The sequence below is a fragment of the Peromyscus eremicus genome, chromosome 6 (genome assembly GCF_949786415.1).
Source record: "Peromyscus eremicus chromosome 6, PerEre_H2_v1, whole genome shotgun sequence".
In the NCBI taxonomy this organism is placed as follows: Eukaryota; Metazoa; Chordata; class Mammalia; order Rodentia; family Cricetidae; genus Peromyscus; species Peromyscus eremicus.
This window is the reverse complement of record NC_081421.1, coordinates 102,630,506-102,774,684: the sequence shown is the minus strand read 5'-3', so window position 1 is coordinate 102,774,684 and position 144,179 is coordinate 102,630,506. Positions and strand designations below refer to the sequence as shown.

The 144,179-nt window shown below is 44.0% G+C and overlaps 1 protein-coding gene and 2 long non-coding RNA genes across 3 annotated transcripts; 1 reads left to right on the top strand and 2 right to left on the bottom strand.

Moving 5' to 3' along the window:
* Nucleotides 1–22,801: 22,801 nt before the first annotated feature.
* On the bottom strand, nt 22,802–96,048 carry Papss1 (3'-phosphoadenosine 5'-phosphosulfate synthase 1). Its single transcript, XM_059266256.1, has 12 exons — nt 95,912–96,048; nt 81,331–81,445; nt 78,238–78,473; nt 77,223–77,361; nt 73,822–73,940; nt 61,365–61,478; nt 59,109–59,220; nt 56,519–56,724; nt 55,234–55,369; nt 46,175–46,443; nt 37,067–37,296; nt 22,802–23,511 (listed from the first exon to the last, which is right to left on the bottom strand). Exons 1-12 carry the CDS (start codon nt 95,969–95,971, stop codon nt 23,373–23,375), a joined length of 1,875 nt encoding a protein of 624 aa, XP_059122239.1. The 5' UTR covers nt 95,972–96,048; the 3' UTR covers nt 22,802–23,372.
* An 8,089-nt stretch (nt 96,049–104,137) lies between these two features.
* Nucleotides 104,138–135,357, bottom strand: LOC131913564 (uncharacterized). The gene is made up of 4 exons (XR_009379917.1): nt 135,226–135,357; nt 107,956–107,999; nt 106,572–106,625; nt 104,138–104,640 (listed from the first exon to the last, which is right to left on the bottom strand). It is a non-coding gene; the product is annotated as an uncharacterized LOC131913564 (long non-coding RNA).
* Nucleotides 135,358–140,979: 5,622 nt separating this feature from the next.
* LOC131912716 (uncharacterized) lies at nt 140,980–141,883 on the top strand. The gene is made up of 2 exons (XR_009379696.1): nt 140,980–141,119; nt 141,817–141,883. It is a non-coding gene; the product is annotated as an uncharacterized LOC131912716 (long non-coding RNA).
* Nucleotides 141,884–144,179: the final 2,296 nt, after the last annotated feature.

Below are 144,179 nucleotides of genomic sequence, written 5' to 3'. Positions count from 1 at the left end.
GCTCCTAGGTATGGGCTACGTGGGATTTGGGGATCTAGTTAAAGACACAAATACCATAACATTATACTCAAATACTCAAAAACTTCTCTTGCCTTTACTGAAACTAGAAGAGGTTTCTGTGATAAGCAAAGTAATTGCCTTGAGACTTTAAAAAATTAATTTTTAAATAGCTTTGAGCTTAAATGAGGCATGGAAAATTTCAACCTAAAAAATTTAATTTGGAGAAAGTTACTAGCAGATGAGGAATATAATGGAAACCACATGGCAGACACTATTATATGTGAGTCATTACTAAATACACTGCATCACATGTGCGTATATGGTGAACTTTATAGATTGTTCCACAAATTTATTGAGATCAGATATAAGTACTATCTTAAAAGTGTCCACTCATGTTTTCAAAGCATTTTAATCTTCATAAACGAAAGAGCCTATCCTTCCTCATCAAATACATGCACTACAAATTTGTTGCATTATATTGTATTTGGATTGTACTACTTTAGATTTGGGGATAGTCTTACCAGTACTACAATTAGGGCTGTTCCAGCTACAAAGAAAACCCCTGAATTCCCTAAATAGTGCCAGCAAGATGTTAGATATGAGAGTCAGAACACTTATGCTAAAATCAAGTCTTTTTAATTTCATGTCATTTGCATATAAAGACATACATGTTGCTGATAACAATAACAATGCTGTCAAAACAGAGTATTCACCTGTATTTGGAGAATTAAGTCCTGTGCTTTGTATGTTCTGAAGTTTAAACATCCCTCCTCATCCTCAGTAAGGACAGGCACCGAGAGGAGGCATGGGAGAGTGATAAGGACAGGTTAGCAGTTGCTTGTCGTTTGGCTGGAAATCACCCGTTCCCAATAATGAGAACTGTTTGCACCTAACATAGAGACCCTGTTAGTGTTAATTAGAAGCAGGAAGAACTCATAAAGCTTCACAGTGTGAGAATAGAGTGAAGTCCAGGAGTTTGTGCCTTTATTTACCATTACCCCTCAGCCACCATAACAGTGGTATTTAGTGAATATTGACTGAATTTTCCCATGAAAGATTAAACAACACCAACACTGTCATGTCACAAGGGGGAGGGTTAAATAGAGTGTTTTAGCAAGAGGACTGCACTCGTCCCTGTGCTGTCTGGAGATAGGGAATCGTGATGACTTATGGTCTGGGAGAATATATTGATCCCTAAGCAGCTAATGGATGACAACAGTCCTTCCTACTGAGAAAGCTTAACTAAGCAGAAGCCACACCCAGGAAGGACTTCCTACTGTCTGCAGGACCCAGACAAGGATACTAACAATCCATCCAAAGATGCCATGAACACAACTGATTGTGGTCACCACGGAGACACAGGTCTTCCTAGTCAGAGGGGAGTGGAAGGGCTGGAGTTGTAGCTCAGTGGTAGAGTGCCTGCTTTGCATGGTAAGGTCCTGGGTGCAGAATGGGGTGGGGGATGAAGGAAGAGGAGGGGAGGAGGAGGGAAGAAGGAAGAAGGAAGGAGGAGGAGGAAGCAAAGGAGCAAGAAGTGGGGCTTCCAGGATTTGGCCTTATACTAAGTGGGTTGTGAAGAGAATTTAAGGAAGTCGGTGGAGGTGGGTGTTGTCAGGAGGTAGGCATAAGTCTATGGCTGCTGTTATGGTTCTCATCTATAAATGAGAACAGAGTGAAGGCTAAGCTGTATGGAAAAGGAGTCTCTCACGATACCTAGAGGAATTAGGGTTAGTTAGGGTTTCTATTGCTGTGATGAGACACCGTGACCAAAACCAACTTGGGGAGGTTTATCTGGCTTACACTTCCACATCATAGTCCATCATTGAAAGAAGTCAGGGCAGGAACTCAAACAGGGCAGGATCCTGGAGGCAGGAGCTGATGCAGAGGCTATGGAGGAGTGCTGCTTACTAGCTTGCTCTTCATGGTTTTCTCAGCCTGCTTTCTTATAGCACTCAGGACCACCAGTCCAGGGACGGCACCACCCACCATGATCTGGGCCTGCCCCCATCGATAACTAATTAAGAAAATGCCCTACAGGCTTACCTACAGCCCGATCTTACGGAGGCTTTTTCTCAATTAAGGCTCCCTCCTCTTAGGTGAGGATTCTATCTTGTGTCGAGTTGACATGAAACCACCCAGCACAAAGAAGATCTATGTTTCTGCACTGTCAGATCTGCAAAGGTTCTCATGCTCAGATCATGGCTCCCGTCATGCTCACAGCCATGCAGCAGGCTTATCCTAACGTTACTCTGTGAAGTTGCCTGTGGTCCCCGGACACCACCAAGTCAGCTGCTGGCAACCTGAAGCCACACCGAGACACCGTCAGCTCCTCATTAAATGACAAACACTGCCAGAGCGATGATGCTGAAAAGGCTGGAGAAAGCTGTGATTTTTATCACATACGTTTTATAAAATATATCTAGAAAAATCAGCTATCTGTAGCTCTAATGTCCAAGGCCCATGACTGCCGCCCTCCAGCAGTGTTACATCTAGACCTATGTACATACAATGTGATAGGAACTTTAATTGAAGTAAGAGGTGGAAATGGAAACCCATCCTCACCGGTCATGCACAAACTGTTAGAGCCACAAATGGAACATGAGAAAATGGGTTCTCAGAACTAATAGGAAATTATTCCTTCCCCAAGAGACTATTGCACTTGCATCCTCTGAAAGGGGAGGGGGTGATGAGTTGATTAATTTGTCTTGTCTCACCTAAGCACATTGACCATTCAGAGTCTGGCAAGCTGACCTAGTTTTCACCTCCACTGTTGGCAGCAGGACAGGCACATGGGTTACAGACAGAGGTATTTTTGTTAGAGGACGGAGGATAAGCCATGTGGGAAGCATTTCACTGAAGCGTGAACTGTGCTAATCATGAAAGTAGGTATCTGTGGCCACCGATCATGCTATAACCTCCAGAATTGGGGGGAGGGGTGCCCGTGTGCCTTTTAATAGGTTGGCTTGATATATCTGTGATAAACCAGGTCTCTACAACATGGGGCTTCATGAAGGTTTTCCTATTGCTCAGACCTCAGGGACGGATCTTCCTCTTCTCTTTCAAAATCACCCAGTTTAACTGGGGAAAAGTATCCATGGGGACCTTGTCAAAGGCAGAATCTTTGCAAAACACTGTAAGAATGGAAGAAGTTTCCCAGAGGAAAGGAAATGGAAAGATTGGGGAGCTGGAAATCAAAGGTCACAGAAAACAAATCAGGGAAGAGTGAAAGGTAGACCACAAGAGCCATGCCCCTTTTCAGTGCTGACTGACTGCGTGATGTGCGGCACTGGGCACTGGGTAAGGCGCAGGTACAGTTCCCTCCTCACTGCTTTCAAGGGACGGCTGATCCTTGAATAAAGTAACTTTCTCCATTCGCCTTATAGACTATCGAGGTTTGGTATGGGAAATTCAAAACCCATTCATTCTTCCCCGAATACATACAATTTTACATTCTCAAAGATGTTGATGTTTTGAAGAGGCACACTTGGATTGGGAAGTAGCTCAGACTACTGTAGACAAAATGGATGAAGGGTCCCTCCTCCCCCCAGGACCATTGTCTGGTAACTTCCTCTCCCTCTAGAGGTCTGTAATCTCCTTTAATTAAATTTCAAAACATTGAATCTGTAGATTGCTTTTGGTAAGATTGCCATTTTTACTATGTTAATCCTGCCTATCCATGAGCATGGGAGATCTTTCCATTTTCTGACATCTTCTTCAATTTCTTTTTTCAAGGACTTAAAGTTCTTGTCATATAGGTCCTTCACTTGCTTAGTTAGAGTTACCCCCAAGGTATTTTATATCATTTGTGGCTATTGTAAAGGGTAATGTATCTCTGATTTCCTTCTCAGCCTGTTTGTCAATTGTATATAGGAGGGCTACTGATTTTTTTGAGTTAATCTTGTATCCTGCTATGTTGCTGAAGATATTGATAAGCTGTATGAGTTCCTTGGTCGAATTTTTGGGGTCACTCATGTATACTATCATGTCATCTGCAAATAGTGAAAGCCTACCAAAAGCAATCTACAGATTCAATGCAATCCCCATCAAAATAAAAACACAATTCTTCACAGACCTGGAAAGAACACTACTCAACCTCATATGGAAAAACAAAAAACCCAGGATAGCCAAAAGAATCCTGTACAATAAAACAACCTCTGGAGGCGTCATGATCCCTGACCTCAAGCTGTATTATAGAGCTACAGTAATAAAAACAGCTTGGTACTGGCATAAAAACCAACATGTGGACCAATGGAATTGAATTTGAGACCCTGACATTAATTTGCACACCTATGAACATATAATTTTTGACAAAGAAGCCAAAACTGTACAATGGAAAAAAGAAAGCATCTTCAACAAATGGTGCTGGCATAACTGGATGTCAACATGTAGAAGGCTGAAAATAGATCCATATCTGTCACCGTGCACAAAACTTAAGTCCAAGTGTATCAAAGACCTCAACATAAATCTAGTTACTCTGAACCTGATAGAAGAGAAAGTAGGAAGTAGTCTTGAACGCATTAGCTTGGAGATCACTTCCTAAATATAACACCAGTAGCACAGACACTGAAAGAAACAATCAATCAATGGGACCTCTTGAAACTGAGAAACTTTTGTAGAGCAAAGGACATGGTCAACAAGACAAAACGACAGCTTACAGAATGGAAAAAGGTCTCACCAACCCCACATCTGACAGAGGGCTGATATCCAGAATATATAAAGAACTCAAGAAATTAGACATCAAAATGCCCAACAGTCCAATTAAGAAGTGGGCTATAGAACTAAACAGAGAATTCTCAACAGAGGAAGCTCAAATGGCTGAAAGACATTTAAGGAATTGCTCAACATCCCTAATCATCATCAGGGAAATGCAAATCAAAATGACTCTGAGATACCACCTTACACCTGTCAGAATGGCTAAAATCAAAAACACTGAAGATAGCTTATGCTGGAGAGGATGTGGAGCAAGGGGTGCTCTCCTCCACTGCTGGTGGGAATGCAAGCTTGTACAGCCACTTTGGAAATCAATATGGTGCTTTCTTAGAAAATTGGGAATCAATCTCCCCTAACACCCAGCTATACCACTCTTGGGCATATACCCAAGGAATGCTCAATCATACAACAAGGGTACATGCTCAGCTATGTTCATAGCAGCATTATTTGTAATAGCCAGAACCTGGAAACAACCTAGATGCCCTTCAACTGAAGAATGGATAAATAAAATGTGGTACATATACACAATGGAATACTACTAAGCAGAGGAAACCAATGACATCATGAGGTTTGCAGGCAAATGGATGGATCTAGAAAAAAATCATCCTGAGTGAGGTAACCCAGACTCAGAAAGACAAACATGATATGTACTCACTCATAGGTGGATACTAGATGTAAAACAAAGGATGACTAGACTTCTACTCACAACTCCAGGGAGGCTACCTAGAAAAGAGGACCCTAAGAAAGACACAGAGATCACTCAACGACAGAGAAATGGATGAGATCTACATGAACAAACTGGACATGGGGGGGGGGGCGGTAATGAAGGGCAAGGGTTGAGGGAAAGAGAGCTTAGGGAGTGGGAGATCCCAGCTGGATCAAGAACAGAGAAGGAGAACAAGGAAAAAGAGACCATGATAAATGAAGACCCCATGGGAATAGGAAGAAGCAAAGTGCTAGAGAGGTCCCCAGAAATCCACAAAGATACCTCCACAATAGACTACTGGCAATGGTTGAGAGAAAGCCCAAACTGACCTACTCTGGTGATAGAATGGCTAAACACCCTAACTATCATGCTAGAACTCTCATCCAATGACTGATGGAAACGGATGCAGAGATCCACGGCCAGACCCCAGGTGGAGATCTGGGAGTCCAATCGGCAAGAAAGAGGAGGGATTGTATGAGTGAGAATTGTTGAGACCAAGATTGGAAAAAGCACAGGGACAAATAGCCAAACTAGTGGAAACACATGAACTATGAACCAATAACTGAGGAGCCCCCAACTGGATCAGGCCCTCTGGATAAGTGAGACAGTTGATTAGCTTGAACTGTTTGGGAGGCACCCAGGCAGTGGGACTGGGACCTGTCCTTAGTGCATAAGCTGGCTGTTTGGAACCTGGGGCCTACGCAGGGACACTTTGCTCAGCCTGGGTGAAGGGAGGAGGGGACTGGACCTGCCTGGACTGAATCTACCAGGCTGAGCTGAATCCCCAGGGGAGATAGGAATCATAATCATAATCTCCTCCCCTGGAGGAGATAGGAATAAGGGGGTGGGCTGGGGGGAGAGGGGGCGGGAGGAAGGAGGACAGGAGAATCCGTGGCTGATATGTAAAATTAAATTAAATTATAAAATAAAAAAATTAAAAATTTAAAATTAAAAAAAAATTCAAAACATGCAGGATTCCTCAGGATCAAAAGCTGTTGCAAAGGTGACATAACATCTTCCTTCTCAGAATTCACCAGAAGCTATCTGGAAATGCCTTGCTCTAGATATTAAAATTTTCCGTTCTTAGAACTCAGTGGCTAGGATCAATATGGTTACATTGCCTAATAACATTGTAGTCACTCTATGATGTTTTTATATAAACGGTAATATGGTTAAAATTGCCTCGTACTGTGTTCCGGAGTGTGAGTCTGCATTGTAAAATGATACATGCGGTGCTGTGCTTTCCATTGAGAGACCTGGAGAATAGCCCCAGTCACCAACATCTTACAGAGTCCTAAATTTCAGAAATGAATGGTGGATGTTGAGGTTCTGTGAGTTTTAAGAACTTCAGAGATCTCCTGGAGATTGCCTAGTCTCGAAAGAAAACAATTCCAAGTTTCTAGAAATCAGCGTGTTTCAATGTTTTATTTTTAAATCTTGGCTTCATGAAAGACACAATAGTCTAAAACAAAATATTTCTCCTTTTTCTTTTTGAGTCAGCTGACAAGACACGGTGCTGATTCAATGGACAAGAAAGTGTTTGTCACACTGCCCATATTCCCAAGGATGCCAGTGGCTGCTGTAACAAATGCTGCCACAGATACAGGCTGGTAGGCATCAGAAATCCCGTCATGAATCAGGCCCATCCTGCTGGCTGTGTGCTGAGGTTGCATTCCTTGTTTAAATATAGTTCTGAGCAGAGAGTCCTGCCTCACCTTCCTTTGCAGTCAGAAGTGGACAAACACTAACGTGTGCTGAGGTAGCATTTAAAACAGAATGAATATTCACACAAAAGGCCCATATGCTAGGTCACCACAGAATGACAGAAAGTTACTACCTTTGTTTGGTGGCACTTCTAATTTAGACTTTGATGCTGCTGAAGAAACACACAAATAGCAAGAATCAGTCTTCAGTCAAAGCAGAATGAGAGAAGAGACGCTGTGATGTGAAGGAAGATAAGTCTACTTTTATATAAATCAATTCATAAAGATGGATCTCTCTAAGGCATCTGAAAAATAAGAAAGGTGCTTACTTCAAACTCACTGTACTTTGTAAATGGAAGTTTTTAAGTTATATATGTATAATGTATATTCTAATGAGTTGATCAAGAATCATCTTTCCCATTGCTGTTCGCAGGAAGGAAGCAGAATAATGGACTGTATAGGTTTATTGTTGGGGAATATTATTTTAAGGTGTGTTACTTTTGTTTATGTTGCATTTGTTTAACTCTGTGAAGCTGTGTTACTGTGCCTGTCTAAAACACCTGATGGTCTAATAAAGAACTGAATGGCCAATGGCAAGACAGGAGAAAGAATAGGCAGGGCTGGCAGGCAGAGAGAATAAATAGAAGGAGAAATCCAGGAGGGAAGAAAGAAGTAATCAGAGAAGGAGGAGGATTCCAGGGGCCAGCCACCCAGCTACACAGCCAGCCACGGAGCAAGGGTAAGATTTACAGAAGTCAGAGAAAGGGAAGAGCCCAGAGGCAAAAGTTAGATGGGATAAATTATGGAAATCTGGCTAGAAACAAGCCAAGCTAAGGCGGGCATTTATAATTAAGAATAAGCCTCCGTGTATGATTTATTTGAGAGCTGGGTTGCCAGCCCCCCAAAAGAGCAGAAACAAACAACATTTATAATCATAGGAAAGTCAATTCCTACATACCCTTTCCCTTCCTTCACATATCAAATATACCAACATAAGTCACATTGCAGTACATCAGTGGCAAACTACTCTGCAAGACATTTCTTCCTTTTTCTCACCATAAGAAAAGGTTTTCATAGATATAAGGAAACACAAACACACACACACACACACACACACACACACACACACGCACGCACACACGCACACACGTACACACACATCATGTATGAACTTTTCTCTTCAATATAAGGAATATGTAAGCCAGATATAGTGGCTCATGCCTTTAATACCAGCATTTGGAAAGCAAAGGCAGGCAGTTCTTTGTGAGTTTGAGGCCAGCCTGGCCTACATAACGATTTCCAGGACAGCCAGAGCTACGTAGTGATACCCTGTCTAGATAGATAGATAGATAGATAGATAGATAGATAGATAGATAGATAGATAGATAGATAGATAGATAGATAGATAGATAGATAAGTAAAATAAAGAACATGCATTCATAGCATAGATTATCTTCCATGTGCTGTATATTAGTTACTTTCCCTATCACACACTCCACACATAAAAACTGAAGCACACATACAAAACATGCTTGTTTTTTTCCTTAGACATTCAGATTCATGATGTCCAAATGAAAGTTGTACTTTTTTATGAGTTCCTAAGTTTAACAACCCCAGTAGGCATAGCAAAGAGAGGAGAGTGGACCTGGGGTGTAATGTCACCCACATCTGGAGACTCCAAAAGCTTGCCAGCTACATGAAACATCAATGAATCTCACGGATATAAAATTAAACATTAAAAGTCAGACCAAAGGGCACATGCCGTGCGACTGTGTTTATAAAAAGTTTTACAAGCAGGCGAAACTTAGCTAGTATTGGGGGATGTATGTTTTGATGATAAAACTATAAATAAAAGCAATATTGTGGTTTCCTCGGCAGGAATGGGAGAAAGACTGACTGGCAGGGATGTGAGGACAGATCTCCAGCAACAGCAATGTAAGTAAACTGGGCTTTGCTTTGCTTTAAAAAATAAATGAAAAAGAAAAAAAAAAGCTTTGTTTGTGGCTATGTGTAATTTTCTAGTAGAAAATTACTGACTGCTTAATGTGAAAGTTAGAAAAAATAATTTGCAAAACTGATTTTGAGGGTGTGTGTGTGTGTGTGTATTTTAAAGACAGTCTAATGCTCTCTGTTATACTAATTCTACCTTTAAGAATCTACTCTATAGGCATTTATACTCTTTAAAAAGTTTTATTCCAACCAGGTGCCATAGCTTATACCTGTAATTCTGACACTCAGGATGCTGAAGCAGGAGGATTGCCTTAAGTTCAAAGACCGGTGGGTTATAGGATGAGACACTATCTCAGAAACCAAGCTTTATCTCTAATGATCAATGACAAATCACTAGCATTTTGAAAATGAACATAACTGAAAACCCAGCAATAAGGAAGGAGCTAAATAAGTGAAGTCACACACTGTCAGAACTAAAAGAAACACAATATAATCATGACTGCGTGTTTTTAAAACCTATTCATGAAAACAAGAAGATAAACATCAGATTCCAGTGGTGCATTTGAAGTGAGATTGTAACTGATTTCTTCTTGCCTTACCTGAGTTCTCTACTTTTCCATAGTCAGCACTTCCTAGTTAAAAATTTATAATGCACTGCTGTGTGATTTAGCAGAATTTCCACATGAGACTGTGAGTTACCAAAGTCTGTTTATAGTTTGGCATCAAAAATTTAAAATAGTTTCCTGAATTCATGTCCATATAAGTCAGAGTTTAAAATCTGGGATATGTGAATAAGCTACATAAATTTTATGCCCCTTTCAACTTATCTAAAAAAACCTAACCCATTCATATATTTGTATGCATATTTGTGTGTGCATTTTCCTAATAGATTCTCACATGCATCTGTATTGTTCCTTCCAAACTCTGGGTATCACTGGAAAGCATGACATCAGCCTTGCTGTGTTGGAAAGCACCACTGGGCATCCATGCTTTAGACTAGTGTTGAGTCTGAAAGGGTAGAAAAATACTGCTCAGGAACCCAGGGAGTAACCAAAGCAAACGCTTTCCCTCCTCTAACTTCCCTGAACCCCTATGATGAAGAGAGTGGGAAAGGCCATGTTGGCTGACCGCCATGAACTTTTCAAAGATGGCAGACCTTAGGAGTCCTATAAAGAACTCCTGGAGATCAATGGGTAAATTCTGACAGTCTTCCACACTAGCTAAAGAGGAGGCTGTCATCTCTCTTTGATATTACTTCTTCTGACTGCATAGTCTGGCCCCAGATGGATGAAAACAGAAATATAGGATAAAAGGCTGATGAGGCAGCCCCAGGCACAGGACCAATCTTTCTCCCTCAGATCTTCCTTGGCAAGTGGATCTGAGAGAACAAAGGAGACCCCCAAAGCCCTGACATGCTCCTTGCCAAGGAGCTCCTAATACCACTCGGGGCCAGATCATCACTCATGCTTTAGATTTATCTTTCCATCCTAACTCCTTATCCCAAAATAGACTCCATGGATTATGGCAATAGGCCTCCCACCCACAATCTTTATCTCACTAGGATTAGAAGGTTGGCTGAAGGTTGGTGGTATTTAGTGTTATAAATATACCTAGAATCCCACGTGTTGGTGTTATAGCACAGAGATGAGAGACCAGGCTGCTTCCTTCCGCTGATGTTCCTTCTGTATCCATGGCCCAGATCACCTTTTCCCACCACTGGGCCACATTAGAGGGGGCCAGAGGCTCTGACTAGGAAACATGGGACAACTTCCAGAGAATTCAGTATTTGTGAATCTCTCCTCATGTGCCAGAAGCTATGAGTGAACTACCTCCAGACATTTTATCTCACCAAACCACCAATCTCTCATTAACTAGGCAAGACAATTGAGAAGCGAAGAGACTTTCCTAAGAACACATTGGGCTTTGCCCCTTGTTAGGGAGATAGAGCATCTAATTCGGCGTCTTGCTGAAGTAAACGTCTTACTATAACCTGCTCCATCTTAGCAACCAGGGACACTGCCAGTGGATGAGCTTGAAGGCAAGATCCCTTGGCAACACTTTGTCGGGCGATCCCTTTCAGACTGCTCTCCATGCGTCTTGAGGACCCAAGTGTTATGACACCTACAGGTATGAGAGTCATAGTTTTCTGTAACTTGTTTTATATAAGGTTTCTGTGCTTGGTTTATATAAACTGGAAAAGTCACTCAGAGTCACAAATATAAATAATGTAGATGAGACTAAATAGGAATTCCAATTTCCGTACCTGGTTTGGCTCAAACACAGAAAAATTGATTTGCATTATGAATTCTGAGCTGGGAGATTAAGGAACACAATGTCTTCAGTTGTATGATACAAACAAACAAACCCTTTAATTTCATAGAATATAAAATATAAGATATCTATCACTATCTTTTTTTTTTTCTTTTTTGGTTTTTTGAGACAGGGTTTCTCTGTGTAGTTATGGTGCATGTCCTGGATCTCGCTCTGTAGACCAGGCTGGCCTCAAACTCTGCCTCCTGAGTGCTGGGATTAAAGGCATGCACCACCGCTGCCCGGCTATCACTATCTGTCTTAGTTAGCATTTCTACCGCTATTGCAAAACATCATAACCAGAAAGCAAGTTGGAGATAAAAGGGTTTATTTAGTTTATATTTCAGCATTGCTGTTCATCACTGAGTTCAGGACAGGAACTCAAACAGGGCAGGATCCTGGAGGCCGGAGCCAATGCAGAGGCCATGGAGGGGAGTTGCTTACTGGCTTGCTTCCACTGGCTTCCTCAGCCCACCTTCTTATAGAACCCAGGACCAACACCCAGGGATGGTACCACCCACCGTGAGCTGGGCCCTCCCCATTGATCACTAATCAGAAAATGCCTTACAGCTGGATCTCACTGAGGCGTTTCCTCAACTGAGGCTCCTTCCTCTCTGATGACTCTAGCTGTGTCAAGTCGACACACAAAACCAGCCAGTACAACTGACCCCTTGTCAACTTGACACACAAATACACCACTATTAAGCCACAGCCCTTCCTTTCTTATTCATCCACAAGATCTCACATTAAAATCATAAGTAATTTTAAAAGTCCCACAGTCTTTACAAATTCAGTCTTTAAAATTTCAGTCCCTTTAAAATATCCAATCTCTTTTAAAAGTTCAAGTCTTTCATCTGTGGGCTCCTTTAAAAATCAAAATTTAAAACTTTCTTCAATAGGAAAGAACCAGGGCACCGTCACAATCTGAACCAAGCAAAACCAAACTCCAACAGTATAAATAACTCAGCGTTCAATTATCTGGGATCCACTCACAATCTTCTGGACTCCTCCAAAGGGCTTGGGTCACTTCTCCAGCTCCGCCCTCTGCAGCATCACACAGCTTGTCTTCTAGGCTCCAGCTGGCTCCACTCCACTGCTGCTGCTGTTCTTGGTGGTCATCCCATGGGACAGACACCTCCAAAATGCTGGGGTCTTCTGCTACAACTGGGCTGCATTTTCTCCAAGAGCCTCTCCTGGGCTCTCTTCATGGTGCCAAGCCCCAACTTCTTTGCATGACCCCTTCAGTCCTGGGCCTTCAACTGCCGCTGAGGCTGCACCTTCACCAGGTGCCTCTCATGACCTCTCACAGTGTCAAGTCTCAGTGGCTCTCCATGACCTCTTTAGCCTTCAAAACCAGTAAGTACCCCCGGGGTGACTCTTACACATTACCAAGTCCAGCTGCCAGCCTTAGGTACAGCCTTGTCTGCCTCTGGAACATAGCTTCTCTGTGCTCTCCAGGAAACACTCCGCAGAAAATTTCACCAGTGCTGCTGGTCAATTCTTAATCACTGCTCATTTCTTAGCTCCAGCTGACCAGCATCAAGTATCCAAGCAAAGCAAAGTTTTACGTTAGTGGTTCCGGTATCGCGTTAATCACAGCTGATTCTTCAGCCCCAGCTGACCAGAACCACAGGCTCTTAATTCAAAATAACAAATGGCCCTGATAGAGTCTTTAAACTTCCTTCTGAAACTTCACAAGCCAGACCTCCATCTTCTACATTGCTCTTAACATTTTTATCTTCTAAGTTCCTAAAGAATATCCCGCCGGGCGGTGGTGACACATGCCTTTAATCCCAGCACTCGGGAGGCAGAGGCAGGCGGATCACTGTGACTTCGAGGCCAGCCTGGTCTACAAAGCAAGTTCCAGGAAAGGCGCAAAGCTACACAGAGACACCCTGTCTCGAAAAACTAAAAATTTTCCATTCTGGGCACAGTTTCCCCTCCATCCTCTCCTTCCAGTTTCTCCCCCTGCACCCACTCTGTTGCCACCCCCACCCCCAATCCACTCCTCTGTTTCTGTTCAGGAAAGAGCAGATCTCTCATGAGTATCAACAAAACATGGCATATCAAGTTGCAGTAAGACTAAGCACCTCCCCATGTATTAAGGCTGAGCAAGGCCACCCAGTATGAGGAGTAGGGTCTCCAAAGCCTGTAAAGAGTCAGAGACAGCCCTGTTCCCACTGCTAGGAGTCCTGTTGGAAGGCCCTGCTGCTTAAGGTTGCAGTCCACCATGTCTGGATAGCTCTTCAAGCTTGCTGCAAAACAGAAGACTCCCTTCCCCTGATGGGATTTCCTTTACTGCTTATTAATTGTAAAACTCAAGGACTAATATAAGAACCTGAGACCATTACCACGGCTGTAATGCACCCTCCACCCTGCCTTCCAGCTCCAAAAGGACCTCAAAACCTTCCAGCCCTGCCTAATCTCTGTATAGGCCACTCTTTCTCTCGTCCTGGGTCCATCAAGGATTCATTGATCCATTCTGGCCAGCTGAATGTGAACTCCGCGTCTCAGACCAAACACTCTATTCATTTGGATAACGGATCACAGCATAAACAGAATTCCTATAACATTCCCCCATCAGGGGCTTCCTACTCTCTGCCTGACCTTATTTGGAAAGCCATCCCTTAGCTTGGATGCCTGACTTATCTTAAGTGTGACCTTTGACACAGCTCCCTGGAAAAGCGCTCCCCCTGATGCCCATGGATAATTAGGTGTTGTCCTCCCATCTGGATGATGGGCCCGTGGTGTCAAATTCAAATAAAGCATACTATGAGCACCCATTAGGTGACGCCCCAGCTGCTGCCCCCACCCTGTATATTCCCCTCACTCTGCAATAAAGGTGCGCTGTCTCACACAGCAGGGTTATTTCCACCAGACTCACAGCTGGCTAAGCCCTGCCAGCTACCTCTGCTCCCTTTGTCCTCTTAGCCTGGTGGCTAAAACACCTTGAGAAAAAGGGAGACCCCACAGAGGTCCCCACAAGAGGACCAAGCTACACAACAGTAACATACATGCAGAGGGTCTAGGTCAGTCCCATGGTTGTCGGTTCAGTCTCTGTGAGTCCCTATGAATCCAGGTGAGTTGATTCTGTGGGCTTTCTTGTGGTGTCCTTGACCCCTCTGGCTCCTACAATCCTTTCTCCCCCTCTTCTGTAGGGTTCCCCAAACTCTGCCTGATGTTTGGCTGTGGGTCTGAATCTGTTTCCATCAGTTGCTGGATGAAGCCTCTCTGATGACAACTGAGCTAGGCACCAATCTGGTCCCAGGACATGGCCAGATCAGGCTATGCATCATCCTTGTAGATTCCTGGGAGATTCCCTTGTGCCAGGTTTTTACCTGAACCCAAAACTCTCCCCCTTTCCAGTAGTCTCTTTCAGTACTCTCTCCCTCCACCCCACCAATCTAAACACTCATGTTCCCATCACCCACCTGCCCTCAATCCATTCACGAAATCTCTTCTATTTCCCCTTCCCAGGAAGATCCGGGTGTTCCCCCATGAACTCTCCTTGTTGTCTCTCTGGGTCTGTGAATTGTAGCATAGTTGTTATCCTTTATTTTACAGCTAATACTCACTTATGAGTGAATATATGCCATGTTTATCTTTCTCGGTCTGGGTTACCTCACTCAGGATGATTTTTTTCTAGTTCCATTCATTTGTTTTCAAATTTCCTGGTGTCCTTGTTTTTAATAGCTGGGTAATACTCTATTATGTAAATAGCTTTTTCTATGGAAAAGACCCCGATCCTTTTAATATCCTGGAGTTTGTTGAATAGACCCTCTTCTTCTTAAGTACCTGGAAGTAATCTGGAGGTCCTGCAGAGAGGACAACCCCACCTCCACTTTGATCTCACCTTGCGGCACATAGACCCAAGAGAGGTACCTCCTCCTCATCTGACTCAGTGAAGAGCAGTCTATGATTGACAGCTGCTTGCCATCACAGAAAAGGACAGGAACTCTGGAGCATTTGTGGGAATTTTTGTTTACTTGAAAAAATGGAAACTGCATCATTGGTGGACAATTTGTCAGTACTTTAGTATGAGAAAGGAGGTGACACTCCCACCATGCCAGAGGCTTATTCTCTGCTCACCTCACTGCAAGGGGTACTGTGCTAAGTCCACCAGTCTTCTGGACCACGGAAAGAGGGAAGGGCTAGGAGAGGATTCCAGTAAAGGAGGGAATGAGGGAGCTTTCTCTGGCCTATTGGCTTGTGGGGTTCCTGCCTAAATGAAAACAATTACCACAAATTACCTCCTGCCTTCTTGCCTTTGCAGTACGACTGACTTTTACGTGGCCCTTCGGTTCCTGCCATCAAGAGAGAAAGACCATTTCCTCTCCCCTTGAATCTGGGGTGGCCTGTGTCTTATTTCAGCCAATGAGTCTCACAACTGTCTCTGACTCGAGTTCCAGGGACTTTGATGCCTTCTCCTGGCCTCTGTGGGCACTTCATGCACATGGTCGTGGTGCACACGCATACAAGGAGACAAACATTCACATCAAATAAAAGAGAATTTTAGCTGAGTCTTCAAGTCTGGGCTTCCACGGTGTTCTCGTCTTCCTGACTGGAGCTCTTTGTTCTCTTTCGGTTATTTGTGCCATTAGAAGGAAAAACATTATGTAAACTTGGAGCATCTTTCTTTTGATCCATAGAAATGTGAGTAAAAGGATGAACATCCTTCCTCCTCCTTCTGAAGTATAAAATACATTGAAAGCTTCCCCACCCCACAATATACCGGATATATGATGTCTTGGAATTTCCCCGAGAGGTTGGCATTTAGATGTTTTATGTTGTCCTCATGTTTTAAAGGGAACCAAATGTAAGGAAAATGTTAATATAGCATACAGGATACAAATTACAACGTGGACATCATGAAATCCAGAATGTAGGCTCCCATCCTGCTCCCAGGCTTGGCAACCTGTCACACAGCCTCTGCATTCACGGTGCTTCTGATAATCATTAACTTACATAAATCAGTAGTTTCCTAGAGAGACATTGTGGTGATATATTGTGTACTCTAATAAACTTTGCCTGAAGATCAGAGAACAGAACAAGCCACTGGATTAAACATAGATGCCAGGCCGTGGTGGCACACACCTTTAATCCTAGCACTTGGGAAGCAGTGATTCCCCTGGATCTTTGTGAGTTCAAAGCCACCCTGGGCTATATGAGATTGCTCCAATATAGGAGAGAAAACAGAGCCAGGCAGCGGTGGCACACACCTTGAATCCCAGGACTTGAGATCTCATGCCTTTGCTTGGGAAGCACACACGCCTTTAATCCCAAGAAGTGATATGGTGGGCGGAGAAAGGTATATAAGACGTGAGGAGACAGGAACTAAAGCCTTTTAGGCTGAGGAGTTGGTGAGGTAAGAGGCGGTGGCTGTGACTCGCTCTGCTTCTCTGATCTTTCAGCTTTCACCCCCAATATCAGGCTCAGGGTTTTTTATTATAAGAACATTTTAGAATTCGAGCAACAGACATCATAAATGTAGAAGCAAAGAAAAAAAAACTCCTACAGATCATTGTGATCTAAAATGTATATTTATTTTTATTCTTCATATTGTTTTAAAGCTATGTTGTTACAAGTTTTTAGTTCCCATTACAGGAATTGTTGCTATAGCAACATGATGCTTTAAAAGCTCTGGTCAATTCAGTAAACAAATCTAGTCACATGGACCCAAAAGGCAGCACTTCATTGATGCTGTGTCCTTAACTGAACTGCTGGACAACCTCACTGGCATTCCTGTCCAACAACAGGAGATGTCTGTGCATGACTTTGAGGTGAAAACCTGTGGAAGGTGTTGATTCTTCTCCTTCCCCATCCCCCAACAACTCCCCAGCTCCTAAATAAGTTGGAGGAAGGAATAGAAAGGGGAAACCTACACAGTAACAACCACGTGTATTTTGCCCCTTTAGGGGGGAAGTCTGATGTGAGGATCCATGCTATAGAAGTAAATCTTGGTCCAGAAGAGAAGTCAGCGGACTTCCTGTCAAGGGCCAGATATCTAATAGTCTCAGCTGATCAGGGCCTGGGCGTCTTTACCTGAACTATTCAACCCTGCCTTTAGACACACTGTGTGAAGAAAGGAGTTTGACCTTGTCACTGTAAATCCACAAAACCAGGCAGCTGGCCAGGGCACTTGAGTAACTTGGCTCTAGAGCAGTGGTTCTCAATGTGTGGGATGCGATCCCTCTGGGAATCTAATGATTCTTTCACAAGAGGCACATATCAGATATTTACATTACAATTCATAACCATAGCAAAATTAGTTATGAAGTAGCAACAAAAATAATTTTATGGTTGGGCATCACCACAACATGAGGTGGTATTCAGAGTCGCAGCATTAGGAAGGTTGGAAACCATTGCTCTAGAGATTGTTCTTGTCAGTCCATTTTGGCTTTTCCTTAGTGTACTGGGGATATACTCCATTTTGTAGTTTCCCAGCTGTTTGGTTGTAAACCCTGTTGCTCAATTTCAATGTATCTATTCATCTAATTGTAAAAGCTTCCTCTAGCTCCTACTTCAAATTATTTTTCTTTACCTTCACCAAATTCCCCAGCCTTGACCAGCTGGTGAGTACAGTTGTATTAGGGCCACATGAACCTATCAGTGTTATCAGTGTAGAGAACAAGAAAACGCCACCCTAATGTACAACACTGTCAAACAGGTCATTTTGAGCTGAGATACACAAGAACCAACAGATGCAGACGGAAGCCTCCCTAGGGCTTCTCTTACATGAAGGAAACAGACATCCCTGAGAAACAAGTGCTCTGAGTCCCTTTTCCTTGACAGGCAAGAAGAGGGTGAGTGCCCCTCAGAGAGGTCTACACCAAGATGTCACTCTAGCTCCAGCACTCCGGTACTCCAGCTATGATTTATAAGGCCACATTCTTACCTCCTATTACTCATCAGTTCTGGGTCCTAAATCCTGATGCCATTTTCCCTGGGAATCTGGGCAGACAGGATGTGAAGACGAAGAGAACTACGGTTCACAAATACATAGTTTTAGTGAAGCCAGATTTCACTTCAGTCCAGGAAAATCCTGAGAGTGGTGTGGGCAGGGTGGTCTTTGCAAACATATATAATTATACATGGAACAAGACTGTGTAGAATCAGAAATGGCATCTAGCAGCAATACAAGCAAGAGGCCTGGAGGCTCTCTCAGAAGTATACGCTACATGTAAGAGGCCCAGTGGGCAAATACCTCCTTACTTTGTGAGCCAACCCATTCCTGGATACATATGTGCTCATAAAGATAGACCATCTGTGGAAGCACGACTTCCGAATTTTTCCTGATTAAGCATCTGAAGCTGACTTCCAAGAGATAGGTATAATTGCTCCCCTCTTGGATGGGAATGAAACTCAAATATGTGGTCTTGATTATCACAGTGGAAGAGAGAACTGACAGATTTAAGACACTCTGTTTCTGCCAAGATCATCACACTTTCCTTTAAAAAATTATTTTTCCATTCCCTTCTCCAGTTGATGAATAGATTAAAAGGCACCGAGATTCCTGAAACCACTTGGCAGGAGACATTCCTCGGAAGGGTTGGATGTTTTAAAGATTGGTTTGGTCTCTTTTTATAAACTAGGAAGGGGAAAAATAAAATTTCCACATCTATCAGCTTTAGAAACACATGCCAGTCTATGAACTGATAGATGTTATTGGCTGCTTTTATTTCTTCAATGTTTTTCTAAAATACACAAGTAGGTGGCTAATCCCAAGGGAATGGGGTCTGGAGCCATCTTCTCACCACATGCGTTTTTAGTGGGCAGGAGCCCAGGACAACTACCTGATGAAATGCAAGGTGACTTTTTAAACTATAACTCATCCCTGTTAGTCTCATTTCATATTATCTTAATTCTATAAGAATTTTGACCACAAATAGAAAGAGTACTTTGAGACAATCAGAATCAAAATGGACTGACTTATTAAGCCCTAAGAGAATGTAATTAGTGAACTATGAAGTGGGATTGAATGGGTGGTCTTCACACATATTTGACTGATCTCAAAAATGTTCATGAAGAGACTGCCAAACCACAACTTGGCACAAAATTACTTCTACAAAGATGCTTGTCCAGTTTGCCCTTTGACCTAAGACAGTGTCCATCCCCAAAGACAATTATTCCAAAACAATTTATATCATCTTCCCTGTTTACATTTTGTGGTTTGAATAGGTGTGATGGCACAGCCATATCTGATGGGAACGGCGGAAGTCATAAGGCCAGCACAGCTGCTTGACAAAGATCCAGCAAAGCTGAGCCCCATGATGGCTGCCATGCTGCCTTTGGTTTTCATCTCCACCTGTTGCATACTTGGGGGATTTTTAATATTTGTACAATTTGGGGATGTTGGATTGATGGAAAATTTCTTATGAATCATTTATGCCTTCTCCCAGGAGTATTGCTTCTGGGCTTCCCCAGGAAAATCCTCAACATGCTCCCCCCCCAACACACACACACACACACACACACACTTTGAGAGAGATATCCTTATCTACTTGAAGGTCTTTGTGCCTTGGAGGTTGTGACACACATAAAGAAGCAGGGGTCTCTTTATGAGGCTATGAGACATTCTTGAAACATGTGTCCCTGTACTTACCCAGGAACAAGATATTCAAAACAAAGTAAACTTTGACAATGGCCAACAAGATTTTGGTGGACTAGAGGAGTTGGTCACAATTCAGATTTTGCAAGTCTCTTCCCACTATTCACTCAAGTAATTAAACAGCATATATAGCAACAAAGATAGATTAGCTGAAGTTATCTCTGCCCTACACAGAGACTTATATTGTTGGGCAAAGAATAATGTAAAAAGATGATATAAGAATGAGATGTCAGGACCTCCCTCTCTTAGAAAAAATAGCACATGCAGAGCCACTGTGGTGTCATATGGCCAAAGAACAACAGAATGCCAGGACATATAGACAAATTCTATAAAGATATAAAATACAAACATTTTATTAAGCTAGACTTTGAATAATAACTGCAGCAGCTTTGGCCTGAGAATTTTTCTTGGGCACTCTGACCATTAAGAGTTAATAATACACTGCTTAGGACACGGCAATATGGCCCAGGAGGCTTGAAGATTTTGTTTTCGTCTAATGTTCTTAAAGCCACAAAAGCTACCAGCCTGAGAACAGGCTGTCATATGCCTATAGATTCTTAAAAGTTGGGTTATAGGGTTAATGAATAAAAATGATAACTGTTTACTAATAATGTCAAAACTTGAGGGAAAATGATTGGAAATAACTCTGTTCTATCATAGTTTATTAATGATGACTAAAAGATGAGCAAAAGGAAGTGAAACGTATGTCCAAAAACAAAAATGATATGATCTATGTTTTGGAACAACATGAATCTATCCCTGCTTACTAAATTCTGTATAAATAAAAAAAGCACTCTGGCTGCTAGTCAGCCAGGCTGCAACCACCATGGCCTGGCTCACCTCCGTCCTTCACCAACTCCTTACGTCCTCTACTGGGACCTGTCCACCGTCGGGGGTGGCTCCTGGCAGTATGGCCCCTATAGACTCATGTATTTGAATGCTTGGCCCATAGGGAATGGTGTTATTAGAAGGTGTGGCCTTGTTGGAGGAAGTGTGTCACTGTGGGAGCGGGCTTTGAGGTCTTATATGCTCAAGCTAGGTCTAGTGTGGCAGTCTCCTTCTGCCTGTGGATCAAGATGTAGAACTCTCAGCCACTTTCTCCAGCACCATGTCTGCCTGCATGCCACCGTGCTTTTTGACATGATAATAATGAACTAACTCTCCGAAACTGTAAGCCAGCTCCAATTAAATATTTCCCTTTATAAGAGTTGCCATGGTTGTGGTGTCTCTTCACAGCAATAACAACCCTAACTTAGGCAGCATCCTATCCCAGGTTGCAACCCTGTCATCATCCCTAAGCACGGTCAATGCTTTGGAAAGTCAGTCTCACTGTCCTTATCTTAGGTTAAAAATGCTGAGACTTCAGTTTGGTTTGGTTTCTTTCTGGAGACAGGGTCTCTGGGCAACCCCAAACTGGAACTTGCTATGTAGGCCAGGGTTGGCCTTGAACTCACATCTTCCCACTTCTACCGCCTAAGGTCTAGGATTACAGGTGTGCACCCCACCCAGGGGTCAGTGCTATTTTATGAATGACATTTTTAAAGTACCTTTTTCTGAATTTTAACTTTTAAAAAACGTTTTGACAGTAAACATTATTTTGAAGTTTGGTGGTTCTGCTGGCCTTCCTGTGACAGAAGTCTTTTCCCAACTCACTACATGTGATCAGGGCTGTGAGATTAGCTTTGCCCCACTGACATAGCAGGTAACACTGGTTCTTCTGAACCCGAATACTTCAGAGCCTGGGTGTGATATTTGAGGCAGGGTCTTGCTTTGGTTTAGGTTCACTTGTTACTCTTGCAAACCTGCCTCGGCCTCCTAAAAGTCTGGAACTAAAGGCATGTGGCACCATGGCTAGATGTGTACATTGTTTTTATGCTGTTTTCCTTTGAAACCCCTCACTGTTGTCATAGATATACTAAGTGGCAGAGACAGATGCATGGATGTAAGCTTCTCCAAGAGAGTTCAGAAGGACATATCCAAGTGTGGTATGGGTTCCTCAAGGGATGGCCACTGTTAACTGTCTTAGCATGAGCCAGATAGGCCATCTTGGTGGCTCTCAAATCTCTAAAGGCTACTGAACACCACCACCCCCATTTTTTTTCTCTTTTAGTACGTGAGATTATAGGGTGGCTCTGGAGATGTCTTTGACAGCGTTATAATTCTAGAAGGTAAAACCAGAAGCCACTAGGTTTATGCAAGGGGTTGGTACATGTCCTTTCCCTATAAACCCTTTTTCTGGTGAAATTCCTAGAAAACTGCAGGTTTGCAGCTCAGAAGAGGTAGGGTCTTCAGGAGTTGTCCATTGTGCTGGAATTCTTGCTTTTCTTCTGTCAAGAGGCTTCAACCCGATTGCGAAGAGCGCCTCTTTTCATGTTCCCAGAATTTTCCGTCTTTCTAGACTGCCTCACAACCACAGTATGAATGATGAAGGTAGGCAAAGCCCCTGTCTGTCCACGTGGATGTCTGCCCATGTGGATGGAACAGCACAGAACAGAGGCCAGCCTCCCTGACTTCAAGCAGCTATGGCCTACACTGTGGCCACAGCTTACAAAGCGGTGACACTCTCTTGTCACCCCAGTCCTGCCGTTTAGGAATACTGGAGATATATACGGCCAAACTGGGATTTCAGACGGACTAAGAATCCTTTATAATTTCCCTACATGATTATGGAGTGCAGGTTCCTGCTACGCAGAACTTCAGCAAACACCACAGTATCAGGAGCTGCGTATCAGACCCCAGAAATTAGAGATGTTTCACAGTCCCCCTTTGCCAGGGATTTTCACAAGGAGAGGATGTATGTACATAAAACATAAATAAGAAGCCCTCCAAAATTAATTTTATTCATTCAAGGCATTCATTCAGCACTTAACACCGATTGCAAGAATACCTCAACATGTTGGGTTGCAAGGGAGGGAACAGTTTACATTTTTAATGTAAAATAAAAAAAAAAACAACCTAATTGCTACAGATATTTTGTAAAATTCCCCAAACAAAGTCTAGCCAAGTTTATTTAGTGATTTCCCCCACTCCTTTCTTAAAGAATTAAAAGCTAGATGATGTGTGTTGTGTATTACTGGTTATAACTAATAAATCAGCTTGGAAAATCCTAAAACATAGAAGCATAAATACAATATAAAAAGGCAAGATTTTTAAAATCGTATTGTAAGAATATTAACAGTAAGTGGAAAAGACACATTAAGACCAGAGATGTGTTGCACTAGTTCAAAACAGAATTCAAAGGCAGACCAAAACCGACGTACAGAGGAAAACGGTCTGTTTTCAGGAAGTGTCCAGACAGACACAACCGCAGAGAAACGCTGTCGGTGACTGTGTGGTCCCCTGTCACTCAGCCTTGCGTCCCAGGCAGGATGCCCGGCTCAGCAGGTTACGCTTTCTCTAAGGACTTGTAGTACTCCACCAACACAGTCCAGGCCTTGGGAGCCATGAAGCCTTCTGGAGGCTTCTGACCTTCCCGTGCCAGTCTGCGCATCCGCGTTCCCGAAATAAACTCAAAGTCTTCATGGCTGAAAAGGAGAGAAAAAGCAGTCACTTCACTGTTTTACAAAGTCACTAAGAAATGTTTAAGGGGCATCTGTTTCTCCAGTTCACGTTAGATTCCTAGTGAGAAAAAGCGGCCATCTAATGTCTAATTGGTCACTGAGCAAAAACCACCACACAACTGGACATTCTTCTGTTTCAGAACTAGGACAAAAAAAAATCAACTGAAATTGTTATAGAGATCAATTAATGTCTTACAGAAATTACAAAAACACACCACAGGAAGATTCCGTGTCCTTGATAGCTCGTCCCTCCCGACAGGGACATCCTGCCCAGCACAGCAAGCTGTTATAATGAGGTACCAGTACAGAGATGAGCTGCCATGACGGGCTTCCTCAGCTTTTCTTCCTCTCTGAGTGACTGTTCACTTCCAGATAACCACCACTCAGGTCAGGGACTGCCACCGCCAGCTCCCTGGGCAGCTCCCAACCCCGTTCTTGACCTCATCCAATTCCCCGTCTCACCTCTTCCCTAGTCCCTGGGAAATGCTGTGAGAACTAGCATTTAGGATTCACGTATTTAACGTGCATGTGTGAGTCCCTGAGTACATCTACATGCAGCACATGTATGCTGTGCCTGCAGATGCCAGAAGAAAGCACTGGATCCCCTTGAACTAGAGCTCCAGGCGGCTGATGTGGGGGCTGGAAAACAAACCCAGATTCTCTGGAAGGGCAGCAAGTGCTCTTAAACACTGAGCTATCTCTCTAGTCCTGTACTCATTTATTATTAATTCTTCAGAAACTCGAAGATGAATCTGCCTGGCACAGATAAAACATTTTAGAAAGCTTTAATCTGGAAGTCTAAACGCCTCTGGGACATGATGCAACACACAGTAACCATCAACACTGTCCCTAGATGAGATACCAAAGAGAAAATTGGCTTCCTTGTCTTTTAAACATACAAAAACACATGAAAGTCTTTAGACCATAGATCAGAGCATCTACAGCTACAACACATGCTGTTTATCTGCAATTCACCTGCTTCCTTCAAACACGGAACCGACTCAGAAAGCTGATTAGACCTAGCAAGAGTTCCAGGTCTCTTCTGTCACTGTGTCCTAAATAAGGTAGCACCTGCTCTGACTAGAGCATGGCAGTAAGCATCAGATAAAATACTCAAGATGTAATTAACAGTTATAAATGAAATCATCAGGCTATCACACATTAAGAACAGTATTTCTGCAGAATGAACGTCTGTGTCCCCCAGGCTCACACTGAAGACCTAATTCCCAGTGAGATGGCGGTAGGGGGTGGGGCTCTTGGGAGATGACAAGACTTAGAAGAGGTCATGAGAGCAAGATCCCAGGTGGGACTAACCCACTGACAAACCAACAGAGACTCGGGATCCCCACAGCCATCCAAAGACACAGCAAGAAAGGGGCTGGCCGCCTGCAAACAGCTCAGGCTCTCAGATCCTAATCCTAGGAGAAATGGCCCTCATTTAACCACTCAGACCAGGGTATTTCATTACAGTGGCTCAAGTTCACACGGATACTGGAATTCTGTCAAAATGCAGAGAAAGAAAAGAGGGAATGAGAGGCAACAGCACTGGTAATTTCCAGAAATGACATCACAGGTGCTTTACGTCCCTGTTTTGGCTTCCCACCGTGATTATCAACCGTCAACATCATCAGCATCAAGCAGCATACAAAATTATCAGTAGTAAGATACTTTCCAGGGACGAAAGGAAACGAGATCTGTCCATGAGATAAAAAGTAGCTGCTCACTCATCCCAGCACTCTGGAGACTAAAGCTGGCGAGCTGCCACAAGTTCAAGGCCAGCCACAGCTACAAAAGGTGATCCTATTTCAAAGAAATACATACATTACAGATAATTAGTAATGATTTCTATAGTGAATAAAACTTACTGTTAGAATTCCTAAAGTTATTTTAAATCAAGTACTGTAACCTTAAATTAACCAGAGGCCTCAGTTACCTGGACAACTTCCCCGAGAAGCTGATCATTAGGGCGCTGCACAGCATTCTGTCCCCACAACGGTCACACAGCCATTACTCACCCCACCGCGTCCCTTCAAACAAGGGCCCGAAAGAGGCTCTCGGAACAGTGCCACAGACACAGGGCACAGACAGTAAACCTTTACCGACTGGAGATCAAATGCTGTATTATCTTTCCACCGGAGGAGCTCAGGGAACGCTGGCCAAATCTGGAACAGTGAAAGGTGGTGTGCAAAGGCAGGGAGTCTGCCTAGCTCGACACAGAACTCTTGTAGCTCTAAGATTTACAAATGTCAGGGTTCATTTGAGCCACTTTCTCATTTCCTTTTTATCTGACTCTGGACTATTTCCATGGAGGATCCTCCACAGTGATTTCTTTATAACCCTTCAGATCTAACTCCCTCCGGACCTTGCTGGGCTCTTCTGAGGGGGTTGGGGGAGACCTGGCAGGCCCTCTAGCCTCAGATATTTGGCCTTTCTCATAAGCAGGTGCCCCAGACAAGAAAGACGGAACTTCTTAGTCATCACACTGTACGCGTGGCGTCTGCTTTCCGATGCGTGGGTTCAATGGCCAGACTGCTCACAGTGTTTGGCCACAGTGTTTCTCCCATCGGCCTCTAAGCAGCAGCTCTACCTGGCAGGACTACTTCAATTCCTCACCACAACTGGCCATTCCGAAGACCACCTGACCCTTGGCCCTAGACCTACTTCTACCTGTGATCATGGAGACAACCCAACTCCACACAGTGACACTGAGAGCTCCGCTCCCCTTTGAAGCTTGTGCGGGTTTCGGTCTAGAACGCTACACTTACAGAATGTGAACATAAGCAGTCCGCCTCATTTAGCAATGCCAAGAAGACCAGTGCCCATGCTTTACAGTTCTATTTCCAACCATCAACGGGAGGCGCTGTCTCACCCTGAGCTCCCAATGTCCTGCATGCTCTTCTGCTTCTCCAGCACTGCTACACAAATAGAGGACACACACACTGGACCCAGTGTTTTCAGACTTCTCATCTTGAGCAGAGGATTTTTTTAAAGGACCAGAAAATAATCAAAGATGATCCTGAAAAGGAAGCATTCACCAAATGCTGCTTCAAAACAAACCATTTATCAGCTTAAATGTGGGGTTTTTCTCCCACTTCTTTGCATTCAATGTCTTGTAAGAAAAAGGCAAGTCAGGGGCTGGGGAGATGGCTCAGTGGTTAAGAACACTGGCTGCTCTTTCAGAGGACCCACCTTCAATTCCCAGCACCCACATGGTGGCTCACAACCATAACTGCATGAAACTCCAGCTCCAGGGGATCTGACACACTCTTCTGGCCTCTCTGGGCACCAGGCATGTGGTGTACAGATATATATGTAGTCAAAATAGTCACACACACAAAAACTTAAAAATAAATTTAAAAAAATGCCAACTTTAAAGTACTGGCCTCTAAATGGGCTGGCTACTATGGCTAATAAATAAAGTTTGCCCTGCCCTTTCTTCTGTAAACTAAAAAACATTGACAAATAATTTGTATGCTTATAATACTAAAATGAAAAGTGAATTTGAGCAAATAAGCTCTCACAAGAAGACAGACTCAGCAGTAGGTAAAAGCATTTCAGGGGAAGGGAGAAGAGAACCAAGATGGCCGTCAGAAAAAAAGGACTCTTAAAACGTCAGAGCCACCAGGGACCCAGGACAAAAGCAACCACCCAAACCCACACTGGCCAATCAGAATTCAAATTTTCAGCCGGGCGGTGGTGGCGCACGCCTTTCATCCCAGCACTCGGGAGGCAGAGCCAGGCATATCTTTGAGTTGGAGGCCAGCCTGGTCTACAGAGGGAGATCCAGGAAAGGCGCAAAGCTACACAGAGAAACCCTGTCTCGAAAAACCAAAAAAAAAAAAAAAAAAAAAAGAATTCAAATTTGCTTTAGTAGAAGAACTAATCCATGATGATGAAGGAAAGGGGAAATCACAGAAATGGCATACACGGCACGATCTGTTCTAAGGGAGAGCGGGAAGTCTTCACAAGTATCCAGGCAGAAGAAAACAAGACAAAGGAAAGAAAGGAGGGAGGAGCAAGGGCAGGAAACAGAGGCAAGGGATGAGAGGAGAGTGGGTGGGGGCTCCAGGACAAGGCTTTAACAAAGAGCAACAGGAGTGACGTGCAGGGGACGGGGACGGGGGAGAGTGATGACTGGGAGCTAGAAAATGATGGTCTCTGAGGGCCACAAGCACCTGTGTGGGTGAATCTGTCAGCACACTCAACTGGATCATCTGCAGGCCAGAGAATACCTTACAGTGTAATCTAAGCCAGCTCACCAGGATGTGATATAAGACTAGTGTGGCTGAGAATCAGTCGGCAATGGACTGTCTCCACTCCCTGGGAGTGGTACTCACAGTTCCCTACAGAGACTTCCCTGAGGAAAGCGAGGGCCCTGGAGCTTCTGCCCATGTAAAACTGAAGTTTACTTCCAGGAATGAGAGCTCAACTCATACACACGAACTGCTGCTGGCTCTTGGTGATCAGTAAGGGAGAAAGCTGGCTCCTGGAAGACTCTGCCTGAACTTTGTGATTACAGGGAAAAAGCCAGACCAATTAAGTCCTTTCCTCCTCCCAGAATGCTCAACTGTCTGAAATCCAGACTTCCTAGCATTCCTTCCGAAATTGCATTTCTAAGCCAAGGTCCCTGGGCACCTCTTTCTGAAGCCATTTCATACCATCTGCCCTGCATGCCCCAGGCATCCTTCATTTCATGGGATGGGAGTTTCTGTTTCCACATGGTGGTGGTTCTCCACCCCGGCTATGGAAAACACATTGCCCTAGGCCCATTCCTGCACGTCTATCTCTGTTACATAAGGATTTTACTTTTTTATCAGAAGCCAGGTTCAAGTCACTGTCTACAACTAAATTAGAGTTGCACAATAGGATGGTTTTGCAGAAGTAATTCCACCAAATAGAATCTAAGAAATTTCTAGAATGATCTAAAATTAGCTCTAAAACTTTACCTATGAGTAATCAGGAATCTGTCAGAAATAGAAAAGGCCCTTCACTTTCACTACAGAGCAGTTTTAATTCGGGTCATTTCATAACACTAGCAAGCTAATCCTCCATGGCAACCCAGAAAAAAAGAAAACCCAAGTATATTTGCCTTTTTTCTTCTCCTTTTTTTTAATGCCACTGGATTACAGATTCTTTATAATCTACAGCAGACAGAATGCTAACTCTTAAAAAAACAAAAGGAAGAGTTGGGACAGCAGAGAGGGTAGAGTGAACCCAAGAGCTAGCGGCCTACATGTGGCCATCAGCGCACTGACCACATGTGGCCAGCAGCTTGAAGAACTCCAAGGCATGATGACTTCTGGCCACTTGCTGACGGTTGTAAATCTTCACAGTCATCTGCTGTCCCTCAGTCCACATCTGTGGCCTTCAGAGCTACCAGGACAAGTTACTCACTCAGACAAGACTGAGGTCAGCAGATGGCCTTCAGGTATGTCTTTTGAAGGCTCACATTCAAATCACCAGCATCCTCAGGATTCGAACTAGATAAGCAATTCAGACGAGCAAAAGAGCATTTCTCTCTTGACAGAAATAAAACTAATGGTGGTGACTTGTAAGTGGATCTAATTATTTTTATTCTAATTAATGTTTCATCCAGCTTGAAAGCAGGTCATTTATAATACATCAAAACACTAAGAATTCTTAAGACTATGATTTAAAATGATCTTTTCAAAACTAGATAAACAGTTATTTGTGGCTTTCTTTCAGAGACTAAAAGGCACTGGACAGCATCATACATGACAATTTTATTATTTTTTTCTTATTATTTTCTAACCAGAGACTAGATGAAATGCATGAGAAGTTTAATCAGGAGCTGAGAAGGTGGTTCAGTGGGCAAAGCGCCTGTCACCCAAGTATGGGGACCTCATTTTGAACTCCTAGATCCACATAAAGAAGCCGGACGAGACAGACCACATCTGTAATTCCAGAGCTCCTGTGGCGAGACGGGAAGCAGACAGGAGAGTCTGTGGAAGCTCCTGAGAGTCAGTCTGGCTATGTGGTGCTGACCAAAACAACAAAGGACCCTGTCTCAGACAAGGTTGACAGGCAAGGACTCTTCTACATGTGCACCAGTAGATATCTGTACCTGCACTCATACCTATACCCAGTTATACAGACACAGACCACAGAGAGACAGAGAGAGACAGAGACAGAGACAGACAGAGAGACAGAGAGAGACACAAAGAGAGATTTAAGTTTATTTTGGATCTAAATTTCTTTCTTTTGGTGGGGAGGTGTTGACATAGGACCTCACTATGTCGCTCTGGTTGTCCTGAAATTCACCCTGTAGACCAGACTGGCCCCAAACTCACAGAGATCCACCTGCCTCTGCCTCACCAGTGCTGGGATCAAAGGCCCACTACACCCAGCTTGAATCCACATTTCTTAACTTAGGCTTTCCACCGAGCACCTCACTCTTGTAAACTGTCATTTATTGATTGTTAAAGTGCTGTGGATTGAAGTCAGGGTGTCACTCATGCACCCAGGTGCTCGGTTACTGCGTCACATCCCAGCCAGCACTTGAGTTCATAAAGTCTTTAGAAGAGCTCCTCCCTGACATCCGGATCCGAGAGTTGCACTAATCCCAGTCAGAGTTCACAGGTCCACCCCTGGGTCTGCAGCTTCTGCTGAAGCTGCTGGGAAATGTGGGATTTTCCAAGTACCTGGGGCCTAACCCAGAGTCAAACCCCATGCCCACCCTGGGTCCTTAGCGTCTGGGAGCTGCTAGGAGCTGGCCTTGGCTATTTTTACACATTAGTTTTTTTGGTTTGTTTGTTTTTTAACTTTTAATCGGCTCTGTTACATGATTTTTAGTCAATGGGGTATGATCTTAGCTGCATCTGCCTCTGTGAAGAAGCAATTTTTGAATTACCAAGGAAAGTAGAAAATCACTATCTGGCAGGAAGCTGTTTAAAAAATAAAATAAAAAAATTAAAAAAAAAAACAATGGTATCCTCTCCCAAATGGGCAGTCAATCACCTGCACAGGAAAATGCCCCCAAGAAAGCCATCTGTTCAAGAAACTGTATAAAACCTACCTAAGCACACTCATCTCTGGGCACTGTCCACTCTCGCCCTTGAGAGTGCTTTATAGTATTCTGCATCCAGCTCAACCCACACTTCGTGTGTCTCATCTGGATTCATTTCATGGTGACCAAAAACACTAAAGGGGGGGAGGGTGTAAGATCCTGGTAATAGTTACACTCACAACACAAAGCGACAACACAACACAACAAGAGAAATACTATTGCTAATAAACACAAAGCATTTTGAGCATTACTGAAAAAGACAGCTCCCAGTACCCAAACAGATGGGCTTGTGCATAGCAAAGACCATGTAGCAAGAAAGGAAGAGGTAAGCATCCAAACACTACTTCAATCATCAGGACAGGATCTGAAGGTAAAACAAAAGGGACCTCCATGTTCTATGCAACTGTGCCTCAGTTTCTTTTCCTGTCACTGTCACAAAAGACCCTGACCAGTGTGACTTAAGGGGGAAGGGCTTATTGTGGCTCCTAACTCAACGTGCAGTCCATCAGGGAAAAGAGGTCAGGCAGCAGGAGCTTGAAGCAGGTGCTCACACTGCATCCTCACACAGTGTGCCCAATGGTCTATGTCCATTTGACACAAGCCAGTCTTCGGAGAGGATGGCACCTCAGCTAAGAAAATACCTCCAGAGGGCTTGGTCCTGCCTCAACTAAATGGACCAGGCTTTGCTGACTCCCCATAGGAGCCCTTACCCCTTTGGAGGAGGGGATTGGGGGTCAGGGGGAAGGCAGAGGCTGGAGGGAAGCAGGAGGAGGGATGAGAGGGGATCTGTAGTTGGTATGTAAAATGAATAAAAAATTTCTTAAATTTAAAAAAAGAAAGAAAGAAAGGAAAAAAATGCCTCCAGAAGATCAGGCTGTAAACAAGCCTGTAGGGCATTTTTTATATTAGTGATTGACATGGAGGGTCCAGCCCATGGTCTGCAGGGCCATCCTTGGGCTGGTGGTTTTGGGTTCTATAAGAAAGCAGACTGAGCATGGGGAAGAAGCCAGTAAGAAGCATCCCTCCATGGTCTCTTGCATCAGCTTCTGCCTCCAGGTTCCTGCTGACAAGGATCACCATGGGAAAAGACTCCAGAGACGTCACAGAAGAGCCTGTCCTGGCACGGGGACCAGCTACATGTGTTGTTTTATACAAAAGTTATTATTTTAATAACAGAAAACTGATGATAACAGAGGAACACTGACATACAGGTTTAAGAGTCAGAGCTTCAAAAACTATCATACTAGATAGGCTCACCAGTGAAAGTACACAAAAGGAGGAGAGAAATCCACAAACACCTTGAAGGAGGCATAGACTCATTGTTTCCAAAGCCAACAACCAGACTGTGTCTTCTAGATGGTAAGGGGGCGTCTTCTAGATGGTAACAGGGCATCTTCTAGATGGTAAGGGAGCATCTTCTAGATGGTAAGGGAGCATCTTCTAGATGGTAACGGAGCATCTTCTAGATGGTAAGGAGGCATCTTCTAGATGGTAAGGGGGTGTCCTCTAGATTGTAAGGTGGCGTCTTCTAGATGGTAAAGGGCCGTCTTCTAGATGGTAACAGGGCATCTTCTAGATGGTAAGGAGGCGTCCTCTAGATGGTAACGGGGCATCTTCTAGATAGTAAGGGGGCGTCCTCTAGATGGCAAGGAGGTGTCTTCTAGATGGTAAGGGTGCGTCTTCTAGATGGTAAGGGAATGTCTTCTAGATGGTGAGAGGGGCACCTTTAATGGCCAAGGGCTCTCTCTCTGGCAGTACACAAGTTAAAGTATGTATACTCTACCATTAAAAACAGCAGAGACCTGCTAAGATATGATGATGCCAGAGCAGGCACATTTACCCTTCATTTACTCAGCCCCATGGGCACTTTTCACTCATGCCCTCTTCTTTTATTGAGTATGTTGTTTCTATACTCTAAATAATTTTGCATTTGTCTACCCAGAATACAAATATTTACACTTTAAAAGAGAAAAGGAAAGAAAAGACAAAAGATTCTCTAATAGTTGTTAATATCTGTAATGGGACTGAAATCCGACAGCTCAGTCTGAGTCACTTCTAAAGCTAACACAGCTTCCTTGACTTCCTAAATGTAAACAGATGACTCTATCATAATTCCTATCAATAATTATCTTGCCGGAAATCTTCAGGGAATTTTCCTTCCTAAGCCTTGTCTTACACTAGTATTCAATCAAACCAAAAGCTACAAAATCATTAATTACATAAAAGCTGGCATTGAGTAATGTCCATTAATCAAACATGGACAAGTTCATATGTGCATAATTAATAACTGTTTTCTCGCTACATCAAAGACGATCGCCTTTCCACAAAATTTTAATCACTTTCCAACATATTCCCATCAACTTAATTATATTTGAACACAAATACAGAAAATTAAAAAACTAAGGCATTTTTAAAGCTTCCCAAGTTACAACTTATTAAGATTTGGTAACTCAAAAAAATAAAATTCCAAGGAAATGAGCCACTCATGTGACTAACGTAGAATTCATCTCTGGAAAATCTTATGAGAAATGATGTAATTATTTAGCTTTTAAATGATTAAAAGAGAGACTTAAAGCAGCACTACGCAGATTTAGCCAAACATCAAAGTTATCAAGGGTCTTTCTTAGAAGCACATTAATCAACTGCATACAGATGGATCTAGGGTCCTTGTGTGTGACGAAAGCAGCTGGGCACGCAGAGGGACCACAGGGACAGAACACATCAGCCCAGAAGCTGGAAAGGAATAAACACGGCGCTTTTTTATTTTGCTTGGTCTTCTTCCTATGCACACATCTGTGTGTACACGTGTCAGGGGCACTAGTGTGTATGCAGCTGCAGGTGCGGATACATGAGGATGTGCACATGGCCGCAGAGGCCAGAGATCAAGCTCAGATGTCATTCCTCAGGAACCATCCACCTTGCCTATTGAGATGAGCACTCCTGCTGGCCTGGGACTGACTGAAGAAAAGGCTGAGCTGGTCAGGGAACACAAGGTGTCTGACGGTGTCTGTTTCCCTGAGGCTGAGGTTACAAGTACATGCTACCATGCCAGGCTTTTTTTTACGGTTTATTTTTAATTATGGATGTGAATGTGCATCTGTATGTGGGTATGTGCTTGGAATGCAGGTGCCTATGGAAGCCCGAAGTGTCAGATATCTCCTGAAGCTGGAGCTATAGATGGTTATGAGCCACCTGCTGCAGGTGAGGAGAACCACGGTCGAGTTCTCTGCAAGAGCAGTACCTGTCCTTAAAATGCTGAGCCGTCCATGCAGCCTCGCCTCACCAGGCTTTGCACATGGTGCTGGGGATCCAAGTCCAGTCCTGGGTTTGCACAGCAAGCGCTTTACCCATGGAACCAACTGCAGGCCCCTGCTCAGTTCTTAATGCCACAACACGGAAACTCTTCTAAAGTAAAAGAATACAGACTGGCAGAACGGCTCTGCTTCTCTCTCCTTGCTCGCCCTTGCCTCTTGCCTCTGTATAACTCACTAAACAAAGTCCACCACCGCCCTCAGGAAATGAAGGTTGAGACTGCTGTACACAAACTGAACAAATTGCACTCGGAGCAAGAAACAAAAAGTACCGCACCCCAGCATCTGCCTCTGACACCATGTGGCTTACAGGTCTGTAGGAAGGCCCTTGTCCTTCAGGAGCTTGAGACAGGGGGGCTTCAAAAGAACTGCTGACAGGCAGCTCTCCCACAGACCAAGTCGGGCTCTTTGATTGGTGGTCTACATAAATTTAACCACGAAAGGTTAAGACTGTACCCAGACTGCTTTCACCTTCCTTTGTCCTTTCTACTTAGATTCCAATCACCTTTTAAGGTGATACTGTTTATCATAATTGATAACACTCTTCTTTTAAAAGACTCTAAGCCATCTCCTTGGAGCTGTACTTTGGGATGGGACAACTCATACATACATGCATGTGCATGTGCAAATGTGTATGTGCATACACAGACATCTTTAAGGTTAAAGAACAGGCCCGCGCGGTTAGGAACATAATTCTGTAACAAGGGTTAAAAACGGCTGTTGGCTGCAAATTCTTCTGAGGGCTCAGAGTATCCTGGATTTGCATCACATTTGAGGCCTGCAGCGAACAGGCAAGAATAGCTTCCCATCCTGACTTCCACACGCGGCCACTGGCAGCCATTAGGAGTCCTTCTATTCTTCCCAGTGCCTGCCGGGACAACCTTTTTGCCTACAGGCTTTTTTAGGCTTTCTTGACTTTCAGCTACAGTTCCTCACTCACTGAAGGTGCACTATCTCTAGAATGCTGTCAGCACGTGTGAAACCAAGACATCCTCCAGTCTCCAGTGGTAACGACAGCTTTGAACGACAGATAAGTTTTACTTAACTCAAATTCAAAGCCTTATATGCCTTTAACTCATTTCTCAACTACATTTATTTCTCCGTGTGTCTGTGTGGGCATTGCACTCATGTCACGGCACACATGTGGAGATCAGAAGACAACGTGAAGGAGTCTATTCTCTTTTTCCATTATGTGGATCCCAGGGATTGAACTCAGATCTGCAGACTTGGCGGCAAGCAACTTTACCTGGTGAGCCGTTTCACAGCCTACTTTATTTGCTTATTGTTTATTTTTAATTTTTTGAGACGGGGTTTCATGTAGCCCAGGGTGGTCTCCAATTCTCTACGCAGCAAGGATGACCCTGAACCACGGATCCTCCTGTCTCTACCTTCCAAGTGCTGGCACCGTAAGTGGGTGCTGATATGCCTTTTAGAAACAAGAGTGTGTTGTTTTAATTTTTCACAAGATTTTTTTTTCCTTTCCTGTCCCCTCTGTGACAAAATGGGTCACACTAAATGAGGGTCCTGGGTCAGGCTCAATATTATTCCTAAAAATGAACCAATTTTAAGAGTCAGGGGAAGGAGGCATTGATGCTCAGAATGGATGTGTCTAGGCCAGCGTCAGTTTTCAGTTAATGCTGTCAGTAGAACTGAAACTGATGAAACGTAAATTAAAAAGGACTATATTCTACATGAATTATCTGTTTGACCTGCTGAACATGAATTGTAACTTGTACTAAAAAGCAGATAAACTAAGAGTTGGTCAACAAAACAACTCATATGCACACATTATATATAAAAATCAGCCAGTGGCGTGTGTCTTTAATCCCAGCACTCAGGAGGCAGAGGCAAATGGATCTCTGAGTTCGAGGCCAGCCTGGGCTACACAGTGAGTACCAGGCCAGCTGGGGCTGTATAGTGAGACCCTACCTTAAGAAAATAACTTGGTGCTGCAGATCATGGGGAGCACTGTAGGAAGACCTGGGAGGGAAGTGCCTTATCCCCTGCTGTTGCTGGAGAATTTCTCTCCAGCTCCCGCCACCAAGTCCCGCCAGTCCCAGAGCCCACTTATAAAATAAATACACAGACTCTTACATTATTTAAACTGCTTGGCCATTAGCTCAGGCCTGTTATTGTCTAGCTCTTACTCTTATATTTAGCCCATTTCTATTAATCTTTACTTTGCCACATGGCTCATGGCTTACTGGTACCTTACATCTTCCTTGTCCTGATGGCGGCTGGCAGTGTCTCTCCCTCAGCCTTCCACCTCCCAGCATTCTTTTCCTTGTCCCGCCTATACTTCCTGTCTAGCCAATGGCCAATCAGTGATTTATTTACTGACCAATCAGCAACACACTTGACATACAGACCATCCCACAGCACTCTGCCATCACTCCAAGATGAGGAAATACGGGCAGAAAAGACTCGGAATTCAGGTCACAGAGCAAAGATGGAACGAGACCCCGTAACCCAACTTCACACTGCCACTGTGAACTTACACAGCTATCATCCACAGACAGAAATGATTACAGTTCTGTCCAGAAGAAACAGACGCACACTTAATACTACCGTGTATGTACATATGTATGTATGTAAGTATTGGCAATACCAGAATTGAACCAAAGCCTTGTGTGTGCTAGAAACTATCATTCAACTATATCCCCAGCCCACTCTACTTTTTATTCTGGGATAGGGTCTCCCTACCTTGCCCAGGCTATTCTTGAACAGCCAGGCCCACACTCCAATCATTTATTCTGAAAGTTGATAACAGTCATGCAGACATATGAATATTAACACTGCCCTTAAGGACCACACAACAAAATCCCCCAAACTACCAACTCTGAAACTAGATCCAGTGTGTGCTTGTGGGGAGGGGGGTTGTGGTTGCGTGTTCGTTTGCTTGGCCTGGAACTCACTATGTAGACTGAGTTGGCCTCAAATCATAGAGATCTACCTGCCTTCGCCTCCCAAGTGCTTAGATTAAGAGTTTACTACCACATCCAGCTCAGATCCATTTTACTTTCACTTCTCACTATAGAATAATGAGTTTTCTTGACTTTTCCTAAGATGGAGCCAACAAAGCCTCCCATCAGAAATTATACAGAGCAGACGATATGCTGAATCCCCAGAAACAGCTCAGAAGCCAGAGGGCTGCCGTCGGCTGTGGCAGTGTGAAACTTACTGCTCAGAGTCATAGTAGTCCATCCGCTTCTTTTTCTTGTTGTAAGCTGCAACTCGGAAGGGAACTATTTCCAAGGTGATCAGGCCGGGGGCCATCGTCAGCACTTTGGCACCATGGGTTGGCTCATAGAGGTCCTTCCCTGTCTCTGGATGAGGCATGCCAGCAGGGTCTCGTCCAACAATATAAAAATTGGCTCCTGCTACCATCCGTGCTCTGCAGTGCCACTGGACCTGGAAAAGATGTCGACATATTAGATGACTCCACTCTGACGACTGGGAAACAGCAAATGGATAATAAGCGCATGTGCATTTGGTTTCAACTCCTTCCCACTGAGCTGCACCTCCTTTGATGTCTCACTTCATCGCTACCTGATAGCAGGAAGTCCCAACAAATGTAATGTACCTTCTTGGGAAGCTAGAATTAAAAGCAGGCCCCCAAACCAAGATCATAACCGGCATAAATATACAGGTGCATACCTTTATGGATTATTTGCTTATGAGGTATACGGATGTGCATATATCCACGTGTAAGATTTTACATATACATAAGAAGTCAGGGTGGGGGTTGACCCTTGAACATAAGTAAGGCTATGGGGGTCTTCCAAAGGGATCGATAGGGCAGTTTCATGTCCCCATAGATACTGTACTGACTGTTCCAGCTACTGGTGTGAAACATGACCTAATTAAGGAAATGCACAGGCATCCATAGAGCAGTGTGTTTTTTCTGCTCCTTTTTACATGCCTCTGCTCACTTACATAGACTCTGTTTCTAACACGGAATCATTGAACAACTGGAGAATAACCTTCCTGACAGAGGAAAGTCCCCACATCCAACAATGCATTACAGTCCTCCTCTCTCCAAGAAAAAAACCTAAATGGTAATCCTCATTACAACTTCATATGCTCGGGATACGGCTGTTAGCTGTACATTCTCAAACCCATCTCATTTCTGACACCTTCACATAGCAGATCTTAGAAAGCATTAATTATTCTTTAGGAAATAGATTTAGTACTCAACGACAAGACAAACATTTTCAATTTGCCAGCTAATTATTCATATAGATAATAAAACTGTACATTCACAACACCAGTACAAGCATTAGAAAGTAATTTCTTCCCCACACAGCTCCCACTCCGTTCCTAGGATGGAATTTCGGAATCGAGCCATAAAATCTTTATAGACTGGAAAACGAGGAACATCCTGTTGATAACCACACAGCCTTAACAGCTGCTCATTGTTCTGAAATGCATTTGTGCTAAGGAAACAAATCTGGTACCAATGCCTTCTAAGTAACCCAGAGAACGATTAAAGAAGAATCACTGTTTGTATTTTATTATGACAATTTGGCAAATTTGTGTTATTGGCAGACTCGTTCCTGATGTCACTGGAAAAACTACAAAATGAGGTGGGTCTTATTATTACTGTTGTTATTGTAAGGAAAGTCTTCACTTAAAGCGAGGCACTACAGAGAAAGGAACAGACGGAGCCAGGCATGGCTGCACACTCTTAAAATCCCAGCCCTTGGAAGACAGAGGAAGGAGGACTGTACAGCCTGGGCTACACAGTGAGTCACAGAGTAGCCTGGGCTACACAGCAATACCCTATATCTCACAAAGTAGGAGGGAAGGGAGAGAGGAGCACAAGAAGAATGGATAGTTTTTCATAAGCCACTTAAATCATGCCAGATCATAAACACTGAAATATTTAACTACTTAAAATATTAAAATGATTGCTAGAACTTTTGGTTTATTCATCAAGGGATGAGAAGTTAAAAACTATTGTTCAGCTCTAGATTTCTCTGACACACCTCAGCTAAGTTATTACACACTTAGCTTCAGCAGCTTCCCTGGTAGAATGGGAATAAAATCCGTATCTCACAGAGCTCTGGGTAATAACGCACACAGAGCATCAGTCCAGTGTGTGAGTCATACACAGGCATTCAAAGATCATTATTTCCACCTTCTTCGTATTATTAGCATTAAATAGTTAGACACCAAGGGCATTCCAAATTAGGCCACAGACATGTGTTCTGATATGAAGTCTACGAACAAGTCATCCCAGGCTCTCCGCCATATTCCAAGTTCTGGGATTTTTACACAAATTTACGAAGCACCCTTATGAGATACAGACAGGGTCCTTATGTGGAATCAGGACAGGGACAGTGAGAACTTGAAGTAAAGTAATTACTGGCTTTCAGCCAGCCAATAATACATACTTTTACATGTTAGTATCAGCCAGACAGCAAGGTAAGTTTTACTGTTACCCTATTTACTCCTCACAAAACCAGTAACAAAAACACAGGCAGGGCCAGGTATGGTGGCACACGCCTTTAATCCCAGCACTGTGGAGGCAAAGGCAGACTCTGTGAGTTCAAGGCCGACCTGGATGACAGAGCAACAATGGGAGTTGCGAGCTAAGCCAAAGCGACATAGTGAGACCCTGTCTAAGAACAAAACAAATAAACCCACAGGAAGATATTACTAAAGAATAAAGACTGTACAGAGAAAGTGTAAAATATCACTCTGGACCATGATGAGCAGGTATGGAAGCTATTCAACAGGAGATTCCATCTCTAAGGAACATCTGCCAGAATCATGTCAACTCACTATTTTAGAATTCTATGAATGTACTTAAAGTCTGCCTTCAAAACGTACACATTGGCAGTGTTCAACCACTGTAATGTTGAATGACATCAGAGACTGGAACTGCAGTGCATGGCTCTAGGACCAGACTGCTTAGATGCAAATTCCATCTCCATCGCTTGCTACCTGACCTCGAGCAACTGTTTAACCTCTACCACAGGTTTCACCTGTACATTGTGAATAATGACAGTGCCTGCCCTCTTAGTGTTGTTATAAGGACTAAGTTAACATATGTAAGCCACTTGGAATGAATATTGTCTGGCAAATACAGTGAGAGCTCAATAAAAAAAGAGCTGCTGGAGGCTAGAGAGACGGCTCAGTGGTTAAAAGCACTGGCTGCTCTTCCATATGACCCAGGTTCTATTCCCAGCACCTGTGTGGTAACTTACAATCACAGGGAACTCTAGCTCCAAGGGATCTGACACCCTCTTCTGGCCTCTGTGAACACCAGTCACACATGTGGTACACACACATAGATGCAGGCAAAACACCCATACACATTAAAAAAAAAAAAAATTTAGTGGGTGATGGCATTTTATTTCTTAATCACTACCGAGAACAACACTAATTTATAATTAATTTCTATTCCCTTTTCAGTGAGACTGATCCTGAAGATTCTGAAGACTGGTTAAGAAACAGCAGTATTAAACAGCATGTGGCTAAAGAGTCAGGATCAGAAGGCCAAAGTGTGTAACACACAAGACAATCCAGAACTGATTGTTGCTGTTTCACCTTTCCTGACTAAGGTACCTGATTGGTCTAGTAAAAAGCTGGAACGGCCAATAGCTATGGAATGAGGAAACAGAATGCTGTGCAGTGTGAATCGGCACATTTTCATTAGAAAGACTGGAAACCTCTCCTAATACTAAATAAATGCACATCCATATCCAGTCACTCTACTCAGCAATAACCAATAGGCATATTCACATTTGGAGGTACTAAAATCCACACCAGCACACTGTTCACAGCAAAAATCGGAACACAGCCCAAATGGCCCTCAACAGTGATGCATGAAGTCACACAGGAGGACACAGTAATACTGAGAATGAGTGGTCTGTCACTGACTGTGGTGTAGCAGGCTTTCTTGGATGGCCAGCCCCCAAATCATGACACAGAGACTTATTACTAATTATGAATGCTTAGCCTTAGCTTAGGCTTGTTTCTAGCTAGCTTTTTTTCCCTAACTTAAATTAACCCATTTCTATTCATCTATATGCTGCCCCGAGGCTCATTTGTCTCATCTATGTACTGTCCACCCTGCTTTCCTGCTTCCTCCATGTCTGGCTATGGTCCCTGGCAGGCCGGCCACCCCCTTTTCTATCTCTCCACCAGCCCTGCCTATCCCTCTTCTGCCTAGCTATTGGCCGTTCAGCTTTTTACTAGACCAATCAGGTACCTTAGTCAGGAAAGGTGAAACAGCAACACGTCTTTACATACACAAATGCAGCATAAACAAATGCAACACATCTTTACATAGTTACACAAACATTCTATGCCAAACACTGTGGTGAGTTAGGTGTAAAGTGAGAGAAGCCAGGCGTAAGAGACCACAGTGTCAGATCCTAGTGAGACAGGTGTCACACCAGGCTGGCCTGAACGCTGTGGCAGCCCAGGTTCCTTCAGGAAGATGGGATATAAGCATCTGTTTCCAGGAGTACAGCCAGCAGGCACCCACAGCTGCTGGCTCTCTTCAGAAACAGACCCCATTGCAGAGAGCAGCAGGTCCAAAAGAGGCACCTTCCTTGGCATCCAATGTCTAGTCAATACAGCTATGATGCCTATTTCTATGCAACTCAGGGCATCTCTGAAAGATCTCCCAGAATCCTCCAGGACACACAAGTTCAGACTCCATCTCCATCATTTACTACTATATGATTCTGAGCAAGCTATGTAACCTCTCTACATGGGTTACCCTCACCTAAAGATGAGTTGTAGCACCTCCTTCTTGTGGTGGCTCAAGGGTTGAATGAGTTAATATACGTAACACCTGAGACTGAACTGCGGCTCAGCTTCTTCCTGTGCCCTGTCCAGCTCCCTTCTTCCTCCTTTCCCAAGTGTTGATGGCAAGGGCTCTCGTGAACCTCCTGAACCCCAGCCTTGTTCTCCATCTGCTACCCAGTGCTCACACCTTCAACAGAAGGCAACTGGATCATCGCTGTAAGTGAGGACAGGGATTACTGTGGTAAGGACAGGTGTGAATCAGGAGGAGGAACAAGAGCTTCTGGATGTTCATTCTGGAAAACTTAGCTTCACTGAACATCTATGAAATGTGTCCTTTCTTCCTATGTATAGTTCACTAGGACATTAAAATAAGACAAATTAGAAAATACACACAAGTGACTATGAGAATACTTAACCCCAGTGCACCTCCTATGAAAAGCACCCGGGCACGTAAACACAGCTCAGAGGAGTCAACGGATTACAGAGGAGCTGGCAGTAAGCCAGTGCAGACTCGCGCTGCAGCCCTCAGGGCACTCCTGCATCACTACTAGGGTCACTGGACTGGTTCTTGTGGGGAGTGACAAGAGCCAATCAGAGGCCGGGGGAGGTCCTGCCAGAGCCAGTTCAGGGCCAGAAGCAGGAAGGCCACACTTCCCTTCTTCCTCCTTCTCCCTCAAAGAAGGTCATTAAGTCCAGCTGACCTCCCCTAAAGCAGGCCACAAGGCTCTCTATACATGCAGGAAAGAAATGTCCCTTTCTCTAAAGAGAAGGGACAGAGAAGAACATGAGCAACAGGCCCTTCTAAGCCCCCAGATTTATCACTAGCCAATCATACTCCCTTTCTTCCACTCAACCTGCACAACTGCCCACCCATCATCAGATTCAGGCACACAATACACAGCCTCATTGAATCTTTATTTCTAAAGGCTCTTGTGTCATGGAAGACTTGAATTCAATAAATACGTATGCTCTCCTTATGCTAATCCCTTTGTAGGCGATGTCTCAGCCGTGAACCCAGGGTGGGTGAAGGGACAGACACACCACCAGCTACTCAACTGTGCTTTGCGAAGTGGAAGACTGCTAAAGTGAGATGCCTGCCCTCGGGTATCTTCACCGCTCTTTCCGTGTCTGTCTGTCTGTGTTGTATGTGCATATGACGGGGGTGGGAGTTGTGAAGCCCATGCGCACACAGAAGCCAGAGAAGGATGCTGCTAAATGGTCTGTTCTACCACTGTGCCCTATTCTTTGTGACGAGGTCTCTTACTGAATCTAGAGCTAGCCAACTAACAGGCTACAGCAATCCTCCTGCCTCCACCCTCCACCATGCCTAGGTTGTTAGTTAGCCCATCTTTTAAAACAGGTGCTGGGATCCAAACTCACATCTCCAAGCCATCTCTCCAGCCACTGCTTTCCCTTTTGAATCTTCCTTCAGCAGCACAACTGATTTAAGCTGGGCACAGTGACAGAGGCTGGGAACCCCAGTACTCTGGAAGGAAGGGCAGGGACACCAGGAGCTCAAGGCCAGCCTGGGATACTTGAGACTTTGCTCCCAAACCCCTTCCTAACAAAAGAAATGATTTTTTTTTTTTTGTTTATTATCACAGGCTATTTCATTACAAATCCTCCCACTCTCATTTTTTAAAAACATTTTTAGTTAACTGAAATAAAATTTCACAGCAACCTCACTTTCAGACAGAGCATAAGAGTCACCAAGAAAACAAAAAAGGTCCCAAAGAAGGAGGCTCATTTTCGAGCTGGAATTTAATAAGGTCACTGTTCATAAACCTATTCCTGCCTGTCTTAGTTATGGTTTCTACTGCTGTGATAAATACCATGCATCTTGGGAAGGTAAGGGTTTACAGCTTACATAATCTGTAGACCATCATCCAGAGACGTCGGGGCAAGAACTCAAGGCAGGGACCTGGAGACAGGAGCTAGTGCAGACAGAGATCATGCCGGATTTTGGTTTACTGAGGCTTGCTCATCCTGCTTTCTTATAATACAGGCCCACCAGCCCACGGTGAGCTAGACCCTCCCACATCAATCATAACTCAAGGAAATGTCCCATAGGTTTGCCCACTGGCCAATCTAGTAGGGGCATTTTCTTAATCAAGTTTCCCTGTTCCCAAATGACTATAGCTTGTGTCAAGTTGACCAAAAAAAGCAGCCAGCACACTGCCCTAACATCATTTGGGTCATTCTCACATTAAACGACATCTTAGAGAAACTCAGATCAAATGACTTGCTTAAAATGATGAGGTTAATGTCATCAGTACTGCTGGACCATGGTCTAGAAACAAAGTGGTGTGAGGAGAATTCTGAGTGCTTGTGAGAACACTCCAAGAAAACAAGACAAGAGCCTTGTGACCTCAGTTTCTTCGAAACTTGGAACTGTTCTTGGAATGTGTTTTTGTGTTCCTCCCAGGTGTAGCGGATAAGAGTGAGTTTACTTCAGATTACTCATTATTGCTTGCTGTAATTATTCAATTAAATGTTTAAACTATCCTTTACATGCCTCTATGGAAAAACATGTTTTTGCCACATGTGGCTTGTCCTTGTGATTGTGTACAGCTTGAACTCATGAGAACTTTACTCAGGTGACCTTTCTTAACCCTCAGAGTATAAACTGTCTGGGGCTCTGAATAAAGTTGGTTATTGCATGAGACTTCAGTTCACCTCATTCATTGGCTCCATTCTCCCAGGTTCCATAGCCTCTAGAGCAATGGTGAGTACCAGCTAGAGGAACCACTGAACAAAATGTGAAATGCAAGAACTAGATAGAAATCATGGAAGCATATGGTGAACATCAGGGGCCATTGCTGGCCGACTCTAACCAACACCTTACTCCAACAGAAAGAGGAGAAACATGGAGTGTTTACCTCACACAACATTTCAGTATATTAGTGGACAGGGACCCAAAAGAAAAGCCAGTCACACTGTCGTCTTTTAACCAGCTGTTATGTTTGTTAGCTTTTCCTGAATAAAGAGGTAACAGAATTCAACCTCATAACCTCTCCAATAAAGATTCATAGGCTCCATCCCAAATAGTCAAATGTCTTGGATTCTCTTTTAAAATGCTGGAAGGAGTTTGTATTACTAAATTACTTAGATCTTTTAAAAAATGAGTTTGACTCTCAGATAAATCTAAGTGTGTTCATCTTCCTCTATGGAAGGGATGAAATGGTGGTGTAATAATGTGCATTCCATTTTTATCTTGAAAACACAAGAAGCTGGCTGGGAATTTCCCACTCACCACTTCTGAGGTCACTCAACTGATTTATTAACTCACTCAGCAAATACATTCTGAAAGCCTATTCTATTCTACCTTGAAACTGAAACCTAATTCTCATCATCTTTACATATGGATATAAAAAGATCTCAAACATTCTATTGGACCACAGGCAGAATTCCAAAACCCTGCCCTCATATCAGGAAGCAATTTTACTTCCTGATTCAATCATGTTCTAGTCTTTCACAAAATAACTGATGAAGATCATCTGGGGATAGGACAGAAGGCTCAGAAGTTAAGATCCAGTACCACTCTTCCAGAAGATTAGACCCAAGTCTGGTTTCCAGTGCCCATGTTGGGTAGCTGACTACTGCCTATAATACCAGCTCCCAGGGATCCAATGCCACTGACCTCCTCCACAGACACCTGTACTCAAGTGCACACACATAACCTCACACAGACAAACACAGATACACAGTTAAAAATAAAATAAATCCTTTTAAAAAATTAATGTCTTGATGGACACTTCCCTAAAATACTGAATGCATTTCACACTCAGATGAGCCAGGGACAAAACAATCATTTGGTTCTGCAAAGTTATCCTAATGCACATGTACTGGAAGCTTCGTATCTAGCTGGAACTACTGGGAGATGGTGAGCCCTCTAAGAGAAGGGACTAAAGGGAAGTCACAGGGTCCTGGACACAAACAGAGGACTCCCGTCCTTCCTCTTTCTTTCAGTGTCGGGCCATTCACTCCCACCACGATGTGCCATTTTACCACAAGCCCAAAAGCAACAAGACCAACCAGTTACGTAATGAAGCACTCACATCAGGCGCCAGATAAACCTTGTCTCTTTATAAGCTGATTACCTCAGGTATTTGTTACAGTGCAAACAGCTGGCTGATACACTAGAAAAAGCAAGAGTCACACTGCATCTGTCCTCCGCTCTGGGACTCCATGGAAAGAACAAAATCAGTGTTGCTCTAACTGTGTCTGGACCATGGCTGCTGGATACAAAACAACTATGTGCTGCTATACTGTTCTAGCTTCTTCACAGCTTGGACAAGAACCACAAAGAGAGCCAAAGAAACCTCCCCCAACCTTCCCAACAACTGGATGCCCACAGGGTGCAGCAGCTAGAGGACACTCCCAACGGCAGGAGAGTATTCGCAGTACTGAATGTTTGGAACACACTGAGCCATCCATCGGGGAACGGTCTGCAGGTCAGCTGGTGATGCCACAGTGTTCGCAAGAGTGCCTTTAGCACTGTACCGCTATCCTAAAAGCAGCCTACCTCGGTTGGCCCAGCATACATCATAGGAGAGGGAAAGATGGCCACCACTGTTGTTTCGGGGTTCAGGACACCCTCCTCCAGCACCGCAGCATGCTGCTTCATACGCCACATCAAAGGGACATCATCATCCTTCGTCCAGCCACCAAGAGGATGGAGGAGCAGGACGGGGCGCCGGTAGCCCCTCTCCAGTAGCTGCCTGTGGGTGTCCTGCATTAACAGAGCATGTCCGTTGTGCACTGGGTTGCGCAATTGAAATGCAAAGACAGCATCTGAAAAGAGGATTTCCAGAGTTAGGACTTTCCAGCATTACCCTGCATGGGACAAACAATTCTTTCCCAGCTGATGGTGACAAGTAACAAACACACCAGCTCAGAGTCAGAAACGGGGAAAGCCATGGACTGGTGACTTCCACTGCTACCAGCCAGTGTTAGTGGCCCTTGTTCACCGGAGGAAGTGTGATACAGGAGCCACAGACATAAAGCGGTTACTCCTGTGTGTGGTAATATTTTATATGTGCTCTAACAAATAAAGCTTGCCTGGAAATCAGGAGGAGCTAGCTACGAGTTAACCATAGAGGTTTGGAGGTCTGTACAAACACACGGGAAGTGATAGAGCTGGGTGGAGAGAGGAAGTGATGAGGCAGGGTGGAGAGAGGTGCTCGCTCTCTTTCAGCGGAGGATTTCATAGGGGTAAGCTAGTGGCTTGCTGCTCCGCCTCTCTGATCTTTCCACTTTTACCCCAATATCTGGCTCTGTTTTTTATTAACAAGACTGTTTAGCAATTCGTGTGACACCTGTGTGCAGTGGGAATGAGCAACTGCCGGGCTTTCTTTCCGGTCCTGAGAGTCAGGAACTCACAACACATACAAATTCGTGGTCAGTGTGTCAGTGACACTCCTCAGTCAAATCCTCCAAACACCTGGAGACCCGAGTTGGTAAGCAAACTCAGGTCATTCCCAGGGCTTCATCAAGAAGAGACATGGTATGAAGAGAGTTACGGCTTCACTTTTCATTTTTTTGTCCAAATTCACGCAGATTACTCTGACTGAGAACAAAGCCACGGTGCTGTCATCTGAGGTCTGGACTTAGGACTGCGATGTAGCATCAACAGTATCTCTCATGAGGACCGTGGCTGGAATTCAAATGGTGAAAGCTACAAGGCTAACTGAACTGATTAGCCACTGTGTGCTTACAATCCTGGTTTCATTCCTCTGTGCCTACACCAGGAGACCTCTGTCAGAAGGCGCAGTTCCTTAGGACATAGAGTAATTTCACAGAAGAACCACCTGGCACAGGAGCCCTGTGTTTACTGTTCTCCGAACACCTGCCATATCACCCCACCATGATGACTTGACTCAGACTGGCTTAGAACTTGTTTACTTTTATTTATTTTTACTCTTACTACAAATAATAAATGATTCGCCCTTCTTATTTTGAATTATGTACATTCATTTGTGTCTGTGGGGGGGACGCACATGAATGCAGATGTCCTCAGAGGCCAGAGGTGTTGGCTCTCCTCAGAGCTGAAGTTACAGGCAGGTGTGAACTCCCTGACATGGATGGGCACTGGGAACCGAATGCAGGTCATTTTCAAGGGCAGCACAACTCTCTTTGGAACACCTCTCCAATCCCTCCTTCTCAATGGACATCATCGTCAATCCATTGTCAATTCTGACCCCTCTATCGCCATGACAGAAGTACAGAAAACTGTTACAAATGACTAGGATTTGGATGTTTCTGTTCTGTCATGTCCCTTAGTACTCAGTATTTGAAATATTATCATTATCTTTAGGCATTCTCAAGTTACCTTTCAAACATCAACAGGGCTTTTTCTAGCCAGAAAATGTATGTGATGTGACATTAGATACAAAGCACAGAACAGTCTTGACAGAAGTATATGAGCACATAGCACTGTTTGACTTTCACAGGGAGGAGGCATACAGGCCGATCACTGCTTTAATCTTTTGGAATCCAGACATACATATAGACGTACAAGATCCTAAACATCTCAGTGATAATAAAATAGAACTTCAGGAAACGAAAGACACCTACCCTGGATTCTGCACCAGAAGGGACACCGAAAGTCAGATAACGAATTGCCGACATTATCACAGTAATAAAGGACCCTCCCCCCCCGGGAGAGGGGGGAACTGGAGAGATGGCTCCATGGTTAAAGAGCACCGGCTGGTCTGTCAAAGAACCAGGGTTCAGTTCCCAGCACCCACAAGGCAGCTCACAACCACACTTAACTCCAGTTCTAGGGGATTCGGGCCTTCCTCTAGGCTCCACAGGCACCACCAGGCACACACATGGTGCTCTTACAGACATGCAGCAAAATACTCACGCACAGAAAACAAACGGAACAATCCTTCTCTAAGGACCCCATTAGGAAGGGCAACCGCATGACTGGAATGGCAGTGCAGCCCCAGGAGTACTGCATAAGTGGCACTCTCCTGAGAGGCGGAGCATGCAGGTGGGCAAAAGACTGTCCCTGCTTCCAGGAGCTATGAGGGCTTTGGTCTGAAAGCCGCTCTCGAAGACGAAGACAATGTAAAAGCAACAATAGCAGGATGTTAATAACTGTGGAATCTGGGTTAAATATATGTAGACGTTTTAGCCTTGGAAATAGTTCTGTAACTTTTTTATTATTTTAAAATTAAAAAGCAAAGCAGAAGACTAAGACAGGAGAGAAGTCAACCAATCACAGTCTGTGGAGCTTACTATGTTTCCAATGAACTAAAAAATTAGTCCCTTGTCTTTTCCTTTTTTTAATGAAAATACTGCAAGTCTGGGCACTAAACATTTGGTAGTTTTCAGGCTGTTGTTTCTCAGGGTGAAACAGTGGTACCAGGGTTATGCTTTTCCTGTTAAAGAGATACATACTGAAACATTTAGGTGAAATGACATGAGAACTGAGATTTGATTCAGAATGTGGTGAGAGCGCTCAGAGAGGGCAAGAGGTGGCCCAGATGAAAGGAGAATGACCCCAACAGGCAGTGTTGAAACTGGGTCAGAAGCACAGGGAGTCATTACTCTGTTATCTCTGCATATGTTTTAAATTCCCCATAACAACATGTTTTAAAAGAGAAGACACATGCGGGGGATCCGAGGCAGAACTGCCTTTAAATTCAGTTATATAACCCTCACTTCTGCGAAGTTTACTAGGAGACTGCTGATCGTACATGAAAGCAAGTCTGACCCCTAAGAAGCCTTGAAGCATTCAGGGCTTTGCAAGCCACGGGGCTCTGCTGCAACCACTCAACCCAAATGCCACAGTGCAAAAGCATCCAGGGACAGCACCTGGACCTATTAGCCTGGCTATCTAGTAAGACATTGTAATGGCCAGATTTAGCATCCTACAAATAGGACAGGAAGAAGTAAAATAAAATTCCAACCAAGAGGAAAAGTGTGGAAGCATCCCTGCTTTCCAGAGGGGATGGGAACATAAAATCAAAGATTTTATTTTGTCAAAGATAGAGGGCACATGTAGATGGATGTAAAAACCTGGCACAGGACAATCACATTATATTCTGAATGCTCCTTAGAAAGGATGTTGGTACCAAATAAGGGCGATGACTGGAACAAGAAATGGCCTGTGATCTTTTGTGGAGGATTAGCCCAGTGATGCTGTACAGGTTTGACACAGAAGAGTACAGGAAGTGGGGACAGACAGTAGAAATAAAAATGCTGTAACACATTTCCACATAAAACAGAACTCTGCCAACTGTTCCACTTTCTCTCCTCCCTTAATCGATGTGTCACCCAGGGCCAATTCACCTGATAGACCATACATACCCTGTATACTGTGATGAGGTCACAAGCGCCAAGGATACCAGGCTGGACTCTGTAGTACCGACTTGCAAATTTCTGTTAACTGATCAAAACTTGACCCCAAGCTCAGATCACCTCTCCATCTGCCTCTTAGTGTCCCAGTATCATCCAAGATTCAAGTCCTCCACCTCGTCCCCATCTCCAGTCCGGTCCCTAGCCCAGGAGCGTGGAACCCAATCCCAAGAACACTCCTTCCTCCCCCGCCTGTGCTCAGACCCCATCATCTCAGCACAGAGTCTGTGCTGATTGCTCTCCCTCGCAATCTGACAGTGCAGCAGGCAGGGACAGGGAAGGCCTGAACAGATGAAAACTCCAGTTCAGACAAGCTCTCCCCAAGGCAACAGTGGGGCTCCTGTGCCCTCGGGAGTCTGCAGTTTACTCAGAGAAGGAAAGAGCCAAATGTCTGGTAAAAGAACTCCAGTTCTTTCCAGTCCAGCAGAGAAGGATTAGAACTCTGTTTGTCGAGAAGGGTGGTGACAGCGTGGAGAGGATGTGATGGAGGGAAAGATCATGGCTGCATTTCTTCACCTCCATGTGGGACTCTTGGACCACACTCACCCAGCCAACCAGTTGCTTCCTGCTCTGCCACACAGTGAGCATGAACCTCTTGCCAAACCCCAAAGGCACCCCTGCTTTCTGTCTCTACATGAGCATCTACCCACTGTCTTCCCAGCCTACATGTTCAGCTAAGCAGGGCACTGGCCTTCCAAACACCTGCCTCTTTACCTAACTCCTCTTTAAAATAAAAAGCATGAACCACGGCAGAGAACTTGAAGGGAAATTGTCCGTAAACAGACTATTGCAGTATCGCTCTTTGGTTTTAATGCTTGATTTGCCTAGTCTCATTATTTCTGTGCACATATTTTATACAACCATAATCAAACAAACGTGAAATTTCAGGCTCTGCTGGGCCATCTGGGTTTAGCCACCTGTTTCTCCCTGTTAACCTGGAGCAGCAGGGTTCACTGCTGGGCTGTGTGAAGCTCTTTGGACATGCTCATTCAGGAACTACCCGATCACCCCCCACCATCATCTGTACTCGATTACTATGGGATATCTCAGCCGTATCTCCACGGCCTGACCTCTCAACGCGTCATCTCCGCATTTACTACATTCTGTCTCCCCACTTTAGGTATCACTGTCTCGACCCAAATCCCACTCAGTCTATTGCTCATCACTTTCCCAACCTCCTAGGTAAACCTGTCTGTGTAAGAGGACCGCTCAGGGCGGCAAGCTCTCCTTCCTTCCACTCTGGACTCTTTTCTCCACCAGGCCAAGAGGCGACATGGTAAGAAGCAAGTGGAGTTGGAGCCCTTTCCTTCCAGCAAGTGAAAGGGGAACGAGAGTGTAGAAGGTCCTTTTCAAAACGTGTTTCACTACTTGGGAAGTAGAGGCCAGCTGTCAGCATTTCCTGATGGTGGAAAAACAGCAACAACTCCCTGGAGGTGTGTAGGGCAGGTCATGTGACGACCCATCCAATGGCCCAGGCAGCAACAACTGCCAGGACCTAGTGCAAAGAGCTAGATGGACCAGGCTCTGCACAGCAGAGTGACCGAGGGAGGGAGGGAAGGATGGAAGGAGGGAGGACAGACGGACAAGGCACTGCCTCCTGCCCCTACCTGATGTTGCCAGTTTGATCCCCCAGCACTACCTGTGGGTTGCCATGACTGCACCCATCTCTTCTTCGATGCTCACTTGGTTAACTTTAGACTCTATCCAAGGGTGCTTCTGCTTGCAGCTAGAACCTGCCAGACAGGGATTCCCCTCAGCTGGTTTCCGGTTGCATCATCTCTAGCTCACTGCTTTTGCCATAAGAAAACACACTAACTTCGCTGGCTCACCAACCTCCTCTATGGCCCCCAACTTTGCCTAAAATATCCTGACATCTCTACTCATTCTTTTAAAATGGTCTGTAATTCAACAACTCAACAAAAGCCCTCACAGACGGACTCAGTACTGTACAGCACCATGCTAGTCTAAAAGAAAGGATGTGAATTTTTCACTTTGTAAGCAGCAGGACACCAACAGTCTGTGTAGAGTTAGTATGAATGGGCTCTTAGCTGGCTCAGTGAAACCTTCTTTCTCTCTAGGCTATCACCTGGATACCTAGTCAATCACCTGGATACCAAGACCCTCCACTAGTAAATAGCTCACCTTCTGCTTAGCAAAGCAGGCAATAGGAAAATCTCAGTCCTTCCAGTTACGGACGGGACTCCAACAGCTGACCTGTTACATCCATGTTCCCAGGACAACAATCTATACGAGGCAAACACTCAGATGAGGTGGAGAGGAGCACACGGAGGCATGAACACACACTAGAGACAAGAATGGGTGACTGTTCCCGCTGTCTCTCCCTTGAACACATCAGTAGGCCGGTTGTCACTGGCCTCCTAATGAGTAGACAAGGACTACAAAGTAAACTCCCCGGGTCTGTTGCTTATTTGCCTTGGTCTAAAATGGAAAAGTAAACAAAACAACACCACAAACCTTTGTTGTCTGATGCAAGGCTAATAACTGGCTCGCAGCTACTTTAAACAAAGTCGCAATCACTCATTATGCAACAAGCTCCCTAAATGACTTAAAATGTTTGGCTCACAAAGAGCACAAAACAGATGGAATAGTAAAGTCTCTAATTATGAACAATAATTCCATGATAAGATGTCTCAACAGAGTCAATAAGTGACTAACATCGATTCAAGATATAAATTCAGATTTTGGCAAAAACAAACTAAGGTGGTCTCAACAAGTCCTAAATGTGTTTCTGTTCACCACCAGAGGGAGGGAATGAAATGAACTATCTATTATTGCTGATTATAAATAAAAGACCCAACCAGAAGTGTCTTCAGTAACTTAAATAGGTAGTATCTCTTTACACACGAACTCTGGAGATGATTGACAGAGACTCAACACAGAACACATGTTTGGGATCCTCATGAACACAGAATGGCTGCAGGAACTCCAAATACTCTATCCTCACTTACAGCGCCCAGAAGGGGAACACGGACAGGCAAACGGTTTCTTTCTACAATGGTGATAATGCAGTTTCTTGTCAAGAAGGACTTTTTCCCTGGAAACTGTCTCTCTCCTTAACAGGACAATGGCCAGAAGCAACCTTCATGGGGTCCCTAAATCTCACACTGATATAAGGGAACCACATGCCACTGCTGCCTGACGCAATCATTACTCACTTGTCAAATGAGCCACAGTGTGTCTGAAAGCAGGAGATGAAGCTGTACTTAGCCTGCCACTGTATGCAGCACTCAGAAACCACTGGATGTTAAACCCAGGGTGATGGGTATTCTTGTCTGTCAACCTGGCTGCATCCAGAATTAACTAAAAGCCCCACGGACTGAACAACTACTGGATTCTTGGACCTTCCACTGTCAGAGTAGCTGGACTACAATCCATAAGCCATTCTAAATAAATCCCCTTTAGACAGGTAGGTAGGTAGGTAGGTAGGTAGGTATGTAGGGAGGGAGACAGACAGACAGACAGACAGACAGATGGATGATAGATTCATTCTATGAGTTCTACTTCTCTAGAGAACCCTGACTAATACACCAAGTATCTGCTTCAAATTCACAAAGTTCAGAAGACACAGAGCAGTCCTACCCTGCAACTGAAGGAGCCAAGCAGGAAATGTGAATGAACAGTGAATGAGGCAGGCTGAGCAGAAACCACTGAGCACTGCTGCAGTGTGTGGCCCAGCAGAAGCCTCTACCTACACTACCTACGGCCACATGGCTTCAGATTCCAGCCAAGTACAGCAGGCTCAGGAGTAGACAGATATCCCTTCTCTAACCATCATGCCAATACAGGCAGATTAGCTTCAGCTCACACACAGAAATCAGGATAACTTACTCTTATTGTGTGCCTGATGCTTTGCACAGTGCGTTACTTATCTGCTCTCATTTTGATTTTTAAAATAAAACCCTATGGTGGCACTCAGGAGGCAGAGGCAGGCAAATCTCTGTGAGTTTGAGGTCAGCCTGGTCTGCATAGTGAGTTCCAGGCCAGCCAGAGCCACTGTGAGACCCTGTTCCAAATAAATATGCATTAGGTTCCATAAGTGTTCTCATCAGCTGTCAATGAGCCTTACAGAGGAAAACAAGATATGAAACCCCCAAAGGGTAAAGCAGGACACTATCTACACTCAGGACTCTAAACAAGCTGAAGCCAAGATGACTGCTGGGGTTCCGTGGGGCTGTCCTGTCCCCACGCTCCATCACCACCTGGGACAGAGGCTGAAGGCTCCTAAGTACAGCTGAGTGGTCAGCTAGCTTCTATGACTCACCCCACATTATTCACACCCACGTGCACCTGCCCCTTCCAGGCCACATCCAGACTTCCACACGGAAAGCATTAAGGAGCAGCACTGAGGCTTAGGGCTCTGCCCTCTGCTGCTGGGCTGACACAGACGACGCTATGGCAGAACACGTAAGCCTCTTAACAGTCTGGCCAAGTCTACAGGGAACCCACACTCTTTCCGCCAAAGCACCTTCAATTTCCGGGCACGGGAAGAAACCTCGGGTGCACACGGCAGCACATCACTTACCAACACCCTTGCATCGCACTTAGTGAGAAGCGCCTGTCCTGGAGCGCTCGGGAGTGAGTGTAAGGCTGCAAAGAACAGCATCCTGGCCTTTCTGAACACACTGCTCCACCTCATCCCTACCCCAACTGACGACAGGACTGTAGGACTGCTCTCGAAGCAACTTCGTCGTCCTGTTGCTGCTTAATGTCTTCTTTACCCATAAAACGCCCTTCTCGTATAAACTTGCATAAAAGCCCCTTCTCATGCAAACTTGTGAAACCTCGGCACTCGGCACACCAGCAGACAAAGACATAAAAGGGTTGATGGACGAGCCACAGTAAGATAGCATTGCTCCATCATTTGTCCCATGAGGTACCACTGGTGTGAGGGGACAGTTGTGACAAATTCTCTTATATAGTTCAGCTATAACATGTGAGTTTTATAACAAACAGACAATTTGCTGTTAACATCCATCTTCCATACCATATGCAATCTGTTAGATCAAATTCTAAGAATGTAGCAAAATACAAAAACACTAGAGGCCTGGCCTGATTGCCGCTCTTCTTTATCTATTCCATTGCCTCGTGCACCTTTAGTTATCACCCTGCTATACATATTTGAGATAGTATTGGGAAAAACTTCTGCAACTTTCTCTCCAAGTCATCTCATACTAGATGAGTAGGTCCACATCTTACCAGCATTCATATCTTTAAACTTCTGCTTGAGCTCAGTAGGAGTAAGACGATACTGATCAAGGCCATCGTTCCAGTAAATTCGGTCGAGGACCTGAAGATCTCCTCCAATCAGCCAATCCCCTTGTTCCATAACCATCTAACAGGAAGCAAGAGGAAATGATTTGCTACAATAGAAGCAGGAACATTCCTCTCAGACAAGCTAAGTGCAGCTTCTGTGAGCTGGTCTCCCTCTTAAAGGCCACGCTAGGCTTATGAACATCACTGGAATGAAAGATGCTGAAGAAATATTGTGATATAATGCTTGAATGAAATTATGAAAAGCAATCAAAACCTAAGTGAATGATTATTATTTTTTCAGTTTAAAAAAAAAGGCATTCTTCCCACTATTATCAGATACTGGTTAACAGAATGACTTGTAACCTCCCATCGCGTGTGTCCTCCAATCTCAAACTTTTGACACTAATGATCACTGACAATCAAGTGTATCAAGCTTTGCCAAGCTCACTGCCAAATTCATGCACACGTCCTCAAATTTTATCTGCCCTCACTCACTCACCTTGCCCTACATCTGGAAGTCTGCGGCCTCAGGACCCCCGTTTACAGGATGCAGCTGAAGCCCACCCTTCCCTATACTACATTGGCTGGTGCCTAAATGCACCTCATTTTTCTAAAGCTAATAATCTACTTTAAAACACTAGACAACTGACGGATATTTGCCTTCGATCCTGACATTTCCACACTCAATGCACAAATGAGGCACTTTAAGGAGATGAATCACGTTTCTCTGATTTTCCACAAGAATACAATGTTAAGAGGCCAAAAAATACTAAGCCGCCCTGGTGTGGGCTCCCACTGCAGCCTACCCTCACATCTTCCTTGTACGAACACAATTAACACCTTTCCCTACCACTACATTCCAAGAGAACAAACCTTTGTCCAACATGCCCAAGCCCTGTGCTCCAAGCCAGCCCCGAGCTCAGGACCTGGTGCACAGTGAACATGTAAGTAAGCTATGATGTGTTACAAGCTGGAGTGCACATACAGCTAAGCACAAGCTCAGCATGCACAGGACTCTGGAGTTAATCCCCAGCATCAATGATTTCAAAAAAGTACAAAGAGTCACTGAATAAATGTTTACATGAGCCCAAACGACAAGACCATCTGCTCATTACACCCATCGAAGAACCAGTCTCCACTCCGCAAAACTTCACCGCCCAGAGGAACAGTTAACACACAGCCAACGGCCACATTTCAACACGAACGTTACTGTCAGATGAGTCCAGACCTTAATGTAGGGGTGGTTCTTGCATGTCGTTCCCCACTGTCTGGCACAACGCTCCTCTTTCCGGTGCTCAAAAAATTCAGGATTTCGAAGAATGGCCACACGGCGGCCCTCGTACACAAGAGCAAACGCTGTGCAGCCATCCAGCCGCTCTTTGTCCTCAGGCGTGGCTGTCAGGACTATAGGCACCGACAAGTTGATGACGCCTCCTGCGGGACACAGAGAGCATGAAGAGCACAGCTTACTCGGTGGGTCTTAGTACAGGCACCTTCGTCTTCAGGACCCAATTCAAGTAACAACAACAACAGAATCCGTTTACAGAACCCGGGCAGTTGAGGACACTTGCCACCAAACCTGACAAATAGGAGTTCAATCCCTGGAACCCACATGGTAAAAAGAATGAACTGACAGCCACAAGTTGTCCTCTGTCCTCAACATGTGTGCTGTGGCCTGAATGACGACAGACGCACACACATGAAAATACACACAATAAATTATTAACTAGTTAAACATGTTTAAAGAACCAGTGTACTGTCTCTTGAATACCTGGCACAAAAGAATTGGAAGAGCAAATAATTTATTCGGAAAGTTAAGAAAGAAAGAGAAGAAGGGGGAAGAGGGAGGAGGGGATGAGAGAGCAGGAAGGAGGGGTGGAGAAGAGGGAAGAGGGGGTGGGGGAGGAGAGAGGAAGGGAAGGAGAAGGGAAAGCAGAGGGCAGGGGGTGGGATGGGAAAAGAGGGAGGAAGGGAATGGGAGAGAAGAGAGGTGAGGATGCGGAGAAAAGGGAAGGGTGGGAAAGAGGAAGGTGGGGATGGGAGAGGAAGGGAGGAAGAATTAAAAAAAAAAACAAATGAACCAACATATATCATATACTAATTCTCATAAGTCATCCAACTATCCTTGGGGAGAATTTTATATAGAACTATAAAAGTAAAGGAAATCATTTATAAAGGAAGCATCGGATGGTTATGACTATCAAAAAATACTGCACATCCCATTATATAAATGAGACCAAGAACTCTATTTCATTTCCAAGAAAAGCTTAAATCTTCGTTGAAAGGAGACTGACACAAATAACGGCATTTCAAGTGGCAAACTGATTATGTATCCTTGAGTATACTTACATGACAAAGGTAATCCAATTTTTTTCTTATTTATTTATTCGTGTGTGTGTGTGTGTGTGTGTGTATGTGTGTGTGTGTGTGTGTGTGTGTGTGTGTAGGTGTATGCACAGGTCAGGGGAGGGTGCTGGGTGTCTTCCTCTATCACCCTCCATCTTGCTCCCCTGAGACAGGGTCTCTCACTAAACTGACAGCTCAGGAAAGCTGACTGGCCACCCAGCTCCCAGGACCTGCCTGTCTCCACTCCTCAACCCCGGGTCACAGTTACACATGGCCACGTCCAGCTTTTCCATAGGTGCTGCACTCAGGCCCCCTGCTTGTACAGCAAGTCCTCTTACCCACTGAGCCATCTGCCCGGCCCTCCCCTTTTAAATTACATTTTTAATATAGCCAGAATCAAACCAATGTCAGCTGTCACTGGCCAAGAAACAAAAGCAGTAACCAGAGGCTCTGACTCATCTAAACTGTGCTATCAGTGAGCCCAAGGCACAGTCTCAGTTCTCAGACTGTGACGCTCTACACGTTTTGCTTTGCTTTGTTTTTTTGAGACAGGGTATCTCTATATAGCCCTGGCTATCCTGGAACTGGCTATATAGACAAGGTTAGCCTCAAACTCACTTTGTCAGCCTGAGTACTAGTATTAAAGTAAAGGTATGTACCATCACATCCAGGTCTGTGTGTGTGTGTGTGTGTGTGTGTGTGTGTGTGTGTGTGTGTGTGTGTAAGTCACTATAACATATATGATCTAGAAAATTAGAATATACTCTTAAATTCCTATTTGGATTTATATATGGAAGAAATCCTACTGTATAGGGATTCATGGACAAAAAAAAACTCTTTGGACAAAGCTGTCAGCCATCAACAAATCTATCTGCACTTCTGAAATGACCAGGAACAGATAAAGATGGAAGACTAAGAAGTCAATTTGCTCTAAACTCCAAGCTGAATCATTGCTGAGCAGGCAATTAAGGACCACCACTGACTCCAAGGAGGAAAGTCAAAATACAGTATTTACTCTTTACAAAAAACAAACAAAACAGACCCTGAGTTCACAGGCTTTGTAGAGGAATGGTTTGGGGGTGTAAGGGCCCTGGGGGTTACACCCCTGGAGGGAGAAGCGCTCCACAGTGGAAAGGCTGTGGAGAGGAATGGTTCAGGGTGTATGGGCACTGAGGGAGAAGCGCTCCACAGTGGAAAGGCTGGCGTGGCACAGGGAACTGGCTTTTATGACTCACTTTCTGCCCTGATCGAAGGTTTTTCTTCTTCCTCCACAATGAGTAACAATTACAGGAAGGGAAAGGAAGAGTGGAAATAAGATCCATGGTTCATTTAAAGTGTTTAGAACCAATATAGTTCAGTCTTCATGACCACTATTGAGAGGCCATGACTACCTTTATGAAAAGTAACAAATACTGGAAATCATGCCATGCTTCCTCCATACCCAATTTAATTTTAGATGTAGACTGTCTTACCATCCAGAAGACAATCAAAATGAAGGCACTGCAAATATTCCCTCTCTCTCATGAAGCCATTCAGAGGAGTCGCCCAACCTTCCGCCAAAACCTGCACCCACTGCATATCCACCTAGGAATTAGACAGTAAATAAAAAAACTTATTTCATGTGTTTATGAACCCGAGCAGCAAAAAGTTTTATGCATTTAATTTTGAAAGTAATGGAAACAAACATGTCAGCAATGGTTGTGGCTCCTACAAACTGAAGAAAGAATAAGAACTCTAGGAGAACAAGCTTTTCTTCCAGCACATCTATAATGCATTACCCTCCACATTCTTTCACCAGGGACAGCCTCACCTAGGCCAGGGGTTCTCAAACGTTAATGTGCATCAGACAACCTCTGGGAGGTGTGCTGCAATACAGATTGCTAGCATGGTGGTGTAAACTTAATCTTAGCACTCAGGAGGCAGAGGCAAGCAGATCTCAGTGAGTTTAAGTGCAGCCTGGTGAGTTTCAGGTCAAGTCGGGCTATACGGTGAGAGCCTGTCCAAAGCAAACAAACAAATGCATATTGCTTCACATTCAATTTCCAAGGCAGTGGAAATTTTATAGTTCTGCCAAGTTCCCAGAACTGCTATCAGTGAAGATCTGGAAACTCCATGTTAACAGTCACTATCCCTCTTTCATTGTTGTTTGAGTTTTTTGTTTGTTTTGTTTTTCAAGCCAGGGTTTTGTTTTGTAGTCCTGGCTGTTCTGGAACTCACTTTGTAGACCAGGCTGGCCTCGAACTCACAGAGATCCACCTGCCTCTGCCTCCCGAGTGCTGGGATCAAAGGAGTGTGCCACCACCTGGCTGACGGTCACTATCCTAAACCAAAAGATACTTTACACAAAATATTTACCAAAAAATCTCTTCCCCAGACAGACTAACTTCATCTTACAAAGACCATTATTTGCTTGAACTGCATATGTCACACATCAATGGCTCCCAAATGAGAAAAGACTAAGCACATGGCCCATGGTGTGCAGCAAGAGTCTCCCATTTATTCCTGAAGCACGATGGCCAATGTGTGCAAGGAAACAGGAAGCAACATGAGGAATTATACAGCCTCAACTCATAAACATTTCCTAAACCCATGATAGCGGTTATTGCTTACCTCTATTCTGGATGGCATCTGTTAGAAGCTAAATGCATGTGTCCCTACAAGTTTCCTTCTGTTGAAGCCTTAGCCTTCAACATGACTAAATAGAACTTGTGAGGAAGTGCTGTGAATGGGCAGGCTGGCAGTGTGCCTTGTGGGTACCATACACTGAATTTGTGAACTCCTGGACTGAAGGAAGTTCACATTTAGGGGTCTGCAGTCCAATACACCTACAGATAACTCTCTCTTTCCCTTTGCCTGTGCAAACTCTGCTCCTTCTCCATGGCCAGCTGGAACGGCACTGCTTTACACCATCCCTCCCTGACACCCACCCACCTCAGACCAGGTCACACACAGCCATTAAGATCAATTCCTACCAAAGATCTGAACAACTAGGAAGGAGTCTGTCCAGGCCACGCTCAGTTCTCCAATCTCAGTCCTGAGAGGTAACACTTCCTCAAGTGTTCTAGGTTCTTCTTATCACAGAAGAGTTTAAGGAAAAGCCAACTGCTACTCCATATTCTTATTCCTTACCCTTTGTGGGGTTTTGCTTGTTTTTTTCCTTTTTATCTGTTTTTAAAATGTGTACAAATTATACAGTTTAAAATTTCCTAAGATTTGAGAATGTCAGTTTCCACTCTCACCCTGCCTAGTTCAACTCAGAAACTGTTAATTGAGAAAGGCACCTAATGATATCATTAGACACAGATATACAACAGAACTATTCTTAATGTGTCCATTTTTCTTAATATAAGGGAGAGTCAAGTGTTGGACAGGAAATTGGGAAACATGTTTAAAGTGGTAAAAGTTCCTTCTAATTATTATGGATTAGCATTTCTTAATGTTTTAGAAACACTCCTTTCTCTCTTATGCCCCCAAATCTCACATAATCTTTGTTCTTTGATATTTCAAAATAAACAAATGTGAGACTAAAAGCAAATCAAAGTCACGGTAATGTGGGAATATTGTTCCCCATTAAACATGCTCTCCGTCCCCGGGAACTGTGATATACACCACAACACCCTGACCTGCTCCTGCCACCCTGACTTCAAACACGGCCACTAAGCCCCACATCCATCAATGACCGCTCCTCGGAAGGCTGCAGCACTCTGTAAAGGCAACGGAGAACTTACTTTATTGATTTTCAGTGCTGGTAACGCTTCGGCATCAGTTTTCGCCAAATGCAGTTTATTCTCTGGCACATACAGTTCTTTGACTTCATAGGAGGCATCCACGGGGACGATGTCCTTCACAACAACAAGAGGTTAATTAGACATCTGACCCAACAATGCAGGTGTCCCCAAAAGGTATCTTAAGGAAGAAAAATCAGCATTCCTAACAGAAAAGGGGGCTTTAGCGCCATGTTCCCGCTTCAATTATCCTAATGTTAGTTGGTCTACTCCCAAATAACATCCCATACTCAAGAAATCAGCATTATGCCCCATTATCTAATAGGGAAGAAAAAATTCCTAGAACCTTCTATGTGTCAGAACAGGTAACTGTAAATGGAGCTGACCTCAGACGCACTGCAACAAAAATTTCAAACACCAAACAGCCCAAGTGAGACACCATCATTTTCCCTATGTACCCTCAGCGCCACTAACGCCAACCATTTTACTCACAAAACGTGTCAGAAAGCGTCAACTTCCCTCCCACAGTCATTGAGAACTAATACTTTTTTAATTTTTTTTTGTTTCCACATCCCAATCAAAGTCTCCCCTCTGCCCCCAGTTTCTCCCCTACCCTCTCCATCCACCCCTCCTCCACTGTTTCTCTTCAGATACAGGCAGGCCTCCCACGGATATCAGCCGAAAACTAGTACTTTTTGATCCCACATGAAACAGTCTGAAGTTCAGTCCAAAGTCTAGGTACTCAGCTATGGCACTAAGACGGGCTCTCTTCCTGCTCATCCTACATGTCCTGCACATGTGAGCCCGGGGAGGAGGGGGTGGTGCAGGCACATGGGAGTGTGTGTGAGAGACAGCAGAACCACTTACACCGCTACCAGATCTTTGCAAGACTGGCTCCCAAGACATCACCGTGCCCTAAAGAATCCTGAATGGGTTCAGCCACACTAACTCTGTTGTAATACCAAATCTGCCAGGTCATCTCTACTAGCACACGATATGGAACCAATTGTGGGCTTTTCCTACATGTGTGCAGGGAAGAGCTCAAAGTGGCACCTGACTGTATGTGGTTCTACAGCAAAAGAGGAAAATAATAAAGCTAAATCACATGCCTATGCCAAAAGAGGCACAGGAAGACCAGGGGTAGCTGTTTAAGCAATCCCTATGGGGGTCTGAGAATCTAGAATTAGTGGCCTGCAGCTCTATCTTCTCAGATACTCTGCAACCACAATGAGGAAAAAGGACCAGCACAAAGTCAGGTAGTAAAACCTGGTTTCTCCTATGGTTATAGTCAAGGCCTGTGACTTCTCATAATAACCCAAGAGTAAGTAAAACTACACATGCAGGAAAAGAAATAATAAAATCAAAACCCACAGCCAGGGACCACAGCCAGCTTGGCCCCGCGGCATCATTCCCGGAGCATAGCAGCATTTCTCAGAGTCCTCTGTCCCTCGAGTGCCCCACTAAACAAGGCGGAAACAGGAAGCGTGTATACAAGGCACAAATTGCCCAGCACAACTCTCCATAAACCTCTTCCTAGTCCTTCCATATTTCATAGCAGAAAGCTATTGTTGTATTTAATGAGGAGAAATACTATCTGAAGTCATTAAAGAAAAAAGTAAACCAAGGCAGCCCAGCTGCTCCAGCTGCTCCAATATGACTTGCTGGATTTCACATGCAACCATGTATTCATAAGGTAGGCTTCCCCACATAAATGAACCCATGCCAAAGTGGGTACGTGTCAGCTCTATGGGGGAAGGGGGGACCCACGACAGGTCAGCAGTCAGTTTATATGAAATGCCTGTCTTTAAGAACGCATCTAAAAAGGAAAATCACATACAGAAGGAAAAGAACAATCTAGCCAGATAAGCAGCTTAGGCGCTGCTCTCTTGTGTTTACTTTAAATTGGAAAGGGGCAGGTGGTAGGATTTGGGAAAGAGTAGAAGAAAATGTCCTATATCCCGCTCAACTGTTCTCCGCCGTGGTGCACTACAGGACAAATGGCCTGTCGGCAGTCTCTGCCAAGCCCATGACACTTCAACTGAAAAGTCAAATCTACTTTCCCTGAGGGACAGCGGGACACGCAAGAAGCAACTACACACACCCCTCATGATCAGCTGGACACCCAAGGCCTCAGAGTCACACTAAGGCATACATATTCTTAGCAGGTGCAAAATAAAGAACTGAAATCCTCTACACAGGGAAATAAATGCTAAGAGTGACCAACTATAGGAAAGGTCAGGTACTCACCAGGCTTCTATAAGGAAGAGTATAGTAAGCAAAGTAAGGCTCACAGAAGGGCACAAAAGTCACTAAATTAGTCACAAAATTTAAGGGACACACTTTCAAACCCAAATGAGACAGAAGGCAGCAGGAGCCTGTAAGTCAGTTATTTCTGATGTTCTTACTGCTGTGAAGGACGAAAGGAAGACACGAACATTTTTTACCTAATACTCTGTGAACTGTTTCCAATTTTTTGGTTTTGTTTTTTGTTTTTCAAGACAGGGTTTCTCTGTGTAGCCCTGGCTGTCCTGGAACTCATTCTGTAGACCAGGTTGGCCTTGAACTCATAGAAATCCACCTGCCTCTGCCTCCCAAGTGCTGGGATTAAAGGCGTACACCACCCCAACTCAGCCTGTTTCACCAGTTTAATATACAGCCTTGACAGGCTTCCTCTCCTCACATCCTGGTTCCTCCTCTTCCTCAACCACTTAAAAAAAAAATCCAGACGCTCATGAAACAGCATGGTGTCTGAACTGTGGGACCAACAGAAATACTCCCTCAACACACTTCTAAAGGCTTCAGGTGGCCTGTGTGTTTGTCCAAACACCTAACTGTCAGGGTAGAAGAACCTATTGCTACCTGCCCCCTCCACAGATGAGGGAGCTGAGGTGCAGCAGCTGAACAACCCTCTATGCTGTTTCCAATGCACTCAGCACACTGGTAACCAATGATGACAATGATGACACTCACTGTGCTGCTACGCAGAAGGAGCCATCCTAACTCCTGATGTCAGCCGTTAACTCACAGACTTCTCCGAACACTCAAGGCGGGTACTATTATTAGTTCTACTTCACGCATGAAAGAAATGAGGCCAGAAACAAAGTTATTTTTCCCAAGGCCATAAAAATTCAACTGATATGTGTTAGAATTAAAGTTTCAACTCCAAAAGTGTCCTTTAGTGTTTTCCCCATAAAAAAAGTTATGAAACTTTGTCACACACATTGCTCACTTTCAAAAAGAAATCCTGTTAAACATTTATAATTCTAAGGGTTTCTAGTTTGTATATGGTCTTTCAGTGCACTGATCTTGTTCTTCACAAAAAAAGATAGCCAACATTTCTGATTGGCCTGAAACAGTTCTGCTAATGAGACGTGAACAACTGTAACCCCACTTCTTCGAATCCCCCTGCCGTGCAGAGAATCATGCTCCATTCCCGTCACCCTGCACCTCTTAGCATACACAGAATATACCATGTGGGACAATGACATGGGATGTCCACAAAGCCTGGCTCAGCCCCACTTTGCAAAGAGCTACTTCCCAGTTGTTTACTTTGTCCTTTCTTTCTCTGCTGCATCACAGTGGGGCAGACACTTTGTGGTGGTGGGAACTGGAACTCTCCCTTTCTCCCATATTTATTGTTGATAACTGTCTACAATCTGGAGAAGTCAGAAGACAAGTACCCAGTAGAACAGTCTTTTCAACTCCATCTGATACAAGTTACTTTTAATTTTTAGCTGGTTTCCTTGGCTAGCACCCCCAAGATAATAGCTCCCAAAAACTGACGAATCGCAGCAGCATGACCAGACCACTGCAATGCTCCAAGCACAGGGCTGGAGCTGTTGGAGCAGTGCTCTTCCCTGCTATGGAACAGTCTTTCTGCACACTGTAAAGGTGCTGCTCTCAATGGTTTAATAAAGAGCTAATGGCCACTAGCTAGGCAGGAAGAGGTTAGGAGGTACTTGTGGACAGGGAGAGTAAGTTCGGGATGAAGAAGGGCAGATTCAAGAGGAAACACTGAGAGAAGCAAGATGAACATCTCATACTGAAAACAGGTACTTCCACGTGGTAGAGCGTAGATATGAAATATGGATTAATTTAAGATGTAAGAGCTAGTTAGCAACAAGCCTAAGCTGTCGGCCAAACATTCACAATTAATAAGTCTCTGTGTGGTTATTTGGGAGCAGGTGGTCCCAACAAAAAAATCCACCCACACTTCCCTCCAACAGGAGTTGGCACTCCCCAGAAACACAACTCAGAGGACGTCCAAAGCTCTCTGACTCTGCTTTCCCTCAACAGAGCCTTGCAAAGGAGCCAGTGTTTCCACAGATAATATCAACGGGTGTCTTCTGACCAGACCACATCAGCCCACAAATGTACAAATGACCTGTGAACAAAGCTGAGTGTCTTTAAGGTGATCTGTGTGAGGTAGGAGAGGGAACACAAGCTTGTCCAAACCATGTCTTAAAGGAATCCATTTCCAAATACTGTGCTTCGGCATACAAGCAAGTTTAGTCATGTGATGCTTTCAAATACCAACATGGAGGCTAGAATCATCTTTTCAAGATCAAGAAGAAATAGTTTCAGATTTTATTTCTAAGTCAAAATAACTTTTTATCACAAGCATTCAACAAAATTCCTCCCTTTGCAGATTCATATCTAACAATATTCATAAAATGAATTTTAGCCTTAAATATGAGTGTGCAGTCCTTCTGGTGGGTAACCAGTGCTAAGTAAAAGGTCAAGAGTCTGCTGTTGTTTTCTTCTGGAAAGATACAGTTAGTATTTCTGGAATTAACACAAACACAGTGGCATGAGTCAGGGGAAGATGAAACATCTGCTCAGTGGAAAAGAGCTCTGTGTAGACAACTGATTATCAGAAATACAAAGGGAACCTTAAAAATGCAGACACAGGGCTGGAGAAATGGCTCAGTGCTTCAGAGCACTGGCTGCTATTCCAGAAGATCTGGATTCAATTCTAAGCACCCACATGGCAGCTCACAACCATCTGTAACTCCAGTTTCAGAGGATCCAATGCCTTTTAGCCTCTGCAGGCACGGGCACACACGTGCTGCACAGACATACATGCAGACAAAACACCCATATATATAAAAAATATTTTTTATGTTGAATGTAGACACAGCCAGTTCCTAGCACATTCTAATGATAAACCTCAGTCTCCAAAACCACGACTACACACCCAAAAGAACCACTACCACCTCAAAGTGAGAGTGGATACCTAGACAGCAGAAGGCAGAGTCCCTGTCACATGAAGTGATTGTTTTATTTGGGACTCCTTAGGATTTCCACAGACTCACCTGGCAATCAGAAACACTGTGCCATTGTTACATTCACATAACCCCCTTTTAGTTCAGCAAATTTCCTTCCAAACAAAAGACAGATCACAAGCCTGGCCAGAGGAAGTCTTCATGTGACTAGACACCTCACCCCATCTGAGAGGCTCCAATGTTCCAGGTGAGAATAACAGAGTCCTGGGCTGCTTAAGTGTCCTGAGCAGAGGTCAGTGAACAGTTTACTTATTACCATTAATGAGGGCTGAGTTCCAGACCTCCAAGTACAGAAATATTAGATGTTATGAATGTAAATACTAATTTGATTTAAAACACAAGATGGATACCCAAACTTTTTTTCAATTGACTAAACACTATACATGACCGATGGATGTGACATCTACATCCTAGTTTGAGCAACTGTTTGCTTCTCCCTGGAAACGGGTGAGCAGGACAAATAATCACCATCTAAAACTAGCAATTCTTGTCCTCTCATTTGAATGTTCCTGTGGCAGCCTGAACGTGTTAATAAACAGTGATTCTACACTTTACATTCTTTCTCTACATATTTGCTACACTTCTTCTAGAGCCAGAGCTGCTCAACAGACTGAATGCTGGGGCTCAATCACATTTTCATGCAACTACTAAGTTTCTATTATCTCAACTACATGCATCCAAAGCACGAGCAAACGACATTCTGGCAACACTTTAAAACTGAGCTACGAAGTCTGGTTTTTATGTGCAGTATAAAATCCATTTAGAGTACTAAACCACCATTTTGTAAGAAGACAAACCTTTAAATAATTTATAGCACTAGTAAATCCAGAGTTCCTGGTAGATTTAAAAACAGCATTTAAAATATCACTTTAGATTAAAAGCAGCAGCAAGAAGCCTGCTCCCTTGTGTTCTAACAGGCCAAGTTGAAATGCAGTACTAGCAGGCCATCTAGTGACCGCTCCAGGGTTGGTGGAAATAAAAGACAAAGCTTCTTGCTTGCTTGTCTTCTATATTCTCGAACAAATGCATACAAAATGAAGCGAGTTAGGAAAACAAAGGTGCTTTGACTAAATGCTGAGACATGTACTCTTTATCTGAACAACTGTGTCACACAGCCAGACTGAAAGAGAACTTAGAATCTAAAGTAACCCACATAACCAAAAACCTCACAGCTGCAGCACTCGCTTTTCTTGAACATGCAAGATAATATTCATCGTCCTTGCTGACCGTAAGTCACTGTTGGACTCATCTGTCCCCTTCTCCCTCCAATCTACTTGAGACTCCACCAGGTACGCTCCCCTAACCACCTGTGGACAACCTCACAAATATCTCTGCAATAGCAATGACAGTGAACTGCATTTCCTACGCCTAGCTGGACGGAGTGTGCCTTATACCAACTCGCCATTCCATGAAAGCAGTGCATCCCACCAGCTACCAAGTGTGACCGGGCATCTGTTCACTGGCTTTTCCATGTGCCCTGAGGCTTATCTGAGAGTCAGCTTTACTAGGAGACAATCAACAATAATACATGTTAGAACAGATGGAGTGTTGTCTGTGTGTCTTCCTCCAACTGTAATTTTGAATTCTACAGCATGCTACAAAAGCTGCAGGAGCATAAACTAATGTATGCACGGCCATCTTGTCTACACACTATTAACTAAGTAAGAGTGGCAAGGACCGAACATGCAGGTCCATAAAGCAACTGTGCTATCTGGTTGGCCACCAGGTCCCAGTGCTGTAGTGTCTACCACATATGGCACTGAATGGGTCTCCAGTTAACAAGAATCACCATGCACAACAGAACAGTACTCACAGGCTGTCAGGGAAGTCATTTCCTTAGGAAAGCATGCAACTGAAATCCTTTCCCAAATAAGGATGATGCCCAGAGAACAAATTACATTAACAGGGCACTGGATTTCTTCTCTGGGATCACCATGCTTTGTAATAAAAACCTTTCTAAGAAAACTTCTCTGTTCTAGGCCCATATAACCAAAATCACTTTCTAGATGTAGACTTGAGTGTAATGAGAAGACTCCTAAAAAGCAGGCCAAAGATACATAAGAATCATTGGGAAATCCCAAAGGCAGAATCCAACACCACTATAAGCAAATTTCCTAATTGCTCTGAAATACTTCCAAGGTTTTGCATATATGACATGAGACAACACACAGGAAGAATGCAAAGACCTCTTAGGAATGCCACAGAAATGGGGGGATGGGGGACACAGAGGCTCAGTGGGTAAGAGCACTGCTCTTCCAGAGGACCTGTGTTTGAACCCCAGAACTCACATGGCAGCTAACAATTGTCTGTAACTCTAATTCCAGGGGATTCTAGCTTCCAAGAGCATTGTACACATACAGTCCAGACATATGTGCAGGCAAAACACCCATATACATGAAAGAAAAATAAATAAATTTTTAAGTAAAAAAATACAAGGAAAGGGTGTTAGAAGATAAACTGGGAGGGAAAATGAGCCATTGCCCCAGTTTCTAAAGGTCAGAAAGAATCACTGTAAAAGACATAAAGCACTACATGTATGCCCTTTATAATATTCAGCAAATGTCAAAGGATGCTGAGTATTATATATTTCTATGCCTCTTTTTGAGATATTGGGTGAACTGTCCAATCATCACATTGCCTGGCAAGTATAAGATAAAAAAGATAATTAATACACTCTCTAAGATGAAATAAATTAGGAGGAAGGCATTAACTAAGACTACAGAAATTAAGATAAACAGTAAGAGAAGGGAGAAGAAGGAGTGGGAGGAAGTTTATACTATGATAGGAAAAAATAATGACAATACATACAAAGGTATGCATCTTAGAACCAAACTATGAAGAACTCTCAATACAAACCACCTTAATTCTATGAAAAAATGGTAAAATCAGTAATGGAAAAGGAAATAGTTAGATTAAACTTCAGAGAGATGATTCTGTGACTGGCATATCATGAAATAAAAGGCACAGAATGGAGGTATGGTTACAAAATCAGAGTGGTACTGACCCTGTCCTCCAACCAGTGGGGTAAAACAACATGTAAATCTCATGCACTACAGGTACCCAAAGTCTGTGCCTCACCTTACAGAATGACAGTGGAACCCCAAGCAGCCCTGAATATCATGTATGATCCTGCGTTGGATGTTGGATAAGAAAGAACATTAGTGGAAAACGTAACACGAGGGATTTGGCTGAAGGGTGAATGGGACTGTGCCATTCCTAGACTTACAGATTAACTACAGTATCTTCACAGAATAAACCTTTAAGGAACAACACAAATCATCAACAACCACAAAGCATGAAAGGGGGAGGAATCAGAGGCAGCAGAGGCGTGAAGTGGATGTATACAGGCAAAGCATGAAAGAATACTTTTCTAAATAGCGGCCCAAAGAAGTGATGAGGAAATCAAAGAAAGGAGGAAAGATGAGTGATACCAGAAGTAGCCCATGCACAATCAACTTAACAATCCCCTCTAAGTGGCTGACTCTAGTGTTATCTGTAGTCCACACAGGAGAACCTCTGCAGTTTCCTAGGATTCTGTAAAACATTTAAGAACTGCTGAGTAGACATAAAAGATAAAAATAATGAAATTAGACTACATACAACTTTTTAGCTTTCATCTGACAAAATTCAAGTAAAATAAAGTAAGTTCAATGCAGACAAATGTAAACACGCCCTATAGTGAGCATGAAGAATTGCTGTCCCTGGAGAAACTGGAGCCCACAGTACATTACAGGTAGTTACTAACTAAACTCAGCCCTCTACACCAACGGCATGACGAATACATCAATATACATCCACAACATAAGCATGTCCAGCCTTTTAACATTCCCACATGTTAGCTACACAGTCCACCTTTGAGGACCATGCAACCAAGTGATGAGTCAAAATACTAGCAGTAATAACAATGAACCACAAAAACAACCTCATCATGTTTCACTAAGTTTAGTTTTATGTTGGGCCACATTCGTAGCTACCCTGAACCATAGGTTGGACAAGCCTAGTCTTTTAAATTTGAAAAAAAGAGGGGAGGGGAGCTTGGTGATGTAGCTCTTTGGGGTAGAATGACTGACTATCACACACAGAGCCCAGGGTTCAGTCCCAGGAGCACACCCCAGGCATGGTGGTGGTCCACAACTGTAAGCCCAGGGCACAAGAGGCAGAGGAACATCAGGAAGTTCAAGGTCATACCCAGTTATGTACAGAGTAGAATGCCAGCCTGAACTACAAATGAATAAAGCATTATCTCAGGCCAGTGGGATGGATCAGCAGATTAAGGTACTCGCTGGTAAGGGTGACAACCTGAGTTCAATCCTCAGAACCCACACAGTAGAAGGAGAGAATCAAACACAGTAAGCTGTCTCCTGACCTCCACAAGTGCTCCATGGCACACACCTACCCACACATACACACACACACACAAAGCTAAATAAACAAATGCAATTAAGAAAAAGACACTATCTCAATCTCTGCTGTGTGCTCAGATACAGTATCCAGCACTCGATAAATTTATGAGATAACCAAAAGGGGGAGCAAACCACCCATGGTCAAGTGCCAATGCTATCAAAGCTAGATCCGGAAATTACCCAGAGGTCAACCATCAACCAGGCCCTTAAACAGTGACTCTGACAGTAAGAAAACCCATTCATAGGATCGGGTGGAACATGGTCTGCATGCATGAATCCCTGGAGAACTTCAACAGAGATGTACATGACAGGGAAAAAAAGCCAAATGATGGCAAAAAATGGTTTTGGTTTTGGGTTGTTTGTTTTTTCATGTGCATGAGTGTTTTGCCCGGGATACATATCTGTGCATGATGCATATGCGTGGTCCCCTTGGGGGCCAGAAAAAGGGCATCAGGCTCCCTGGCACTAGAGTTATAGGCAGCTCCAGACCTCTATGTAGGTGCTGGAAATCAAACCAGGTTGTCTAGAAGAGCAGCCAGTGTTCTTAACCACCAGCCAACTCTCCAGCCCCAAAACTGTTAGTAAATGATTATCACAGGTTAAAAGCTCCTTCTGGGCAAGGCATGGTAATGCATACCTTTAAACCCAGCACTCAGGGGGCAGGCAGATGTCTGAGATTTTCAGGCAAGCCTGACCTACATAGGAAGCACCAGGACAGCCAGAAATACATAGAGAGACCCTGTTTCAAAATTTAAAAAAAAAAAATAAATATCCTTCTATAAGTTTGTCTATATACTGGGTACAATAAAGAATCAAGAAATTCAAAAATAAATTAATTCAAATAATCAAAGTTATTTATTAACTGAAAAAAGCAGGGCATCTGTGGAACACTAGCTCACTGTTTAACATATGGGGAAGTGGAGTCCCTGTTGGGGAAGAGGTGATGGTGTATAGGGAACATTTAAAGAGAGAATGGCTAGGCTAATGATGACACACTGGACACACACTGAAGTCACAGCAGCTATACCTATGAAAGCTACTGCAAGTCACTTAAAACGAAGACACACTTTAAAACAATGTAATGGCCACGAATTTTCAAAAATCAATAAAGTGCTAGGCAGGGTGGCACACACCCACCTGTATCTCAGCACTGGGAAGGCAGAGGCAAGTTGGAGGCTAGCCTGGTCTACACAGTGAGTTCCAGACCAGCCAGGACTCCGTCATGGCAAGAGCCTGTCTCAGACAAATGAAATGACTGTGGAGGGAGAGATATCTTTAGAGGACTGCAAGGAAGACACTCTGCTTGGCCAAAATGCCTTCTAAAGAAGACCAAGCCGAGGAAGACTCTCAAAACCGAACCTTTCCAAACACTCCTGTCCGCCTCCAGGACACCGTGCACCACTGAATCACATCTCTAACATGTTTCCCAGGAGCCCTGTGCTCCTTTTTCTTCTCCTTTGACCCACAACGCAAACCCCCAAGGATGGGATCGTGGCTGATTAACCTCTGTACTGCCAGTGCCTACGTTAGTCACTAACTGCAGTAATGGGTTTTAATTAATACATGTTGGCAGAAGATGAGGAATGACTGCTGGGACCACTGTGGAGAGCTGAGAGGGAAGCCAAAGGCAGAGGAGTTGACTGGAGCCCGGAAGTCAGTTAACAGGAAACCTAGAAACTGAAGACGAAGTGAAAAACTCTCCTAAGATAATGCTGTTGGCCTGAAGGCGGTGGTCAGGACATCAGCGGCACACATATGCACATATAAAATATGTACACATAAAATGTCAGAGCAGTGAAGTCACTATCTCCTATTATTTCTATTTATTCAGAAAGAACATTTTGAGTAAGAAAAATAAATGCAGAAGGAAAGCTTTGTGCTAACTATTTTATATATTATATATATATATATATATATATATTTTATAATACAGAAAACTTCAAAGGCGAAACATACATATTTAGGCAGAGGAGATAACGCTGCGGGAGACGGCAGAAGAAAGGGAACTCCAGTCAGAACGTTGTGCATAAAAAGGAAGTCCAAACACCATCACCTGGTTAGAACAGAATGGGGGATGATGGCACATCCACTCCTGCTCCGTGGCCAGCAAACAGGGACACATGACAAGCAGATGAACACTAGCATGCCAAGTTCCATCACCCACACAGAGGCCGGATTCTCTCCAGCCAAAGTAAACCACGGAAAGCGGAGTGAAAGAAGAGGTAATGGGTAGTGTAGAGGAAAGAAAAAAATATTTCTAAAACCAGAATAAAACCCAAGGGAACCACGCAGCTGTTACTCGGCCCTAACGCCTCTTATGCTTCATATGCCCAGGAGCCAGAGAGCGGTACTGAAGTCCAGGAAGCCTCCCTCCACAGGACCCTTCTCTAAAATCCAGCCGTAAGTGCATCACCAAGGTGAAGCAGGTGTGTGTGTGCCTGCCAAATATGTAAGGAAATTTAATAACTCTGGGCGCCTCAACTTAAAGGGTCTAACACCAAGTCATACAGCAGGATATTCACTACATTTCCCCTATTACTAGTGTGGTCAAATTAACGAGAAAATTCTAAGACTCCCAACCTTTCTGACATTTACAGTAACTGGGGTATTCCGTGCACTGTGTATGCCCCACAACGCTAAAGAGGAGCATCCAGGAAGTTACTGGTTTTTATGAAGAACCCGAAATACATGCTACTCAATCAGGTCTCGTTTTAGAGGCCAGGTTATCGGGCAGTTTTCTTCTCTTTTCTTTCTCTGCCTGCTTTCTCTCACCCGTTCCTGGAGAAGCTCTACAACCTGCTGGACACAGTCATTGACGTCACAGGAGTCCGTTTTCAGCACCAGCTCCGGGGCCTCTGGTTTCTCATACTCGGAATCAATCCCAGTGAAGCCTTTAAAGACAGCAGACAACATAGGGGGCAGAAACGTAAAGGGTTAGCTCATCTGCACCGGTCTGCACTAAGGCTCACGCTGCCCTGTCATGGCGTTATGGTACCGATGCCTCTTTCTCGGGAGACTTCTAATTAATCTTGATTTCTTCCTTACACATACAGTCAGCTCTCATTATTCACTGCAGTTATGCTCAATAAAGCTGTCACAAATACTAACCAAGGAAACACTGAATCACGTCTCCTGGGTGAAATACAAGGTCAGGTTCCTGACAGCCTCAGGTGTCATGTGCATTTCTGTCTGAAGACACCTTATCGAACATATTGATTCATTTATACTGGCCTCAGTATATATACAGCACAGCTCAGTACAATGAAACTAACACAAGCCTCTGGCTCAGCCATATCTGATAGGAATGGCAGAAGTCATAAGGCCAGCACAGCGGCTTCACAAAGATCCAGCAAAGCTGAGCCTCATGATGGCCACCATGCCACCTTTGGTTTTCATCTCCATCTGTTGCATACTTGGGGCACTTTTAATATTTGTACAATTTGGGGATGCTGGATTGAAGGAAAATTTCTTATGAATCATTTATGCCTTCTCTCAGGAGTACTGCTTCTAAACTTCCCGAGGAAAGTCCTGAACATACTACCCTTTCTGCTTTTAGGGAGACATCCTTATCTACTTGAAGGTCTTGTTATTCCTCGGAGGTTGTGACACACATAAAGAAGCCAGAGGTCTCTTTATGAGGCTATGAGACGTTCTTGAAACACCTGTCCCTGTACTTACTTAGGGACAAGATACTCAAAACAAAGTAAACTTTAAAAGGTCAACAAGATTCAGTGGGCTAGAGGAGTTGGCCACAGTTCAGATTGCAAAGCCTCTTCCCACTGTACACTCAGGCAATTACGTGGCACATACAGCAAGAAAGTTAGACTAGCTGAAGTTACCTCTGCCCTACACAGAGACTTAAATTGATGAACAAAGTATGGAGTGGAAAGATGATAAAAGAATGAGATGTCAGGACCTCCCTTTCTTAGAAAATTAGCTCATACAGAGCCACTGTGGTGTCATTTGACCAAGGAACAAAAGAATGTTAAAATTAGACTTATGAAATTCTATAAAGATATAAAATATAAACATTGTATTGTACAAAATTTAAATAATAACCGCAGGGGCTCTGAGGACTTTTCTTGGGCACTCTGACCGTTAAGAGTTAATACACTGCTTGGGACATGGCAATATGCTCCGGCTGGATTGAAGATTTTGTTTTGGTCTAGTATCCTTGAAACAACCAGAGCTATCAGCCTGAGAACAGGCTGCCATTTGCCTCTAGATTCTTAAAATTTGGGTTATGGGGTTAATGAGTAAAGATGGTTATAAAAGATAACTGTTTATCAATGATGTCAAAACTTGAGGGAAAATGATTGGAAATCATAACTCTGTTCTGTCAGAGTTTATTAATGAAGACGAAAAGATGAGCAAAAGGAAGTGAAACACATGTCCAAAAACAAAAATGATATGATCTATGTTTTGGAACATCATGAATGTATCCCTGCTTACTAAATTCTGTATGAATAAAAAAGCACTCTGGCTACTAGTCAGTCAGGTTGCAAGATTCTCCTGACCAACATGGCCTGGATCACCTCCTTCCCTCACCAACTCCTTATGTCCTCTGCTGGGACCCGTCCACCACTGGGGATGGCTCCCGACAAGCTTTCCCTCAGAGACCTATCCCAGCATCCTTGCTCTCAGATACTGCAGGGCCAGGAAGACGGCTCAGTGAGTAAAGGAGCTGGCCACCAAGCCTAACAACCTGAGTTCAAAGCCCAGGACCCATGCAGTGGAAGGAGAGAGCCAACTCCTACATTTGTCCTCTGGCCTACACACACATGCCTGATGGGAAGTGTAATTAAAAAATAGTAACACTACACAGCATTTTCAACTGGGGGTCATTTTAAACAACATCACTCAAAAAAAAAAGCATGAAAATGTGAAATAACTAATCGGCTTTCTTGCCCACTGTCATCAATTACTCCAGGCAGGCAGCCTGTTCTGAGTCAAGAAGGTACCAGCTTAATGGGTGAGAGGGCAGTACCCATCAACGAGCTGAGCCCACAGCAGGGAGATCCAGTATCAGCTCTGCTCACAAGACTAGACGTCACCGGGACAGGGAGAATTTGTCCCAGCTGTTTATTCCCAGGCCCAAGTACAGAGGGAAAATGGGTAACAAATAACAAATATTCTCCTTCCCAATTTCCTTTTTCCCTTTCCTGGGCCAAAAACTGAATACCCAAGTCTAGAATTCGGAGCTCCCACAATGGTCCCAGGCTACCATACTTTGTTGGGAAGGTAAGCAAGTACCTGCATGAATCACCCCTAAAGAATATTCACAGTTTAATCTACCTTTGATGTTGTATTAATGCAATATGTCCTGTTTCCAGGAATGCCAACAAAAGGAACACACTGGTATCAACACAACAGTAGAGGTGGGCTCTGTCTTTCCCCTTCAATGCCTAATGTGCAGCACAATGAAACTGTGAGCAGGCCATGAACCCTAAGCAAGGTGTGGATGTTTTCATGGAACCGATATGTTAATTCAAATGCAACAAGCTTAGAGAGGTTGACTAAGAGCCCTATCAAGCACTATGAAATAAAAACAGGACATTCTCCTTCCATCAAGATGCTTATACTTCAGGCATTTTCCCCAGTAGCTACAGGACATCCTACACTTTCATGCTCCAACAAAGACTAGGGGTAGTGATGGCTGGCAACCTAATTCTAGACACCTAATTGTATGAAATGGGTTTCAACACCACCTCTCAAAGTCCCAGCTCTGTCCTGTGAGCAGAACTCCAACACAGCCAGCAAAGGTCACCGGGGCACAGTCCCAGGTACTACTGCTAAACCTGAGAGTGGGAACAGTATAAGCACCACTTACCCTCCTCAACCAGCCCCAAGTCATTACTCACTCCCAATTTCTTAGACAAGAGTATCAGTCCTGGGGGCTAGAGAGATGGATCAGTGATTAAGAGTTCGGTTCCTAACACCTATGTCAGTGGCTCTTAACTGCCTGGAACTCTAGCTCCAGAGGATCCAATGCCTCTCACCTCCACAGGCACCTGCACTGACATGACAGACACACACACACACACACACACACACACACACACACACACACACACACGTAAACACAATTTAAAAAAAAAAAAAGGAGCATCAGAACCATACCAAAAGCATGAATTATCTAGACAAAGAGAAACTGTGAAGAACATGCTCCTTGCCTTTGATTTCTCCTGCTCGAGCTTTCTTGTAGAGTCCCTTGACATCCCTCTGTTCACAAACATGCAGAGGAGCATCAACAAAAACTTCAAAGAAAGGTAGGCTTGCACCCTCGTGAATCTGTCTTGCATTGTTGCGATCCTTCAGGAAAGAAGAAGACATATACAGAAACAGTAAGCGATCAATGAAAAGTGAGCAATAAAATGTTGGTTGTTCCGATATCAAAGATAATTGAAAAGGACTCTGCACCTGAGTTTGTTTATATATGTTATATGTATATTTGCATATGAGTGTGTGTGTGTGTGTGTGTGTGTGTGTGTGTGTATGTGTGTATGCGCGTGTGTGTCTGTGAAGCTTGAAATAATTCAGCCAATAGCTTCACCTCAACAACTTTGCTATACTTCAGGATGTTTTAACAGCAAGTTTTATACACACTGGATTTACTCAGAAAAATGACAGTACATAATTTTTTTTTAAGTTATTTGGATTTCAGGGAAATAATAAAGTAGATTTATTATTCTAAGCTGACAATGTGATTAACGTTCAGGGCATATCCTAAACTGTAAGAAAGCAGTCTCTTTTAAATGATGGCTTTGTTTCTGATGGCTGTGGAGCATTTGCACACACGTGGAGAGCAGTGTGACGCTCTGGTGTGTGGACGAACAGCCCCTGCCAGCCACTGCCCATTTGCTTCTATGCACTGGTTTGTGGAATTTGAGAAGGAGCAGCTCCCTCCATCTGCCACAATGTTCCCACAGTGTTTGAGGAGGAAGCCAGAAGAAATCTTCATGGAATGTGGACTTCAGTTTCCTAGGAAAACCAAGCAATGCACCCCTGGCACCTCATGGGAAGGGCACAGCTTGCATTTGGCACCCCACCTCATGGTTCCTGACGTTCCTTGTCCCTTTGGTGGCTCCTCTGTGCACACTAGCACCTAGGCAAACACAGGCCATTGTTTAACTGCATGCTTTGCCTTCAATTATGCAAGCAGCACCTAATGGTGCACAAGCTACACACCTGTGTGTAAGGCGATATAAAGCTTGTGATGCACACTAAGCCGGCATCTGCAAACAGCTTCGCGACCTCTGCAATGCGTCGAACATTCTCTTCTCTGTCCTCAGGGCTGAAGCCAAGGTTTTTATTGAGACCTTGACGGATGTTGTCACCATCCAAAGTGTAGCATGGAATGCCATGGCAAACCAGGTACTCCTCCAGAGCCATGCTCACGGTCGTCTTCCCTGCCCCAGACAATCCTAGAGGGAAGGGTCCAAACAAATTCCACCCGTGAAGTTAGGACCAAGAGTCTAACAAGAAGATTAATTACCTCCATTACTCACAGCACCAGAGTCTCAGAACACTCTTACCCATTATTCCTTTAAGACTGACCTTTTATCTACGCAAAACATCTGTAAGCATCTAGGGTTTCTTTATATTTTGGGGGGATGTGGGGGTATTCTTCTTAAGTATTTCTCTTTGATAACTTAACCCAGAAATCACCAATCAGATCCAAAAATTATTAACGAATTTTAGTGTCATGGTTGAATAGGCATATTCACTTTGTCACCATTAACACTATTGAAAGACACATGCCACGTTTTATAGCCAAATGCCAAATTATATATAATAAGGGAAGAAAAAGGAAGGAGAAAAGTAAATATGGTAATATGAAGCTGCCTCCATATTCCAGGATCATGTCTCTCATGATAAAACTATCTGGGAGTCAATATATATAATTAACCTGACAAGAAAATTCTAATTTCCATTCACTTTCCTTTCTAATCATGTTTATTCCACTAAACAACTAGGAGAAAGAAAATTTATATACTAACACTTCACAAACCTGAAGACCATAATTACAGATCAAAGTCAAGAAAACAATAAGGCAATAGATGAATGTGGAAGTCTAATATGCCAGTGATCTAGAACAAAATCGTGGCAGTATAGTAGGCTAAAAAAGAGGGTCACACACTGAGAGGATCAGTAGAGAGCCAGCTGCTTTAACTCATTAGCAGGCTGTGTTTCCCCAAAGAGACCTACAACACCATAGCCTGCCCTACAAACTCCTCTACAGTGTGGCCTCACACTGTCTCCTCAACACAAAGTATCTAATGCCACCCTCTTGAGTCTGGGCTGGTTGACGGACACTGAAAGCCAAAAAATAAAGTGAGTGACAGCCTTCCAAGGCTAGACTAGAAACGGATCTATAACTTCTCAGTGTTCACTTAACTTGGAGGCATCAGCTACAAAACACCCTGGGACCACTCTGCAACCAAAATCATTAACTTGCTCCAGTACAGCGTGTCCATCAGCTGAGGTCCCAGCTGACAAGGACACCAGCCTGGCAGCTCAAAGGACCTTGACTACAACCACGGGAAATGCAGGCAGAGATGGCCCACTGAGTCCCTTGAATTCTGCTTTCTCGGTGCTAAGTAATCAAGGAGGCTGCTGTTTCCCTCGGTGAGGCTTCGGGTAATTGTGATGGAAGAGCAGCAGGAGCAGACACGACAGCTCAACTACTCTTCCAGGTGTTGTTTGTTTCCTGTTGTTGTTGTTGTTTGTTTTGAGACAGTTTTGCTATGCATCCCAGGATGGCCTTGAACTCACTACGAGGCCCACACCAGCACTGAATGCTGAGTAAGCCTCCTGCCTCAGCCTCCTAGGTATGGGGACTAAAAGCGGAGCTTATACTTACTTAGCTTTGTTATCAGTTTTGAATAACAGTTGAACACCAAGCGCCCACAGGAAAAACATGAAAGGTGAAAGGCTAAGTTTTGTAGACAAGAGAGACAGCCAAAATTGTGACAGAAGAGTCTGTTTACACCGTCATGGACTCACATCTATGTTCTCTGAATACATACAGGCATAAAGACTGAACATTGTTGAAAACTGAGAGGTTGAAACAAAAATCACTCTACGTAAGACATAAGCTTCACAAAGAAGCTAAAGAAGACAAAATGGCTGCTCTGGGTTGGACACCACCCAGGACCTCAGACTGTGACCTGAACTGAATGCAACCCTTGCTGGTTAGAACAAATCTCAAATCCAGTACCTGATGTTCTTTTACAGACTGGAGCAATGTGTCTATAAACCATGGAAGGACAGTGATTTCTAAAAGCCCCAGATGCTTAAAAAAAAAAAAAAAAAAAGAGGTGTGGACAGATGTGTCCATGTCCTGTCTGTTCCCACCTCCCCCTACACCACTCTCTCCCTCCACCCCCCACCACCCCTCCCTCATCCCCCCACCCCACCCCCACCCCCACCCCGTCACTCAGAAGTGTGGCTGGCCTGCAGGAGTGCAAAAGTGGCTGCTGCTGCTTGAAGCCACTGGTTTTGGTTGATTTGTTACAATGGCCCCAGGAACTAATATGCTGACCAATGCAAAAACACCTTCCAAGGAAGTATGGAAGTACAATCTGGTCAGTTAAATGTCTCTAGAAAAAGGAAGCTGTCGTGATTAACATTCAGGGTATATCCTAAACTGTAAGAAAGCAGTCTCTTTTAAAGTATGGCTTTGTTTCTGATGGCTGTGGAGCATTTGCACACACGTGGAGAACAGTATGACGCTCTGGTGTGTGGACGAACAGCCCCTGCCAGCCACTGCCCATTTGCTTCTATGCACTGGTTTATGGAACTTGGGAAGGAGCAGCTCCCTTCATCTGCCACAATGTTCCCACAGTGTTTGAGAAGGAAGCCAGAAGAAATCTTCATGGAATGTGGACTTCAGTTTCCTAGGAAAACCAAGCAATGCACCCCCTGGCACCTCATGAGAAGGGCACAGCTTGCATTTGGCACCCCACCTCACAGTTCCTGACGTTCCTTGTCCCTTTGGTGGCTCCTCTGTGCACACCAGCACCTAGGTACTATGTACCCACACCCCTGTTCTGCTTCAAGTCACCCACTGGGGTCACGTCATTGTCTTGTTGTTGCTGTTGTTTTGACAGTCTTGCTACATAGTCCAGGCTGATCCTGAACTCACTATGTAGCCTGATCCTGAACTCACTATGTAGCCCAGGCTGCCTTCAAAGTAGAGGCAATCCCCACCTCAGCCTCCCAAGATCTGGGATTCCAGGCATGCACCACCACACCCACTCATTTCTCTCTTGACCATACCTGTCAGCCAAACTGTGCAACCACGAAAGCCACCTCTGGTCCCCACCACCTGACCTCTCTTGTTCCTGCTGACATGGTGGGCTTGATAGGTGACATTAGTTGCTCTCTGCATCCCCTAGAAAAGAAAATGAACAAGAATTCCGGTTCACACAAGTCCTTTAAAATGCCAACATATATTCCTTGTAAACATACAATCGGTACTCTGTACTGTCATGGAGTAATCTTTTCGTACACTGTGAAGATGTGTCCCTCTGATGGGTTTAATAAAAAGCTGAAAGGCCAATTGCTAGGCAGGATTTCCAAGCACAGAGGACGCCGGGAAGAAGGAGGCAGAGACACCAGGGGATGCAGAGCAAGCAGAATGGGCACTACAGAGATAAGGCAATAAAGCCACGAGGCAGAAAATACATTAATAGAATAGAAATAGGTTCATTAAGTTATAAGAACTAGTTAGAAACAAGCTTAAGCTATCAGCTGAGCCTTCATAATTAGTAAGTCTCTGTGTCATTATTAGGGAGCTGATGGTCCCGACAAAAAAGTCCAACTACACTATAGAAGATGCCAAAGCAAGGAAAAGCTAAAACAGTGAACTTTCATTTTCTTTTACACACTTCCATGTTTACCATGTAGCATTTTACATTTACATTTACCAGCCAACTTACTCCTCATAGCAACCCAATGACATGGGTACTCTTACTACCATAGCTTTATGGAAGGCATTAAACCTGACAAAAATTATTAAATAACTTGCCCAAGATCTCCTAACTAGGAGTAGAATCTGGAATCTTCCAGCCCTCATTTGTTTCACACACTTACTTAGTCAATCATTCATTCAACCAGTTATTACTGAGGTCTATCTAGTATGTCAAGTAAATAAATCTCCACCCTTGATGAGCTTATATTCAACTGGAAAGTCAAGCCAAGAAGATCATATTAGAAGAGAGTAGTAGGACACATCACATTAAAAAGAAAGCTGAGTAGGAGAGACAGGAAGTGTAGGGTGAGAGCTTCCTCCAGTAGAAGGATAAAGACAGCTGCTCCAAGGGAGGGTGACAGGTCTCATTCACCTGCATGGGAATATTCCGTTTTCCCAACAGCACCAACTGAAAAATGACTTTCCTGTATGATGTACTCTGGGCACCTGAGTACATCTGTCAAAACTCTACAGACTGCACATGGGTTTCATTCTGGACTCGCTATTCTGCCCCTGTGGTCTATATGTGTTCCTGGATCACTACAGCCTTATAGTATACTTTGGAGTCAAGCAATGTAATGCATCCTGGATGGTTCTCTTCTGCTAAGACTGCTTTGGTTATCTGAGACTTTCTGAAGTCCTTCACCAATTTTCTGATTGGTTTTTCTAGTTCTGTGGGAAAAAGGGGTTAGTGAAATATTTTTTTATCATGACTGTTTTTTATTATGTTTTTTAGGATTTTCATGCATGCTTACAGTGTACTTAGAGCATATCCACCCTCCCCTAACATCCCCTCCAACTCCTCACAGCTACCACCATCCATCTTCATGCATCTTCACATACAGTGTAGATGACACTTGGTTCTCACTCTCCCTAACTACCCTCCTACCACAGCCCTTCAGCTGGTTCCCTTTCTTCCCCCAGTTAACATCACTTCTGCTTGGCTCTTGCCTGGAATCGTCACCCTCCCTTAAGATCTCTTCCTTCTCTCTTATGATCCACTTTCTAGTTTTGTAAACTAAAAACACACATACAAATATGCTTACAATTTTAAATTTAGGTGCAAGAGGAAATGTGCAGTATTTGTCTGAAACTGGCTTATTTTACTCAAGGTAATGATTCAGTTTTGTCCATTTTTCTGCAAATTTAAGCGTGACATTTTTCTTTATGACTGCATAAAATCCCACTGTTTATATGGACAACATTTTCTTTATCCATTCCTCTGCTGATGAACATCTAGGCTGGTTCCATTTCCTGGCTATTGTGGATAGTACAGCTATTCATACAATGCCCAATATCTATGTGGTGTCTTGACTCAGGATCTGAAACTCTATAACCAAGAGCAGTGTGTTTTATGTCAATTTAACACAACCTAGAGTCATTTGAGAGAGAGAAACCTCAACTGAAAAAAATGTCTCCCCTTATGATCAGACTACAGCCACATCTGTAGAGCATTTTCTTAATTAGTAGTTGGGGGAGGGAGAGTCAGCCCAATGTGAGTGGTACCAGAGAGTGGCTGGTGGTCCTGGGTTCTCTAAGAAAGCAGGCTGAGCAACCTCCATGCCTTCTGCATCAATTCCTTCAAGACTGTGCCCTGTTCCTGCCCTGACTTCCTTCAGTGATGACATGGACACCCTTTCCTCCCCAAGTTGCTTTTGGTCATGGTGTTTCATCACAGCACACAGAAACCCTAACTAGGACAAGTGGCAGAACAGTGCCATCAGATGGTAGCTGTATTTTCAGAATGCTGAGGAACCTCCATACTGACTTACATAGTGGCCACACATGCTAACGTTCCCACTAGTTAACAAAGGCTCCTCTTTCTGCAGTCCCTGCCATCCTTGTTCTCATTTCTTTTCTTTTCTTGTTATTTGGGGGTGGGGGGTTGAGTTTTCTCTTTTTGAAACAGGGTCTCACTATGTAAGCCCCGAGTGTCCTGAAACTCACTATATACACCTGGTTGGTCTCATATTCACAGAGATTCACCTGCCTCTGCCTCCCAAGTACTTGGGATTAAAGATGTGCACCAGCAGCCTGCTGATGCACGGTTGGTAAAGACTGTTCTGGAGGCTCTCTTCACCCCAGTGATATTTCCTTCACTATGCAGAATCTTCATTTTTTTCACATGTATTTATTTGGGGGGGCATGCAAACACTTGACGCTCTGCACATGTGGAGGTCAGAGGACAATCTGTGGGAACTGGTTCTCATTGTCCACTGTGTGGGGTCCAGGGATCAAACTCAGGTCATCGGGCTTGGCACTGACTTCCTTCAACCACGAGCCATCTGGGCAGCCCACAGAATCTTATTACTATAACCCAGTTTGTCAACTCTTGTGATCACTTCCTATGCCGCTGGAGTTGGGGAAATGCTTGTTTGTACGTTATCTCGAAATGTTTTGTCTGTTTCCTCTGACAGTTCCAAAGTTCCAGGCCTTCTATTGAGGCCTCTGATCCATTCTGAATTTGCTTTTGTGTGGGGTCAGAGGAGGATCTAGTTTCAGTTAGTTGTTCTCAGGTGGAAATCCAGTTTTCCCAGAGACAACTGTCAGAGAGTATCTTCTCCTCTATTGTGTATTTCTCAGTTTTGTGAAAAATTAGCCACTGTGACTGGGTTTCTCTCTGGTCTCCAGATGTGTATCAGCAGACATCCTGTTACTACAGCTCTGGAATACAGTATGAGCTCAGGCGTTGACACCTCCAGCGCTACTCTTCCTCTGAGGACGACTTTAGCTAGTTCTGGGCCTTCTGTGCTTCCCTGGGAACTTTATGATGGTTCTCTCTAGTTCTGTGAGCGTCACTGGGATTTTGATAAGGGCGGTACTAAATCTATACACTGCTCTCACCAATACAGCCATTTTCACAGTACTAATCCTGTCTATCCAGGAGCAAGGGAGGTATTTCCACCTTCTAGTGTCTTCTTCAGTTTCTGTCTAGAGTTTCATTGTTGGCGACTTTCACTACCTTAGCTGGGTTTACTCCTACAGTTGTTGTGTTTTGGGATGCTACTGTGAATGGGGAGCTCCTCCCACCAACTCCCCAATTTCCCAATGAGTTCTTTCTTTAGTCTTTTGAGACCAGGTTTCTCTACATAGCCCTGGCTGTCCTGGAACTCACTTTGTAGAACAGGGTGGCCTCGAACTCAGAGATCCACCTGCCTCTGCCTCCAAAGTTCTGGGATTAAAGGCCTGTGCCAACAAGTCCAGCTGCGAGTTTGTTATTGGTATATAAAAAAGCTGCTGATGTTTTAATGTTGATTTTGTATGCTGTTACTTTGCTGAAAATACCTGCTCTGCATTTTCTGATGGAATCTTCAGGGTCTTTTAGGGATTGTGTGGCCTGCAAATAAGAATAATTTGACTTTTTTCCTCTCTGTATCCCTTTTATTTATTTTTCTTGGCTTACTGCTCTAACTAATAAGGTTTCAAGCAAAATGTTGAGTAAGACAGGAAAGAATGGGTACCTTTTGTCATTCCAGATTTGACAGGAAATGCTTCAGTTTTTCTCCACTTAGTAGAATGTTGGTTATAGGTCTATTATATACTGCCTTTACAATACCCCCATTCCTAATTTGAGGTCATTTATGATGAAGGGATGCTGAGCTTAGCGACAAAGGCCTTTTCTGTACTGATTGAGAGGATCTCGTGATTTAGGTTCTAAAGTCTATGTGCTGGTTGCACTTACTGATTTGTATAAGAATGCTGTAACTCGCCGGGCATTGGTGGTACACGCCTTTAATCCCAGCACTCGGGAGGCAGAGCCAGGCGGATCTCTGAGTTTGAGGCCGGCCTGGGCTACCAAGTGAGTTCCAGGAAAGGCGCAAAGCTACACAGAGAAACCCTGTCTCGAAAAACCAAAAAAAAAAAAAAAAAAAAAAAAAAGAATGCTGTAACTCTAAAATGAAAGCCTGGTCATAGCATATGAATGTCTTCATATATTCTTCAATTGGATTTGGTAAGAATTTCATTGAGAATTTTTTCATCTGTTTATCAGATAAATTGGTCTACAATTTCCTTTCTTGCTTATTTTCTTTCTGATTTTGGAGTTCGGGTAATCAAGAGTCACAGAGTGTGTGGTAGTGTTCCATTTTGTTTGATGGAACAGTTTGTGGAACACTGGTTAGCTCTTTAAAGATTCAGCAGTAACTCCATCTAGACCTAGTCTTTGTTGGGAGGTTTTTTATTACGGCCTTAAACTCACTGTTAGGGAGCTGCCTAAGTTGTTTATATCTTCTTGATTAGCCATCAGAAATACCTATCTGGAGATGAGAATGGAGTGGGTACCGAAATCACCCACTATTGTTCTATCAAGACCTTATGCCTATTAGCATTTCTGAGATTGTAAGCCCCAATGTTTGATGCATACATATTAACAAAAGCTGCCATGGTCAGCCTAACAATGTGGCAAGCTTGGAATCTAGGCTGCAGAATCCTACATGGTGCCAGGGCAGTTTTGGAGGCCACTTACAGGTACCAACCTGGAGACTGCGGCCATGGGAACTTAAACAGTGCTGGATTTTACCAGCATGAGTTCAGTGTTCGTCTAAGGCTCAGTCAGTTATTCACTCCTTCTCCTTGGGTCAAGCAGATGGTATCTCTCCAAGCTGTGCTACCTGAACCGGGAGAGGGCGATGAACATAATACAAAATCATCTCCCTGCCTTATGAATTTATGTGTTCTTATTTCTCTGCTGTGCCCACATGCTATGATACCTCACCTGGCTTCCGTGGCTCTTGAAGGTAATTTGGGTACAGCGTTGTTAATCTTTTACCAGAGAACAAGCACTTGGAACTCCTGCTATCTTGCTGATGTCCACCAATAACCATATTTCTTATCTTTCTGAGACAGGATATGTACACCAGGGTGGCTCTGAACTCACTAAATAACTAAGGATGACCTTGAACTCCTGATACTCCTGCCTCCACCTCCCAAATGCTGAGGTGATGGATATAAGCCACCTGGAGGTTTTTTCTATTTTTACTTATGTATATGTGAGTGTATCTGTGTGTGTGTGTGTGTGTGTGTGTGTGTGTGTGTGTGTGCGCGCGCGCGCGCGCGCGCGCCCTGTGTGTGCAGGTACCTGCAGAGACAAGAAGAGGGCATTAGATCCCCTGGAGCTGGAGTAACAGGCAGTTGTGAAACACCCAACATGGGTGCTGGGAACTAACCTGGTTCCTCTGGAAGAGAACTGAGCTCTCTTAAACAGCCAAGCCATTGCTCTAGCCCGAGACTATTTTTAAGGAATCAATTTCCATCCAGATGTCTACCTCCATCCTCTGCTCCAGCTGTTCTGCTCTGTAGAAGTGCCTGAAGGCAGGCTATCTTCCCACTTTCCCTTTCACAGTCATGTACAGGAAAAGCATCTCCTGCCCAATTAAATTTTACTACTCATTGCCCTGAGGTATGAAACCTTCAGAGGCCAAAGGGACAACCTGACAATTCTTTTAATACGCACACCACAAGAGCTACACCCATCTTCCACTAAGATCACTGATGGATATATTTCCAATAAAATTATACTACATATATTGAATGATTACTTATGAAAATCTCTAATATGGGAAACTGGATCCATTTCTTAAGGACACAGAGCTTGGCAGTGTGCATTTCAAGCCTGAAAGGGTTCCAGACACAGACACTGGCCCTTTGTGGAAAGCAGAGAGCCTGTCTAGGGTGCTCTCCCATCCTCCTGCACAGAAGGAAGCTAGGGTTTGCTGGATATCGATGAAGAATGTGCTACAAGGTAAAAGGCCTCTATTCGCCAAACCTGTTCGACCTGCTCATTTTGTCTGGGGATGTTTCCAGGTCACTTCACTCCTAGACAAGAAGAAACCTGTATCTAACATGTTTTAATTTGTTTTGTTCCTATAAAACATTTCCTGCTTTTTCTTATTAAACTGAGCTCAACTGTATAAAAATTACCCAATAAACTATAAATTGCTGAAGTTATGGATGAGAGAAAATACAAGATACATAAAAACTATCTCATTTAATCACTAAAAAGGATGCACCCTGGTGATTTCTTGCTTACTACATTGAAAATGAATCTGGCAGAAAACCATGGTGGTCTGGGTATAAGAAACTTTTTGCTTACATATATTTGGTATTTTTCACATTTAAAAATAAATCTGGCCGGGCAGTGGTGGCGCACGCCTTTAATCCCAGCACTGGGAGGCAGAGCCAGGCGGATCTCTGTGAGTTCGAGGCCAGCCTGGGCTACCAAGTGAGTTCCAGGAAAGGCGCAAAGCTACACAGAGAAACCCTGTCTTGAAAAACCAAAAAATAAATAAATAAATAAATCTGAAGCCAGGGGTGGCAGTTCACACACCTGTAATCCCAACACTGGGAGGTAAAGGCAAGAAGTTAGGCGTTTAAGGCAAGCCTCAGCTACACAGCACATTTGAGACCAGCATGGACTGTATCAGACCTTATCAAAATAAGCAAACAGATAGTAAGTAACTATTAAAATAAATCTAATTTGGAGAAGTCCAAAGTAGCCAAATAAAGATATCCATTGCTCACCTCATCCCAAAGGAAGAACCAAAATCATAAACAAATGAACAGCTTCGATTTCAATATAAGTGACTGAGGAGGAACCCAGGAACTCAGCCAGGCAGAGGTGGGAACCCAGGAAGACATAGAGCGGGGGTGGCAGGATACAGAACAGAGCCTAAGGTAAACCTGGCTCTGTCGAGGGCTCTCCCTACTACAGAGAAATGGGGAAACCCGAGAGTCCAACAGACCCCATCATCAGGATGCCAGCAATCGTAGCCACAGGATGGTTTCACAGACCTCACAGGTTTGAACACAACTGGAGTCCACAGTCAACCTCTGCTTTAGAAAAGCCCCTCACTCTGTCCGCCTACTCCACCTCCAGGGTCACTAACCGCTCGCTGCCAGGCCGAAAACAGAGCCACTGCTGAAGTATATACTGCCTTAGGTATAAAAGTTTCTACATCTCACCATCCCTAGTGTTACTTGCATTTCTAAGATGAAAGCGTGGTTCCAACAACCCTAGTAAGCTAGGCTTCATCACTCCCCATCAATGTAGGAATTAAAGAGGAGAAAGGGTATCTATTCAATGTGGCCACAGTGGGAAGGGAACAAGCGGTCCAGTGATCTCTGAGTCCATCTTCTAGGTGCTAAAATGACATCTGGGATTAAATAAAGGGCAGGAGGTACACATAAGCTTAATAGGTCCAGGTCAAGATGTGGTCTTGCCCATTACTAATCTATTACTGTCCTGGCTCCAGTCTCTCCTGCAAGGCACTCTGGTATGGCATCAAAACTGTGTGAAATCTGTTCCTGAGAGAGAAGTTCTTCCTCTTGCTGGTGCGAGGCTAGATGAAAATTTTCATTTTTTCTTATCCCCAGCACGGGATTCTCAGGTCAATTCCAATTCCTTGGGGTGCAATGACTCAATAGTTAGACAAAGAGAAAGCTCTAGAATACCTTTGCTTCTGCTAGGAGCAAATGAATGCTCCACCGACACTCTACCACACTCATATAAAAGGCTGAAACCTCACTAACCCGACTACACTTGTGACCCAGAACCCAAGCCCATGTAGTCCCCGTGTCAGCAGGGGACAGGTGGCCCACAGCATGACACACCACCTCTAAGACCTGAAGAACCCAGCATCTTGTACCCTGGGATCTGGGGCCTATGAAACCAGCACACACACCACTGTTATCACCAGTGCTCCTTGCTGGAGGGCTTGAAGACATGCCTTCTAAGGGGCATGCATGCCCCTGGTGTCATAATTCCCATTGCTGGAGATTCACACTGCTAGCAGTATCCAACCCTGTGAGGCCTGTGAACTGTCCCAGTATTGTCCCTGACTACCAGAGACACTGCTGCAACCAGGAGTCAGCACTCAACATCCATAGCAACCTCTACTCACGGCAAAACCACACTACTACAGTAATCCCACAAACACCCGTGGTCTCAGCCACGGAGAGCCACAAACATTGGTAAGGTAGACTTACAGATAAAGAATTCACAGGAGACTGTAGCTCTGTGCCCACTCAGAACCAAGACTAAAAAATTCTACCCAACTAATGCTCTCTGACACATCCACGGGAAAACGTCTTTCCCTACTTCTGTAGGATAGTCCCTAAACTCAGGTTACTGTTATACCAGAGACACTGAAATCAACATACAGACACACGGACCTGCTTATGATGTAAGTGCTGGGGATCTAGCCACAGGTCCTCATGCTGCAGAACAAGTGCTCTTAGCCACAACCATCTCCCCAACCGGGGCTTTATTTTCAGTAACTACTTCTACATCTCCAATTCAAGATTTTTTTTTTTTTTCTTCGTCAAAGCAAAGAGCAGAGCAAGGTTTCTTGACTTCAGCATCAGTGAGTTTTTAGAGCTAGTAATCTTGGTTTTTGAAAGCTGCCTTGTGCATGGTAAATGTTTAGTAGCAGCCTTGGCCTCTATCCAACAGATGTCAAAGACATCATTCCCCCACCCCATCCCACAAAAACAACCAAAACACCTCCCCAACTGCCAACCATCCTAAAGGTGGCAAAAATCTCACCCAGTTGAGAAACATTAAGAGAATCAGTGTCAAAACTGAATGTGTTAGAAACAGGTAGAGCACTTACTAACACTTCAAATGCAAAGAAGCAACCGAGCTAAAAAAGAAGGCCAACACAGCTAGACTGCCACGCTGCCCCAAAACAAAAACTGCAAAGTAGTCACTGACTCTTGCTTGGGAAGAAAGTAAAAATACACGAATATGCAAATACATAGAAAAGTACAATTAAAAAGGAAAACGGGCCAGGCGGGGTGGCGCACGCCTTTAATCCCAGCACTCAGGAGGCAGAGCCAGGCAGATCTCCGTGAGTTCAAGGCCAGCCTGGACTACCAAGTGAGTCCCAGGAAAGGTGCAAAGCTACACAGAGAAACCCTGTCTCGAAAAACCAAAAAAAAAAAAAAAGGAAAACGGGCAGTGATTCCAAGGCTAGACCTAGACCTCCAACAGGTGGAATGTTCTACACTGCACTGATCATCAACTACATTTACAGCACTAGACATGTGGTGAACAACTAAGGAAATGAGTTTATTTAACAATAAAGTTGTCACGTGTGGCTAGTGGGCACCATACTAGACAACAAAGACCCTTCTGGACTTTACCATCACCTTGTTAAACATTAGTCAGATTTCCATGACTATAACAAAATAGCAAGGCAGACTCACAGATTCAGGAGTTTCAGGCCATGGTCCGTCATCCCCGCTGCTTTGGGGACTGTTGTGAGGCAACATCTTGTGATGGTGAGTACATGAGGAACAAGATGCTCACCACATGGCAGCTGGGAAGTGACAGGAAGTGGGCAGGATTCCAACTGTCCTTTCAAGAATGCCCCCCAAAGACCAGACTTCCTCCCACCAGAACCTCTCAACGGTTCTACCACCTACCAATAGCACATGTGCTGGTAAGCAGCCTTACCACACAGGCCTTCAGAGGATATTTATGCAAACCCCATTAGTCAGCATTCAAAGTATATAATTCTTGGAAGAATCCGAGCTTTCCCTTGTACAGTAAGATGACCAACAAATACCTTTCCCCGCCTAGATGGAGGACAATGTTTTACGTGTCCCATCTCAGCCTGAGTCACTCTGTACCATCTTAGTCTTCCCCCACCTGCAGACTGGGCCTCTGGCCTTCTATGAAAGAAATCTAACAGCACAGGAGAACAGACTGGCAAATGTAAAGTTGGTGAAAGGAAGAATTAGTCATTTATTTGGTTGTTTGTCTCCCAAGCAGAAGGTAAAATCCACCAGAGCAGAATTCCTTTTGGCCCTTCTTCCTCTACACACCCAGGATGTGCATATACAAAGCAGGTATTAAATATTTGATTAATTAATAAGTAATAGCAAGAATAGTACTCACGTACCAGGAACCATAGGTTTAACTAATTAAACCTCTGTACCCTTGACATACGTATAATTTAGCCTGATGGTGATGACTGTTTAAACATCCTTATTGGAGATGAGGGTGTGTGTGAAAGCCCAGGGGAGTTAAGAGAATATGCCCACGATTGTGTTGATGGCTAAGGGACAGAACGGCAACCTGAATCCTCCCGTGTGCACCATTCATTCCCTTAAACAGACTAGGGACTTACATTCTCACAAGCCCCCAGGTTACTCTGCACTCTACCCCTCTGTCCTTCCTGTCACATAAGAGCTCAGTAGATACAAAACATCTCTAACGAAATGTGTATACACAGGGATAGCAGTACCACCGCAGAGCTGTACAAGCAGTTCCGCCCAGGGGCAAGAACACACGTAAGGCAAAACAGCCCAAGGCTCTGAGGTTCCAGTCCTCACTAAGGGGTTATAGACAGCCCAAACCGGAGGAAATATATAGTCCTAAGGACATAAGGTGTAAAAAGGAAGTTGAGCTACAGAGGTATGGGCAGTGGTGGGAGAAGAAACGAGAAAACCCAGAATGAGACTATCTACGCTTCAGAACCTCATGCTGGGCTTCAGACTTGTCTCTGGGAAGAACAGTAACAAACACTAACAAGACAACCGGCTCATACAACCCAGTCCATCAGAGAGCTAACCGGAGCAGGACATTCAGCTGGACATGATTCTACAGAAGGCTGACACCTGAGTCCCAAATAAATGACCCCAAGTGACACATTACAAAGGGCAGGTAGAAACTGACCCCACGCAAGAAAGATTGAATCAGCTAAGACCGATATTCCTTACATTTCAGACTGACATAGAAGGCGGCTCCTGTGGAAAACAGACTCTTGGCCTCTCTTCACGACACCCGTTGGTATGTGGTGACATCTGAACAAAGCACTTCCTAAGGTCATGGCACTGTTTTCCTATCTCTTACTTACTGACCTCCATGAACCCACTTCTTTTACCCATTCCCCAGCAGAAGCCTAGAAAAGGACGTTAACTAACAGCTTTTCTATGTCCTACTCACGAGCCTTCAGGTCTTTACTTCTAGCCTAACCTAACTCAATGTCTGCAACAACATGTGCACAGGCACCTGAGAGCAGGCCAGAATGCCTACCCTGAACTAAGATCTGTGATCAATCAACACACCCGCCAGATCCTAACGTACAAAAGCAGCAAAACATCAGTAATTTACACTGATTACAAATAGTACTGAGATTGTATGTAGTGAAAAAATATATTGAATGAAAACATTTGGGCTATATTAGACTAAACAAAGTATATTCTTGGCATTTATTTTCTATTTTCACTTATTTTAATGTGGTCTTTAATTTTTTTGTTGTTGTCACACAGGGGGTTCAATTTCTCTCAGATAGAATTACTCTACGAAGTATCTTAACTAATGCTGTCCTTCAAATGCAGGCTAAAATTCCAATTGACACCTTAATAACTCAGCACCTCGACTTCTTCATTGATAAAATGGAGATACTAAGTGCAATAACTCCAGTTCTGGGACAGCAGGTGTTCACCATCGTACACAATCAGGGTCCTTGGTTTTATTTATTTATTTATTTATTTATTTATTTATTTATTTATTTATTTATTTGGTTTTTCGAGACAGGGTTTCTCTGTGTAGCTTTGTGCCTTTCCTGGAACTCACTTGGTAGCCCAGGCTGGCCTCGAACTCACAGAGATCCGCCTGGCTCTGCCTCCCGAGTGCTGGGATTAAAGGCGTGCACCATCACCGCCCAGCTGGTCCTTGGTTTTAAACCCTGCCCAAGGAAATGTCCCCAAACACTCAACCAGTGAATTTAGATACAACATTCAACCTTCTTCCCAACATCTCAGATCAAAACTTCAGGACCATTTTTTAACGCTTCTCTCCTTTTCATCACCTCCATCTAGTCTGGTCTCCCCTGCCCCTTCCTTGCTCCTTTTAGCCAGCCAGTCACCTGTTAACCAATTAACCAGCACTGCATTAACCAATAACAAAAACACCTTAAACAATGCTGCCATGCCATGCCGTCTACTGGATCTCACGATCCCGCAGTCAGTGCCTGCATCTCTTCTGCAAACCAGTCTTCCTGGATTACCAGCTTTATGTGATGGGAACACTAACAGTGTACAGCTTCTTTACACCGGCACCCATCCCTTGGTTTAAGTGTGTTAGAGGAGGCTATTCATTTAGAGGAAGAAAAGACAAAGTTCAGAAAGTTAAAAATTCTAGTTCATTCAAAAACCCCTACAAAAATCATCCTAACTCTTCAGCTAGACATTTACAGTGCACAACCCTGCTCCACCCCATCTTTATCTCTACTCCCCAACAAAAACTCCCTGCAGTAGTCCAACAGGTCTCCACTCAGGGATGCAAACACTCCCACCCATCTCAGAAATATGAGGTCTTCCATAAATTTATAAAATCACCTGGGGCCAAACTAACCTGCAATAAAACTCCTGCTTTGGGCCACTTACTGAGGTCCATGAAAACATATCAAGGGATGAAAGCCACTTACAATCAGCAGCAATGGACAACTGAAAAGCAAGCACTAAGCCCCGAATTTTCTTATATCCAGCTACATAAAATACACACTAATTTAGCAAAGAGTGTAATATATAATTGACTTGGGGCTAGAAAACCGGCTCCACAGTTAAAAGGACTTGTTCTTGCAGAGGATCTGGGTTCAATTCCCAGCACCCACACGGTGGCTCACAACCATCTGTAACTCAAGTCTGAGGAGATTCAACACTCCCTTTTGACCTCATTGGACACCGGGCACACACATGGTGCATACACATACAGGCAGGCAAAACACTCAGACACATAAAGTAATTTTTAAATATATAAATGACTTATAGACAGTGTTGCTGAAATTACTTTTAAATACTCCAATTTAATCAACTTACTTCCCTACCTACAAAATACTTGTTTAAAGGTTTCATTGCCCTTTCAAGTTCATTATCTTCTGTACTCATAAAAACAATCCTAGAAAGGACACACTGTTATACCCTCAGTCATCTGAGATTCAAAGTAGAGTGACTTTCCTCAAGATCGTCCAACTTACAAATGGCAAGGCTGGAACTTGAGCCCATGCCAGAAGTCCGGGTCTCCTTCCAAGACCCTGATCTCCCTTTTATCTCCCGTCCCTCCTCACCTTCTAAGAAGTTAAGGAAAAGAATGAAAGGAGGCAGTAAGAATTCTTGATCCTGACAGAAGACATGGTAAATTAATGACTTCAAAAGAACATTTGCCTGAAACAGTTTTTTTCTTCCCCCTGACTTGCCAAAGGCAAGTGAAGATTTGCAAGACTGAATTTAAACCTCATGATCCTGTTAGCTGTGGAATAAAAAATTCCATCTAAACATTAAACCAGTGCCTTTGCAGCCTCCAAAGTTGGACGGACTCCACCTTCGCGCTTACCATCTTAGCTGTGGCCACCAATGAATACAGAAGGAAACAACCTTCGGAGGGTACAGTACTTGGCCAACAAGGCCAACTGGCACTCGCTGCCCAGTCTTAGAAACCATTAATCTCCCCACACCTAACTGTCACCAGGAGTCGAGTCTTTAAAAGTATGTCTGTGTCAGGCATTCTGATTTTTAAAACTGAGGCACAAAGAACCTCAGTTCGGAGCCGTCCCGATTCATGAATGGCCACATTGTTGGGTATGCACCCAGCACACTGCAACTCAGAAATGTAAAGACGTGGAGACCGACCAACCCAAACCCGGGCCAGGCCCACGGGCAGAGCCAAGAAAACCAGGAACATGCCGAGAGGCGCCTTCCTCCGTCTCTGCCGCAGCCCTCGGCCTCTCCAGCCTAGGAGACAGCTCCGGGGGCCGGGGCTCGCCTCCGCGGGCAGCCGCCGCCCGGGTCCCCGCCCCCGGCTCCCACAGGATGCACGGGCAGCCCGCGGCTCCCACAGCCGCCCCTCCGCTCCCCGCGCTCCCGCCTGCGGCCTCCACTCACCCAGTTCTGCGCGTTATTGCTCAGCTTGACTTTCTTGCACAGACTCCCAGGGATCTCCATGACCGCGAAGCGCGGATGCCCGGCTGCTGAGCGCCGGGGAGCGGAGCAGAAGCCGAGAGGCCGGGGGCGGGGCGGAGCAGGGAGGAGGGGCGGGGCCTACGCGCGGGGCTCTGGGCGCGCGCTGACGTGCGGCGCCCCGGACAGCGCCCGCCGCGGCCGGAGCTCGGCGTCTCTGTGGCGTGGAGGGCGGAGCGAAGCGGGAGGCGCGGGGACCGAACCTTGACGTCCAATCACCAGGGGCGACGCTTGAAGCTCCGCCTTGACCCAGTGGAAGGGGCGGGGTTTGAGGGTTAATCGGGGAACACCCCCCCCCCTCCGGATGCTGAGCATGCGCAGTGCGCCAGCAGTTGCGCCGCCTGCAGTGGGGCGTGGGAGACGCTCCCGACCGAGGCTGTTTGGGGGAAGACGCTGACGTGGACTCCTGCTGCTCTTTAGCTTTTCTTCCGCTAGCCCTGCTTTTGGCTTCCAAAGGCTCGATTTGGGCACTTGTCAACCAGGCCGCCTTCCAAAAGTGTTTCCCAGCCCTGCAAAAGGCAGAATTAATTTAGTGAATAGCTCTTTTCACACGTTGCCCATCGCTTTAAAATGCTACTCAGAGCACAATGTTTTAAAAGGGTACTTGCCCATCGTCTGACATCCAGGATTGGAAAGTATTTTAAGGTGCCTTCTTCGCCACTTGGAGACCCCCCCCCACTTCATATCAGGACACTTCTGTGCAGTTCATCGCCACTGACTAGCCCCAAAGTACTTGCGACTCGTAGAGGACTGAAATCCAAGTCCCCCAGTACGCAAGGCGGAATGATCACCTACAGAGGGCATTTTCAACCTCATCTATTCCAAGACCGGCTCATAGAAGAATGGGGCTGGGAGTGGGAGGCCTCCTCCAGGAGTTAGTCCCTCCTGCCCATCCCCATAACCTTCCGCTCCCGGTTCACATTCGCACAGACAGCAGTTCGCTCTGCCACTGATAACCGCCAGCACCACACACACAAACACACACACGCGCACCAATCATCAACACCTGAGGCTTGCTAGCCTTGCCTCTTGCTAGCCAGTCAACCCCTATTTACTGACAAGGTCTCAAATTAGTCCCTCCCCCACATCTAACTGTAGTCATCATTACACACACACACACACACACACACACACACACACACACACACACACGTACCTGCAACATATACTGCCGTCCACTCCCCTGCCACCTTCTCCATTCCCAATACCGTGTCAGAATGGTACTTATAAAATGCAATTCTGATCTTATTCCTCCACTGCTTAAAATGTCAATGTTTCCCTGTAGCTCTATCTAGAAGATTCTTAATCTAAGGGTCTGGGTGTGGGACCGAATTTCAGTACAATTCTAAATTCAGCCAGTAACAGGAATGAGACTTAAAGAGGATTCCAAAATAAGGACAACAATGAACAGGAAAATGTGTGTAAGGCCAAAGGAAATATTTATGAAATGTCATATTTATGAAAATGTCATAAAGAAAGCTATTCTTTTGTATGCACTGAAAAAAATCATTTCCTTTTTAAAAGATTCCAAGCTTCACATGAAGTTTAAGGCCCAGTGTTTCTAAATGTAATTTAAGAACTGGAGATCCTTGGGAGCTGCTGTTGAACCAACTTCTTATTTTTATGTGTATGAGTGTTTTGCCAGCACGCATGATTGTGCACTATGTGGGTACCTGATGCCCACAGAGCCCCAAGGAGAACTGGAGTTACAGAGAATTGTGAGCTGCCATGTGTTGTTGGTTGTTTCTGCTCTTTTGGGGGGCTCGCCATCCAGCTCCTAAATAAACCACACATGGAGGCTTATTCTTAATATAAATGCCCAGCCTTAGCTTGGCTTATTTCTTGCCAGCTTTTCTTAAATTATCCGGTCTATCTTTGGCATTAGGGCTTTTATCTTTTTCTGTTCCTGTATACCTTTTCTTTCCTTCTTACTCCATGTCTGGCTCTGTAGCTGGGTGACTGGCCCCTGAGCCTTCCCCTCTTGTCCCTTGATCCTTTTCTCCCGGATTTCTCCTTCTATTTATTCTCTCTACCTGCCAGCCCCGCCTATCCTTTCTCCTGCCTCACCATTGGCTGTTCAGCTCTTTATTAGACTATCAGGTGTTTCAGACAGGCAAAGAATCCCAGCTTCACAGAGTTAAACAATTGCAACATAAACAAAAGTAACACACCTTAAAATAATATCCTCCAATAGCCATGTGGGCTCTGGGAATCGGACCCAGGTCCTCTGGAAGGGCAACAAGTACTCTTAGCTGCTGGGCCATCACTCCGGCCTGCCAACTGATTTTGAAAACTGGTAAAGGAGAAAAGAAAACATCCGTTCTCCTTTTTCTGGGCTATCTCTATATGAGGTGTCAATCCAAACTCAGACACTGCAAAAATAACAAAAATTTACTTAGGGTCGTCAGAGCTCCAGGTCAGGAGACAGCGTTCAGATAGTTCTGAATCACCGTTCTGAGGAAGGCAGGTGGAAGAGTTTAATGCACATCATTGAATGCTAAGAAGGAATCGGGGCTATGTGGCCGGCAAAAAGTAGACAAAATAATGGAAAAGCAGAATAAAAGTGTCCATAAAGCAAGAGCCAGATAAATAAAGAAATTCTTGGTATGTACGTTGAGCCACTGAGCATAATGCGATTGTCAAATCACTGTGGTCACAGCAGATCCCTGCACAGGGTGGAGGTGACTAACTCATATCCTGGGCAGTAGTTTCAGAAACAGTGAGTCCTGCTTCCTAATGGGTTCTCAGATCCGTTTTTTAAGACCTCTGTCAATAAAGCTTTTTCCCACCAAAAAGACACCTGAGAGGAAGTTTTCTTTGGTGCTAATAAAGTATCCTGACCTTAATTCTTCCCAGTTGTTCGGAAGCCCTGTGAATACTTTGATCATGCCAAGGTTTTCCACTTGGACTGGTGGGAACACAAACTCCTTCTGGGGGGTATTTCCCTGACTCACTTGGGGTCTCCTGGCCTGTTCTTCCTCAGGTGGACCCCACAATCTCTGGAGCTCACTCTGTGCAGCGCTGTCCCTCCATCTCTGCTGTGCTTCTGCCTCATGCTCCCAGCCCCATCTCTTTAGTTCAGGCAAAGTTGATCTCTCCCCTGGCTCCTCCTCCCTAGACAATGGTCTCTGCAGATAATACGCTGGGACGATTATAGGACTCCATTTACTTTCCCACTGTTACGGGAGTTTTAAGGCAAATCCCTGACTCCTATAGCCCCAGTGGGTGAGGATCTGCCCTCAGTCTCACCTGTCACAACTCACCTTTGCTGAAAAGCAAAGGAGATTAAATCAGTGTAGCACATTGGGAAGGGGAACACATAAAAGGTTACGGTGACCCCAAGTTTTTTCTTTAGGGCATTGATATGAGCGTCAAGTTTAAACAGAGGAAAGGTTAGAGGCAGGGGAGAAGATGAGTGTGTAGTTCGGCAGTGTGGTCTGGGTGATCATTATCTCAGTTCTGGTTCTGCAAGAAGACAAGAAGCAGTTCTTCTTGCCTGAAGGGAACATTCTGATACCCATAAGGTGATTGCTCTGGCTCCAGGGTAGTGCCTACCCATCATAGATAATTTTTGCATGTGGAATGTGACCTGTCCTTTGATGCTCTACTTTTCCATCCTAGATGACTTCAGGTTTAGGACAGTAGCTCTTAACTTTTGTCCCTTCAGATTTAAAGGAACATGAGATAGACTACATCTCAAGGGGTTTAAATGGACGTTCCTAGAATGATTAACATGGCCACATGCAGAGATTAAACAGGCTACACTGTAAAGGGGACAGACACAAACTGAAAACAGATACGCTAGGCTTTCAGCCTGCATTTAGTTACCGTGTAGGCCCAAATGAGGAGCCCTTTCCTTTTAGCAAAAGCAGCTTCTAAATGTGTGTTCACTGTCTAACATCACTGCTCTGGCCTACCTGTCACCCATGCTCAGAAAACTATTGTTTAATACATACTGTAGTGGTTTGAAAGACCCCCAAAGTGAGTGGCACTACTCAGGGATGTGACTTTGTTGAAATAGGTACGGCCTTGTTGGAGGAAGTGTGTTACTGTGGAGGCAGACTTTGAGGTCTCATATATGCTCAAGCCATACCCAGTGTCTCAGACCACTTCCTGTTGCCTACAGATCAAGTTGTAAAACTCTCAGCTCCTTCTCCAGCACCATGTCTGCCTGCATGCCACCTTGTCCCACCATGATGATAATGAACTGAACCTCTGAAACTGTAAGCCACTCCATTAAATGTTTTTCTTTATAAGAGTTGGTATGGCGGGGCGGTGGCGCACGCCTTTAATCCCAGCACTCGGGAGGCAGAGCCAGGTGGATCTCTGTGAGTTCGAGGCCAGCCTGGGCTACCAAGTGAGTTCCAGGAAAGGCGCAAAGCTACACGGAGAAACCCTGTCTCGAAAAAAAAAAAAAAAAAAAAAAAAGCAAGAGAGTTGGTATGGTCATGGTGTCTCTTCACAGCAACAGAAATGCCCAAACACACATACCTTTGTTGGGTTTTCCTAACTGTTTCAGGTGAAAAGGTATCTAGACACTGCTACCTTATCTACATAGAAACCAAAGTTGCTTTTTAAAATTATTATGGGTGTTTCTTTTTTGTGTAGTACTTTATGGTAATAACTGTCATTTTAAATTTTAAAGTCTACAATTTCAGTGTACTTCTGTATACAATGTAACAGCCCCCCCTTTTCTGGCACAGGGGGGGGAGTGCAGGGGGGGGAGAGGGGAGGAATCAAGTCTCACCATGAGCCCAGGCTGGCTTATATCTTGCCATGAAGTACTGGCTGATCTTGAAATTACCATCCCCCTACCGAAGTCTCCCACATGGTAGGAGCTTGCCAATTGAAGTGTGCTCCTCCTCAAGTGTGCTCCTCGTCTCTTTTCATGTGTAAATGACTCCTCTGATCGCTTTCATTTCTCCACAGCCTCACTAAAAGTCAGGGGGAAACGTTCCAACCTAAATTACTATAGAAATGAATGGACTCTCTGAGGTTAAAGACAGGTGGAAATTGGGTATGGTGGCACATGGCTTTAATCCCAGCACTTGGGAGATAGGTAAGTGGATCTCCATGAGTTCAAGGCCAGCCTAGTCTATATATTGAGAGTTCCAGGCCAGCCAAGGTTACCTAGTAAGACCTTAAGAAAAACAAAGCAAAACTAAGACAGAGGAGCTGAGTGGTAAAGTCATTCAGCACAGGAGTACCAGCTAACAGTGTTCACGTTGTGATATTGACAGAACTGAACAAGTAGACAGATGGATGGCACTGGTGGGAATTGAAACTTAAGCCAGGTAAGAGAGAACTCTTAATTAAATTTAAATATATCTAGAACTACATGTGTGTACATTATGCATGTGTATGTAAACAGTATATGCGTCTTGGTTTCTTTTCTATTGCTGGGATAAAACACTGACCAAAAGCAACTTGGGAAGGAGGGAGTTTATTTGGCCTAAATTTCCCAGGTCACAATCCATTAACAGAAGCCAAGGCAGAAACTCAGGGCAGGATCCTGGAGGCAGGAACTGAAGCAGAGGCCATGGAGAAACACTGCTTGCTCCTCGCGGCTTTGGCAGCCTGCTTTCTTATACAACCCAGAACCACCTGCCCAAGGGTGACACCTCCCACGGTGAGCTAGGCTCCTCCACATCAATCATTAACAAGAAGAAGATGCTCCCCAGAGACTTGACAAAGGACAATCTGATGGAGGCGGTTCCTCAGTAGAGATTTTCTCTTCCCAGATATGTCTAGGTTTGTGTCAAAAGTTGACAGAAACCAATCAGTACAATATGCACATGTATTTCTTTGTCTGTCAGCTCGGGGCGGGGGGGGGGGGGCTCAAAAGAAGTGACATCCCGCAGAACAAGTACCTAACACCCAGATATTTGATTTCCAGTGTTTACAAACAAGAACATGCTTTCTAACATAATTTCCAATAAAAAAGATCCAGGGCTCCATGGAAAAATGACTGGTTCCGGGAGTATGGCAGAAACTAGCTAAGATGAGCTGAAGCATTTATTACCCAGAAAATAAGAAAAATGCAGGACTGGGCATATAGTTCCTTTGGCAGAGTACTCAGCTAGCATGCATGAAGCTCTAGATTCAATCCCAGTGTTTGTAAACTGGCTGTGATGCTGCAAAAACCCATAATCCCAGCACTCAGGATGGGGAAGCAGGAGAATCAGAAATTCAAAGTCACCCTTAGCTAAATGATGAGTCAGCCTGGGATACAAGAAACACTGAAACAAGAAAGAAAGAGAGAAGGGATGGGAGAGAAAGGAAGAGAAGGATGTTAAAATAAATGCATTATCTCACAAGTATCTGTCAAAGGAACACAGGAGCCAACTGACAGAGCTCCCAGTGGCCAATGATGAAAACATTTGAGCAACAAATGACGTGATGTTGGAGTACCAGGAATGTAGAGCAAACTCCTGTGAGTCTGCTGATACACACAGGTGGCTGAATGTGATGTTGGAGTACCAGGAATGTAGAGCAAACTCCTGTGAGTCTGCTGATACACACAGGTGGCTGAATGTGATGTTGGAGTACCAGGAATGTAGAGCAAACTCCTGTGAGTCTGCTGATACACACAGGTGGCTGACTAAGCTAACGGAGAAGGAAGAAACCTCCCATTCAGAGTTTCAAATAGTTGATGTAGAGCCTGCAAAGGTGCAGGAGCACAAGACATGTCCTTACCATGGGCTGTGAATGCTTCCTTCCAAAGAGCACATTATAGAAACCGCAGGAAAGAGCAACTTGGCTGCGACAAAAGTGGCAGAATCTCCCAGAGCCAGGGCAAGTGTGTAGCCTTCATACAGAAGAGGAAATGATGCTTCACCTGTGATCTTCCTCCGCTATCAAATCACTTTCTAAGAAGTACCATAATACTATTAATATAACATATAATTAAAAATCAGATTCCAAGTAGTGGGATATGCTACAAGATCCCTAATGAACAGTCCTCAGAATTCTCACGGCATCTCTGCTGAGTGTACCAGGCTCTGCTGACTCCCCATAGGAGGCCATACCTTGTTGGAGGAGGGAATGGCGGGGGGAGGGGGGAGTCGTCGGGGGGGGGGTTGTGGAGGGCTGGAGGAGCAGGAGGAGGGAAGAGAGGGAGATCTGTGGTTGGTATGTAAAATGAATAAAAAAAAATCCTTAACAATAAAAAAAAATTCTCACGGCATCAAAACATTGGAAAATCAGAAGCCAGCCCACTCAGGAGAAGGCTGAAAAGATAAGAAGAGCAAGAAAGAGAAAAAAGAAAAAGAAAAAGAGGTAAGGTAATAATCTAGATAGGATCCTGGAACACAATAAGAAGTCATCGCTGGGCTGGAGAAAGAGCTCTGTAGATAACAGCCCTTGCTGCTCTTCCAAGTTCAATGCTTAGCATCCATAGGCAGCTAACAACCATCTGTAACTAACTCTTCCAGAGGACCCAGTGCCCTCTTCTGGCACACACCTACACTGGCACATGTACGTGTGTATGTGTATACGTACACACATACACACATAATTTAAAATAAAAATAAATGTTTTTCAGGGCTTTGTTTTTTTTTTAATTATTTGTTCTATTTGTTGAGGTTATAATTACATCATTTCCCCCTTCCCCTCTCCTCCCCCCAAACTTTCCCATATATCCCCTCCTGGCTGTCTTTCAAATCCATGGCCCCTTTTCAGTAATTGTTGGTGCGTGTGTGTTCCAAAATACATCAATACAACCTACTTGGTCTGAAGGATGCTGTATGTATGTTTTCAGGGCTGATCATTTGGTATTGCTTAACTAACTGGTGTAGTCTTCCCCGGGAGAGACGATTTCTACCCATCTTAGCATTCCTTAGTTGTCTATAGTTGTTTGTGTAGGGTTGAGGCCTCCTGAACTCTCTCCTGTCCCCATTAGTGGGTCTAGTGACGTCATCCTTTAGACAGTCATGTTAATGAGACCTTATGGATGTAGCTTCTGACATGACATCCCTAGAAGACAGTCTCACAGCAAACTCCGTGGGCCTCTGGCTCTTACAGTCTTTGCTCAGTCTCTTCTGGAGTGGTCCCTTAAGTGCAAGGAGTTGTGTTGTAGATGTGTGAGCACCCATGCTTCCTTACAGGACCAAGGTCACCTGATACGGCCTCAAGGAATTAAAATCTGGCCAGTTGGAGGGGCCACAGCACAACTGAGCCTGTGACAATTTTATTGAGAGCAATCAGACTTTTTATACCTTCATCAGAAACAGAATATAATGACAATTGCCAGGATCATACAGCTGTCGTTGCCAGGATACAGTGACGTTTGCAAGTCATACAGGTTACACAAGGTTAATGTCTAAGATCAATTGTCCTGTCAAGCCTTCATGCTTCCTTGACTACTAAGGGAACGTACAGAGAAACACAAAGTGGTGCTTTGCTGCCCGTGGGAGTGCATTGGTCTCCCGGGAACTGGAAGGTACATTGTGCTCCAGGAGCCACGGACTCTAACCTGAAAACCCTGTGATGTATGCCTCTCGAGGCAGCTAGGCCAGGCCAGCTCCATGGTTCCCTGTATAGATGTGTCCATTGGGACTGAGCTCCACACTCTGCACTTTGATTGGTTGTGGTTTTCTGTGATTGTCTCCGTCTGTTGAGAAGCTTCCTTGACGAGGGGCGAGGACTGCATTCATCTGTGGGTGTGAGGACAAACGTTAGAATGTAGTCAGCGATTATGCTGGTTTGGTGAAGAAGTGGTGGTGGTGGGTTCTTCTCCAAGATCCATGAATTAACTATCCCTGGGTACTTGGTAAGTTTTCCAGTATCAGGCATGATTTCCTACTTGCTGAGGAGGTCTTACGTCCAATTAGACAGCTGTTGGTTACTACCCAGGTATACATGTCTGTCACTCCTGCACCCTGAGGGTAATTGTGTCATGTGGCCCTTGATGTGGTTCATAGGTGTGAGAGCTGGGTAAGACTATTGGTTGCTTCTATCCCTTAGAAACTTGCATGACACCGCCTGGTATCCTGAGATACCAGTCCTCAAGGAGGAGGCATTTGGGTCAGTTCAAGTTCAGGGGCCTCTGGGCCTGGTGTGTGAAGTACATGGAAATTCAGCTAAGGAAATCAAAACCAACACGCTTTAATTAATGGTAATACGGGGCTGGAGAGATGAACCAGCCAGTAAGATTGCATATTTTTTTCCAGGTGACCAAAGTTTGGTTTCTTCAGGCTTCTCACAAGTTCCTGTGCCACCTCAGGAGATCCAGCACCTTCTGGACTCTGTGGGCACCAAACTTACCATTGCATATGTGCACTCATGTGTACACACACACACACACACACACACACACACACACACACACACACTTGAGCCTTAAAATATGTTTTTAATCTCTAATCTTAAAAGAAAAAAGGAAAGATGTTAGAGACAGTTTGGGCATCCTTAGCTCAAGGTAATAGAGCTCAAGGTAGTAAGAATCTTATTCACAAAAGATTCAAGGTGACAGACATGCTCAGCTTTTGTCCCAACATTTAAACTGAAAATAAAGGAAAGGATACTGTGAAGCTACATTAATAAATTTGACCCTGAAACATATATGTACTTATGGTAGAGGTTTAGACAATTATCCAAGTAAGTTTTATCAAATTATATTACTATTACTTTTATTTATTATTACTATTATCAGGACCTGGAAGACATCTACCAGGTGTTCATTTCTCTCTTTGACCTGCATTCTCTGTAGATGCGTGCATAGGCTTTGCCCTTGGAAATCACTATACATCTAAACACTATGGCAGCCAGCTCTCCTCTGCAGAGGGGAGCATCAGCTCCTTCAGTAGCCATGGTGAGTTCCTTCAACTCTTCAATCCTCTTCAAGTCTTCCCTCTCTTTGTGATCACTAGCAACATCATGGGCATGCTCAGTGCTGGCTGCTAAGGGAGGCACACACCTTCATGGGTTAGCTCACTAAATGCTCAACAAATGGTAGCTAGAAGTCAAAATAAACAAATTCCTTAAAAGTGATAAACATTTAATTTTTTTTCAATCACACAAAACCCTTAAATGACCAAAGCATCATTTTTGCTTCATTTTAAAGACTTGACTCAGCTAGGCAGTGGTGGAACATGCCTTTAATCCCAGCACTTGGGAGGCAGAGGCAGGTGGATCTCTGAGTTCGAGGCCTGCCTGGGCTACAGAGTGAGTTCCACGATAGCCAGGACTATTTCACAAAGAAATAAAGAAAAAAAGACTTGACTCCTGGGCTGAGGAAATAAATATCGTAAAGTGCTTGCCACACAACCGGGAGGACATGAGTTCGGATCCCCAGTACCCATTTAAAAGCTGAGTGCAGCCTCGTATGTCCATAACTTCAGTGCTGGGGAGGCAGAGACAGGAGGAACCCTGAGCTTGCTGGCCAGCAATAATAAGATCCAAGTTCACTAAGGGACCCTGTCTCAAAAGATAAGGTGGACAATGACTGAGGAAGACTTTGACATCGACCTCTGTCCTCCACGTCCACGCTGTACATACATACCAGCATGCACACATGCCCACATACATACACAAACATATGCATAACACACACACAAAGATGAAAAGTAAAGGATGGACTCCTGACGTTATTTGTTCATCCTCAAGTATTCTGGCTGTTTGGCATTTTCTCCGTGTCCTCCTATAAATTAGAAATACACATCTTTAGTAACCTGCTATTTTCTTTCAATTTTTAAAACACTGCTCAGCTACTTTGATGGCTTCTCCCTTTATCTAAGCTTGGTGGTGCATGCCTATAATCTCACCATCAGTAAGAATATGGCAGGGATATCACAGCTTGAGGCCAGTCTGGTCTCCATAGTGAGGCCCTGTCTCCAGGAGGGCAAGAGGGTAGGTTAGAAAAGGGGAAAGACGAGGAGAGGAGAGGAGAGGAGAGGAGAGGAGAGGAGAGGAGAGGAGAGGAGAGGAGCAAAGTGTGGAGGGAGGAGGGAAAGGGGGGAGAGGAGGAGGAGAGGAGGGGAGAGGAGGGGAGGAAGGGAGGGAAAGGGAGAAGATAGGAGAGGAGCAAACTGTGAGGGGAGGAGATGAGAAGGGAGGAGAACAGAGGGAACAGATGAGGAGGAGAGGAAAGAAATTCTTGATTCCTGGTTCTGACTTCAAATTTTCATCAAGACTCTGTGGTGGTATTTTGTTCCCCAAAATATTGTGTACCCTAATAAACTTATCTGGGGTCAGAGAACAGAAAAGCCACTAGATACTTAGGATAGGCAGTGGTAGCACACGCCTTTAATCCTAGCATTCCAGAGGCAGAAATCCATGTGTTCAAGGATACAGCCAAGCATAGTGACTCACGCCTTTAATCCCAGGGAGTGGTGGTAGAAAGCAGAAAGGTATATAAGGCATGAGGACTAGAAACTAGAAGCATTTGGCTGGTTAAGCATTTGGCTGGTTAAGCTTTTAGGTTTTGAGCAGCACAGTTCAGCTGAGAGCCATTCGGATATGAGGACACAGAAGCTTCCAGTCTGAGGAAATAGGATCAGCTGAGAAGTTGGCCAGGTGAGGCTAGCTGTGGCTTGTTCTGTCTCTCTGATCTTCCAGCATTCACCCCAATAACTGGCTTCAGGTTTGATTTTATTAATAAGAACTTTTAAGATTCCTGCTACAAGACTCTATCTACATTTTGAAGTAATCAGTTTAGACTGCAGGAATTTTACAAATAAATTCTGAAGTCAGACACTAGATGGCAATGTCTGTAAACTACGCTCTTTACGGGGAGTTGGTGTCTGATAGTTTACTCTGTTTAGGTTTCCTGTGGGGATGGGCTGTTTGTGCTTAGTTTTGACTCTAGTGGGGTATAAAAATGGATGATTATTTAGGCTGTTCAGATTTTTTATGTTGTTTTAAAAAAATCAAATCATTTGTGAAACAAGATTTTCTCTCTGTGTGTAGCACAAGCTAGTCTGGAGTTCACTGCATAACCCAGATTATCCTTGAATTCACAGTCCTCCTACCTAGACTTTCCGAGCACAAGCATCACAAGTGTAGGTCACCAACCCTAGAAAAAAATCAAATGTATTTTTATTCGTCGACAAAGAAACCCTACATTTCATTCTTAAAAGTAAGTTCTTTTTATACCATGTATGATCATTAATTTTCATATTTAAATATTTTCTCACTTTTTAAAAATAAATTTAATTCATGGCACTTTAAGTAGATTTATTTCTTTGAAATAACTAAGCTTTCTTATTTAAAATCACAGAGGTGCAAAAGTGAAACCAAATGATATACATAATAGAAAAGCACGCTTTTCCTTATTTAACATATTTATATTACGAGAGTTTGGACACAGAGACTAGAAAATAAAATGGAATACTTCTTTGAAACACATTTTTTTCTTTCATTTTTCGAGACAGAGTTTCTCTGTGTAATAGCCCTGGCTGTCCAGAACTCACTCTAGACCAGGCTGTCCTCAAACACACAGATCTGCCTGCCTCTGCCTCCCGAGTACTGGGATTAAAGGTGTGTGCCACCATGCCTGGCTGAAACACAATTATTTTAAGCACATACACCTTGAATTCTGACTCTCCAGAGGTTGAGACAAAAGGACATCAGAGCATGACCAGCCTGAACCGGATAGTAAGACACTAACTATATCAACAAATAAAGCAATAAAGTCACTGTTCCGTGAATCTTCTATTTTTCTTGGGGAATTAAACTGCCAACTGGCATTTAATCCATAGTAAACATGTAATCAATAAAATATATTTATAATAGTCGAAGAGTTTTCAATATAAGAAGTCATATAGAGTTCTTAGACAAATATGCCAAACCCAAACTCAGAAATTGACCTTAGGACCTTGGTTAGATTTTTGGGCTTTTCTGTAACATGATTTTATAATATCTGAAATCATGTTGTCTTCGTCTGTCTTGTGCTGATATAATAAAATACTCCCAGAGAAGGCATTTTGGTTTATAACTTTGAAGGTCCAAGGCACAGTGGCTTCTGAAGAGGACCACTCATAGCAACACGTGCTGGATGGGGACTTTTAAAGACACTGAGGACAGGAAACAGGAACAACCATACAAGGAGAAGACAGAGGCCAGGGAGGAGGCAGGCTTGCTATTCCTGAGAATTCATTCTCAAAGACGAATCAGTCCTGAGAACTCTGTACCTAGAGATGAGCATGAAGAGTCCCTTCCAAGGCTGGTGTCATCCAGTTGTCTCCCACAAAGCTTCACCTCAAAAAGCTTTTCCCACCTCTCAATATTATTATACCACAGAGCAAGTTTCTAGGGTCTGATCCCATGTGGAACAGACTATAGCAAGCCACAGCGGAGGTTCTTCAGGAAAACAGAGTAAAATGAACTAACGTGAGCAAAGATCTTAAGAATACTCACTGAACTGACAGTATTTGAGGTTTACAAGTTAAAGAAAACACACTGTTGTGTATTTTTAAAAAGATTACCATGTATGCATTTACACATACAGTTACTATGTAACGGTCATATTAACATTTTGTGAACGCTACCTCTACGATGTCACCTGTCTAACTTTCTCAGTAGAATGAAGGACCGAGTAATTGTCAGAGGAATCACAGAATTATAAAGATAAGCAGATAAAAGTCTAACAGAAAAAATGGTCTGAAAAACAAAGGGCTTTCTAGATGCATAATTGCTTAAGTTGTTTGTTTTGAGACAGGATCTCACTGTGTAGACCAGGATGGACTCAAACATACCTGCTTCTGCCTCCCAAGTCACTGTTCGTATTTTTTTTTTATTTTTTAAGCAAGCAGGTTAATGTATTAAAGATATCTATAAATAAATCAGAAAACAGTAATTATAAACACAAATGAACTAAGCTCATCAGTTAAGTGCTCAATTGTCCAACTGTATCTTATTAAATCCAGATAAATATTGTATATTAGTGAAAATATATGCTTAATAGATACTAGCCAAAAGATATCTTGGTACATATCAATATTAAAATAATTGTTATGGCCCCAAACAAAAACAGACTATCCCAAAACTTTATTGTGGGAGTCTGAGTTCACTGAGAAGCTTTATAAATTTTGGTGTGATGGTGCATGTCCATAATCCCAGCACTTAGGAGGTAGGTGCAGGAAGACCACAAGTTCAGGGTCATCTGCAGCTACATAGAGAATTTGAGGCCAACCTGGGTTCCGTGAGCTCCTGATTCACAAACACAAAATGAAAGCAGAAATGAAACTACAATGATTTTAATCTTGTATCCATCTGATGAAAATGTCCAAAACTGTCAAGTCATTGGCTGATAGAGTTCTAGGAGAAACTGGCAAATATACCATATAAACAGAATTTTCAGTATCTATTCACTCACTTCCTTCAATATCTGTATGTTTCCTTGCTAGGAATCATTATTGGTAGTATACCTGCAGGCTGAATGATAAAAATCCTCAACTCTTTGAAACTTAGATTATAATGGAGGGACAGAATTATATACAAGTACATAAATACAGTAAAGCCTTACTAAATACACCTAGGATATCATGAATTCTGACACAGAGTAGGTGTTTTCCTCTTGTCTACCACAAACCCCAATATCTATACTCAATTTTCCCAAACTGGGCCAACAACACTGTGTTATGTTCCAAGGAATTCCCAAATATCATTGATACTTTCCTGAAGTTCATTTAGAGAACAGCCACCACCAGATGGCGCCAAGCCAAATTTAGGACCACTTTGGACAGTGGGGAAAAAGTGTTACCAAGATATCAAACTTGTTTTTAAAGTCAAGAAAAAGTAGATCACAGACAACAGTTTGGAAAGAAAGGGGACTTTTTTGCTGTTTTTGGAGACAGGGTCCCTTTGTATAGACCAGGCCTTCCTCTGCCTGACAAGTGCTGAGATTAAAGAGAGATGATAGCTTATATAACTATCCTAAACTCAAGTAATAGACACACCTCTTAATAGTGCCACTCCCTTCAAGCTTATGGGGACCAATTACAGTCAAACTACCACAGTATCTCATACCTCTAGTCCCAGGACTTCGGAAACTGAAGTAAGAGGTTTCCCATCAGGGGCTAAATAATAAGACTCTGTCTCCAAAAAGGAAAAAAAAAAATGGGGGAGACTTGACCAATCAACATCAAAACTAATGATTAATCTATAATAAATAAGGTTTTTGAGCAGAAACAAATGACAAAACAAAGATACCAGGAAGGTCAAAAAGCATGTGAGATGACAGGATTATTAATACCAGCCGGAAACACTGAGGTTGAACAGATGGGTTTCTCATTTATAATGAATTCATAATGAACTGGGAAAAGAGATACTCCTCTCGTGTAGAGGGAATGATAGAAGTAAAACATCACCATTTGGCAACCTCCAGAAAAATAATGCATTGGGACAAAATTGCCAACCTATGCTAAAACTATTGGGTTGAAATTTGGTGAAGAACAGGATAGTCCTATAGCCTCAAGAGATCTCTCCACAGATTATTACAGAGAGGGAAACAGAACCATGAGAGACCTGGAAAACAACCGCATAAGCAAAGTTGATATTACTCAAAATGGAGAAAATTGACATTTTATGGTTCCTGGAATGTGGCGCTCAAAAGAACACAACCCCTGTTAGTGTTCTAGCTAAGTATGAGTCATCTAAATAGAATGGAAGAGATAATTTTCTTGTGACGAAGAACTATATTGAGAGACATTTCATAAAACAGTTCACTAAGACTTAAAATTATCAAGAATCGTGGCAGGAGCCTATGGAAGTATTCCAGATCAAAGAAACAAACGGGGCAGCTAAACGTAACGCCTGGTCCTAGACTGTACTCTGTGCTAGGTCAGGGAGGGGTGGGAAAGGGTGAAAAGGGAGGATTATAAAAGACACTGGGACAAATGATGAATTTTACAATTTACTGTTGATTAGATATAATAAGCTGTATTAGTGTTAACTTTTCTGACTTTGATAATTGAATATCTTTACTCTTAGAAAATATAGCTTAAGGATTTGAAGCAAATTTGGATCACAACTCAAATGATCCAGAAATAACATACATAAAAGAGAGAATGAGATGTTGATGTGGCTAAATGATAACTGAACTGGTGAAGGGCCTCCAAGAATACTTTGAAATGTAATCTAAACCTTTTTAATGCCTTCAATTATTTTGAAATTAAATGCTAAAAATAGGAAGGAAATAAATGAGAAAAAATAAAATAGTAACCATTTGCTTGCATAATTTTCTCCGTAGTTTGCCTCTTTTTCATATGCCAAAAGCCTAAATGAAAAACTTCAACCAAAGGCAAACTGGCAGGAAAAGAAAGAAAAACACATATAGCTGTGTACCAGTAGAAACTTCTATTTCCTGAGGTAGTGGTGGAATGACGTGCATTTATTATTTTATTATGCATACATATTTGTGTACACATCTAATACTGTATCTTGTAAGAGAAAGAGACTGGGCATAGTGGGCAGGGGTGAATCTCAGGAGCTATGTGTCCCTGAGGCATCTGGCCTGGAATATGTTTCTCTCTGTGTACTTGAGGTTTCTCAGCTGGAAAATGGAATAAACCGGTCCACTGTGTAGTTTTGTTGGAATGCGCTTGGCAACAAGGGCATGTTAAATGGGAGTTGTTATTACTGTCTTTTCTCTACTGTCTTTTCTATACCAAAGAAGGCATAAAGAAACATCTACTCCTGTTCACCACAGACAAAACAGGATAGACCAAAGAAAAGATTGCACCCATGTGCAACTTGGCGAACCTAGGTGTTTAATTGCGGTGACTTATAGGAACGTGGATGACTCAAAGGCAGGTAGTTACACTGTGGAAGACTCTCACGCCCAGCTGACATGACTCACAAAAAGCACCCTGAGGAACTGAGGTGGCTAGGTTAGGAAAGAGTCCCCAGCAGTGTGGATGTCTCATGAAAATGCTGTAACCCTTGAAGAGGCCGAGGGCAACTCTCAGGCACCTACACTACTGAAGACTTCCGCTCCATCAACTGTTTACCTCCAGGAGAGGAAGGACCTGGTGATCCTTGAGGGAAGTTCCTGAGCACCTGGAGCTCCACCTGCCCTCCCCCTACAGGAGAATATTAATAGGCTGACCTCTTGATGGTCTTCTGTGGAGGATCATTGCTGTTCTAATTCAAGATGGCAACGGTTACAGCCAGCCTTCAGAAAAACAACTGTGTTGTACAGCCACAAAGATAGGGCTTGATGAAAGTGATAAAGGTTTAGAATAATTCTAATAGTCAATTGGTAGGGATGTTCTCTAGAAATAAAATTAATGTAATGTTTGAAATCATCAGATAGTTATAGCACCAAGAAGATCTATGTATCATTTCCCAACTCACTCCATAGCCTGGAAGGAAGAGACTTGGAGAAAAAAAAAACAGACATTTCTATGGAAAGGTCCAGAGGAGTACCCCACAGTAAGAGAATCATGCAGGAAGTACTGCATCAGAAGAGGTGGATTTAACCAGTCAGGGATGCGGTCAAGGGGGTCACCTTTCTTTGTACTCTTTGGGAATCCACCACTCAGTTCCCAAATAAATACACTGAGGCCTAGTCTTAGTCATGAAAGCCCGGCCTCTGTTACTAGAAAACAGTGCTTTTCTCCTGAGCAAACTCCGTTAGTCACATCGGTAAATGCAGTTTAACTTAACTTGTTTCTAGCCAGCTTTTCTAACTTAATTATCCTGTTTCTCTTTAACTATGTTTTGTCTCTGGGCTTTTTACCTTTCTGTATTCTATATATTTTTCTTTCCTTCTTACTCACTGGCTGGCTGTGTCTGGGTGGCTGGCCCCTGGCATCCTCCCTTCCTTCTCCTGTTCTCACTCCTCCCTCTTCTCTAGATTTCTCCTCCTATTTATTCTTTCTGCCTGCCAGCCCCACCTATCTTTTCTCCTGCCTAGCTACTGGCCATTCAGTTCTTTACTAGACCAATCAGGTATTTGGGGCAGGCAAAGTAACACAGCTTTACAGAGTTAAACAAATGCAACATAAAAGAATGCATCACATCTTTCTATCATTAAACAAATATTCCACAGCATAAACGAATGTAACATATCTTAAACTAATATTTCACAATAGTTGGGTGCTAATTTCCTAGATTAACTAGAGGAGTGTCTCAAAGCATGCCTGACAGGATCATTTTCTACCATAGAGTAAGTGAATCCATTTTAGCATGAAGGAAAAAAAATGAATCTTACATGTGCCCACCTTGCTTAAATAATTTCCCTATAGTTTATTTACTTTAGGTTTTTATTATATAAAACAAATTTTTTTAAAAGCTCATCTCTCATCGAGAGAGAGAGAGAGAGAGAGAGAGAGAGAGAGAGAGAGAGAGAGAGAAAGAGAGAGAGAGAGAGAATGAATATTGTGCCCATGTCATGAGACCCCTGAGCAAGACCACCACAGAGCCAATATCCGATGCAAAACACACAGGGATTTATTGATTACAAGCAAGCCCGGGCTTGGTCCGTGTCCAACACTCTGACACAGCGGGTGAAGGAGGATGGCCCTGAGCTCTCAGGGTGAGGGGTTTTTAAAGGGAAAAACCACAAGCAGGGTGGTACCAGCCTTTGTGTCATATGATTGGGTGAGGGTGTGTAACCTTTGAATTTACTGGTTGGGAGTTACAGTTATCTTTTGTTCACGGCCCTCCCAGAAACTGCTTGCTCAAGTCTCAGGAAACTGAAATTGAGGCCTGATCTCTGAGAGGAGACTGAGCAGCCTGTTACGGCGTCTGCTTGGTACTTTCAAGAGCAGTCATTCAAGGATAGTTTTCTGTCAGGGATATAGAAGAACTGACTGAACACTTAGTCTTTCTGAATCAGTTGTCTTATGAAAATGGAGGTTCACAAACAGCTAACCTGAGCTGGTTGAACTTAAGACAGTACAGACAGAAGAGCAAATCTGACGACATTAAAGAACATAAGCAAGACCAGCTGTTTGGCATTGCAGATCCCAAGCATTTCCCCTGGGCATAGAGTAGAGGCAACCTATCTGTCCAAACACAAGGAATGATTGCTGATGAACTACTGCGCTAGTCACAGCTGGGTGGGAAACATTGGCGGTCACTTGTTTCAGTTTTTTGTTTGTTTATTTGTTTGTTTGTTTGTTTTGGGTTTTTTTGAGACATGGTTTCTCTGTGTAGTTTTGGTGCCTGTCCTGGAACTCACTCTGTAGACCAGGCTGACCTCGAACTCACAGAGATCTGCCTGGCTCTGCCTCCCAAGTGCTGGGATTAAAGGCGTGCGCCACCGCCGCCCGGCTCAGTTTTTAATTTCATCAGTATTGGTGATTTATATTCAATATCAACTGCGCACCATCTTGTGTCATATCACTGTGATGAGTACTACCTAACACAGTACTATATCACTGTGATGAGTACTACCTAACACAGTACTACATCACTGTGATGAGTACTACCTAACACAGTACTACATCACTGTGATGAGTACTACCTAACACAGTACTACATCACTGTAATGAGTACTACCTAACACAGTACTACATCACTGTGATGAGTGCTACCTAACACATACTATATCACTGTGATGAGTACTACCTAACACAGTACTATATCACTGTGATGAGTACTACCCTCCTTTGTCCTTTGTTACTTTCTATATAAAAGTGGAAGCAATTCAGAGATGATGGCAGGTAGTACAGTGGGGGCTTGTAAGGAAATTCATTATCAAATCCTTAGAGCTACATGTGTAAGAGTTAAATACCCAACCGTTGCCCTGTGTTGACTCTAAGGGCTTTGCCTCAGGTCATATGCTCTGCAGATGTTGGACTCTGCAGACCCCTCATAGCAACTAGAATAAGTGTCCTGAGAGATGTAATGACAGAGGGGTGGCAGGTAGAGTGGGGGACGGTGCTCAGAGCCATGAATGCTGCATTTGAGTCTGTAGAACAGGCTGCTGAGGAGGAGGCATTAGTAACAGCAGGTAGCTTTCGAGGAAAGAATGAAAAAGTCACTGTGCGACTGGAGAGCTAGCTCAGTGGTTAAGAGGATGCATTGCTCTTGTGCAGGACCCAAGTTCAGTTCCCATACCAGGTGGCTTACAACTCATCATAATTCCAGAGCCAAGGATCTGATACCTCTACTCTTCTCTGGCACTAGCACTCACATGTACGTGCCCACACACAGACACACATAATTAAAAATAAATATTTTTTAAAAGTCACTTTGTGGCTGGGTGGTAGTACATGCCTTTAATCCCAGCACTTGGGAGGCAGAGGTCAGGCAGATCTATTAATTTGAGGCCAGCCTAGTTTACAAAGGGAGTTCCAGGACAGTCAGAGCTACACAGAGAAACCCTGTCTCAAAAAGCCACAAAGAAAAAAAAAAAGGGACTTATTACCAACTAAAAAGATCACATATCCAAAAGCATCTCAAAGAATGAAAATTCATCTCTCTTCAATTTCCACATTAATGAAAACAGAGATAGTGTCTCAGTTCACTAATTCTATTTTGGGCAAATTATCTTTAAGAAACAAACGTAACAGTACCAGATAAAGAAAGATGTTAGTGCATTACCACCACAAGACTGTCAATATTTGAAGTGGGGACTCCTGATTCACATGGTGAACTGAATAGATGGACTACTTCCATTCTCTCTTAAATGCCTATTAAAATGCTGATAATAACAATAATACTGAAAAATAAACATGCCTAAAAGACCAGAAGAACAGGAGAAAATACACAGCATGTGAGACAATGCGCATGTGTTGTGGAGCAGGAGCTAGCTACTCAGCACTGAGGGAGAAGGAAGCTGGAAAAGACCCGTGAGCCAGGCCTGCAGGAAGGGAGTTCGAAGCCGTCCGTGAGAGGAGTGTTGGAGATGGTGCCAAAGAGGGAGATAGCCTCTGAAGAGCACAGCGTCGTCTTCCAAACGCCCAGGCTGCAGATTCCTTCCTTACAGAACAAGAACCAGACAGAGGCAGGAACAAGACAGCAGCATTTCCCTAAGCAGCAACTGGAGAAATGCATACCCCTGACTTAGCCACTTACTCTCTGGAAAGTCTATCCTCACGGGATCATTTTAGAAATGCGTAGACTGTGCGTATCATGTTTCTCTCTGCTGGATCATCTAAGGGAAAAAATCTGGAGCAGACCTAAATTACCAACCATAGGGTGAGAGCAGATAGAGTGTTATATCACTCAAATGTATTAGACAGCTACTTATAATAATAAGTTGACATGGAAGATGGCCGTGACAAATCAATGAACGGTAGAGTCGGAGAAGAAAAATAAACTTTAGGTAGACACTTTGTAGGAGAAATATTATGTATGTGTGTATGCTTTTTCTGTCTCTGTGTGTGTGACAGTACTGAGAACTGAACCTCGGGGCTTTGCACATGCCAGGAAGGTGATCTATCACGATCTGATCCCTGACCCCTTTTCTACTTTTGAGTTTGAGACAGAGTCATGCTAAGTTACCCAGGTTAGCTCGGAATTCACTGTGTAGCTTAGGTAAGCTTTGGAATTGCAATCCTCCTGTCCAGTTGGAATTTCAGGCCTGCACCACCAGGCCTGATCTATATGTGTGTATTTATAATAGGCATGCATAATTTATAATTATTTTAGAATACACATTTTATTATTTAATACTTTTTTATTAATCTTTGTACAATATTTTTGATCATGTTTCCCCTCCCCCACTCACCACAGGTCCTCTTCACCTTGCTACCCACCCAATTCTATGTTCTTCCTCTTTCTCTCTCTCTCCTCTCTTAAAAAAAAAAAACAAAAATGAAAATCAAAACAAGCAAAAAGCCAAAAATTGAGACCAAAAGAAGTCAAAACAAAACAAAAAGTACACACTCGAATACACACACATACATACACACACACATACACACACACATACATACATACACACACACACCATGGAGCTCATTTTGGGTTGGCCTGGGGCTTGCCCTGGAGTATGCTTGATTTACCCAGTGACACTACACTGAAGAAACCTTGTTTTCCCTTTGCCAGAAGGCATCAATTTCAAATAGCTCCTCGGTCAGAGACAGAACCCTGTGTCCACTCTCCCCTCTCAGTGCTAGGACCCTGTCAGACTTGTGCCTGTGCAGGTCTGTGCAGGCGGCCTCAGTCTCTGCCAGTTCATGTGTGTGTCCATCCTGTTGTTTCTGGAAGACACTGTTCCCTCGGAGTCATCAACCACATCTGGCCGTTACAATCTTCCTGCCTTCTCTTCTGCAAGAGATCCCTGAGCCTTGAGGAGAGGCCTTTGATGAAGACATCCCATTTAGGACTGTGCTCATGAAGTGCCCCAAAGTCTCTCACTCTCTGCACATTGTGCAGTTATGGGTCTTCTCTGTTAATTACTACCTACTGCAAGAAGAGCCTTCTCTGATGAGGGTTTAGCAGGAAGCACTGATCTATGAATATGGTCATGTCATTAGGAGTCATTGTATTGCTATGTTCCTTTGTCAGAACACTGATAGTAGGTTTTCCCTGAGGCCCATCCCCTACCTAGTCTTGGTTTCCTTGGCTTCCACTTTAGCAGTCTCAGGTATGTGTCCGATCTCACCCAATCAAAAAGTAACTGCGTACTCCCATAACATCTGTGCCACTATTATACCAGTATATCTTGCCGGCAGGTCACTAGTATAGGTTTCAGGGTTTCTATCTGAGTGATACTGATTATCTTTCTCCTCCAACAGTGTACAGAGTAACTTCTAGCAGCATGAATTCTAGTCAGAAGAGGTGAAGCTTCTAGGTCAGCAGCAGCTCAACTTTTCCATGTTTGATGACATAAATAAATGTTTTCAGCAAAAAGGCCTTGAGCATCAGGGTATGGGGAGAAACAGAGCCTGTGGTGTTTGGGGGAGGGGTGTAGTGATATATTGTGTCCCCCAATATATCGTGTACCCTAATAAAACTTACCTAGGGTCAGAGAACAGAACAACCACTAGATTAGACATAGAGGCCAGACAGTGGTGGCACACACCCTTAATCCTGGCATTCCAGAGGCAGAGATCCATCTGGATCTCTGTGAGTTCAAGGCCACACTGGAAACAGAGCCAGGCATGATGACATACACTTTTAATCCCAGGATTTGAGATCTCGTGTCTTGCTTGGGAAAGACATATGCCTTTAATCCCAGGAAGTGATGGCAGGAAGCAGAAAGGTGTATAAGGCGTAAGGACCAGGAACTAGAGGCTTTTAAGCAGTTCAGCTGAGATCCATTTGGGTGAGGACTCAGAAGCTTTCAGTCTGAGGAACAGGATCAGCTGAGGAGTTGGTGAGGTGAGGTTGGGTGTAGCTTGTTCTGTCTCTCTGATCTCTCAGCTATCACACCAATACCTGGCTCTGGTTTTTTATTACAAGACCTTTTAAAATTTGTGTTATAGACCCCTTTGACCAATGACTTAAGAGGATATACCTCTCCTGGCACTGGAGGTTTTACTTTGGCATATAAGCCTACATTCCTTTGTAAATGCACTTTGAAATTTATGAGTAGCTATTTCGCTCTCTTACTAGTATAACTCAAAGGTGCTTATGGGTAGAGAACAACTAATAGCCAATTGTGTTTCATTCCCAGTCACTTTTTCTTCCTGGATAAATATTTTGTTTTGGATTGAGCTCAATGTTCACAGAAATAAGCAGACAAACTTTCAATTGGCTCAGAAGAATGTATAGCCTATGGTGTGGAGTATGTGCTTATTTGGATTTGAGTGTGTCTCATCAATGTAAATATCTACACAAACATAATTCTAATTGACAGATCCTGGAACTGAGTTTAGTATGGCGTGGTAGCAGTTTATCAGCACACCCAGTATTAAGAGTGACAGGGAGACATTGTTAATCCCACAGGTCAAGAATAAGACCTATACCACAATTTAAAGCCAAATTCGAAACACACTTTAATTAAATACTGGCCAGGTTGATGGACTTTTTGGCCAGGTCCATCTCTGGTTTCTCAGAAAAATGGCCCCACGTCATGGTTTGCAGAGGCTTATGTATTTCCCATCAGGTCCACTCAGGGGCAAGCATACATCCTGATTATTTCCTGCCTGTGAACCTCCCGCCCACATGTGATCAAGCACATGGGTGCAGATGAGTCAAACGTGTTCAGGGGAGTGAAAACATGTGGCTTATTGTCTCCCATAAACAATAGCCTCCAGCATTTCAGGAACTATCTGTCCTTGGGCAAGGGGCTTGCAGATCAGAGGCATTTTTGTTTCATGGATCTCTTAGGTATAGTAATTAAAACTTAAAATGTAAGTTTGGTTCTCACAACATCTATTTGACAGTGTTTATGACTACAAGAGCATTCTCAGGAACTACAAGAAAAAAAACCAAGGATTAAAAACCACAGGGACTCCTTAAGCACACTCAGTAAGTCCTCTATCCTGTAGAAGAATGAAAGTTCATGGGGAGATCTGGGTCTCTGTCCAGGATATAAGAAGTTTAGTTTTGGAAAATAGCAGGAGAGAGACCTTGGTGGGTTGGAGCCAAGGTGACCCATGGCGGGTAAGACAGAGACACACCATGCAGACAGTGCTCACATGGCGAGTTTTATTAGTGGTAAAGGGGGAATGGAGAGGAAAAGGAAGTGCAGAGCAGCCTTGTGGAAAAGAGAGAGAGTGTGCAAGGGGGAGGCTGAGTAGAAAAGAGAGAGAAGGTGGGCAGGACCCCACCTTTTATGAGGGGACTTCAAGCACGGGCAGAGAGACCACGTAGCAATGAGCACATGACACAGTCAGGACCTTGAGCGAGCCAAGGTACTGCTGTGTATTGGCCAGGTCCCCAGGGAGCTTTTATCTATGTTAATCTCACCAGAGTGGACATCATGTCCTTAATAATAAGCCCCAGCCAGGTAATCATTTTCCTTGAGCTTGTTTCTTTGGAGGATGGTGTTTTTTCCGACTTCCATCATTTCCTAGAATTGTGCACGAGGCTCTTCATGATCTGACCTCCACCTTCCTTTCCAGTCTTTGATTTTAAGATTTAATTCTTCCTTTTGCCTAAATTCTATTCTCCCTGCCCTGTTTCCTTGGTAATTTTGTTCACCTCACCAGCACGGTCCCCTCTTCCCAGGCCTTCTTACTTACACACGGCCTATCCTGCCTCAGGTCTCGGCAGATACAGGCCACAACCTCCAAGGAACACCTCCATCACACCCCATGAGGAATGTTCTGAGACCCCGAAACACAGCACAGGTATCTCGGTGGGCTTCAAGAAGGTCCACCCCCCTTAGTGTTCCAGCTTGAAAACAAGCACTGGTTTACAGCTTTCTTCCTGTTAGAAACTGGCCTCCCCTCTTGGGTGCGGTGTTCAGGTTTTAGTGATGGGGTTACCACTCCTCAGCATGACTCCTGCTCATATGTGTATGTGTAACTGCCCCACGCTGTGTTAGAAATGTCCCAGCAGGGTGTGATGGGGTGTATATATATGTATAATCCCGGCACTCATGAGGATGAGGTAGGAAGATGGTGAGCTGGAGGGCAGCCCGGGCTACACAGGAAGCCCTGTCTCAAAGATACCACAACAAACAAACAAAACCCCAGGTGTTCTATGGGTGGAAAGAAGGTTCAAAGATTATTTGTCAACATGGTTAAGTACACGTTATCTGAAAGGCTTAGGAAATGGCCAGAAGTATTTCAAATTTCTATTTTTCTTTTAAAATTTTTGTAACACACCTTTAATCCCAGCACTCAGGAGGCAGAGCCAGGAGGATCTCTGTGAGTTTGAGGCCAGCCTGGTCTACAGAGCGAGATCCAGGACAGGCAGTTTCTTGTATGGCTTAGTTTATACATATATAATATAATAATAGAATGTTTGGTTGCTTAGACCAAAGTCCCCATTCCATTAGGGTCTTGAAGAAAGTTCCAGCTTGCTTAAAAGGGAGACATTCCTATCTGTGGCAGAAGGAATTTGGGGCCCTCCCTTAACATATGACTGGTGCCCATTAACTTGTCAAGGTCAATGCTTCCTTAACCCCTGATCATGAGCCACACCCCAGCTCACATGCCTATTTTCTCCCATTTAATCCTATATGCAACTATAGAATATAAAAGGTATATTCTTTTTCAATAAATACACAGGCAGCCATCTGCAGCTGAAAGTTTTCCTGTGCCCCACCCAGTCTGCAGCCGCTCAGACCCAAGTAAACACACAGAGACTTGTATTAATTAAAACTGCTTGGCCATTAGCTCAGGCTTACTACTGACTAGCTCTTGCACTTAAACTCAGCCCATTTCTGTTAATCTATATGTCACCATGTGTTCTGTGGCTTCACCTGTGTGCCATTACATGCTGCTCCCTGGATGGAGGGGGCTGACGTCTCCTGATTCAGCCTTCCTCTTCCCAGAATTTTCCTTGTCTTCTTATCCCGCCTATATTTCCTGCCTGACTACTGGCCAATCAACATTTCATTAAACCAGTGTACAAAAGCATTATCCCACAGCAGCCATCCCAATTCACCCTCAGATTGTGTCAGTCTCCTCCTACTCCCAGCCAACTCTCCCTTCTGTTCAGACAATGAAGATCCTCTACCCCTCATCTCTGTTATGAGAGACTTCAGAGTCCTTCTATCGTGGAAGAGAGATGTGTGTTCAGGCAGCCTCCTTGGACACTATATAAGCAAGGCATTAGCTGCCTCAGTGAGAGGGACAGCAGGACTTAGAAATTCCTGGCAAGAATGGCCCAAATGTTTTAGGTTGATCAGCTATTCCACATTCCCACCCCGCCCCCTTCCCTTTACACCTATGGCACTGGGATCTTCAGACACTAAAAAAAGTGTTGGTGTATCACTGACTGTAGAGAGGCCCAAAACGGCTTGATCACACAGCTGCCATGACAGGCTTAGAGGCCCAGACACAGTTTCTGTGACAGGCTTACTGGCAGGCAACACTCAGACCCAGAAAAAGCCATAAGCTGACCCCACCCAGGGAGGGCCTGCATCCAAGGGGAAGTACCTGACATCGCAAACAGTCCAACCATTAGATAAGGTGGCCAGATGTCCCTGAGTTTAGCACACACTTACTTTTGTTTTACAGATATCCCTAGACAAAAGTCAGTCAATCGGGGTCCTAAACCCTGAAATCCCCTCACATCAACCTCTGCTATGATAAAACCTCTACTCTGCCTGAGATCAGGGCTCTCTGCTCTCACCGCTGCATCGGACAGACAGAGAGACCAAGCTCAGAGCTTGAAGGTAATAAAGGCTCTTTGCTTTCACATACAGGATTCAGTCTCTATGGTGGTCTTTTGGGGGTCCCCATGATCTGGGCATAACATGGTCTCCTTGTAGCACTAAGTGTCTTTTATTAAATCTCATTTTTTTCTTCTATAGCTTTGCTTAACAGAAGTCCTGGCTCATAGCTTCAAATAAGCAGTAACTTCATAATCATTTTTATTGCTGTTATTGTCACACTATGATAACTCTTTGTTTACTTTTCAAATTTACAACTAAGTCTTCCAACACAGAATATTAAGTTGCTGTTATAGAAGAGGTTAGATCTCTCTCACTCATATTCCCACAGCTAGCACAATATTGGTGCACAAATCAGATGCATTTTTCTCACAGTCAGTCATGTCATGGTACACGTAGACACACACCCACACACAAACACACAAACATGCAGAGAAACTGAAGTAACCAGCTTTATAGTCTGAAACATGGATGTTTGGATAGGGCTTTGCGTATAGACAGCACATCAGTTCCCAGGCAGAAGGATTCCTTTATCTGTCTGAAAAATGGCCATGGGAAATGCTAGTTGTGCAATATTAACCACCTTTTCCTGAGGGAACACTCTACGAGGGCTTAGACATGAAATTTATCTTCACTAGCCACAGATCCTTTGCCAAACCCATTTGAAAGCCATTCATTTGGAAGGGTTTTTGATCAATCTAGTTTGCAGCCAAGGCACCTTCCTGTCCTGTAATCAAAATCTAGAGTACAAAGCAAGCAGAACTGGATCTCAGACATGAAAAGACAAAGAGGAACCGACCCCTTGGAAAAACCACTGATAAGAACACAATTGAAATGAAAATACACTCCAAATTACGTTTATATAAAAGGCACAGAAAACTATTTTTACCACCCAAAACAAACAAGATATTTAATCTGTTACCTTCTCTGCCGCCGCTGCCGAAAGAATGTTTCCATTGTACAGAGCAGCTCGGGGGTATGCAGGTTCGGGGACCAGACTCCCTGCTTTTGGGTACCACTTCCAACCACCTCCAATGCTGCGCTTCTGACCACATCCTTAAACTTCTTCAGGCCTTACCCACACTTGTAAATGAGGGGATGCAATCGTGTAACGGGATGGTTGTGAGCATACGTTAGACAATGCAGACAGAATGTTATACCCGTGTCTGGCACGCAGAACACCTCTGCTTACAGTATTATTAATAGTAGCAATAAACCATAGTACTAGTTCTTTGCTGTCATTATTGTCTTAAGACTAAGTTTCACTCTGGAGCCCTGGCTGGCCTGGAACTTACTATGTCAACCAGGATGGCCTCAAACTCACAGAGATCGGCCTACCTCTGACCTGGGTGCTGAGATTAGAGGCATGTGCCACCATTCCCAGCCTAATAGTAGTTTTATAGTACAATAATAGTAATTAATAGTTATTAATATTACTGGAATTCATAAGATAATAACGTAATAATCCTTACTACTATTGTAATTAATAATAAAGCATTAAAGTAATTAGTAGTTCTTAATACAATCATAATTCATACTATTAAAACTCTTCATTGAGTTTTCCAACTTTCCACCTGAGATTTCCAACTTAGAAAATAACATCAGCTCCTAATTATCCATATATCTACCTTACAATGGGTACTGTCTTTGTGTATGTGTGTGTGTGTGTGTGTGTGTGTCTGTCTGTCTGTCTGTCTGTCTCATTCACTGTGGAATGGATACCAGTGTTTTACTACAAAAGAACACAAAGAGCCCTTTAATTCTGGTGGCTTCTACCCTTGGGTTATAAAAACAGGTTAAAATTATGGGAAATAAAGATTAGAAAACCTTGTCTGTAGTTGTACACACAACTATCCCCCAAACCAGCTACAAAAATAAGATGTTTTGAAAACATCACACTGAGAACTATGATTTAAACCCCTTAATTTAACTTTGCTTTGCCTTTAAAGGACAAAACCTCCTTGAACTTTAAATAGCTTGAATTTTAACTCTACTCTCTCATTGAGTTTCCAGGTCCACAAGCCACTGTTTGACTCAGAGGGCATGTGAAAGATGGGCCCCTCGCTACCACTGCTCATGTACTAACTCGCCAGCTACCATTCTGGGCTAATTGCTGCTCCAGACCAAAGGGCTCCAGGGGAGGAACCAGGGTTACGCCAGCAAACTGCAGCCTCCCTGGTCTCTGTCCTTTTTTCCTTCTGGAGTTGAACTCTCCCATTCAGTAGAAGTGGAGGAAGGAAGGAAAAGGGGAGCGCTATTTTACTTTCCAATCCACGTGCCTGGGAAATGTCTCCCTGCATTCCTGTATCAATCCTGGGTTATTAGCTGTTGTCACCATCGCAAATGAGAAAATGTAATCAGGTCAACATTAAAATAACATTCAAAACAGTTTTGCCCGTGTCAGTGGTTCCCAGTGCTGGCTCCTGGGCCCTGGGCCTGAGATCCCGACTTAGCTCTTCTCATCTGCATTTATAATCTAGCAAGGTGACTTTAAAATGCAGCCATGGCCGAGCCCCACAAGTCCACTCTCTCTAACTGAATCCTTGATAGACTTAAAACCAAAGGAGCCAGATGCTGTAGCACCAACCAACATCTGCTCAGGCCCTGGACATGGTTAGATGCTGTGCTGGGCTCCAAGCACACACAAATATCTGAAAATTGAAGACTGTATAACATAACTGTTATTTAAATTTCTACAAAAGTAATAATTTTTAAAGAAAAATTTTCCTCATTTTTATTAGGATAGGAATATATTACAGCAAATATTTCTGATGAAGCAAGTAAACTCATTACAATCACCAAGCTTGATTTGAAATTAAACCAGTATTTGAAAAATAGAGTACTGGGCATGATGGTTCATGCCTTTAATCCCATTGCCTGGGAGGCAGAAACAGGTATGCGGGGGTCAGCCCACCTTACATAGAAAGTGTGGTGGTTTGAATGCTCGTAGGGAGGGGCACTAGTAGGAGGCGTGGCCTTGGTGGAAGTGGTAGGAGGAAGTGTGTCACTGGGGTGGGCTTTGAGGTTTCACATGCTCAAGCCAGGCCCAGTGTCTCTCTCTCTTCCAGCCAGTCTGGGTGTAGAACTCTTGTCTCCTTCTCCTGTACTATATCTAACTGCAGGCCTCCATGCTTCCTGCCATGATGATAAAGAACTAACCCTCTGAGCCTGTAAGCCAGTCCCAGTTAAATGTTTTCCTTCTTTCTCAAATGCTAGATTACAGATGTGCACCACCATACCTGTTTTATGCAATACTTGAGGTCAAACCCAGGGTCCAATGCATCCTAGATAAACACTCCTTTAACTGAGCTACATCCACAACCCCATAAGTAGCCTGTAACAAAAAACCTCCCAGGAGTAATGTCCATCATTTTGACTGTGAATATGCTTCCTAAAATCCTAAGGAAATAGAAAGTTATGAATAGCAAGAAAAAAATAAAAAGACAAAAACAGACAAACAAACAGAACAGGGCTAGAGAGATGGCTCAGTGGTTAAGAGCACTGCTGCTGAGTTCCCAGCACCCAACAGGGCAGCTCACAACCACCGGTAACATGGCCTCTTCTCAACTCCTAGAGTGTCTGCACCTACAAGAATAGGCTCCCACACACATACACACAATCAAAGGTAACAGAGTCCAGTGTGGTGGCACACACCTTTAACCCCAGCACTGGGGAGGCAGAATCCCGAGGCTGTCTATGGGTTCCAGGCCCATCTGGTCTACGTAGTGAGTTTCAGGTCAGCCAAGGCTACATAGTGAGATCTTGGCTCAAATAAATAAATAAATCCAATCTTTCTCTAAGCCTGACAAGTTTATAGACCACGCTTAGGCCAGCGCTTTGGGACAGAGTAAAGAGGCCGCAGAAGAATGGACGGTGGGTGGACTTGAGACAATGAGAAGTCACAGAGCTGACCACCTCTCCAGCCTCCTCAGACAAAAGTTGAGTTTTTCTACTTTGATATGCATATTTAACTATGAAAAGAGAAAATCTCCAAAGTGAAATCCCCGTAGATTTAAACATTTAAACTAGAGTTGTGATAGGGATGGCCTGGAGGGTGCTTTTACAAAGCTCAACACTTCTTGGATTCTATTTGATTACCCAAATGATAATTGATAATAGCGATAATGAACATGGCAAGTTTTAATAAAGGGTAGAGAATTCTATGTTAGAGTAACATATGTTAAACTAAATGCAAATCAGATTTATCAAGGTAAAAAACAAATTATGTTAGTCTGGAGAAACTTGGATCCATTATACATTTCCAGATCAAGCCATTTTGACGTTGTAGAGGGAAACTTCGTCAGAACCAAATCCATCATAATATCAGAAGCTCCGGATTTGGAAATTCAGAAGTTCACTGCAGAAGCAAATGGTAGATCCTTAAGGCTGGAGGAAATTCAGAAATCCACTGCAGAAGCAAATGGTAGATCCTTAAGGCTGGAGGAAATCTTGAGGTCCGTTCAAACTATTGGACTCTGTTAACATGTCCACTAGCGAGCAAGCATGCATGCATGAAGTACACACCATGTTCCAGCCTATACTGGTCCTTTCCAGGTTTTCTGGGGAAAGCCTCCAAAGGAAGGAATGTCCCACTATCCCTGAGCAGAAGAAGTTCCAGCCATCAACGCTGAACTGACGATGGCCACTCCTCTTCCGATTGTTCCCTCTGCTCTGACCACACCCACTGCTGACCTTCCAATTGCAAAATGCAATGATTCAGTGCCCCGAAGTACTAGGACTACAGGTGTGCACCACCATACCTGCCTTTTTTTTCTCTTCTTTTTTCAATTTGTAATAAATTTTATCACATTTATTTGTGTGTGTGTGTGTGTGTGTGTGTGTGTGTGTGTGTGCATGCACATGTACATATAGAGAAGCAAGAAGATTTGTGGAAGTCGGTTCTCTTCTACTATGTGGGTTCTGGGAATCAAACTCGGGCCATCCGTGTTGGCAGCAAGCAGCTTAACCTGCTGAACCATTTCACTGGCCTTTTTTCTCCTTTAAACATTCCATTTTTATTTCCCATCACTGGAATAATTGGAACATTTGACACTAATGGCTACAACGTGTATTTAACTTGAAGCCTAATTAATTTTTTCTCTTTAAATTAGATAGTTACCTTGTCAGATGCTGTTATGGCAGCCTATACTTTCCTACAGAACACTTGCTAGAATGTATAAACAAATACTTAAGAGCTTAGGTCTTGCTGCCAAACACGTAGGCTTCAGACCTTGGCACAGCATGGAGTAGAGAAATGACCTTAGCCACACTTTCTATAGCTCAGTTTCTTCAGTGATAGAGTGACAGTGATACCCCACCTCATAGACGACTATAAATGTTAATAACAATATTTACAAATTCCTTAGGACGTTGTAACTGTCCAACAGTAAGTCTTACGTATATATAACCTAATAGAAAAATCTGTTTTCCACAGAGCTGTAAGCTCTGTGAGGACAAGAATCATGTCCACTCTGCTTAGCATTTTATGCCTCATGCTTAGCTTCCCCTTCTGCATGGAACTGTCATGGAACTGTTTGCTGACTGAGTGAAGGAATAAATGCAGAAGCGACGGGAGAAGCAAACGATGTTGGTGGAACACACCCTGCTACTGTCTCTATAAAGAACACAGCGAGGCTGGGGACACAGCTCGGTAGGTAGGAAACACTGGCTGTGAAAGCAGGAAGAACCTGAGTTCAAATCCCCAGCACTCACCCCACAGCCAGGCACGGCCATGGTGTCTATAACCCCAGCCCACCCCACTCACACCACAGCCAGGCACAGCCACGGGTGTCTGTAACCCCAGCCCACTGGGAAAACAGGTTGACCCCAGGAACCTGATAACCAGTTAGACTACCTGAATGGTGAGCTTCAAATTCAGTGAAAGTCCTGGTCACAAAAAAACTAGCATGGATCCAGGCATGGTGGGGCATACCTTTAATCCCAGCACTAGTTGGAGGCCGAAGCAGGTAGATCTCTGTGAGTTCAAGGCCAGCCTGGTCCACATAGTGAGTTCCAGGCCAGCCAGGGCTATCTTGTAACCCTGCCTGAAAAAATGAATGAATGAATGAATGAGTAAATAAATAAATAAATAAATAAATGGAAGAAGTAATTGAGAAAAAATGCTAACAATATCTCCTGGTCTCCACCCATACACATACATGCAAATATAAGAGAGAGAGAGACACAGAGAGAGACACACAGAAAGAGAGAGAGAGAAGCAATCTTCCCACAATTGGTCCATAAGTTCCCTGGAATATCCTCTCAACAATCAACTCACTCCTTTCCTCCTCCAGGTCAGTTCTCCTGGCTTCCGTGTCTCTAGTTATATAAGCTGAGCTATGAGCAATGCTTCAAGCCCTTTGGGACTGGCAACCTGAATATTGCCTGAATATTCAGGACAGGCAACCACACTGCTAAATATTCTTTCCTGGCCCTGAGTGGTGCTCACTTCTTGGTTTTGGTGTCTCACAAAACCACAGCCCACATCTGTGTATTCAAGCTGGAGCCCAGGCTTTCTAGCTAGTGATAGATGGTGACATTTTAACTGTAGAAACCAGCTATTCATACGTAGAGACACTTGGCAGTGTCCTAGTCAGTTACTTTCTGAGTTAAGACCTTCTTATTGGGACCAGATCTAAAGGTGTGGCTCCCACTCGGGATTGCATATCCACTCAGGAGCGTGTAAAGATGGGCTCTTGATGAAGTCAGCTGGCATTAGCAGCTTCACTCTGTTCTGGTTTTGCAGTTTTTGCATTCTCTGTAATCTTTTAAAAAGAGTCCTTAATAGCATTTAGACCTTGCAAAACATGGACAGTGCCAGACATTGTTTGCCTAAAAGGGAAGGTTACGGGCGTAGAAAAAATCATCACTGCTCTTGAATGGTGGCCAAGATCTTCAGATTCTTTAGGGTGTGAGCTAATAGGATCCTGGAGGAAGGGATAACAGTGAACAGGCTTCCCCGTGAAACGTTTCCTCACTAGCTTGTGAATCTGGGCAGCAACCCAAATTTGGAAGCAACAACATATCCATGAGTATCCAAATGAGTCCATCTGCACTTGCTCTTTCCCTTCAGGCAGAATGATTCAAGCTTCTTTGAGGAGATAACTTCTTGGTCTTTGAAAATCAAGAGAATGAAACATGACAGAACCATGGGATAACCAGGTTAAAGGTCAGAAAAGAGGTTTCAAATAAGACCTCTCATTATCTACATGCCCCCAATCACTTGTTTTATATAAAATATAATTAATGTGTATTACATATAAATATAATATGTATATTACTTTTGCCTCAAAACAAGGCCTTCTCTAAACCAAAAGTATTCATAAATTCCAAATTATATGTTTAAACAATTTTTCAGGGTCTCAGCAGGTAAGGGCACTTGCCACCAAGCTTAAGGATCTGAGTTCGATTCCCAGATCCCACATGGTGAATGAAAATAACTGGCTCACAACTTCTGTAAATTGTCCTTTACCTCTGTTTGAGCGTTGGGGCATTCACCAGGCACCCACACACCTTCCTCTGGCACCCACACACCTTCCTCCGGCACCCACACACCTTCCCCCAGCACCCACACACCTTCCCCCGGCACCCACACACCTTCCCCCGGCACCCACACACCTTCCCCCGGCACACACACACCTTCCCCCGGCACCCACACACCTTCCCCCGGCACCCACACACCTTCCCCCGGCACACACACACCTTCCCTCAGCACACACACCTTCCCCCGGCATGAACACACACACACACACTACATTTCTCTGCCAATATTTAAGAATTTTTAATGTGTTGGGTGTAGCTCAGTTGATACGATACTTAACTAGGAAGAACAAAGCCCTGGGTTCGACTCCCAGCACTACAGAAACCAGGTGTCTTGCTTAATCCTATAACACCTATAATCCTAGCACTCTGAAGGTGGAGCCAGGTAGATCAGGAGTTAAAGGTCATCTTTGGCTACATAGCAAGTGTGAAGCTACCTGGGTTACATGAGACCCTGTCTCAAATAAAGTATTTTTTGTCATATTAATTTGGTTGTTAGAGATCTGTCTGGAGGAAGCATTTACTATTTGCCTGGGGTTAATACAAAAGTTTAAAATTGTGTCAAGAGACTCAATACTTCACCAGACTTCTTAATAAAGTCCGTTTTCCTCTCATTTTCCTTCAGGATGGCTAAGTGAGTGGTCTGCTCCACAGAGAGAGTTTATGATATTTTAGTCAGAGCATTTGTGCCTTTAAAACCTCAGTTACAATGGCCATCATTTCCTGCAGCTGTCTGTCTTAAGGGTATCCAAACAAATGCAATGTGTGAGTTCTAGGGAGGAAGATGGAATAGCTCAATTGTACCCTTAAAACCAATATCTCAGCTGGGTGGTGATGGCCCATGCCTTTAATCACAGCACTTGGGAGGTAGAGGCAGGTGGATGTCTGAGTTCCAAGCCAATCTGATCTACAGAGTGAGTTTCAGGATGGCCAGGGCTACACAGAGAAACCCAGTCTCAAAATAAACCAACAACAACAAACCAATATCTCAAGTGTTATAAAAGGTCAGCTTCCATGTGTCATCTCCAACCTGTTCCTCTGAAAATTCCTGGAAGCATGTTGGATTTCATCTGACATAACTTATAAACCCATGGAAAATCAATGGGACAGGATATGTGTATTTGTCAGCTTCCTGTCACTGTGACAAAACCCAAAGATAATCAGCCTGTTTATTGAAAAAGGCTCTCACCATGCAACCCTGGCTGGTCTTTAGCTCACAGTGCCCTGCATCAGCCTCCCAAGTGCTGGGATAAGAGGCCCTCACTATTGTGTTCACCTGAGATAACCAACCTTTAGGAAGGATTAGTCAGGCTCACAGTGTCAGAAGGTTCAACCCATGGTTGGTGGCCCATGACTTTGGGGTCTATGAGACGTACATTGTGGCAGGGGAGGGCATGGGAGGTCAAAGCTGACAAGTTCGTGACAGCAAAGAAGCAAAGAAAAGCAGGAAGAGGCAGGGTCCTGATACCCGACAAGGGCACCCCAGGGCCGGAACTTGTACCCATCAGGTGCCGAATCTTAGAGGTCTCACCGCCTCTTCATAGGACCATAGACTGGCAACTGAACTCTGTTGTTTTCTTTTGTTTTTCAAGACAGGGTTTCTCTGTGTAGCCCTGGCCATCCTGAAACTCCCTCTATAGACCAGGCTGGCCTCGAACTCAGAGACCTGCTTGCCTCTGCCTCCCGAGGGCTGGGATTAAAGACATGCGCCACATCCACCGAGCGAGCAACCAAACTTTTAATACATGGGCCTTTGGAGGAACATTTCTTGTCCAAACTATAATGATACACCAAGTTAATTTGTATTTACTATTTAGTTCCTTCTCTTCTTGATAGGAAGATCACAAACTCCATTTGCTGAGAAACTGTTTTTAGCTTGCTGTGCTCAGTGTTTACTTGTTCTCATTTTTAAGGACTTCACAACTTATTGGGAGACTACAAAGAATGTTTCTATGAGAATGTTAATAAGACAGAAGATTTAAAGCATATTTTCCATCTTGGTAGTATACCACTAATCTACTTGAGCTGTAATGCCAGACAAGCTGCCAAGTCAGGAAACTAGAGAGGCCCCCTCTCCAGTTTTAATTAAAGTGGTGTTTGTTAGAAGCAAGATGATCATTTCCCCCTTTATTAGCATACTTCCCAAATATCAGTAAACCCTGGAATCAACCCTCTTGGGGCCATTCCTTAGGAGATTGAGATGCTGCTTCCGTGAAATGTTACTGAAGTGACTGAGGAAAAAAATAATTTATGTTGAAACTTGGAATCGTTTGGATTTTAAATAGTAATCATAATTGGACTCACTCTCCTCCATGCCTTCATCATAAGATCTAGAGGGCCTTAAAGGACCCCAGTCAGCTGTCTGTCTTCAGATGTCACCAGGAGGTGTGGAAGAGACCTTTTACTGCTTCAGATCAAATTGCCACATGTTACTTTTTTTTTTTTTTTTTTAGTTTTTGTCCCTTTTTTTTAATGTAAAAACATTTTATGTATAACTGCAGGAGAAATAATACACAGATAGCTTGAACATAAAAACAGGTTATAATTCAAAATCCAGGGTTATTTGAAACTGGAAAATATTTTCTCTGTAGAAAATAGTAGAAATGATAACATTTCCCAGTAAGCCCTTTCAAGCCAAATAATAGCTGAATTATACATGTAAATATTGATTAGATTCTGGGATACAGAAGAAACCTATCTTCCTCTGTTCAGAGAGCTATGTTTTACTTAAGTTGTTACTTAAGTCTGGACTCCGTGGAGACCGTCTCACATAAATTCCAGTCCATTCCGATCCTACCTGTGAGGGAGCTGGAGTGCCTGTCCCTACTTTGTGGCAGGGTAGCTCTGGCCTCATGGCTTCCTTCAGCAGCTATGGGACAAATGGCTGCTAAGATAGTCTCACCTGGGGTCTCGGATGTGGTCACTTTACTAACCCCACCTCTAGGCGGCCCCTGAGTCCTGTGTTCTCTCCCGACAGCCAACTTCTCACCCATGGCTGTGCTCACATCAGAGATGGTCCTTAGTGGTCTCCAAGGCCAAGAGCATGGCTGGGAACCTTCCATAGAATTATTGTTAGAAATTCTTCCTCTGAGCCAGCTGACTCTTCAGTTCTTGGGCCATTTCCGTTAAGTGTCGTTCCCTACAATTCCTAAGTGGCTTTGGCCATGCATAATTTATAACTTCTATTTTTAAAGTGCAATGAGAAATCAATAAGACCATAAACACACCCGCTGTTATAAATGTCCTCGAAACAATCGTCATCCTGGGCCAGTCTACCCTTTTCGCAGAGGTAACCAGAACAAATGGCACCCTCTTAATGCCGGTTACTTCATGCAGGTTGAGCTGTGGTCGAATGAAATATTCAGTAGCATTAAGGAAGAACATGTTACTTTGGAACTGTAAGTTTGGATGAGCCATCTGAGGCAGCATGGGAACACAATGGTGCTGTAGTGCAGCTGAGGTTCAGATGTTAAAGAGTATCTACTCTACAGGTTATTATGGGATGCTTTCTAGCTAACAAAATCCTATTGAAATTTCTACCATGCAACTCATAGTATGTATTTATTGAAATCTTTGACTACATTACACGTATTTAAGAAGTTAAAACCACAGGATGGCCAGGCGGTGGTGGCACAAGCCTTTAATCCCAGCACTTGGAAGGCAGAGCCAGGCGGATCTCTGTGAGTTCGAGGCCAGCCTGGGCTACAGAGTGAGTTCCAGGAAAGGCGCAAAGCTACACAGAAAAACCCTGTCTTGAAAAACCAAAACCAAAAACAAACAAACAAAAAAACTACAGAATGATCATTGCTTTATTAACATATGGCCAAGAACTTCATTAAGTTATTCAATAAACAGTCATTAAATCCATACAATGTGCTAGCCGCCTTGCTGTGCTAGGTATTGATGATACAGTGATGGAAAGGTCTCCCTTCCTGCCTTTAAGGTGTTCTCAGTCTACTTCTTCATCTGTGTCTCAGACTTCCACTGAGTGCCTTGCAAATCATGTATCACTGAAAGCTTCCTGAGTGAGCCAATAAACAGACTAGAGAATCAAGAAACAGAAGCTTACTGAACAACTATTTAAAGATCCAGTCAGACCAGAGGACACTGGGCCAGAAAGCAAGAGGTGGTGTGTCTGTCTGCACCTCTCTGCCTTTCTGTCTATCTGTCTCTGTCTCTTAGTCTCTCTGTGTCTGTCTCTGTCTCTGTCTCTCTCTAACAAGGTTTCACTTTGTAGCCCTGGATGGCCTGAAACTCACTATGCAGACTATGCTAGATTCAGACTCACAGAGATCTGCCTGCCTCTGCCTCCTGAGTGTTTGGGTTAATGGTATGTGCCACCACCACCACCACCACCACCACCACCACCACCACCACCACCCCTCTAATTTTCTTTCTTTTCTCCTCTTTCTTCTTGTTCTTTCAAGTCTTTCTTTCTTTTAGACAGGGTCTTGCTATGCTGTTCAGGCCAGCGTTATAGATATGCACCCTCAAACCTGGAGCACGATTGTTACCGCTCTTCTTTGAGTTTAGGAAACAGAACATACCTAGTCTTTGCCGCCATGCCTACCTTTTGACACCACTCAGCATCCAGGACTTGCCATTTTCCAGTTGATATACCATCCCCCTTGCTCTTTCTTCTGTCCTTTAAGGAACAAAATGTCCAGAGCAGCACAAGGACCAGCTGCTTTGGTTTAATAAAGAACTAATTAACTAGGCTTCTCTGCTCAGCTCCCCAAGCAGGTCACATGACCAGTTGGCATCAGATTCTAATTTACTACCCTTCTACTATATAATTTTCTTTGAGTTTAGTAGACCACGACTATGCTTCAAGGGTCTCAGAAACAAGGCCCCTTGTGAACATTACAATACAGCAAAAAGGCATTCCCTTCTAGCTTGGTTACGGTTACTATTGCTGTGATGAAACTTGGGGAGGAAAGGGTTTATTTCACTCACAGTTCCATACAGCAGCTTGTCATCAAAGGCAGTGAGGGCAGGACCTCCTTCAGGGCAGGAACCTGGAGACAAGGCTGATGCAGAGGCCATGGAGGGGTGCTGCTTACTGGCTTGCTCCCCATGGCTTGCTCAGCCCGCTTTCCTATAGACCCCAGGACCACCAGCCCAGGAATGGTACCACCCACAATGGGCTTGGTCTTCCTCCATCAATCACTAAGAAAATGACCTATAGTCACATCTTATGGCAGTTTCTCAATTTCTCAGTCTCCTTTCAGATAACTCTAGCTTGTGTCAAGTTGACATAAAACTAGCTAGCACACCTTCTCTGTCTTGAGTGGTGGCACCAGAGCAGTGTATGGCTCCCTGTTAGCAATGGCCCAATGAGTCACAATGAGTCTAGAGGGAGACTTTTAGGAGACTGTTTAGCAGGATCCCTGGAAACACTTGAATACCTGGCATGAGACACCACTTCCATGTAGAGAAGCTGGGTTTGTCAACGAAAACTGTACAGAAAGTGCCAGTTAGTGCAAAAGAACGGGGGTTCAAGGGACTTGTCACCAAGCCTCGTGACCTGAGTTCAATCCTCAAGACCCACAAAGTGGAAAGAGAGAACGGACTCCTGCAGGTTGTCCTCTGACCCTCACACACGTGTGCCCAACACACACACACACACAAACACACACACACACACAAACACACACACACACACACACACACACACACACACACACACACCAAAAAAAGTAAAAAGGAAAGAAGGAAAGAAAGGAAGAAAGGGAGGAAGGAAGGAAGGAAGAAAGAAAGGAAAAAAAGAATGGGAAACTGGAGAGAGAGCTTGGTGGTTTGGAGCACTTTTTCCCTTGCAGAGAACCCAAGTTCTAGTCCCTACACCCACATGGTGGCTCACAACCACATGTAACTCCAGTTCCAGAAGATCTGCTGCCCCCTTTTGAACTCTACAGCACCAGAGACACACATGGTGGATATACACGCAGGAAAAACACTCATACATATACACTAAAATAAGTAAATCTAAAAACACTCATACATATACAATAAAATGAGTAAATCTAAAAAATAATTAAAAGAAAAAGGATGGCCAACATACTGTCTCATCTCTTGGTACAGATGATTGGTATTTTTGTTTCTGTGTTTGAAACAACCGTGGTGCATAAAACATACAACTTTCAAGACTGAATTTGTGTATACCAGGAAAGTTACAAATCAACTCTTTGGTGAGAGTATCATCCATCTACTTAACTAAAAACTCGCCCACAAAGTCATGGGCAGAAAACTAAGCAAAGCAAAGTTGCCTGTGGACCAGTTTACCTCCTGAGAGGTGATAACGTAGGATTTGTAATCTAGGATAACAGGATGTGTGGTGAAGGGTAGTGATTCCAAAGGTGAAGTAGTGCTGGGGGAGAACTAAGCCAATCTGCTCTCGGACAAAGAGGGAAAGACAGTCCCTGCCCCCCCACACCCCTCCCCCCTCCCATGGAACCCTGTGGTTACCAGTGTGGAAATTGAGAACACAGAGGAAATTATTCTTGTCATGCCCATAAAAACAGAGCCAAGAGGTCTCGGGAAAATGTTCCTGGGTCGTAAATGACTGTTCCAGGAACTTCTAGAGCCTGCTTTATCTTCTTACTATGTTTTTTCTTCTTAACAACTGTCAATGAACTGCCAACTGTGACCTTAAACTTTACACAGTCCTTGCTGTGTTCTCTAATCAGAGGTTACCAGATCCCTAGACAACTTGCATAAACTTCTCTGTCCTAGTAAAGCCTCAACTTGACTCCTGTTCTCCAGGCCTCTGTACGGATGTTCCACATTACATTCCCAGTTTTTCCTTCTCAAATGAAAGTTCCTTTATCGGAGGTTCTGCTCTGAACTTGTGTTTGAAAAATACATACTCTAGAGATAGATTCTCCTGCCCATGGCCCTCACCGATCAAGGTCATGTAAACGTTCAACCACGGTTAGCTTTTCTTGAAGGTGTCATGAAGGTGTCAGGCTTGCTCAGTCAGATGATGTCTCTTTTTATTTCTTCCTTTTTTTTCTTCCTTTCTTTTGTTTTAAGATTTATTTATTTTTATTTTATGGATGCAGGTGTTTTGCCTGAATGAAGGTCTGTGCAACACATGCATGTCTGGTGTCTGTGGAAGCCGGAAGAGGGCATTGGACTCCTTTACTGGACTTTTAGAAGGTTATAAGCCATCATATGTGTGATAGGAATTGAACCTGGATCCTCTGCAAGAGCAGACAGTGCTCTTAGCTGCTGAGCCATCTCTCCACGATTGTGTGTGTGTGTGTGTGTGTGTGTGTGTGTGTGTGTGTGTGTGAGTAATTGTGCATGTGGAAACCAGAAGACAACCTCAAGTGTCATCCTCAGGAATGTCATTCACTCTCTTTGAGACCGGGTCTCTCACTGGCCAAGAGCTCACCAATTAGGCTAGGCTGGCTTATTAGCCTCTCTCAGCTCTGGAAATACAAGTATGTGTTGCTGCGCCCCATTTTTCACAGGGTTCTGGGGAGCTGAACTCATGATAAGCACCTTACCAACTGAGCCATCTCTCCAGCCTCCTCCACTGTTGCTTAAGATAGTATCTTTGCTTCATGTACCACTCCATTTTTTTCAATATTAAATATTCACTCCTCTCTCCAAAATCTTAATTGAAAATCTAAGTACATGTTGTCATACATTAGTTGCCAACAGCTATTTCTAAGACCAGTGAGAACGTTGACAACAACAAAGTTCAGGCCTGAAAGGACCAACTCCCTAGGGGATGGCCAATTGGAGGTGGCCCCATGTGCACCAAGGAGCACTCTAGTTTCTGGTGTCTAGGTAACCAGGTTTATCAGTGCACACAGGTACACATTTGGGCCCAGGAGAGACAGAATACTCCAACAGACCATTTTAAGGCAAGACCTCTAGCAGTTCCAAAGAGCTAATTGGCCCCACAGCCACCACTGGATGATGTTTTGGGAATGGGGCAGCCTATTTCTTACTCCTCATCTTCAAGAGGGAGGTGTGGGTAATCTCTAAATTCCAACCCTTGGAGAAAAGGAAGAGCTAGAAATAATCTGGACATTGGCTTCTGTGTCTTCTCCCCCATGAAAGTAAAAATGATGCCCTGCCTGGCAATGAGGGAAAGATGGAATAGCTCCTTGGCTCTTCATTTTAGAGGGCACGTTTCCAGGATATTATGAGTTGAACTACGTTCTCCTAAAAGGGATATGTTGAAGTCCTAACCCCGAACGTCTCAGAATATGATGACATTGGAAATAGTGTGGTGTGGTTTAAAGGAGTTTATATGGTTCCAAATCCTGTATGAGTGATGATGTCCTTACAAAATGAAGACATTTGGACACAGACCCAGGCATGACCAGAGGGCAGGCAGCATGCAGAGGCAGAGAGGACACAATACAATGGTAGAAGCAGCAATTAGGGTGATGTGGCCACAAGCCGAAGGCTATTTGGGGCTCCCAGAGGTGAGGCTGGAAGAACCAGTCCCTAAAGGCTTCCGAGGGACATGGCCCTGCAGAGGCTTACCTTCAGGCTTCTGTCTAGTCCCTAGAACTATGAGATCATAAATTGCTGTTACATAAGCCCTAGCAAGCTAACACACAAGACAAACAGTCTTTCTGCTCTGGACCCCCTTCTGCAATGGTGCTGGCATGTTACCAGCAAGATGGCTCAGCAGGGGAAAGCATTTGCTGAACAAGCCTCGCAAACTGAGTCCTATCCCTGGAAGCCATGGTGGAAAAAAAGAAGTGACTCTGGAAGGATGTTCTCTGACCATGGGACGCATGTATGAGTGGACACATACCCAATAACCACCACCACAACAATAATAGCTATTATTATACATAAAAATTTTAAATTAAAAAAACAAAGGAAGCCTGGTGTTTCTCCACATGTAGTCACTGAGAGTGTTGAGTTGGAAGGGTGTGAAGTGGCCGTGAGGGCTGGGAAGTGATGAGACTTTGCTTCTCTCCACAGATTTTATTGAAAGCAATGCCAAAAGTTTGGTCAGTGTCCTATTTCTCAGTTGTTTCTCGATTAGGGGAGAGATGGGAGGGGGAGGGGGCTGGTTTTCCAATATAAACCTCCAAACCAGACTGAGGTACACATTAACATTTCATCTTCCTACTAGCCCCATAATAAGGTGTCTCCTCCCGCTCGACTGTGGTACCCAAGCATTCAACTCACAAGACACGGCACCCAGCATGCCGAGTCCAAGTAACAAAAGCCAAACCACTTCCACATGGACTCAGAGCAAACCAGTTCTGAAGCCAGGTGCTTCATTCAAGAGAAGCAGTTGGAGGAGCACCTGCTGGAACCACATGGATTGACATGAGGCGGCACGCACATTCATGCTAGATCAAGGTCACTGCCATCTCACCTGTGAAGCTGAAATGCCGCTACTGTCCGGACAGGTGAACACGCTTTATTGGGCACCTGACCTGCACTGGTAGGTTAGTTCAGTGATAAATAAGTGATGACTTTTGCTTGGGGAGAGACGCTGCCACCTCCTGCTCTTGGGCCTATTTTGTCAAGCCAAAAGCTTGGGCATGAAGTTGTTTTCTGACTGAGCCAGGAACAAGGAAAGCTGAGGGTCCTTGCCCACCATGAGATACTGCCACTTAGAGGTGGCATTCCAGGGAATGAGCGGCTACATGTTCCATTAAAAGGGACTCCGTGGTCAAAGACATGAAAAAGAACTTGTTACAAAAACAAAATAAAACCTCCTCTTCCATCCCCACCTCCCCACCCCACCCCCACCCCCAGTCTCCTCAGACCCCTGACATTGCCATGTCCTTTGTGGGTTTTCCTTCAGGACGTGGAACATAGCATGTGGCCTCAGAGCTCTTTAGAAGGAGCAAGGAGCTGGTCTCAGGACAAGTGTCCCAAGGGACACTGGACTAAGAAACGCGGAGGGAATACCTTGGGAGGTAGTCTAACATATGCTATATTGTCTTTCTGCTCTGTAGCACCTTCTCCTGCAATCGTGCTGGCTGGCCTGGTACCAGAGACACGGCTCGGCGGGTCCTGGTACCAGAGACACGGCTCGGCAGGTCCTGGTACCAGAGACACGGCTCGGCGGGTGGAAGTACTTGCTGAACAAGCCTCGCAAACTGAGTCCCTATCCCTGGAACTCACAGAGGAAAAAAAAGAAGTAACTCTGGAAAGCTGTTCTCTGACTCCCACAAGAGTACGTGTGTGTGTGTGTGTGTGTGTGTGTGTGTGTGTGTGTGTGTGTGTGTACATATACATGTAATCTGGTCGGGAGACTCAAAGTTCCTTTGTTTCTTTTTGTCTTTGCTTTGTCTTTTGAAACCAGGTCTGATGTAGCCCAAGTCTTGAACTCCCTATGTATTCAAGGCTGGTCTGGATCTCCGTGCCTCTGTCTCCCACATGTTGGGATGACAGGCGTGACCCACAACTCCCAGCCCATCTGTGTTCACTCCCCAGGCCGAGCTCTCCTGTCCACCTTCTCTCTCTACGGTAATATAGACCTCGTGATCCTCTTGTAATTCCCTCCCACATGGGGCCCACGGGGCCGCAGCAGCAGGCACTACAGCCTCAATCACCAGGATCTCCGAATACTGATTATTTCTCGGAAAGAGATCAATTCTTAGCCAGGTATTGCTCCAGGGTCTACATGATGCCCTCAGATACGCCGTGTGACCATCGATGTTCCCCAGATTATCAGGACTGCAGTGTTCCTTCTAGAAGGTTAATGTTTCCCTTGCTGGAGGGAAGTACAACCACTTCTTAATAAATCACAAGGTCCTTCGCCACCGGATCACCTGACCTTCAGCTATCTTAAAATAATCTATCAGAAATGACTCTGCTGTTGGGGAAGGGGGAGTCCCCCACACTCTACCTAATTCACCATCACAGTTTTGCAATGCGGCATGGCATAACTCTTTTAGAGCTATGGGATGTGATAAGTTAAATGAGTAATAAATATAGTCTTTATTCATATAACGAGTCAAGAGCACAGCCATTCTCATTGACTGTTTTCCTCCTGGAACACTACAGGACAGGCAGACACACAGAGGGGTCAGTTTTGTAGTATTATTTTTTTCTGAGTAGAGAACCTAGGTAAATAGTCTCAAGCAAAATTAATTCCAAATAAGAGAGCTTAGCCTTTCACTTCACTAATCACTGTTTTGTTTTGTTTTTTTTTCATTCTCAGCCTTTAGTGCTCCGACCCTACACTCTCTTTAAACAAGCAGGAAAATGAATAAACTAATTCACAATAAGACATGTGTGTGTTGGGTAAATTTTTTCTAAGATAGGGTCTCATAAGGTTGCCTACCTTGAACTCGTGATTCTCCTGCCTCATCCTGCCCAGGAGCTGGGAGCACAGGTGTGGTCCACAGCCCCCAACAGCATGTGTTTCTTTGTCCAGGGAAGCAAAGCTAAGCTCAGGCTCCAAAGACAAGAGACGTTTCCTGAGAAACATGGATGTGGGGGGTCATAAAAGGATCCAGAAAAGGTGTGAGTCAGAACCCGCTTAGCCTAGAAGAATGTTCTATCTGAGGCCCTGAACAAGTCCAACCACAGACAACTCCAACGGTGCACTTCTCCACCTCCCAACACTGTAGCTTCAAACCTTTAACTGCCGTACCACAGCTAGTTCCTTGCAGTACTTAAAAGGGTCCCTTGACCATGACTGGATCCAATCTTATAACCACTGTGCCCACTCTAAACTAAGGATCTTCTAAATCTCTCCCTGATAACCATGTCCCAAACTCACACTTCCTAAGGATGAAATGCAGGCTTTCCTAGCTTCAGGGCTTCTGGGGTGCAGCCCGAATTCCATTCCCTCAGTAACTAAAGTTAGTGAGTTTCTACTTAGAGCTACTACTCTCACCACTGGCTAGACATAGGAATCATTTGGGGAGCTTCTGAAAAATCATTGTGTCAGAAACCCCCAGAGAGTCTATCTAACTCGATCAGTTCAGAGTGAAGTTTAGACCGTGGGACTCTAAGGCTCTATAGCAATCTAATGCATGGGCAAGTTAGTAGCCATTTCTGCAGGAATGAGAGAGCCAGGAATGCAGAAAGGGGGCATGTTCCAATAAATTCAAATTCACTCTGAAGCCAGGGCCACACAGTCACACGGTAATTCTCTCTCTCTCTCTCTCTCTCTCTCTCTCTCTCTCTCTCTCTCTCTCTCTCTCTCTCTCACACACACACACACACACACACACACACACACACACACACACACTACAGCTTCACTCTCAGGTACACACACACTACAGCTCCACCCTCAAGTTGGCAGTTTTATCTCCTGTCAGCTCCCTTTCTCCTTTTGGACAGTAGATATTCAAATCTTTCTCTCAGACCCCTAACCAGATCCTGCCTCACGTTTCCAAGCTGATAATTCAACCTCCTCTGACTTATCAAAGAAAATAGCAGGCGTAGGCATGAAGTCCCTTGGTGTTCTTCCTTCCTACTTTATAACCACGTGCCATTTATCTCCTCCGTTCTGCCTCTTATTTCATTCTCTCCCTTCTCCATCTTCTACACTTGCTCCAGAACCTGCCTCTGAGATGTGTTTGGAAGCGGTCTGTCCTCCATCGCTTCACTGATGTCTCCTGGAAGAGTTTTCTACGGTGACAGCCAGCACGGCTGTTTGACCCTCCATAGCTGCAATTAGATGTCCATACCATCGCCCTAAAGCAATGCTTCCCAACTTTCCTGCATGGCACCCACAGCTGAGTGCTCTTCTTTAGCATCCTGAGACGGAACAAAAGGTCACCTAGCACCTCCTGCCACATCAGGAGCTGAGGCTCAGCTTTAACTCTCCTGTGATTGTTCATGGCTACCCAGCCTGTCTTGGTAGTCTAGACAGGAAAGCCTGCACTGAACTGCTTTGGCAAGGGAAACCAGTGGTCTTGGTGACAAGTGGGGACACCGTCTCCACTGTCTGTTTCTGCTTTTTAGCGGACTTTATTGAGCATGAAGAATCCTTGAAAATATCGGTCAAGATCATTTGGAATTGGAGGCCAGGAGGTAGGTAAAACCAGACTGCTTTGTGTTTTCCTGTCTTCTTAACTAAACTCTAGTTGTTCAGGAGAACTCTCCTATCAAAGGCAATGTCTGGGAATCTATAGTCAGATTATGTTACCAAAGAAGGTAACCAGTGTGGGCAAAGGGGCCTAGAGCTCTCGCTGGCTAAGCAACTGGTGAATGGTGATCCCAAACAATAATTTACATAAGGCTGTGCCTAGCAGCATGTGCCTGTAATCCTGATATTTACAATGTAGAGACGGGAGGAGCAGAGTGTAAGGTCATCCTCAACGACAGTGAACTTAGGGCTAGCTTGGGCTAAGTGAAACCCTGCCTTACCCCTAGGATAAGTTATAAACTAGTTCTAAGTAAGATAGATTCTGGACACAGATAGTTGTCTGGACGTTTTGGGGGAGGAATCTTCTGAGGAGTTCATGGATCACAAATCTTATGATGAGCTGGGCTGTGGTGTGTGTGTGTGTGTGTGTGTGTGTGTGTGTGTGTGTGTGTCTGTCTGTCTGTCTGTCTGTCTGTCTA

Excerpts from the sequence above, each read along its gene's own strand:
- Papss1 (XM_059266256.1), bottom strand. The coding sequence starts at position 95,971 with ATGGAGATCCCTGGGAGTCTGTGCAAGAAAGTCAAGCTGAGCAATAAC. Across the intron at positions 73,941-77,222 it reads TCGAGCAGGAGAAATCAAAG|GCTTCACTGGGATTGATTCC; the intron begins GCAAGGAGCATG and ends CTGTCTTTAAAG. Across the intron at positions 37,297-46,174 it reads TGTATGCTGGGCCAACCGAG|GTCCAGTGGCACTGCAGAGC; the intron begins GTAGGCTGCTTT and ends CATCTTTTCCAG.